The sequence below is a fragment of the Lemur catta genome, chromosome 6 (assembly GCF_020740605.2).
Source record: "Lemur catta isolate mLemCat1 chromosome 6, mLemCat1.pri, whole genome shotgun sequence".
Classification (NCBI taxonomy): domain Eukaryota; kingdom Metazoa; phylum Chordata; class Mammalia; order Primates; family Lemuridae; genus Lemur; species Lemur catta.
The window spans coordinates 43,972,514-44,090,493 of record NC_059133.1 but is presented as its reverse complement, the minus strand read 5'-3'; the positions used below and the strand labels follow the sequence as shown (position 1 = coordinate 44,090,493).

The window sequence follows — 117,980 nt, the reverse complement described above, 5'->3', positions numbered from 1 at the left end:
CAAAAAATCAGTATCTGTAATTTAGCCATTTCCTACTCAGCCATGTCTCATTTAAACTATTATCTGTGTAGTTTGTTTCAGAGGGCAGATGTAAACTTGAGCCCAACCTCTGTCCTATGACTAGGTTGATATTAGCAGGGGATTGCATTTGAGGGGTTAGGACTGTTAGTTTTCCAGTTCTGACTGGAGGCAAATTCTTTGTTCACAACTATGCTCTGTGTTTCAAAAGCACTTAGAAATCAATAAAGTTTTATTATTCAGAACAAAAGACTTCTCTATCAGTATTTCCCAAAATGTGTTTGCAGATTCAGGAATGTTAGTTCAAAGAGCTGGTACAAGGCTAAATTATTTAAGAAAGTGGTTCTATAGCTACTTATGTTTGGGAAATCCATTTATTTTCTGCATGGTTTTTCAGACCCTTTACTACAACAATGTAATTGTGAATTTTCCAAAATTTTTTTGTGACCAGAAAGCACACTTTTCATCCATCATCTTGTCCATGGCACAGACTGCTCTATGATACAAATTAATTTGGAATATATTACATATAATATAAATAACATATAGCATATATAAAATGTTATAAAGGCACTATCTGGACTTTGAAGAGTTGTTGCAATATTGCCTCATAAAAGGTCATTAAATTTGATCTTCTCTAGGCTTTATTTGGTGGCAATCAGTTCTCTCTAGTGGACTTTGTTACACTTGTGTAAGTATTATTTTCAAGGTAATATAATAGAAAGAAACAGCATTCATTATTTTATGAATAATTAGTTCTTTATTAAGAATCAGAAATATTCTAAATTTACTAAACTAAGAGGTAGTTGTGGCCCCTCCCCAATAAACTTTACAGTCTTTGCCAACTTGTGCATTTTAATAAATTCTTAATTATAGTACAAAAGAAAGTCACCGAGAAAACTTGTAAAATCAGCTATGAAACATCTATAAAAGGCTGTGGAGTAGTTCATATGCTAAAGTAGTTCATATGATAAAATGGTCTGTGAGCAATACAAGTATAATATCTGCTTATTAGTTGGCATAACATAAAGTCTGTAACAAACCCAAACTTCTATTTTAGGTACAGTATTGTCAACATTTGGTGCTCCTTAGCCAACCTGGTCATCATTATTTTCTCCCCTTTTCCCATCTAAAGTCATGAGGAAAATATAAAGTATCTGTCATAAAATAAACATCAACTGTATTATTATCATATAGAGTAAAACAACCAAACTTCTCAATAAGCAACTTATCCTGTTGTAATAAGACAATGTGCTATGCTTATTTTTTCTGGATTTCCTAGGAAAATATATTTCCAACCCAGTACCAGACATTTTTACTTTCTAAACATAGCGCTAACCCATACCATTTTTAGAAACAGATCACAAAGACAAATTTGCTTTTCGAACAAAACACAACATTGATTTCTTAGAAGGACTTTCAAAAATGTTGAGAAGAGGCTTTTATCATTTCTGATACATCCAATAGTTCAAGTCCGAATGTGATAAGCACCAAAATCAACACTGACACTTGCCTGCAGGGACTTAACATTTTTCTAAAATATTCCCCACTATTTATATTCATTCATGTTAACATTTACCAAAATTTGAACAGGTACATGAGAAAAAGCTATAATACTTTATGAAAATTTCCTTAAATATTAGATGATCGTTCTAGCTAACCATTGTTTCAGTTTTCAGGTCAATTCTGTTTATATCTGAGGCAACCGATTTGGTCTTTAATAAGGTGTATTATACTACCTTCCAAACATTTATCAACCTGAGTGTTAACTATCGTCCCTCCACTGGGACAAGCACCAAAAATGGTACCAAAAATGTGACAGATCCTACCACTGTTTCTAACAGTTACAGAATCACTGATGAGCAGGGATCTTCATTTTACAGACAAGGAAACTGAATGTGTGGTGGATCAGAACCTAGGGCTCCTGCCTTCTAATTATCATTTGAAAACTTTTATTATGTTGGTGTCTTTCTAAAAGGAACTATGCCCAAACTTGGAGCCCCAGGAGCATATGACCACCAGTCTCAGAGGGTGGGCAGCAGTAGGAAAGGTGGTAGGCAGGGAGGTTTGGGGACCCGGTCTGACCACAGTCAGAATGCTATGGTTGTGTTTTGTTTAGTCTTTAAATGATTTTAAGTTTGATTCTGATACAAATGCCTGATTTTAAAAACATTATTTCAATAAGAAATTTACATTCAGGCTCATGAACCAATTCAGATTTTAGTTCCTGTCCCTTCAAAAACTGCTATCCTAAAGGAAAAGTTAGCATGCCCAGTTGAAAAAATTGTTTGGGGGATGATGGCAAATCAAGTTTAGTTTTATATGCTTTCATTTGTAACATACCAAAATCATTTTCTGCAATATTATATTAATATTAATACATACTTTCAAATCTACACTAAAGTACTGCTTATTTAAATAAAAATGATCAAGATATTCAGGTTATTACCAGATTTTATAAGTGGTTTAAAAAAAGACTACAAATTCTGTTTATATTAACATGTATGATTTTTTACATGTAGAATAAGCTTGGCACAGAAAGGCCTCCTAAATGCCTATATTTTTACTCATTCCTTTATGGTTCTCAAGCACTCACCACGTACAAGCCCAGTATGGTTTTATTTCTGGATCCTTTGAACTTTCCATTTAAAGTAAGAACCAAGGCAATTCACTTTCCGTGAGTGATACACAGCACTTAGAAATCTGCCAGCTGGAGTTGCTATTGTTTTTTTCTGTTTAATGACTACCCCACCCTGACCTTATTTCTTACATGTAATGTTTTAAGATAGGGTAACTCTCATAGCGGAGAACTTGAAAACTCTTAGTACTTCAAATTGAGTACTAATGGCAAAACTTTTGTTTTCTGATTAAAAAAAAAAAGGTAGTTTGTAGTGCTGTTAATAGGTAACATAATACCTTTACCACCAACCTTAGGATAAATTCAAGGTCGAGTAAAAGCAATGTATGTGGAACTTTTTCTTGATTACGTACATGAAAACACTCTTCTGTCAGTGTTACTAACGAGCTGAAGATTGCCAAAGCATAAGGCCTAGTTTCATAAAATGACTCAAAGCCCTAGACAGTTTCTGGTAGGGACTAGGAGTAACAGGTTTCGGGAACCCTTTGTTCATTCATTCATTCAGTACCTACTATGTTCTAGGTTCTGAGGATATAAAAATGAAATTTTTCAAACAAATTAACAGCTCTTGGCCTTAAAGGGCTCATGCTCTACTAGAGAAGGCACACATGGAAGTAGAAGATCACAGCACAGGGTTGTAAATCCAATAATAGCGATAACCAGTTTACTGTGGGGAGCAAAGAGAAAGGGCCCCTAACTCCACAATGCCGGGGAGGAGTGGAATGGAATTGAATGGGACAATGGTCGGCCACGGCCTCCTAGTGGAGTTGATTCCAGCACTGAGTGTTAAAAGGCATGAAAAAGGAAATGTAGTGAGTCAGGATGGCATTCCAGATACAGGGGACACAAACAGCATGTTATTTGTTGATGAACTATTAATACAAGCAGTTGCTGATTTTTGCTGCACCCCTTCCCCAGGGCTGGGTGGAGGATGGACTTGAAGAGGTGAAGGCTTAGGAGCAAGAGGCCGAGAAACCTGTTGCAGCGGCGCAGGGGAGACATGAGGGCACCCGTGGGCGTGTAACATGAGTTACACCTGTGGCGGTCGTCAGCGTAACAGAGGACTGTGGCAGCCAGGTGCAGACAGGCAGGGTCGGGGCTCTGGAGGGAGAGAGACTGACTTGATTGACCTGTTGCTTTGGGACTCTGCAGACACATCCCATCAGGCGCTTATTTTCTTGGGCCACCGAGACAGGGTTTCCTATTTTCTATCAGAACATTTACACAACTATTCCCAGTCCTATGATCATTTCTCCCCTTGCGGAGAACTAATCATATATGGCACTTACTTACTATCTCTCCACATGCAGCATGCATGGCAAGGTCCTGTACATAGTAGGTGATCAATAAATGTTCATCTTTATTGCTTATATTCATCTGGCTCTCTGTATACAAAATTAGCTCATTTTTTCCTTGCAGGAACTTCGTTTTTGATTCTCAGGTTTAACTTCTTAAAAATTCGAAGGTACTTCAAGATTAAGTGTAAATAAGCAGTACTTGCTAGGTAGGTATCTTCCGTTCATCATCAAGACTGAATCATTCCTTTCATTATCACCACGTGTCATGTATTGCAGGATTTGGAAACATCCATTTCTCTTCTTCGGGGAGACCACGGAGTTTATCCAGCGGAGGTCCCACTAGAGGGAGTTAGGGCTGCAGTAACCTGGCGTGAGTAATCCCTGATTCCAGGAGGTGACGGGGTTGAGTTTCACATTTTACTTTATTTGAAAAATATGTGCAAAAGAGTCACTAAAAATAAGAACAAACTAGGCTTTGTTGCCACTGAGTGGCTTGGCAAATTTCTGTATAGAGGAATCATTGGGCATGAAAGATTTGATACTTGGATAGAATCCAATTGCCCTTGGAATGGAAGTTGAATATCCTTTTTAAGAGCACTGAAGTTCTGGGATTTCTCTGGAATAACCACCTTTGTGAGGTGTGGATCATGTCCAGGAACTGTAACCTGAGAAGAAACAAGAAACAATTGCATGAGTGATTTCAGCTGTTTCGTGGTGCCGGCTCTGAAGACACTGATATCCACCACTAAAACGCAGCCTTTGTGCAAAGCTTGTCACAATCTGCCAGGCCTCCTGGGCTAGTACCGGATTTGGTCCTGATCACTGGGTTACCCAATGCCTGTCGATAGAGACCATTGTTGTTAATGTTGTTGCCAAGAATTACAACATGAAGTAAAGATGGAGACAGGTATCTTGTCTGGGGATGGAAGTCAGGAGGAGGAGGCAGCAGAATGATCCTGCCACCAGCATTTTTCATGGAGTGCAAAGGTAAAGCGTTAGCTGTTTCCCTTTGTCCCATGTCTGTGCTTAATATCCTCCCTGCATATTCAAAGATTATTTATAAGTAGAATTATTTCCTCAATTTACTCCATTTTCTTTGCTGATTTAAGTGTACAAGTCTATTGTTTCCTTTAAAAGCTTTGATTTTACCTAGTTTTGTTCATATGAGTTGGAATCTTCAGCTACATTTGGTTTTTTGGTGGTAGAAATGATCAGGAAAAATAAGACAAATGCTAAACTAACTATAGGTGATGTCCATTGAGAAATGCTTTCCTTGTACATGGTGGGGAGGGAGAAGGATGCGGGAGTAACATTGACATTACCATTCACTGGTGTGTGTTTTAGCCGTTCATTTCAGCTTCTTACCTTCAAATCCCATCCCTGGCCTAACACCTATGGTCAACACCACTGTGGTCGTCTAACTAATGGTAAATGAACAATTCATAATTTTATTCCATAAAGGTTGGCTTATTTATGGGACTGCATAAAAATAATTTAAATTCAGTACATGGAAAACTCTTTTTTTCCCCATAGAATGGAAACATCACAGTAAATAGAAGAAAAAGAAAGGGCCTTGTAGGCAAAGATTCACAGTGAGTTGAGATTTTTCAAGCCATCTTCTCAGTAGGAGTGGAAGTTCCCAATAAGAGGATTAGCAATTGACAAGCCCTCCTGCCAGGCACTAAGGGGAAAAGTCATGGAGCTTGACACTGTTTTCATTTAGGATCTTACAGAATCTACCTAATGGTAATATGGCAGTACAGTTTGGTGATTGAGTGAACAACTCAGAAATGACAGCAATGGATCTTAGATTGTCATCTGTGTTCTCTCACTTTGATAATACATGCTATTAATAAAATATTCAACAACAAACAAATTTCAGCTGTAAATCAGATTAGTAGCTTGCCTGTATTTTAAGTTACATCAAAAATAAGTTTACTTTCCCTTCTCTAACATTTTGTTAACTGAAAACAGTAATAAATATTGGGCATATGTTTCTTAAATATATACAATAACTAGTGTTACATACTTACATTTATTATATAGGACCCAGGCAAGAGAAGGAGATAATACTCTCCAAATTTGTTGGTTCTATAGGGGCAGATATGTTTTCTGTCTTGGACTTCTACAATTACATTGGGCAAAGGATTTCCATTCTGATCAAAAACTTGACCCTTTACACCTGTAAGATGAAAAGAAAATTAAATATAAATACCTCATTTTATGGCATATGAAAAAGATTCTTGTATATATTTAAGACTAGCTTGTGCAACATAGCAAGACCCTGTCTTTACAAAAAATTTAAAAATTAGCCGGGCATGGTGGTGCATGAATGTAGTCCTAGCTACTTGGGGGGCTGAGGTGGGGGATTGCTTGAGCCCAGGAGTTGGAGGCTGTAGTGAACTGTGATCACACCACTGTACTCTAGGCTGGGCAACAGAGTGAGACCCTATCTCCAAAAAAATAATAATTTCCTTAAACCACCGCAATACCAATAAAGGGGTGCTTGATCCCATCATCCACAAACAAAATACTCTTTGGCTCCTATGGGGCACTAATAGGAAAAGAACCTTTCTATTAAGTAATAATAACCTCACTGTATCTGTATTTTGAAATATGGTTTCATTATTAAACCGTATCATGCCTTTGTCTTAGACCACAAGGGGGCAGGGTTGATGTGCTAATATACGTGTGTGTGTGTGTGTGTGTGTGTGTGCACGCGCACATGTTAATATATATATTTTTAAGTGAGTCATTTACATCTGATTGCAGAGACAAGAAGATAGATTAATATTCTTTATGAAACCTAGTGTAAGTGGACTTGTAAGCCCTCCAAATTAATAATAATAATAATTATGCTGCAATTTATCTGTTATTTATCAGTTCACAAAGCTCCTTCACTGGCACCTCTTCTATCAACACGATACTTCAAAGCCCACCTTAATTCAGGGCTTGCAAATTAACCTTTACAGCTAGAATGAATTTCTGAAAATAGCAGTGCAGCTACATAAAGCATATTTTACATCCAGTTGCACTCCCAAGTGATACCGATGAAGGATGAATTTCAAAATGAACAGGCAGAGTAACCCACTAAGGACCAACACGAGTAGAAACAGAATAGAAAGGTTACACCAATACGTCATACCTCACGAGGAAAATCTAATGGAGAATGAAATACCAGATACTAAGCAAGAGAGGAGACAAAACAAAGTCTGATGCCATAATGAGAAACGAGAAAGACCCAAAAATAAGTTTATAAACTTTATCAAGATGCTGGTGAAAAAGAAAGTTGACATTTAAAAATATCCCCTATCAACCTACTCCATGAATGATGCAGCCCTGTGAGTTTACCAATCATCTCGTGTACTTCTGCTCAGGCCGGGGGACGCAGATGGGGGATACAGGCACAAAAGGGGGCAGAGGCCTCCGAGTAGCCCAGGGAGGGTCCCAGTTATCTCCATACTCAGCCTCTGGCCCTGTGCTTCCCTCTCTCATCCTTCTCCATCTCCTTTTTAGCAGGTGGAAAGCTTTAGTTTGAATCATGCAGAAATTCCAGAAATGATGCCATTATGCAGTAGGCCCATGCAGCAAACACACACGCGTGCACGCGCGCGCACACACACACACAGTTAATAAACGTGACCTGCGGGGGATTCCTTCGTCATCACAGGTGGTGTGTTTCTCTAGTGCAATGGTTTCCAGGCGTAGTGCCTGGGCCAGCAGCATCGGCAGCACCTGGGAAGATGCTAACAACTCAAGACCCACTAAATCAGAAATTCTGGGCTGGGGCAATCTGTTTTATTTATTTTATTTTATTTTATTTATTTTATTTTATTTTTTGTTTTTTGCTGGGGCAGTCTTTTAACAAGCCCTCCAGTGACTGTGCTGCATGTGTTTGAGAGCTACCACTCTTTTGCCACATTCAGTTTACCCCTCTGTGGTAAGAAAGGCAGCCTTCAGAAAACAGGCTGAGAAGATTCCTAGCGCCAGGACATTTGGTAGAGTTCAAAGGTGTGAGAGGCTGAAGCCAATGGTGTTAGGTTACCACCCTATTCTGGAAAAAATGCAAAATGGTATGTCCAGTGTTCCCAGGCTCTTGGACACATGGCGAGGGACAAGTAAACACGGCAGTTTTCTAAATGGGAAATGATGTAACACAGTATAGCATCCTGTTTTCCTAATCTTTTGTCAGATTTCCAGATCATTCAACTTGTAAAATTAGGGATATTCTGGATTTGTACATCCCCATGTTAAAGTAACACGCATTGCACTTTCCCTTCTGCGAACAGATGGGCACTGCCTTTCTCACACACTGCAGATATTCACGCAGAGACAGTTCTTAACCATCAGTTCCGGCACCGAAAATGAGGCTGTGCCTAGAAAACATAAACAGCAGCTTGCATTTGCTCAACCCAGAGTTCTGGCCAAGTGCTGTATTTTGTGTTATTAACAAGGAATTAATAAGAAAACCTTACAAACCTAGGTGCACCTGTTTCATATATTCAATGAGTGAGGCTTTGTTACTATTCCAAAAAGATGGAAGCTTCTCCTCACGAGGGTATTTGCAGCATGACAGCTCCAATGTGATTTCAAAACACTGGGCCCAGACGTAGTTGTAATCTTGCATTCCACCTAAACACAAGCATATTTAATTTTTGTTAAGGTCTAAAATTGGAGCGGAGCCAAGTATCACATACCTTGGGGACAAGTGAATCAGACAGTTGCAGGGAAAGTACACGTAAACAGGAAAAGATGAATCTGACATACTAGCGTGTAAAATCGGGGCTCAACATTTTACTACCCAGGCATGACCGGGCAATGCTAAATAGTCCCATATGCATAACTGGGTCAGAGCTGACTGAAGTTTAACTGTGCATCAAAGTTAAGTGAGGGGTGAGGGAAGGCACCTTTTTTATTTGTATTTTTTGAAATCCTACATTACAGAAAGTATGCTTTAAATTACATTTCTTCTTTAAATTGCATTTTAAATGGCTATAAGCTAGAATAAGATTCCTTTAAAACATTTCTACAAACCATTTATAAATATACTTATTATGTAAAGCTAATTTTTCACTAATTTGGAGGACTAATAATGGCCAGCATTTACTGAGTGTTCACTATTGCTAAGGTACTATTCCAAGTGATTTGTCTCAACTCATTGAATCCTGACAGCAAGTATTATTCCTGCTTTACAGATGAGGAAATGTGATCACAGATGTTTTGTGGGGTTTTTTTGGTTTTTGTTTGTTTGTTTGTTTGTTTGTTTTTTGAGACAGAGTCTCACTCTGTTGCCCCGGCTAGAGTGCCGTGGCATCAGCCCAGCTCACAGCAACCTCAAACTCCTGGGCTCAAGCGATCTTCCTGCCTCAGCCTCCCAAGCAGCTGAGACTACAGGTGCACAGCACCATGCCTGGCTAATTTTTTCTATTTTTTTAGTAGAGACGGGGTCTCACTCTTGCTGAGGCTGGTCTCGAACTCCTGACCTCAAGCAATCCTCCCACCTCAGCCTTCCAGAGTGCTAGGATTACAGGCGTGAGCCACCATGCCCCGCCTGTGATCACAGATGTTAAGAAACGTGCCCAGGGATTCCAGCTAGTGCGTGGTGGAGACTGGCACAAGCCCCTGTGCTCTCACCTATCACACCAAAGGGCTCCTGGGCCCAAAAGAAGGGTGGCTGCTGACTCTCGGGGGTAGAGGCCCAGCCCCTCGTGGCTTCTGGGGTTGCCACGGCTCAGGCTTGCTTTCCAGTTCTTATCTCTGGACCTCCACTTTCAATAATCATTGCATATTTTCTAAAATGCAAAACTTTTCATATTTTAATATCTCTGAATTGGGATGTGTCTTAAAGTTTATGGCTGGAAAATATCATGTTTTTAGTTTAACTGAAAACTCTTTTTTTGGCGATATGTGGTGTGTTGCAATCAATAGCTTCCTGGATTTGATGAAATACATTAACTTCTAAGGAAGTAGTTTCTGACAGATTTTAATTTGTTACACTTGATATCTGCCCAAGAAAATATGTATTCTCAATTCCATGAGGGTATTTAGGAAGTACTGAAGAATAAAACAATATTAATGCTAAGAAAATGGTCAAATTATCATATCAAAATATTATTTAAATATTAAGTAATCACTATGTAGGCCCGGATTCCAACCAGGAAGAATTTCTCTGTCCCTTTTCCTTTACTTACCATATAGGTTTTGTATTTCTCTCTGACCTCATCTTCACCAAAAAAATGGAAGGAAAAGGAAGAGAGAAAAGAAAACAAAGCCTGTGGCTGGATAAATATGTCTCAGGTGGAAAGAATGAAAGTGGCAGGCTGGGCGCGGTGGCTCCTGCCTGTAATCCCAGCACTCTGGGAGGCCGAGGCAGGAGGATTGCTTGAAGTCAGGAGTTCGAGACCAGCCTGAGCAAGAGTGAGACCCCGTCTCTACTAAAAAAGAAAAAATTAGCTAGGCGTGGTGGCATGCTCCTGCAGTCCCAGCTACTCGGGAGGCTGAGGCAGGAGGATCCCTTGAGCCCAGGAGTTTGAGGCTGCAATGACCTATGATGATGCCACTGTACTCTAGGCAGGGTGACAGAGTGAGACTCTGCCTCAAAAAGAAAAAAAAAAAAGAACTTAAGTGGCAAAACAGGTGTGCATTATGGATCCCTGGCAAAGTCACCAGGATTGAGGATGCCAAGCGTGGAGAGTGTACGCAGTTCTGGAAGGCCAGTCGGGCCTAGAAACAAAACATCCTGGCTGGGCCAAACACTGTGCTCTAGGCTCCTCAAGGCAGCTGGCTATGCCTGCTTTTTGTCTGAGAAGAATACACAGCTCACACACAGGCACACTTGGGAACAATTCCCAGCAGCAACTCTTTCTAGCTAATTTCCTACACATCTGGATTTGTCTTGAAAGTTACAGACAGTGAGCATAAGGACAGTTCTGCCACTGGGCAGAAGGGGCCCTTTCCTAGCTTAGAAGAGTGGAGAGCAGGGACTATGCTGGAGCCCTAAGTGCGGGTCTGGGGCTGTGTCTTGGCCAAACAGAGGGAGGTTTGGGAAGCTGCGGTGTCCGGCTATATCTGCTGCCTCTCAATGGTGGTCTATGTTGATTTACATTACCTGCAAAACTGGCAGAGAGCTGCCCAGGCACAAAAGTACTATATCAACTTGTGCAAGATTACTTGACAGCTTGCGCATCCAAAGTGATGACGGGGGACGGTGCCTTTGGAAGTGGCCTGCATGCAGAAATGCAGCCTGCAGCCTGCTCTTGGCAGGGTCAGGCTCACCAGGCTGGAAGGGAATGCTTTCCACTGGGCGACGGAAATGCAGTTCCAGCCCACTGTCTCCCCTCTTGCCCTTCTGTCCTAGGTGCCTCTGCCCCTGAGCATCTGTTTATAGTATTCCTTCTGATAATCTCTCTCCTTCCATGCTCCCCATTGTTAAAGCAACACATGACTGTAGTTATTTACATGTCTTTCTCCTCTATTAAACTTGAGGGTAAGGTCTCAAGTTTAATAGAGGTTTCTGTGTCTCATTCATCTTTCTTGGCATGGTTCCTGGCTCATAGTAGGCAGATGCTGAATAAGCATTCGAATGAATGAAGGAGGCCCTTGGCAGCGAGGAACATGTCTGAGCATTTCTCAAACTATCAGTCACCTCCTCTGCTCTTGTGATACTGGCTGATGGAGACACAAATGAAGAGACTGCATTGTGCCTAAAGATCTTTTGACAGCCACTGGGTCAATTGGCACCTCTGGGCGAAGGCAATAAGGAGAATGGAAGAAATGAAGAGAAACTCACCTTGGAGTGGATACCAAAAGTATCCATTTATAACACCATTAGGAAAGTTCATTTTATTTTTACACTGATCTCCTTTTTTCATGTTGATGTTTCTTGAGGCGTAGGTATATGCGAGGTATTGAAAAACATCATCATCAGGAGTTAAGCTTCGGGAGAATAATGCCCCAGTGGCTGCATTTGAAAAACAAGCCAAGACCTTTCAACTGACGTTGGAGTGAGAGGAAACATAAATACCATATTAGCAAATACATAATCACATTGCACCAAATGCTCTCATGTCCCTGGAGAGAAATCCTCTACCTATTTCCATGAATGCTTTCTCTTCTTTCTACTTTTTAATGATAATACAAGGTGGTAGTTCACAAAATAAGTCAGATACGTGTTGAATATGCTTTATCCAAAATGCTTGGGACCAGAAGTGTTTCAGATTTAGGATTTTTTTTTTCAGATTTTGGAATATTTGCATTATACTTACCGGTTGAGCATCCCTAATCCAAAAATCCAAAATCCGAAATGGTCCAATGAGCATTTCCTTTGAGTGTCATGTCAGTGCTCAAAAAGTTTTGGATTTTCAAGCCTTTCAGACTTTGGATTTTCAGATTAGGAATGCTCAACCTGTACATACCCAAACTGCTCCTAAATCAGCTTAAAAATTAAATATCCTCCTAGTCACTCTTGCTAATTTCTGGAGGTTGGTGAACTTTCCTTAGGTATTGCAGGGATTAAATGGAGCCACTGTAATATTTTAAGTCCTTGGTACAGACCTCATCCCACAGAGTTCTAAGAGGAGCCGGCAATTATTGTTCATACAATTAGCAAAGACAGGTGAGTTGTTCTAGCTTTATTTTCTTTTGGCCATGTTGCCTCCTGTGACATAATCTAAATCCGATTTCACTGTTTCACTGGGACAAGTCAAGCTGTGTGCCGTCAGTTTGGCCACACTGCCCATCTACTGTTTAAGAATCACAGGTAGGACAGCTCAGGGTTGGGAACATGAGGCTCTTTCCGCCCCTGCCTGGGCTGCGCTCGCTCACCTTCAACACCGTTATCAAACGGGTAACTGGCCACGAGGGCACCGCCGTGCAGGTTTGCAGAGAGGACAAATGTCTCCGTTTTCAGCCACTTCATGACGGCCACAGTTTCAGGCTGCCTTGAGACATTATTAAATTCAAAAGCATCGGGGAAATTTCTATTCAGGTCATAGTTGTTATAATTTTCCCTTTAAAAGAAAGAATTTTTTAGGGTTATTGTTGGTGTGTGAGGGAGTGAATTCGCACACCATACAGACCTTTGGTTTGGGCTCCAGGTGTTTTCCCAAATGTGAGTACAGGTGTGGAGCATGGTTGCCTTGGTGGCCTCCTGTGAACCACCCCTAGCGTTCACACCCTATGTCGTCCCCTCCCATGTGACTTGCTCTCCCTGATGAGACATTAGTTATTATGACGCAAGCAGAGGTTTGATAAGTGTTTGCATTCGGGGACTTTGCTCTTAGAATACTCTCTTTTAGAACCCCAAGCCCCCAGTGGTAGCCACAGGGAGAGGCCACATGGAGAAATGACGAACCCAGGTGGCAGCCAGAGCTGAGACTCCAGACACAAGGCCCAGGCTAGTCGTCTCAGACAGACCCGAGCTGAGGCCCCCGGAAGTGTGGCATAGAGTTTAGCCATCCCTGCTCTGCCCGGCCCAAATTCTTGACTTACAGAATCGACAGTCAATAAAAAGCCTGTTGTTTTAAGTCACCAAATTTTGGGGTGGTTTGTTACATAGCAACTGGTAACAGAAACAACAGTAAACACACTACTTCATACAAACATATTTCTGAAAAGTGGAATGGCCTTGTTTAAATATGCTAGAAAAACTTAACATTGGGGAGAACCAAGGGGTTAGATTTCATTTATTTATTTTTGGCAAAGAAAACAAATTTATAAATTGTACACATTATAAATGTATAGTAGACATTTGAGAAATTCTAAACTTCCCAAGGCAGCTTGAAACAAAATAAACTGTTTAAAATCATAACTACTTCAAGACTCGTTCTTTTTTGTGGTTAGTTCTTGGACTACTGGCTTAATCATCAACTAGAGGTTATCGAGGGCCCAGGTACCATGGTAGCACTGGGGACTTAACACCGATGGACGATGGGACGCAAGGGACAGAGTTACTGCCCACAGGTAGCTTGCAGTTTAGTGGGGAGAGAGACATTAAATAAGAAATTAGGTATTAAAAATCGTGCTAGGAAGGTAAAGTGCCAGGGAATGTGAGAGTACACTGGGGACCTAGTATATGATGGGGGGGGGAAGGGGTCCTTGAGGAAACACTACCTAGGCAGTGGGAGGGAGTGGGAAGCGGCCCGTGCACCTGGAGTTCCAGGAGGTGAAGGCAGCCGGAGGGGCTGCAGCAGGGGCAGGGCTCGTGAGTGGCAAGCGAAGACTGAGAGGTGAGGCGGGTACAGGAGCCAAGCAGCCTTATTCAGGATTTTCCATTCCAGCCCCCAAGCCACGGGCAGCCCCGAGGATCAACTCATCAGCAACATGACACAGGCTCTGAGGTCTTGCACTATTACGTAACTCCTCTTGCTGGGGCCAAGAGGAGCCTTTGTGCTGTTTTGTTTTTATTTTATTTACTTACTATTTTAGAGACAGGGTCTCACTCTTGTTACTCAGGCTGCAGTGCAGTGGTGTGATCATAGCTCGCTGCAGCCTTGAACTCCTGGGCTTAACAATGATCCTCCCGCTACAGCCTCCTGAGGAGCTGGGCCTACCGCTGCGTGCCACCACACCTGGCTGAGCTTTTTATTTTTGGTAGTGACAGGTCTCGCTCTATCGCCCAGGCTAGAGTTGTTTTGTTTTTGAATAAAGATAGATCAGCCCATCTTTACCTTCCATTACTGTAATAACAGTCAGGCTTTTTGACAGCTTCGAATCCATCTGGGTTCATGGAAGGCATGATGTGGATCCGGGTACTGTCGATCAGATTTGTGATTTCAGGGTCTTTTCCGTCACTGGTCACGAGATAGTCGATCAGATGCAGCAGCAGTTCCCGCCCGACAGTCTGCATGTGTTCAAGAGAAAAGGGGAGTTATCAGGGCAGAGGCGATATGGAAATTCCCCAACAGGGGCCTCTGCACATGACATTTTAGACCCCAACTAGTTTTTTCTTTTTTGAGACAGAGTCTCGCTCTGTTGCCTGGGCTAGAGTGCCGTGGCGTCAGCCTAGCTCACAGCAACCTCAAACTCCTGGGCTCAAGCAATCCTACTGCCTCAGCCTCCCGAGTAGCTGGGACTACAGGCATGCGCCACCATACCTGGCTAATTTTTATTTTATATATATTTTTTTAGCTGTCCAAATCATTTCTTTCTATTTTTAGTAGAGACGGGGGTCTCACTCTTGCTCAGGCTGGTCTCGAACTCCTGACCTCAAGCGATCCTCCCGCCTCGGCCTCCTGGAGTGCTAGGATTACAGGCGTGAGCCACCGCGCCCCGCCCCCAACTAGTTTTTAAGGCCACTGCTTCTCAAGTACACAGATACCCTGGCAAGTGGCAATCATGGGGTGTGCTGAAAATTATCCCTCAGTAAAAGTTAAAGTACCAAACTTGAATTTGAAATTTGAAATGAAATTAAAATTTGAAATGTGTCACAGAAACAGTTAAAGTGTCCATTTGTAAATACTCTTTGAAGAATGGATTAGTGCGAAGTAAAGGTTCTTCTTATTACAATGTTTTTCACTTGTTTGCCTTCCAAAATATTAATGCTTTCTAGAGAAAGAGGTGGAGCTACAGAGAGGGCATGAGAACTGGTATCTCCATGAGAACGCATGGTGGGTATGAAAGCCATTATGTATGTCTTGGTGGGTAACGGATGGAGAACCATTGCACTGGAGATTTTAATAATGAAGAAAAATACAAGTTTGTAGTAAGCATAATTTAAATAGATTTCTGACTTCCATATTCCGCTCTTTCCAAATTCTCCTATTTCCAAGTTCTTCTATTGTACATTTGTGGAAATTTTTGTCATATTTGTGTATTTCTGAGTGCCACATTCTCCTGTTTTTGAAATTTTAGTCATTTGCCCATGATCCTCACAATTTTTTTCCATATCTGCATATTATCCATAGGATGTTTTTTACTTTATATTTTCTTTAAATGAGTTCACTTTTTACCTACATTAAAAATGAATCTTTGTATCATTACCACTTTGCTAGATACATATTTCTAATACACAATAAGTAAAAGCAGGGCTATTAAAATTTTAAAAACTATCATACCCATCTAAAATTATCTTATGTATAAGATACATTCCCAATCCAGGGACTGGGAAACTGAGGGACTGGGAAACTGAAGGCCTGAGAGAGATCTTGTTTTATAATCCCCAAGAGAGAGATTTACTATTTTTCTTATTTTATAAAAAGGTAAGTCACATTTCAGCCTTAAAGGATGATTTGGTTAGACTATATCCAGTTCTTCTGCAATGCTGGGTTGGAGGAATCTGCTTCAGTTTCCCAGTCCCTCAGTTTCCCAGTCCCTGGATTGGGAATGTATCTTATACATAAGATAATTTTAGATGGGTATGATAGTTTTTAAAATTTTAATAGTCCTGCTTTTACTTATTGTGTATTAGAAATATGTATCTAGCAAAGTGGTAATGATACAAAGATTCATTTTTAATGTAGGTAAAAAGTGAACTCATTTAAAGAAAATATAAAGTAAAAAACATCCTATGGATAATATGCAGATATGGAAAAAAATTGTGAGGATCATGGGCAAATGACTAAAATGGTGAACCAGATGTTGTTCAGGGCTTAGTAAATGGGAAATTGCTGCAGCAGGTGATTTGAATAAGGAGAGTGCTGCAAAGAAATTAACGTAGACGCTGCAAAGGTAAAGATTTAGCAGACCTCAAAGGAGCTTTCAGTCACAACTCCATTGGAGGAATTCATTCATTGTGTGACAAAGGGTGTGTAATCCTTGAATGGTAATCCCTCCCTTTATCCCCCTCGCTGGCAGGTAAAGAGGACAAAGTTTATAAATTTGTTATCCAAATGAACATAGAATAATTGAAATTGGGATTAAGAAAATTTGGGGATATGTAAATTATATGTTCATAGGTAGCCATAAAATTTAAAGTCAAATTGTAGTCAATTCTGACTTCAATTTTTTTCTACTCATTTTTCTCCTCTTCTTCTACTACATGGATTTTTGTTTTTACAGTCAGAATTATCACTGGAAAAAGTCCTTACAAGCTAATATCCAAAAAAGTCACACATACTCCACACCTGGTTCCAATTCTAAGACCAGCTACTTACTGGCTTCCCTAATGCCAGTAGGGGAGGGGCTGGGGATTTAACAATGTGAAAGGTGACTTTAAATGTGAAAGGAGTAATTGGTTTAAGGAGCTTTCTCAGAAGGAGGTTGAGAAGGAGAAATAGGTAGAGAAAAGGGAGGAGAAACTGACTAGGAGTCCCTTGTAGTTCCTTAAATGTCTAAATGCTGGTAAAACACCATAGGATGGTTTAATCAGGAAAAATCCTAGGCCAGTCTGAGTCCCGAGTCAAGTATAGAAGAGGAGACATACCAGAATCCCCACATGGTTCTAAATGTCAATTTCTCTCTTAACTACCCGAACCATACATTCTTGAACACGCGAGAACTCAAGACATGAGTTGGCAATGAAATTCACCCAACAGAAAGCAAATGAAAACCAAGAGTAAAGAAGCCAGGATTAAGAGGCTAGGGTTGAGTTGGGATCCAGTTAGATACAGAACTGGATTAAGCAACCACAGTAGTTGTGTACAGAACTGAATATGAGAGTTAAGGTTTACCATTAACAAAGGGGGTGAGGTCTGGGGAAGAGGGAAGAAGAGGGAGGAATTTTCAAAGTGCCAATTTCTTTACTTTTCATAGGAAGGAGTCATAAGAAACTATCAAAAGTTAAAATATATATACTTAAAATGACTACAATCTCAATGTTTCTCATAATCTTTTTTCTTCACTGTAGAAAAATCTTCCGATAATTTCTTATTTTGAAAAAATATCAAATTCACCGATCTGCTTTCATTTCAGTTTTATTCTTGTTAATAAATTCAAATAAAATTAAATTTTATACCTCTTATCTAAAGATAATATATGACACATACATGTTATTTTATATTCTTTTAATGCCTGTCATTTTCTTACTAATATATGTCTAGAATGAATGATGTCTGGCAAACATTAGTGATGGCTATTTCTGGGTGAGAGTATTCTGAATAATTTTTATTTCCTCTTATTTATCTAGTATAACTTTTTAAATTAAAGAAAACCTGTGTTGTTTTCACAAAAATAGTAATTTCAGGGAAACAAGTGTGTAACCAAAGTATTTGCTGTTTGTCTCAATATTCCACAGTAGATCTCAAGTCCTTAACTGCAGGGGTAAATAAAATCTTGGAAATATGATCAAGAACTAACTAAGAGTCAGATAATTTAAAAAATGCTGAGGTAAACAGATGAAATTTCAAAGAGAGTTAAATAAAATCCTCTTTTCTTGTTGGGACATATTTTGCTGCCTCTGTAATAGCAGATTTATGCTGAATATTATTCAAATTAATTCTTCCCAACCTTAATATAAATATCTCAAACACTCAATCATGTTTTATGTATAAACTTCCCTTCACTTAAAATTAGTTCTTTGAATAGGAAACCTTGGATTGCCAAAGGCTTAAAACATTTTTAAAAAGAATGTGGTCCAAACAGTCTCCATTGGCTTAACTGGCCTTTCATTTAGCAAACTCACTTCCTTTTGTGTGGACTTAATGAAAGAATCCCTAATTAGAAGACTGAAAGGCCTGACCAATACACTAGCTTCTAGAGCCTTTCACTGATAATTCATCCAGTAATTAAAATGGCAATAACCCAGAAAGCAGAAAATACATTCTCCCTCCATTTTAGCTCAATTCGGTCAAGTTGGAATTGGCCAGATAGGTAAAAATGAGTGTTCTAGCTCTTCAAAGAATGTTTATAAACAATAGATAAAAATTTGAAGAACAATCCACAACAGTGTGTGTGTGTCTTCAGCTATCCTAACGATAGTTGGGATATGAAATGATAGATTGTAATGCAGCTTCTGGGGGAAAAATAAGTCTGTCAGTTCTGGGGCTCCACAATGATATGTTAACAGATTAATTAATTTGTCTGACTGCCCAGCTAATCCTTCTTCTTCAAATATCAGCCTAAATATTACATTATCTAGCATACTTTCCCTGCCTCCCCAGTCTGGAGTCAGTGACCTGCCTGTGTGTTTCCGTAACACGCCTCACCTGTGCTAACGACCTGTGCATACACATTGCAATCACCTGACTGACCTTGACGGGCCACTCCTCCTCCATTCCACCATCTGAGACTTGCAGGCAGGGATCCTAATAGCTTTCCTCTGTCTCCCTGGTATATAATTTTTTTTTTTTTTTTAGACATAGAGTCTCACTTTGTTGCCCGGGCTAGAGTGAGTGCCGTGGCATCAGCCTAGCTCACAGCAACCTCAAACTCCTGGGCTTAAGCGATCCTCCTGCCTCAGCCTCCCGAGTAGCTGGGACTACAGGCATGCACCACCATGCCCAGCTAATTTTTTCCATATAGATTTTTAGCTGTCCAAATCATTTCTTTCTATTTTTGGTAGAGATGGGGTCTCAGTCTTGCTCAGGCTGGTCTCGAACTCCTGACCTCGAGCGATCCACCCGCCTTGGCCTCCCAGAGTGCTAGGATTACAGGCGTGAGCCACCGCGCCCGGCCGTTCCTGGTATATCTTGCTCAGCTCCTGGTATATCATATATTCAATAAATAATTGTTAATAAATTACTACTGGACAAATCCATTAAAAGGTCAAGATTATTCTGAGGAAAAGCTTTCTGAAAACATGAGGACTTAAGGTGCTTTGTAAGGGGAAATGTACAAATAAATGATTATTTTATTTGAAGGGTTTTCAATAGTGAAAATTGTGCTAACAATTGTGCTAATGTCAGGGACTCAGATATCTGGTCACCCTGGCCCAGCTTCATCAAAAAGGGAGATGAAGAAAAAGGTAATTATTTGAGAAATTTAATACATGCTTAAAAATGAATTAGACACTTCACCTGGAAAACAATTAGCTCAGTCTAAATCCAGAAAGGCAGAATTTAATTATCCAAAGCCATCCTGCATAAATGAGGACATTTTGCTGTCATCTGGGATACTGGTGGAAAAGGGAGCTTGGGAAGTGGCATTTGGAGGGACAACCTTTAATTTTTTGATTTGTTCTAATGATAAATTTGGAGCCTTTATTGCATGTTGACTACACATCCTAGCTTTTCCAGGACAGGCACAATTTCAGGTATTATGTCTTGTTATCTGTGTAAACCATTAGATACCCTCTAAATACAAACATTTAGACATACAAACTACATCTCATAAATTGCCTCTTATACCTAGAAGGTGTGTGAAAATCATTTATCCTTTATCTTTTAGGTTGAAACATATGGTATACTTTATGTATCCTTTAAGGAATAAACTATATACTGATGCTACCGAATGTAAAATTCTAAATATGATGTGGATTTTTAAAGTCTAAACCCAAATAAACTATCATAGTAGACTTCATTGATGTTTAAGAAATGAAAGCTTTAAAAAAATTCCTAGCAAGAAAAAATCAGAATTGCAATTCAGTTAAATATATTAAATGCCTACTTCCATGTACAGTATTTAAGACTATGGGCCCTGACGTCAAGGGAACCTCAGTTCGAACTCGGGCTCTGACCTGTACTTTGCCTGTTACTGGCTTAGCTTAAAACTCTAGGCACCCAGTTCTTTAAGCACATAGCAATACCTCGCTTCAATATTTCCATTAGAGAGGAAGTAGAGCTGTCTTACCAACCTAGTGTTTACCCAGGCAAAAGAATTTTTTCTACAAAATTTAAAAACTATCTGATACAAGACAGGCACAAAATAAAGAGTGGGGAGAGCTCAAGGAAGGAGCAAGGGGTGGAGATTTTCCCAGGCTTCTCTCCTGCACCCACAATTAGGTTGAGGATATTAGACGTTCTTGGTTTCAGGGCATGGTCCCCGTTGTAAAACTCTGATTTTCAGATTATCAGTTGCAGTTTACTACAAAGCAAGCCAGTAGCAGAATGGGGTGATGAGGGAAGGTGAGGGGGACAAACATCCTGCCCTCAAACAATTGGAGTAGTAAGGCAATATGTGCATCAACCCCTCCAATTAAAAAAAACTGATTAAATTTCAGGTGTGTCAAGTGCTGCCAATTGAGGACTTGCATAAATTAAGCCTAGAATTGGGGCTTCTACGATTCAACATGCCAATGCGGGTGCCTGGATGAACTAGAAAAACACCTACTGGCCTTATTAAAATGAAAAAGGGAGAACCTCAGCAATGTTGCTCCCATGCTGTTCTGAAAACAGAACAGGTGACAAAGGCTCATCCTGAGTGCTTGGTCTGTTAGCTCCCCAGGGTGATCCCACAACAGTCAAGGAGAGAAGGTGGGGAGGAGGAAGAAAAAAGGGACAGGGGACTTGGAGATATTTATTCCAGCGTTGCTCTAAGAGCTTTTCACTTGTTTACATGATCAGTGAGCACAAATCTCACCAAATGGTGCTGGAACAACTGGGTATCCATCCAAACAAAACTAATTTGAGACAGATCATAGATCTATACATAATAACTAAAACAATACAACAGAAATTCCAAAGACAAGGAGACAGAGGAAGGGGCAGGTCCACAGCTGGGTGAGGCTCAGAGCCCAGGCTCCGGGTTTAGACACCTGAGGGTCAAACACAGACCTGGACTCCCTTCTCGGTACACGGGACTAATAAATATGCCTTCTGCAGAGGTGATCAAAAGAAACAGTGCCCACAAAGCACTTAGTGTAGTCCTGGCTCCATAAATGTTAGCTATTGTGATTATTTTCTCATAGAGCTCTGTATAGAAGGTAACAGCTGGATTCACATGCATGGTGAGTCAGTGTCATGAAAGGATGTGAGCCAGTGGCAAGGTCGCTGAAAACAACAAGGAGAATATCTACGTTGTGGGCCTTGCTCCAGTAGAACAATCTGACCTTTGTAAAAATAAGAGAATATGTGAAATTCATACAAAATAAGGAGTGGGTTTAACTTCACTTCTTTTGCAACAACACATGCCTGCAAATCGGCCGTTTTAAGTTGATTTTGCTACCCATTTGCTTTTTGCATTCCTGAATGTAGTCACACTAATTAGCCTAGACCTTCAGCATCAAAATAACTTATCTTCACAACTCCTAAGATGTGTATTAACCAAAAATGTTTCACCCAAATCCAGCAAACCTTTTAGACCTAACTTCCAGTCTGAAGGAAACAGAGTGACTCAGAGGCACAAGCTCCATGATACTTAGAAAGGAAGAGAACAAAAAATCCAGAACATGGGACATTCTGCAGGACAGACGAAGGATTGGGTCTCTTTACTAAGTTGAGTATCATGAAAAGGTACTTTAAAAGCTAGATTAAAAGAGATCCAAAGGATACAATGTATCAACCAAATGCATGGTTGTAGACTGAATCCTAATTTGGACAATTTTAGGCACCTTTTGGGGACAATTTGAGGACAATTGAGGAAACTAGAGAGAGGAAGATAAGATACAGACAGGATAAACATTCATTGACCCAAAAAGGTAGCTGGTATTAACTTTATAAGTGTTACAAATATCAAAATAGCACAGTCTCATTTGGTAAAAGTACACACACACAGACATCTGGAAGGAGAAATAAGGAATTAACAGGACTAATTTTGGGAAGGTCAGTATATAATGTTCTCTTTTTTTGTTTATATTTTTTTCTGTTTATATTTTTTTCTGTTTTTACAAAATAAACATATGTTGTAAAAATTTCAAGACATGTAATTTTTAATTTAAAAAAAGGCCCAATTCTAAAAAAAAAAAAAAAAGCATGAAGAGGTGAAATAAAAATATAAGGGGGCAGATGGCAGGTACGAAAACCAGCACTGGGCCTCCTGATGCTGGTGCTCACTGTCTTGTGGCCACGGCACTCAGTGCAGGAAACACACACCAGCGGGGTGGGTCACCGGGAGAGAGGAAACGCTTCAAGAAAAGTGTGGTCAGGCCCTCCCGGAGTGGTGGCTCACACCTGCAGTCCCAGCTACTCAGGAGGCTGAGGCAGGAGTGCTGCTCGAGCCCAGGAGTCTGAGATCAGCCTGAGTAACACAGTGATACCTGTCTCTAAAAAACAGAAACAAAACTATATATATATATATTGCAGTCAATTCTGTCTGCCATGAGGTCCATAAACTCCTAGAAGATCCAGAGACTCTGAGGTCCGAGGTCAAGTTTATACCAGAATAGCGAGGAGTACATTCAAAGAAGCTTAAGAACCACTGCCCTAAAATTTTATCTGTGTCACTTTTTAAAAGGGGTTCTTGAAAATGCTTTCAATTTCAAAACATGTAAGGGAAGATTAAGGTGGTGGCTAGACCCTGTACTCAGAATGACTTCTCTGCTCCTAGGTTAGGCTATCACTTTTTCCAGCTCCTAATGGCACTGGGAGTACAGAATATTCAAGATCTCAAATTCAGAATAATAATACATTTCTTAACAGGCTCATAAAGCCCCCAGACAAGTGCCACCATCTGGGACACATAGAGGGTAACAGCGCTTCAGATCCTACCCCAAAATATACTGGGACTTTTCACCCTGCTAGTCTCAGCCCTCAGCATTCCTTAAGAATCAGAGTGAAGTAGACAGCCTGATTTGGTGGGATACTCTGACCTCCCAGAGAGCAAGGCACCAGAAATTTGGGAAAGTGCATGGAAAGAATAAGCAAATTCGTGGGTAGGTGAGGGAAAGGACTCTGGGCTTATCTTTGGAAGTTTCAATTCTGAGGACTAATTTCTGAGTAGCAGGCTTCAACCTCCGAAATGCCAGGAATTCAATAAATACACTACTGAAGACAATGAATGCCATATGTTTCTTATTAAAAATAGATTCTAAGGGACCTTGATCAATAGACTAGATAGCAAAAGGGAAAGGAAGTCTGGGCTGCTGTAACAGTTGTTTTATTAAAAGCAACTTTGGTCAGATTCCCAGCAATGTAGTCTTTTAAAGAAACAGCCCATTAAGCTCAAAAAGTCACAGATTGAATTTCCACCCACCCAATAATCGCATTCAAAGACCTGTTTCTTTCTTAGAGGCAGGTGCTTGCATCTTAGCTCCAGCTGCAAGAAGTACCCTTTCTGCAGGACAGGTTGGGCAGCATGCCCAGCAAGGGCAGGCTGTGTGTCATGAAGGGTGGATCCAGTTCCTACAGGGCCCGAGTCTGGGGAGGGCTAAGGCAGAACAGGAAGCTCGGCCTTGATCAGAGCATGCCACCCACAATAATGCAAATCCGAAAGTGTCTTAACAAGTCAGCAGGTTATACTTATTGGAATATGCATTTACTTTGGGATTTCTTAAAGTTAAGTGTGTTTCATAGGGTTATTCCTCATATTCCTATGCAAACTTTCCTTTCTGTATGGCTGGGAGCTATTTGGTTGTCCAGTTGTATGGAGTCCTGATAAACCAAAAATGCTGCAGTTGTCATGTCCTTAAAATATTCGGAGGGAGGAAGGTGAGAAATAGAGGCGAGCATCTTCACCTGCCTGGCAAGAACAGTTGGGTAGGGAAGACTGGAAAAAGGTTATTTCACAGAATATAAAATAAAAATAGAGTTTATCTCTGCTAAGGTGGAAAAGAGGCAAGATATTAGCAATGAACTTGAGAGTGTCTGTTGAATAGTGGGTATGAGAGAACCCTAAGTGTGATTGTCTAAACTGGAGCATTGAAAACATTGAATGTGAAATTAAAAGAGAGGGTGACAAAAGCATTCAAAAAAGCCAGAGAGGAGGAGTTTAGATAGCTATTTGGGATCTCCTGATTGTTTTGAGATCAAATATAATATAGCTCCTTTGCTGGGTCAGCTTCATGCTGACCAGGAGGTAGGAAAAACCAACCCAGGAAGGAGTGCAGAGATTAGCTGGCAGGTGTTCAGAGCTGAGCTGCTGTTGTTCTTCCAGCCCCAAATACAGAAAAAGCTCAAGTTACTCTCACAGGGCCCTGGGCACACAACCAAATGGCCATGATGGTCGTTGGACCTTGACTTCTTAAATTCTCTCAGAAGGCCCGCCAGGAAGACCTTTCAGGGCCTTGCTTCTTTGCTGCCATGTATGCTGAAGGCTTCTCTGTGCTTCCTCTTTAGCATTTACACAGAACTCAAGAGACCTGAGGGGGAGCTTCTCCGGTGACACTCCAGAAAGTCAAGCCACATACATACCTCATCTCCATGCATATTTGCCACGTATTTGAACTCCGGAATCCCAACTCTGTGTGCCTTTGGAAATCGCCCCACAACAAGAACCCACAGGTTTCTACCTTTACAGGAAAGAAAAAGATAGAAAAATAAGGTTTTTTTTTTTTTTCATTCCTTACAGACATCTCGCAGTAAGTTATCTTTTAAAATGACAAATGAACTCTGGGAGAATGAGAATAGGAAACAAACGCTGTTTTAACATTTCATGGTGACTTAAATTCATGTGATTAACACTCCCGTGATTAAAATGTTCCTCATTCACTGTTAGAATTTAAGGAAACCCTTTCAACTTGGCACAAATATTTAACTTCTTATTTTAGAATATGACTTTTTTAAATTGAAGACTTACTAGGTGATGTAGATCTTATTCTCGTAAAATGTGTATATACTTTGCTCTGAGATCCTAGAGTCTCATAGAAATGATGTTGCTAATTCACACAATTATACAAAGTTAAGTTATAGTTGATGGCTGACTGGGAGGGTTTCCTAACTTGCCATGCAAGGAAAGTGCAAAAAGCAATAGCAATAAAACATGTAACTCAGAAGGGAAATTGTTTTTAAACTAAGAAATCCTGAATCTTGTATTTAAATGCTGATATGACATAGCCCCTTTGCAGCGTCCTTCCTATGCCTGAGTCCTGTCAAGTAAACTGGGGACCACAACCCATCCTAATAATGCAAGGAAAACTGCTAAGTCCTAGCTCTGCCATAGACAATGTGATTTAGGCAAGAAAGGGCAGAGTCTAAAGATCACTGAGGATTTGCTATGTGCAGATATTGCAGGTGCTAGTCTGGTTCACGTAATCTCAAGTAATCCCTTTTCATGATCCACTGAAATGGATTATTAACCAAGCATTACAAATGAGAAAACTGATCTTCAAAAATGTTACATAAACTGTTTATGATCACACAACCAGTATGAGGCTGTGATTTGAGTCCTAGAGCCAAGAATTGAACCCTGATCTATGTAACTTCAATTTTGGCGCTCCTCCCACAAAAAAACTGCCTGTCTCTCAGAAGGCTTGATTTCCTAACCAGTAAAAATGAAGTCCCTTTCAATTCTAATTGTCTGGCACTTTTGGGGGGTAATTTTGTTTTTGTTTTTTTTCTTTTTTTTAATGTTGCCCAGGCTGGATTTCAACTCCTGGGCTCAAGTGATCCTCTCGCCTGAGCCTGGCACTTTTAATACAGTTTAAAGTTAGAGATTGGGTTATGTTTGATATCTATCAGGTACATACAAAGTTCAAATATCTGTGATAACTAAGCCTTCTGTGGAATTTAAGAGCCCAGGAAAGGAATTTAACAGCAACTAATGGGCTAATGTTGAGCAGATTCTGCAGAAATTCAGACCTAGCTCCTTAAATCAGGCTGGGGTGCACTCAGTTGCCACGAGGGACCCAGGGAGAAGCAAATGTGAGACTTATCTTTTCCCACATTTATTCAAAATTTACTGTAACAATATTTTAGGGAAATTTGTTATGATAGGGTGATGTATTAAATTCAGTAACTGCAGGAATTCTCAGAAAATATCCACAAAATGCAGCTTATGTGATTGATGCCCCTGGGCAGTGCAGAATTCTCACTCAGCCACTCATACATCTATTTATTGACTACAATGATGGACAGGCATTGAACTGGATCAGACGGTACAAACAAGTCACATATTCTATGCTCAGTGAATTCCTAATCTAGTGGAGAATAGTAACACGCAAACACGTAATTACATTGGAGTGTGTCATATCACACATGAGTGTGTAGAGTACTGTTGTGGGTGCAGAATAAAAGAGGAAATGGTTTATTTTTCCCAAGGAGGAGGATCATGAAAAGCTTCACATATGTAGGGTTTAATATAATAGATGACGCTTGTGAAAAGGGTTCTGAAGCATGATTCTGAGTTTGCCATGTGGACAAGTACACTCTACCTGCTGATACCCTACAGGCGCATTTGATTAACCAGAACCCTCCATCCCCCAGTGTTATCAATTCTTTGTCATCTGGAGCTTCACTTCCACACAGTTAACGTTTTCACGTGAAACAAGGAACTTTTCACACGTCAGCTACTAAACCAAACTTTTTAGGTTTGCTTCTGGGGAATTCTTTTCTGTAACTAGAAATGCATTTAAAGCTAGAATAATCACAGATTCATACAGAATATGGTCTATTCCCCTCACAGGCAAGGGGAAAGTTCAATATCTTCTCAATATTTACCAATTGTTATTTATAACTCTGCATCTGCAACAGCTGGCCTGTTACATAAAGGATCGTGTAAGACAACAGAAACCTGACTTGATGTGGATATCCAGTTATTATTTAGTTGAAGGAAGCAGGGAAATCAAACTGATAAAATCTAAGGGAAGAAGTACTTTGATGGGTAACTCAATCTCAATTTTAGCACGAATGGCCCCTAAGTGAACTGCAAGATGAGAAATTTACCTTGCACGACCTCAAAGGCACAGTCTGAGAATGAAAACCAGCCAATAGGTCTGAAGAACACACACAATCCTTTTGGAATGACAAACCTCTTTAAGGTTTTAACCACCCTCTCCAGCTAACACTGGTTATCTCTGGCCTAGACCAGAGTAAATGCACAAAGGACAAACTATTTACTTTTCACAACCTGATTGCCAAGGTTAGAGTAATTTAAACAAGCTTTTTTTTCTTATCAAGGTGGGAAAGACTACCTTTATTTCCAAAAGTTCTTGTTAATAACAGGTGTGCTAAAGAGTTCTGAAGTGCTCAGCTTCTCTCTTTCACACAAAGTAAACAATATTTGGTTTCTAGATATCTCAGTATCTGTAGCCAGCAACGCACTTAGGGTTTGACACAAATCTGGGCTGTGACATGGGTACCCAGCTGGGTTTATTTGAAGGATCATGAAAAATTGTACAATTTTTAGAGGGATTCACTAAGATCTATAAGACAAGAAAGCAGACAAGTGCTACAAAGTACTATAGGAGTTCAGGAGAAAGTAGGAGGAGAAGCTTGGAAAATTAAGTATAATTTCAATAGGCAAAAATGGGAGAAGTGTCTTTTCCACAAAAGAATCACCTGGGATCCTTGTAAAAATGCCAATTCCTGAGGCCCAGCCTCCATCTCCTAAATCTAACTCTCGGGAGTAAGCTTGAAACCAGCATTTAACAAGCTCCTTTGGTGATTGTGAGGCTCATAAAGGTTTGAAAGTCACTGAGACTGAGGTAGTGAATGTTCAGACAGATTTGGGAGATAGTCGGTCTTCATATGTAAAACCATCTTATTTTACATATAATTCTGAACATGTTTCTATGTTAAGACATATACTTCTACTATACTGTTTTAAATGGCTGATTAATATTTTATTACATGAATATGCTACCACTTATTCAACCAATTCTGTATTGTTAGGTGTCTAATAATAAGCAAATTTGTGTAAATTCCAGCATATCCACAAAAATTATGTACAGAATTTATAACATTAAAAGTATTTTATGCAAGCCAGGCGTGGTGATGAACACCTGTAGCCCCGGCTACTCGGGGGTTGAGGCAGGGTTGCTTGAACGCAGGAGTTCGAGGCTGCAGTGTGCCATGATCGCACCTGCAAATAGTCACTGCGCTCCCGTCTGGACAACATAATGAGACCCTACCTCTAAAATAAAAAATTATACTATGTGCCAGGCACTATGCTGAGCACTTTATGTTATTCGATTTTCACAATACCTCTGTGTGAAGGATGACATCCATAATTTATAGTCGAGGAAACCGAGTTAAGTGGCAGAACCAGGGTTCAAACCCAGGTCTGTCTGATTCTAAAATCTGTGCTCTTCTAGTGACCTCAGGCTGCTTCAATCTCCCTAAAAGTACTGCATAGGCCAAAGCCAACCTCACTCTGGGGAAAAAGTTCCAGGCAGTTCTTTCAGCACCACGTTGCTATGGTTTTGCACCTGGAGCAAGATCCAGTCTGCTACCTGGCTGTGACTGATTGATCCAGGGCAAGACAACGGAATCGAAGGCTACCCTCTAGGGACATTCCATTCCGGGTGTTGATATAACAACTTGGTGTAATGAAATATTAATCAGCCATTTAAAACGGTATGGTAGAAGTCTATTTCTCAACATAGGAACATGTTCAGGATTATATGTAAAACGAGATGGTTTTACATACGAAGACTGACTATCTCCCAAATCTGTCTGGACAGTCACTACCTCAGTCTCGGTGACTTTCAGACTTTATGAGCCTCACAACTCTCACGTTGAGAGTTTCACTGGGAAGTGCCCAGAGAGAAGCAGAGACTCTGGATGGCCCGGTCACTGGAGCAGAGCTGCAGAGATGATGAAGCATGTTCCAGTTCCTCAGGAAGCTTGTTGTATGTAGGGTCTGATGCATAAAGTTCTGGTATCCAGAGTAATGGATCAGCTGCTGGTTTCCCGGACTGGCACATTTCTCTGTGTATCCTTACAAGGATGCTTTGACCTAAGTCAAAGCTGGAGAGAGCTTGCACAAGGCCCTGGGTTTCAGTGTCCTCACCCATGAGTGGGAGTAACAGCCCGACTGGCATGGCTGTTTCACAAGGCTGCCCTGCAGTGGTTCATACAGTGTCAGTTCCTTTTCCTTTCCCTAAGAATGATCCGCAGATACGACAGCAATTTCACCTAAGCTACACAGAAGCTTATCATACGTAGCACACAAACCCCCTACATTAAATAATGGATGAGTCCACAGAAGAGTTGAAAATCACACATTGTTTAGGTCAGTTTAAACAGTCTCCAAAGTTCACACGCCCTCTGGATTTGAAGGAGAGGAAAATAGGTCCCTGGCTAAGTGGTTCATGACAAAAATGAAACAAAACAAACAGACAATAACAAACAAAATTGGGACAAAAAGCATGGACGAAGTTTCCAGATTGGCTATGCTTACATTGTATCATTCACAGCTCGAAGCACTTTAAGTGTATTTGTTCATTTAATCCTAATAACCGTAAGTAGTAGGTCTAACATTATCCTTTCATGAAAAAGGAAACCGTCTTAAGTAACCTAACGAGGCAGTGGTTCTCAAAGTATGGGCCCAGGACCAACAGCATCAGCATCACCTGGGAATGTGCTAGAAATGCACAGTCTCGGGCCCACCCCCCAGGTGCACTGAATCAGACATGGGGGCAGGGGACGAGCAAGCTGTGTTCTAATAAGTTTTCCAGGTGATTCTTTTGCAGTGGAAGTTTAAGACGCACTATCACAAGGGACAGGGCCGGGCAGTCTACCCGGAGAGTCTGTGCTCTGTTCTTAGCCACTACGCTGCACTGCTTGTCACCGAAGAGTTCGAAAATTCCAAACGAAAAAACTCAAAGAAATGTGAACCTGTGAACCAAGCTTGATGTGTACCCACTTCGGCTGCTGAGATTATTTTCTTTCTCTGAGAAGAACTGGAAGTGGAAGGAGGAAGTCGGGCACAATGAGGGTGGTTTGAGAAGCTGTAGGTATTGATTGCTCTCTCGGTTTTGTTTGATCAGCTGCTATGCTCCCATATCTGCTCTCCACATAAGGAATACAGGCGAGCCTGAGGGACTTGCCCCAAAGCTGTGGGATCTGGATGGCTGTACTTCTGGGATCTGGCTGCTGGGTGTTCTCCCTGCAGTAAGTTTGAATACTAGTCAACAAACAGCGGGCTAAGAAAGCAGGGTGGCTGCAGTAGCAAGGGAAGGAAACGTGGACAAAATCCACCTGCTCTGCCCATACCCTGTCTCTGGGACGCGGTTCATGCACACGCCCTCGTTCGTGGCAAGCCACCTGACATGCACTCGGGGTTCTGTACCGAGTTGCAGGCTTTAGGCCAGGCCACAGGAACACCCAGGCCATCTGTTTCTGCACTTGTGAAGCAGAGAGCTCGTGCAGATGTGATGACCCTGCGGCCAGCCACAAGATTCCAGTGACGTTTAACTGCCATCCCCTCTGCAGTGGGCTGAGAATTGCTGACTTTGTTTATGGACAGAGGAACTTGTCAAGGTAGGAGCTCTGGGATTTCGAAAGCAGTCAGGTGTCCAGGTCAGGTCAATGCTATGTGATGAGAGCAAGTGCTCTGGCCTGAAGCAACAGGGCTGAGCTGTTTTTTCTGCCTCGAGCAATTCTAACTTCTACTTAGAGCCGAGTTTTGTAGCTCAGTGTAACACGGGGCTGAGGGGAACCCAGGAGCCATCCCAGAACTTCACGCGGTAGGCAGGTGTTGACTCCAGCGTCCACAGCACTGGGAGTTCCCGCGGCACGGAGATCCCGGAGTGGGGCCTAAAATGGGGCCACTGCTGTGCGAGCATGACCCTGGGCCCTGCAGAGGCTGTGGGGCTCAGCAGTCCCCAGTGCCCTGCACTTTTCTACCTGGCCCGCAGACAAGCAGCAGATCCCAGTGGCCACCTTTTCTGGGCCCAGCAGTCCCGGGCCATCTAACGGATGGCCTGGACGAGGAAGCTTTCCTCAGCTGAGGGCTGCACCTGGGACTACCTCAGTTCACCATCTGTCTCGTCATCCAGCGCCCCCTGGCTGTACCACCACCACTGCTACCATATACTAATCTCTAATCCAGTGCAATCATTCTTCACACATTTCCCACTCTTTGAGAGTGTATATTTGTTTACTTATATCATGTCTGTCCCAACTAGAGTGTAACCCACAAAGGCACTGCCTGTGGTGGTCACGGTTTTGTTTAGGTTTCCTGTTGTGTCCATTCCCAGTCTAATAGTACCTGGCACATAGTAGGTATTCAATGACTATCTACCGTAGCATTTCCAAAATTGGTGCATCTGCAGGATTGCTTTTTCTTGGTAAATATTGGCACAGCACATCCAAATCCCTCTGCCTGGGATTTCAGGGGCCTCCATCACCCGGCCTCTGCTTGCATCGCCCGCTATCCGCTGGCACAAATGCTCCCACGGGCGGATGTCCAGCTCCTCCCCGTGCCCTGGGCACCCTAGGTGCAGCCACATCTTTATTGTGTTGTTCTCGGCCTCAAATGGCCTCATTAGGCTTTCTGCCTTTTCATATCCTAGGAATTCCACAAAACCAAACTCTAAGAAGTTTCCCCAGACTACTCCAACTCACCCGGATCTCTCTCCCTTCAGAACCTTTCTATAAAATGGCATCACTAGATTTGTCACAGCAAAACATTCTGTCTTTCAGTTAGTCTTCTAGGGTTTCATGTGGCCAAGCCTTGCTTTCTTAATGATGTTGAGCATTGCCTGGGCTTTCATACTTTTCTTTTGCTCCCTTATTGTGTCCACCATGATTAATCACGGCCATCCCCCAGGGCGCAGGTCACCTTCTTAGTAAAGACCTCTGTGTGGGTCGTCCTGCTGGTGGCCCAACATTCGGTGCCCTGCTGAACTCAGGCACATCATGTGACTTGCTCTGGACAGTAAAATGTGGGGAGAAATGGCACATATCAATTCTGGGCAGACTTTAGGAGCCAAGGCATGGTTTGCTATCTCTTTCCTTCTGACACAAGACAGACAACGCTTTGATAGAGGGTGCTCTGTCGGCTTGGGTGCTGGATGGGAGATGACAGGGAGCAGAGTTACAGCCAACTGATAACAGATATGTAATATAAGTGAGATTTAAATTTTTACTTTGCTGTTATAAACCATTAGGATGTGTGGGGGAGGCTTTCTTTTATTTCTGCAGTATAGTCTAGCCTGTCCTATCTGACATACCTCCTACAACCAACCCAAACCAAAATGATCTTTCCCTCCACTGAATGTTCATTATACTTTTGGTGGTATCAGTGCTTTTTCAGACAGGGGTCCCCAGAGCCATAAGATTTTGTGGAGCTGACCCAGAAGTAAAGCAAGTTCAGAAACTTTGTTTTAAAACTACTTACCTGGCACAAATTGTACACAAGCCTCTGTTAGTGTAATATGTATGTCTTACCTCTCAGTCTGAATTATCAACTTCTAAACATGTTGTAGTTTTGTTTTTATAGCACCAGAAGGTGCTGTGCATATTAACAGTTTCTGTTGATTGATAGTGGACAGCCAATAAACCAATATTATTTCAAGGGACTGAAAACACTGTATTAAAAAAGAATTCCATAGGAAGACATCACTGGCAAAGCCTATCTCTTGGAATTATTTCCTGGGTAATCTTATTATATCTGCCTGCACCACCAAATGGTATTTGCATGTGGATAGACATGATTCCAGAGCTGAAGTCATGCTTTGAGTTCTAGTAGTATAAAGTTGGGCAGGGATAGAGAAAACAGGACAACAAAAAGACCTAAATGATTGCCATGTGGTAAGTAAAGGGGCAATCTCAAGCAAGGTGAGCAGAGGAGGCCCATGTAGGATGCATTGAAACACAGCTGTAGACAAAATGGTAGTCGGTAACTTGCTGGAACTCAAGCCTGCCTGATGTTAGGAAGCAGGAGCTGGACAGCAAAGATTGTGGCTAAACCCCAGGTATGATACCACGCTGAAAGCAGCAGTCAGCACTGTGGCCTGTGACTGCAGCCCAGATGGGTTCAATGCAGCTGCCCAATGTGACTAGATGCACTTGTAAATCTTGGTATAAATTTAGAAGAAAATCAGATACAACTTCATTGTGTAAGCGACTTTCCTGTACAAAGGCTTAATCTTTCATTTTCTCATTTATTCATTCAACAAATATTTGTAGAATGCCTGTCCTGAGCCTGGCATTTAGTCAACTGAAACAAATGTCAGTCACTAACTGATTCTACTGTCCTGAAAAACACTAATTTTCTATTCTGACATCACTTTCATCACTTGAAAAAACGAAGTCCAAATGAAGCATATTGTTTGGTAAACTTCCCATTTTAGGGGGGATTAATCAAGTGTGAATTGGATCCCATGGCTCCACTGTTTTTCCTGCAGTGGGTCCCCCACAGCATCGAGACAGAACCCAAGGCCTTCGGCATGGTGTGCCAGACCTCTTGGGATCTGTCCCTTTCCTGCCGTGGGTCTCCCATTCCAATCCCATACACCAGGCTCTAGCTATTCTTCATTACACATAGTTCCCAAAGGAGCTAACTATCTGCCTTGACACTTTTTGCTCTTCCTTCTGCATGGATAGTCCTTAGCCTACCTGGTCAATGTGGCCAACTTCCACTTGCCTTTTTAAGGCTCAACTAAAAGCCTCCTCCCATCCAACACTGTTCTCACCTCCAGATCAGCCCCATCCCTCACCAGCCAGAGTAGAACATTCCTTTTGAACTCTCATAGTACCTCCTACTACTTACTGAAACCACCGGTTTTCCTGCAGGTAAGGGATTGTGTGTCCATTAGCTCGCAGAATCTAGTGTAGTACCTGGCACATACACAGAAGATGATGGATAAATGTTTGCTGAATGAATTGATGATTGGATAAATTAACAAACAAACCTGAGGAAGTCCAATTGGAGCCTACGTCACCCCTGGTCCAGAGATTAGATAGAATTGTTTCCCAGTATTGATGGAAAAGTCTACGGCTAGTCTGTGAAGTGCCATCTTGGGTGGGCTCTGGAAAGGACCCAATTTTCTAGATCAAATCCAGAGTAGATAGACCTTCTTGGAGTATTTCCACATAAGAAAGAACAGAGATCCATACCAAATATCTGGCTTTGAGATCTAGACTCTTCCAATGTCTTCAGGAGATGGGGTTTCATTTGCTTGTATATTTGTCCCCATGACACTAATGTTTTGATATTATACCCAAGAAATGTAGATGTTAGGTTCCATTCCATTTCTTCCTGAACAGATAAATGAGGAGGTTCAGGATTTTCAATTTCTCTAAATTAGGGACAGCTCTTAATTTAAAAAAGGAGAGGAAAAATACAAAGATGCATTGGGTTTAAATAAATTTTCTTTTTTGATTTCAAGACAGTTAAGACTCCCAGAGAAACAAGGCAGCTCTCCTCATTAATCACCAACCATCAACAAAAACAGGAAGATGGTAGGCAATGCCTCTGCCTTCCTCCTCCTGCAGCCCCACCTTCCCTGTTCCTCCCACTCCATTCCCAGGTCAGAGGCTGATGAATCTGTTCCCCTTCCTCTAAACAGTTTAACTTTTACACTATAAATTATAAGAAGTTTTTAAAAGTGGAGTTTTAAAAACTAGACATAATTCTCATGTCCTAACCATCATACTTTTTCTCTGTTCTTTTCTAGTCTTTTTTTCATAGACAGACAGGAAACTTGTTTTCAAATCCCCAAAGTGAAAACCTCTAGAGGCCTCATACTATAAAAAGCTGAGAACTTCCCTTTTTGGTCCCCTGGGATAGAGGTCAGCAATGATCAGATCATCTTTTTAAAGGGCAGTTCAGTAATCATGACAGTGAGATGAAGCATAATTATATCAAAGTACAAACAAGTAGTTAGAAAGATTTCTTAAATGTTATTGCAAAAGATGAAGTCATTACAGTTAGTATTTTACATTTATTGTCTATTTGAGGTTTCTTTATTCCAGTGTGTCAGGAGCATCCTGGTTCAGTGGTGAGGTTTTGGCTCTTCCTACCCCACTGGTGTTCTCATTTCTTATGAGTGCCTGCAGGTGTCACACGACCACAATTCATGATGAGGTATTTCAGATCTATTTGACCCAAAAAGAGACAGTTTGTTGGAGATCTGGTTATCCTTATTGTCTATTTATTGCTACCATAAAAACTCATCTTTTAATGGTAAAGAGTAATGGCAATTAATTTACTAGTTTTCCCATGAGCTACTTTGGAGAAGAGACACTTTTATTTCAGGAATCCTATGCCCTGAGTTTGAACTCTAAAAGGCTTTCATTCTAAAGTGAAGCAAGCTAGAGTCCAGGGTGAGCTCCCAACAGCAGGAGGAGTCCTGAAGTTGCCAGATTTAGGCTTCTTCAAGGACTTACCTTGACCTAAAACTGGGACATTTGATGGATTAACAAAGGCAGACTTCTCACTAGTATCACCATTCTCACATTTCAATCTCAAAAATGAATCTGTAGTGAGGACATCAGAATCAGTAATTTCTGTGGCACATCATCTGCCTTAAAGCAGCATTTGAGGTTTCTTAGACAATAGCAGTATCCCTTTAGCAGCACCTTGCATAATGATAAAGTGTGCAGGTTCTAGAATCAAATTGCCAGGGTTTAAAACCCAATCCTGTCACTTACTAGCCATGTGATATTGGGCAAGTTGATTAATCTCTCTGAGTAAATAAATTTTCTCATCCATGTTATGGGATTAATGGTACCTACACCCCAAGGGGTTGTTGTGTTATCTCATTTAATCATCACAAGCTTTAAAACCAGTGCCAGAAATATAGTAAGCACATGTTTGTTTGGAGGCCTCAAGTACATACATTGGCTGGTGACAGACTATAGTCTCTAGCAGATGATGCAGCATCAGAGCAATTAAAGAAAAATGTCAAACATAAACAGTGTCCATTACATAGGAAGAGAGACCTCAGGCCAACAGTCAGCAGAAACGTATGCTCCAGAAGATCTGCAGACCAGTTCCGATGGACCAATACTCATTGAAGTTACAAAAAAAAAAAATTGGAGTGTGAAATTGGAATGTGGATTCAGACAGCAGAAGGGGCTATTTTGAGAGAACATGTCCTTCAGAATGTATTAGCACACACACTGCCATGAACATTCACATCACCAGGCAACAGGTGAATTTACTTTTTAAGTCCAAGGACTGAATCTCCTTCAGAATTCCCAGCACATAATGCCAGGGAACAGTGCCGAACCCGGAAGCAGCATGCACGTGTTGCCATGAGGGCAGGGCAGGAAGCCAAGTCACCCCTGCTAACCTAGTTGAACCACTAACCATAAACACATCTTTCACAGCATTTTCTTACATGGCCTGTGCCCAGAGTGACTTAGGCCATTATACAGATTCCAACTATCTCAGTGCTAATGAGACTGGAAACCATGTTAAGAATTTCCAGTCTGGCTCTGTCGTGGAGAGACTCCAACTCATCATTATAAGAGGGTAACCCAAGAGCGTGAAGACAATCAGTGACATAAAATTGGTTCAATGTGAATGTCATATCACTGCCAACAAAAGACAAGGGAACTGTCCCAGATTATAAGACTAAAGGGACATATACTGCGTGCACTATGTGAGCCTTGATTTGATTCTGGGAGAAAAAAGTTTTAAGAAGCATTCTTGGAACTACTGGAGAACTTTAAAAATGCAGTATGTTGTTTGATACTATTGATAGATTATTATTTTTCTGAGTTTAATAATGGTGTGTTGTGATTGGGTAGGAAGAAGTCATACTAGGAGATGTGTTTGGGGTGGTGTGGCATGCTATTTGCCACTTCCAATGGTTCAGTAAAATCAACAGACAGAGCCCATGGGAGAGAGAAAGCAAACATGGCACAACCTATATGAAGAATGTGTGGGTATTTATTTTACCATTTTGCATTTTTTTCTATAGGGTTGGAAAATTTCAAAGTAAAAAGCTGGAAGGATCAAGAGGATGGAAAGACAAGCCACAGACGGGGAGAAAATATTTGCAAAAGACACATCTGATAAAGGACTATTATCCAAAATACAGAAAGAATGCTCAAAACTCAACAATAAGAAAATAAACAAGGGGATTAAAAGGTGGACAAGAGGTGGGAACAGGCACCTCACCAAAGAAGAGATACAGATGGCAAATAAGCATATGAAAAGAATCTCTGAATCACATGCCATCAAGGAAATGTACATTAAAACAATGAGATACCACTACCCACCTATTAGAATGGCCAAAATCCACAACACTGACAACCCCAAAAGCTGGTGAGGATGTGGAACAACAGGAACTCTCATTCCTTGCTGGTGGGAATGCAAAACGGGACAGCCACTTTGGAAGTTTCTTACAAAACTAAACCTAAGACCTCCTCTTACCATATAATCCAGCTATTATGCTCCTTGTTTCAAATGAAATGAAAACTAATGTCTACAAAAAAATCCTGCACACAGATGTTTACAGCAGCTTTATTCATAATTGCCCAACTTGGATGCAACCAAGATGTCCTTCAGTAGGTGAATGGATAAAGTGTAGTACATCCAGACAACGGAATATTATTTAGCGTTAAAAAGAAATGAGCTATCAAGCCATGAAAGACATGGAGAAACCATAAATACCTATTACTAAGCGAAAGAAGCCAGTCTCAAAAGGCTACACACTATTATGATTCCAAGCACATGACATTCTGGAAAAGGCAAAATTATAGAGACAGTAAAAAGATCAGTGGTAGCTGGGGGATTAGGGAGCTGGGAGGAATGAAAAGCTTGCACGGAGATGATTTTTAGGGCAGTGAAACAACTCTGTATAATGCTATAATGTTGGATACAAGTCATTTTACATTTGTCCAAACTCCAGGAATGGGTAACACCAAGAGTGAATCACAGTCCCAGTGTAAAGTATGGATTTTGAGTGATAATGATGTGTCAACGTAGGTTCACCAATTGTATCAAATGCACCACTCTGGGGGCAGCATGTGAATAATGGGGGAGGCTGTGCGTGTGTGGCAGCAGGTGGTATATTTGCACCTCCCTCTAAATTTTGCTCTGAACCTAAAATTGCTCTAAAAAAATAAAGTCTTGAAAAAGAAAGCTGGTAGGGAGAAAACGGTTCTAAAAAATGTAAAGATAAGAAATCATGCCCTGATCCACTGGCTTCTGCAGCTTATAAGGGCAGGATGCAGGATCAAAAGAGGTCGGAGTTGTTCACCTGAAAGGTGAAGCCATGAGGAGGGAGAATGGAGGCCCCAAGGTGAGGAAGGCACAGGCTGCCTCTTTCTGGGGAGAACACAGAACTATATCAACTATGCTAGAAAAAGGGTTAAGAAATTACCACGTATACTACCTGGAATCTGGTCAAGCACATCAGGTTTATTAAATCTCCATATATATTCAGAAAGAAAAATCATCTGAATGTTAACTAAGGAACAGACGTGGAAAAATGCTTATTACAACCAGAAAAAGCTACAAAAATATGCTTAAATCATATGATTTATGTGATCATTGAGACTTCTCATCACCCTGTCATTAATCTAGCAAAGGCCAATGATTAACATAATAAGGAATCAGTAAAGTTTGGATATTGGACAATTTTAATCATGACCTGCATGTCTTCCTCAAGATTGGGTTTTGGATTGGGGGAGGAAAGGCAGGTAAATGGTTGGAATTATTCTTTCTGCTTCGATTTGGTCACCACTCTCCTTTAGTCTTTGAATAGAATAGAGTAGCAGGATATTATAGGAGAGGAAGGGGAGAGAGGGGAGGGAAGGGAAGGGGTGAGTGGGCAGGGCCAGGGGCTGCTGGGAAGGCGAGTATGAGAAAGAAGTGCTGAATGTCACCCAGCCTGTGAACATGGACTGCGGGGCTCTACTTTAATGGGCACCAATGCAGGACCATACATTTGTCACTTTCGAGGATCCTTTCAATTTATCCTTTAACAAAATCGTAACATATATTTGTTGTCAACAAGCTTAAGAACCTACATAGCAATCACTCAGCCTTTTTCCAAAGAGTGGTAAATATGAGATTTATATTTGTTTCTATTTATTTTTTAAGATAGCCAAGAAAAATATGCATATACTTTTATACTATAATTCTAGATCAAAACATGCACTGGTGCTAATTAATTTCTGTAACAAAGTAGCATGTTAAATTTGCTGTACCTACTGTTGCAAAGTCAATACAAAGATAAATATTTGGTTTAAGAAACCCAAGAATCAGTGCCCAAGCCCTCACACCATTGCAACACCCTGCCTTCAGAAATTATCAACAGATTTCTCAAGCTTATCAAAGCAACTGACGCTCATTGAGAGCATCAGTTAACAATGATAATTGTTAATGTCCCATGAGCAATTATCATTCACTGAGGGGTATTATATGGTAATCTGCTTTAGTAGGAATTTCTATTGCTTTTGGATTTTTCCAGTGTTTCCCTGAGATTTTGGCTATTAGGATTATACAGGGGGTAGCATATTTGAATGATGTTATAATCATAGAATCAGAGGAAGAACTCAAAGATTTCAGGAAATCATACCTGCTTATAAGACTGATATGTTACATAATTTCCAAAGTATCTTCATACACTTTATCTTATCATTTAATCCTTAAGAGAAACACTGTAAGTAAGGCAGGTATTATTATCCTCATTTTACAAATGAGGAAATAGTTTCTTAGAACCTGGGCTTCAAATTGGGTTGTTTATTTGTTTTACTCTAAGGTTACCACCTTAGAAGCAATTGATATTCATCCTTCTTAGGACAAAGATCTTGAGGCATCTAACTCCCAAAACAAAGCAAGCGCTTCACCTCCGGTATTCCTCTCCCCACCCTACAAAAGCAATAATAAATCACTATTAACGAGTCACTTCTCCAATAGCGGCATTAGTTAGACTCAAGAATGAAAAGATGCTTTCTGGAATGTCATGTGTTTATTTTCTTCTGTATAAGAGCTTTGAGACACTAACTGCTTACAATGTAAAGTCAATGTTATCTGTAAAGCAGGCCTGTGCACACATAAGACAAAGAAATCTGAATTTATTTTTGAAGTCAGTAAGTTTACCAACTGTTTCTCAGGCTGTGCATTTACAGTTGGCTGATCATAAGTCTTTCCTAAGCTAGAGACTGTAGTTTTAATAATGCCATCTTGTACCCATAACTGCAATTTTTGCTCAATATGTCTAAAGGAGCAACACTGAATGTTAAGGCTCTGATCTGTCTGCCAGAGCAGACCCAAGACTACATGGGCCACCTCCACTGAACATTTTTTTTTTGAGACAGAGTCTCACTCTGTCTCCCTGGGTAGAGTGCAGTGGCACCATTGTAGCTCACTGCAACCTCAAACTCCTGGGCTCAAGCAATCCTCCTGCCTCAGCCTCTTCAGTAGCTGGGACTACAGGACTGTGCCACAGACACCTGGCTATTTTTTTCTATTTTTAGAAGAGACAGGGCCTCGCTCTTGCTCAGGCTGGTCTTAAACTCCCGAGCTCAAGCGATCCTCCCATGTTGGCCTCCCAGAGTGCTAGGATTACAGGCGTGAGCCACCGCGCCCGGCCACCACTGAACATTTTAAGGTCAGAAAATCTCCAGGCCCAACTCTGGCTTCATCAAACTGTATAATTAGCTTGCATGTCAAATCAGCTCCTACCTTAAAATGTGGGTGGAGAAATGCCCATTTCAGAGGGAGCATGAGGAAATACAGTTGTTAATAAGCCATCTGTGTTTACCTGCCCATTAAAACATATCTTATCTTGATCTTAGTTTGTATATTTTTAATTAACAATTTGTGCCCTGCCAATTTCACAAACAACAGGAGGCAGCTTGGTCACAGAGCACATTGCCCACTGGCCAACTAGTCTCAAGAAAGCAGTGGGCCAGATGCCACGTCCAAAGGCCTAGAATTGATCTCTTGCACACACACATATGATACAAGTCAGGCCTCTTGAAAGGTACCTACTCTTCCTTAGGCTGTGACACAGAAACCTTGGTGGAAAGTCCAAATACTTACAAGGAGCCATTCCAGAGACACTTTTTGACTATATTAGATACCTTCTCACAATGAATCAATGTAGCCCTGGTTCAGCTCAAGTACGCTGGGACAATCACAGCTCTGCACCCATCATTTGCAGTACATGGTGGCCTGTGTCTTTATCCTTTCTGACGATGTGCTTCTATTTTCCTCAACTGAGATTAAGAAATTTATAGACAGGGACCTTATTCAAGCAGTCACCCACTTCATTTCACCACTTCATCGAATGGCTGGGCTGAGGCAGATTCTTAGAGGAGGGTGGCAACAAGATTTGCCAAGGTTTTCTCGTTGCTCAACAAGGCAGCAAGGCTCAGCGACAGAATTACAATACCTTGAGACATGCCCAGCCATCACCCAGAATTAGATGAGCTCTTAAAGACTAACTATGAGGTATCGTTCAAACCACCTTCTCCATTTAACACACACAGGTAGGTGGTCATGACATGGTATGACAAAGGCCCCGTGAGCAAGCTGGAAGCACTGTGAACCACAGCTCTTGCATCTGGGTGGAGGGGGAAGAAGAAGGAGTGGAGGATGTACACAGCGATACAGTCATATATAGATGACTTCTTTTTTTTTTTTTTTTTGAGACAAGGTCTCATTCTGTCACCCCAGCTACAGTGCAGTGGTGTCATCATAGCTCACTGCAACCTCAAACTCCTGGGCTCAAGTGATCTTCCTGCCTCAGCCTCCCGGGTAGCTGGGACTACAGGTGCACACCACCATGCCTAGCTAATTTTTCTAGTTTTTGTAGAGACGGGGTATAGCTCTTTCTCAGGCTGGTCTTGAACTCCTGACCTCAAACGATCCTCCCACCTTGGCCTCCCAGAGTGCTAGGATTACAGGCATGAGCCACTGCGCCTGGCCTAGATGACTTCTATCTAACAGAGATAAACTTTAGTAGAATAGAGCCTAGCATTTATTCTCTTTGCATTAAAACACAGAAAGTTTTTTTAAATTTTTTATTGATACATAATAATTGTACATATTCAAATAGAAGGAAAAAGTTCTAGTGTTCAATAGTGCAATACGGCAACTATTGTTAACAATAATTTATTATATTTCAAAATACAGAACGTTTTAAAACATCTCTCATTATAGGTATGAAAGGGATTCAGAGAGAGTTTGTTGCAGGCATTTTATATAGTGTTTCTGTATTTTTGTGCATTTAAAATAATCATGAATGATACATGTAAGGCATATCCTTATTCCACGGTGAGTAGGTATATACAAACCTAACTCCAAAAGCCAAGGGAGCTGAAAGGCTAAAGAGGCTGACAAATCCAGTTTCTCAGAAAGAAACATTTAATAGGGACTTATGAACAGAAGTCATGTCTCAGGCAGCTGCAAAAGGGTGGATCCCGGCACCTGCCCTCCAGAAAGTATCCTTTATATAGCAAGCTTTTTTAGGGTAAAGACTCGTGTAGCTGGTCATACCTTAGATCACCTTGTCTGGTGACCACTGGGAAAGTTAGATAAGCATCTTTACGAGGGGTTATCAATGCTACAGGCATTGTTTCTTGACTTTGCTGCGGGAACCTTGGTATCCAGGAGTCAAACATTGGTCATTAAGGTGGTTTTCAAGATGGCATTACTCTTGCCATACAACAGGCTGTTTTCCTACAATCTGATAGTGCGAATTTAGTCATTCTCAAATTATTCTTTTGCTCTGCTTATGTAGTCCTGTTGATGCCCAGAGTTAAGCATATCATCAACAGACTAGGTCAGTAGCTTTGCTGTGTTTCTTCCAAGTATATCTTTGGATGACCTGCAGCAAAATTACCTGAAGTATCTGTTAAAGTTGCAAACTCCTGGACCTTACCCAGAACCGGAATCTCAAAGCATGAGTTTGCATTTTCCACAAATACCTCATGTGACTCTAATTCACACCATTAAAAAACTCTTTAATGAAAAACAATATACTGTACATTGAATCCAGCACAATGAATATACAGAATACAATAGACATAGAAAACTGTACATTAAACAGCTCACTGTGGATTTTCATAAACTGAACACACACTTGTGTAGACAACACCCTAAAAGCATCCTTGTGCCTACTTCCAGGCACTGGACCCTATTGTGGATCCACACACGCTGCTGTATAAATGCAAATCATTCATTCTCAGGGCTGTATAGTATTCCACTGCGGAATGCAAACCAAATTGAGAACCGCTGCTTTCCAGAGTGAAGCATAACCAGAGCTTATCTCTGCATGAACATATCACATCTTACACCTGAAGGCACTCTTCTCCTTTTTTTTTTTTTTTAAATCACATGGCTAACGTTTGCCAGAACTGTAGAATTCACACTGTAACTGAAGTCAGAGAGTGCAGGTGGTCTGATAACCATTGAGGTAGAAGTGTCTTTTCCTGACACAAGTTTTCAGCTCTGCCTCACGAGGGCTCATCAGAGTATAGTTCTTTCCTGACCATTGCATCTGCTGCAAGAGCCAATTTGGAGGCAACATTAGCATAGTGGTTATGCTAATATGAAGCCACACAACTTGGGCCCAAATCACAATTCTGCTACTGCTTGCGTGACCCTACGCACCTTATTTATAACTCGTTGGAGCCTCAGTTGCCTCATGTGTAAAATAAGCCTTCTAACATTATTTCATGGGATTGTTATAAGGAGTAAAGGTGCACTTTGAAGAACATACATAATAAGCAAATGTGTTTGATAAATGAACTGGTATTTCTAAACTCATTGTTGTAACATGAACACTAACGGATCGTGTAGGTCTAATGCCAAAGGAAGAAAGGTACTGTGGTGATTTGGGGTGGGTTAGCCCAGAGTAGCTCCCACTCCACCCACCTTTTACAGAATTATCTACTGAAGGCTTGCTCATTTGTTATCCATATTTCCGTCACATAGCATTCTCTTTCTTGAATCTAAAAAGTGTTAATTAATATGCCTACACACTTTAGTAGCCCACTTTTACTAACATTTGCTAGCCAGAATGAATGGGAATGAAGTCAGTCATTAATCCAGGGCTGGATCATTTTTAAATAGGGTATTATCTCAAACTCATTTTTGTTCCAGATGCTGGATTAATAGTTCTATCACAGGTAGAAATGCCAAAGCATCTAACTAACCTCTGATTCATTCTGGCTTGTCTTCTGGTTCTTACAGAGCTGTGACATTTCATGTATTTCATGTATTCCCTGAGGTGCTGTAGCTCCCAGGACACAAGGCCAGCCAGGGGCTCCTCTTTCTGCCTCGGTCCCTACCTAGAGCCATTATGACCCAAGTCTACTCCACAGCCTACAGCCTTCTTTCCTCATTATTTTCCCTTTTTTCCTGAAGTATTTGCTAAAATTGCAAACTCCTGGGCCCCACCCAGAACAGACATCTACTTCCTGAATATCTTTTCAAAATCTTCATGGCTTACAAAAGTCAAACATACTTTTAAAAAAATTGAACACTTAAAAATATATACTGTGTAAGATGTGAAATCTACCTATATACCACTCCACTCCCCCAAATAGATTCCAGATGGATTTAGGTGCTAACTGTAAAAAATGAAGCTATAAAAATAGTTTAAAAAAAGTATAGAATATATTTATGATGTTTGGGTAAAAAGGCCTTTTTAAATGAGACACACAACATAAAAGCAAAAAGAAAAGGACTGATGAGTATGACCTCATAAAAATCAAAAACTTCTGTGAGGCCAAAGATATTGAAAATAAAGTTTAAAAGACAAGCCTCAGAGTAGGTGAAAATAATTGCCACATATATAACAAAGAATATGCAAGAAAATATCTAAGAAAGCCTATGAATAAGTAGAAAAATAGGCAAATGGCATGAGGAAATAACTGGCCAATAAACTTTGAATGTAAGTTTCACAGGGGCAGGGCTCTGTGTGTGTTCACTGCTGTCTCCTGCATCTGGAGCGTACCTCAATGTTTATTTAACGTTAAATAGATGTGAAAACACACTCCTTATGGTTTTCAATCATGAAAATGCAATGTAAAATGGAGATTTTTTTTTTTACCTATTATATTGGAAAAACTTTAAAAGTGTTGGTTGGGATGTGGGGAAACGTACCTACTCATGGAGTATTGGGAGTATAAAGAATTCATCTTATGAAGGGTAATTTGTCAGTATCTACCAAGTACAAAAATGCATGCACCTTTTGATTTAGCAATGCCTACCTTGGGAAATTATTGAGCTATATGTTGTATGGCCCAGGTCCCAAAGCGTGCTGGCAGGAACAAGGCCAACCTAAATCTGCAGCTGTGGCTGGAGCCAAGTTCTGTGGACTTGGAGTTCCATCCTGAATCTGCCAGGTACTTGCTTTGTGGCCCTGGGCGAGTTACTTAACCACTTACAAGGCAGTCTCTAAAGCTGCAAATTGGTATTTACCTCATAGGGTGTTGTGCAGATTCAATGAGATAAAGCAGAACACTAACACTGCCTAGCTCTGTGCCTGACACCAAAGATGCCCTCAATAAGTAGCAGCTTTGAGGGTTTTAAACACAAACATGTCAGTGCCATGCTTCAAAGCTACCAAATATTCCAATTAACAGCCATAATAATAACACATACTCCTATAGCATTCACTATGCGCCACATTCTGAGCACTTTATATTTATTAACTTATCTAGCCCTCTCAACACCCTATGAAGTAAATACTATTATTTCTATTTTACAAAAGAGGAATAGGCACAGAGAATGTAAAACACTTTGCTCAAGATCACAGTTACTGAAATAGCAGAACCAGGATTTGAACAGGCAATCTGTGTTCTTCAGGGTCTGTGTTCTTAACCACTAGTTTTTTTCAAGATGCAGGGTCTCACTCTGTTACCCGGGCTGGAATGCACTGCTACAGTCATAGCTCACTGTAACCTTGAATTCCTGGGCTCAAGTGATCCTCCCACCTCAGCCTTCTGGGTGGCTAGGACTATGGGCACGTGCCACCACACCTGGCTAATTTTTTTTTTAATTTTTTATTTTTTTATAGAGATGGGGTCTTGCTATCTTGCCCAGGCTGGTCTCTAACTCCTGGCCTCAAGAGATCCTCCCACCTTAGCCTCCCAAAGTGCTGAGATTACAAGTGTGAGCCACTGTGCCCAGCCAGAAACCTATTTTTAAAATGACTGCCAGCTGATAATTTGTTATAAAGGCTACATAAAAAGAGGGAGTATAAGAAAAGTCATTATTAAACTTCTCACTGGCCACTTATGACCTCTAAGATCACACTGTGACCCAAGAACCTAATGTGTTTTACAACTCAAATGCTAGGAGAGTTCCCTTCTCATACTGGGTGGTGTTCCATCCCATTAACTTACTCTATTTCCCTAGACTGTCCACCTCCAAACTGAATGGTTTCTCACTAGATCGCATGCACTGTTATGCCGGCTCATAATCTGTCCCTTAGGGGAAATACAGTTTGGATCGCTGACTGAGCAAGCCTCAGTGTTTTGGCAGCCTGGGATTCTGTTAATTTACCCAACGTAAAAGGTTATTTTCTTTCCCTCCCTTAATTTCCACCTGTACCTCCAACTCCAGCACACAGGGGAAAGCCTTCCCCCGTAGCTGTGGGGACCCCAGTGGTGAGGAATGCCGCAGTCACTGGCGTGCCCTAACCCCCTAAGCCCGGGATGCACAGGAGCAGTTGAGGCTGGTCTGGGCAGGCTCAGTGTCCCTGTGCTACACCGTCGCCTTCTCCTCCCGGATGTTAAGGTCCTGCAGTCCTAGCATTGAAGCTATCTCTGTGCTCACTGGAAGACCCAAAGCTCCTGAAGACAGACTCTGTCTCCACCCTCCTACCCTCTCCTTGTCCCTCAGTGGAGTCTGCGTAAGTATGAATCTCGCGTGTGAGAAGGGGGCAGGCTCTCCAGTCACGGCAAATCAGTAGAGGTGGTTGCGTGCTGCTGAGCATTTTGAGATAGTTAGAGTGGCAGCCTGCCCAGAGCATAGTAAGGACGTGGCAGTGGTGACCGTCAAGAGTGGGATCTTCTTCCTAACCCAACACACAGGTGGTCATCCAAGATACCCTGTTATTTACACATGCCCCTAGTATTTGGCTTGATATATAGAATATATTCGGTATTTTCTAACAGATATAATCTTACTGTGATCGGTTTCAGAGGGCTCTGAACCTTTGCAAAGCATCATGCGTACATGTCTCAACCAGAACCCAAGGGACAGGGACTCATACCCTCTGGCACCCTCCAGAGAGCCTAGTGCATTAACCTGCTCAGGGCACATCCTCTGTCTACTCTTACAGAGGTGCCATGGTCAATGTAGTAGATTCCATGCTACGCACCGTTGGTAATAGAACCATCTTTATTCCAACAAAATTGAATATGGAAACCCAAGGTAAAAAGTGAAAGCTCAGCTCTGGTTTAAAGAATGGGGCCCCATGTGGTCTTCTGTCTTCCCACTTATTGAAGTAGCCCAGGTCACCTCCACAGAAGCCTCCAGGCTCTAGAGACCCTTTTGAAATCTGGAAGAACTGGGGCTTTGCATCCTGACAGACCTGGGTTTGAATTCCTGGCTGCTCTTACTTGCTAAGCTATTTCTGGCTAGTCACTCTTTCCCTGAGCCTCAGTCTCCCATCTCTAAAATGGGGATAACACTATCTAATATATAGGATTGGTGTCAGGATTTAAAATAATACAGAAAAGTAGCTAGTACATAGTAAGCATTTAATAAAGTATACAACTTTTATTACTAATCCTCAAATACCACTTTTTATTGTTTTTTTTAAGCATAGTTTCCCAAGGACAGTGAACAGAATGTCCTAAGGAAACATAGTTCCCATGGGGCTACGAATATTGCCAATTTTAGTGAGAAGTTACGTGAGTCAAAATATTTTCCCTGTTTATCACTGTTCTTTGAACAATCTGGTTTTTTTTTTAAACCCACAATGATAAGGGCCTTCTAAAACTTTATATTTTCCCGTGAGCCCAAATTAAGAGACCTAGAGGCTAAGATACCATTAGAAAAAGCCACCAAATTCTTATCCTTGACTGTTTGTTGGAAGGAAGTCCCATCTCCTTGGGAGGCAAGGCTCCAGCTGCTCTGGCCACACAGACCCACCATGCTCCACGTCACGTGTCTCCCATTCATTTACCTGGGATTCCTCTCCCTCATCTGTCTGCCGGGCAACATCCAAACCCTTGTTCAAGCATCAGCTTCCCTGATTAAGCCTTTCTCAACTTTACCTGGAGGCCATGCCTTGGAAGAAAGCCCTATTACAATGCTTTTTCTCATTATGGTGATGGGGGCCAAGGTACCTTAGTTCCCAAAGGGGAGGGTCCAGATCTTATTCTTTTCAGACCCCCACAAAAGTTCTGGTAGACAGTAGGAGCTCTATAAATATTTATTGAATGAATATATAAATGAATTACTAAAAGATGAATTTGGGTTAATGACCCAAAACTCTCGGCTACCAAGCTATAATTCTGGGTCATCAATTTCTTCATCAGTAAAATCTATTTGCTCTCATCTATAAAATGGGAATGTAAATAACTTATCACAGAGTTTTTATATAGCTTAAATGAGGAAAATCTGTAAAGGGCCTAGCACCATACCTGGCACATAAAAGGTATTCAATAATCAGCAGTTGTATTTCTTTCATTTTTCCATCCTCTCTGCTCTTCTTGAATATCTTACCTAGAAAATGAGACCCAGGTGAAGTTCCGCCTCGTGTTCCCTCTCATACACACAGCACCTGTTACATACTGGCTTGAAATATAAATGGTTGTAACTCATAATCATTATAGTATTCCAAAATTATTTTTAAAGCTCAGTATCTGTTCCTAGACACCCTGGTGTTTCTCTTTAATTTCTGGATAATTGATATTTACCAATTTCTGTGTAAGTTTGGTATTCACAGAATTTGTCTCTAAAATTGCTGTTAAAAAAAATCATTCCTTTCTGTATGATCTGTGCTCTGTTGAGGAAAGAGAAAAGAGACTGTGTAATATACCACTGAAATGTTTCTAGTAAGTTCTATGTGTAAAAATACAGTAGCTCTAAGGTTTAAGTGAACAATTCCACCTACTTACGGTATTCAAATAAGATTTTTTCACACCATTAGTTCTTTGGAACTGTTATTATTTTTATACATTTAAAATTACACTTTGTTGGTTCTCTGGTTTACTCATCCTGGTGTGATTGTATTTTCTCACTAATTTTTCTTCCAGAAATGGTTGCTTTGCCATATTTCTTAAAGGAAATCTCTATTGTAATGCAAAGTTAATTGTAAAATTACCCAAAATTTTCCAATGAAGAAAATAAATCTGCCATTTTTCTATCAGGCATAAGGCCTTAGGATGATTATATCTCCCCTTGGATGAAGCAAAGTCTTTCAGAGGGTATATAAGGTCCTCCATGATCTGTCCACACCTCCTCTCTCCTGTCTAGCCACACTGAACTTCTTTTGTTCCTCAAGGTCAATATGTTCCTTCATCTCCAGGCCTTCACACATGCTCTTCGTTGCCTTGCCTTTCCATTTTCTTTTTCTTTTTTAAATTTTTTAATTTCTTTTTTACTTTTAAATTTTTATTATTTTACTTTATTTTGTTTTTGGTAGAGATGGGGTCTTGCTCTTGCTCAAGCTGGTCTTGAACTCCTGAGCTCAAGCAAGCCTCCCACCTCGGCCTCCCAGAGTGCTAGGATTACAGGCGTGAGCCACCACTCCTGGCTGCCCTTCCCATTTTCATCTGGCTGATTTCTCTTTATCCTTCAGGTCTTGGCCATAAGTCCCTCTGTCCTATACTGCCACAGAACTAATCACAGCTGTAATTATTGGATGTCCCTTTCCTCCCACCTCTCCCCACCAAGATTGCCACCTCCATCAGGGTGGGGCCATGTCTAACATTTTTACCTCTGTATTCCTATGCTAGCACATGCCATGAACCATAGTAGGTATTCAATAAATGTTTGCTAAATAAATTGAAAGTATCTGTCTAGAGAGAAACAGAATTTAACTAACTATACTTTGGGACATATCACTTAACTTGATGGTGTTCAGTTTTGATTTCCATCAGCATTGAACATTAACCATGACCTCAGGAGGAAAGAGTTAACACTGCCAGCATGCTTTACTCAGCTCTTGCTTATCTCTGGGAGCACCTGTAGTCATAGCAATGACCCCGAACCAAACTCTGAGCACTAAACTGAAATGTTCACTAACTAGTTATTTTGTACCTCCAAGGTCAAGATCTACCAAGCCAAAATTCTTGTTTAAAGTAAATATGAAGATTCCTGATATGCCCTGGTACCTAGTTTGGGGTCTGCACCCTGGTTGGTCACAGAGCTACACGACTAGCTCCCCTGAAGAACTCTGAACTTCTAAGACTTGACTGGGCTGTAACTGGTCACATGAATAAAACAGGATGAACCCCCATACATGTTTACCCTGTATCTTTCTCATGCTTTGGATTCCCAGGCCAGTAGGGCTTGATGACTAGAATGCTGTAACTTTTAACTAAGTACTTGACCTTTTGAGTTGTTTCACAGAAATGGCAGAATTTCTGCAAGATAAAGGGGTTGAGATTCTGAAGGCTCCTGCCACAGACTTCCTGAAGCCAAAACTAAACATCCCTCACTAACTTGTAACTTCTGAATCAAACTGCCACCTGCATGAATTTCAACACAACCTGCTCCTAGGCATGTAGCCCCTCGTTAATTTCCACATTTTTAACCCCTTATAAAAGCCCCTACTCTGTTAGTTGGGGAGACAGACTTGAGGCTGCTTCCCCTGTGTCCCAGCTGATGTTGTTCGTATTAAAAATTCCTTTCTTCCTTGGCAACCCTTATTGTCTCAGGAATTGGCTTTCTGTGCAACGAGCAATTGCACCTAGGCCGGAACCCTCTTGCAGTTTCGGTAACAGGGCTTCCCAGGGTGGAGACATTTTCCATGTGTCTCTGCAGTTCACAGCTGGAGAGAAACATGCATCCCAAGAAACTTGTGGGATCCCTGCAGAGGGTGGACAAGAAAGCCTACCCTGACCTCTCTAGTTTATGTCATTATATATCTTTATACTGCTCTTCCTGCACTGTATCCTTTGCTGTCATAAATTGTAGCCTTGAATGTGACTTTATGTTGAGTCATGAGTGAGTCCTTCCAGCAAATCAGTCGTGGGTGATCGTGGGAACCTCCAAAACATTCTCTTTCTTGAACCACTTCCCTTCCTTGACATCTGAGACATCACTCTTAGTTTTCCTTTTACCTCACTGCCAATATTCTCTCCATCTCCACTGTTGGCTCTCGTGTTCTACCAGACCCTAAATGTCCCAGTGTCCTATAACTCTATTCTGGCAGTCTTTTCTTTATCTCCATTCTCTTGCTAGATTATTTTATTAGTCCCATGGGTTTCAATACCATCTATATGTCGATGTCTCCCAGGTTTGTTTCTACAACCAAGTTTCTCCCCTGAGCTCCACTTATATACTCAACTGCCTACTGGTCATCCCCACTGAATGTCTCATGTCTCCTAAGGATTTCAAAATTTCTAAAAAACTATCTAAATCAGAGTTCTTCATTTCACAACATGTTTGTCCTCTTCCAGTTTTCCCGCTCTAGGTAAATAATACCTCATACACTCAGTTGCCAAGCACAAAACCTAAGGATCATCCTTGATTTTTCTTTTTCCTTCACACTGCCTCCTCCCCCAATCCGATCCATTAGCAAACACTGTTGTTTCTATTTCTGAAACAAAATTCTAATCCCTCTGCTTCTCTTCATTTCTAATACAGCATCTTAATCCAAATCACCATCATTAACATTTGCCTGGATTATTATAATTGGATTATTCTCCCTGCTTCTGTACTTGCCCCTTTCTAATGAATTCTCTACTCAGCAGCTAGTTATCTTTTTCAAGATACCAGGCTGCATCACCCTCTGCATAAAACTCTTCAATGGTTTCCCATTGTTCTCAGAACAGAATTCAAACTCTCCATGGTAGAATTAGCTTATAAGGACTCTGTATCTGTCCCCTGCACACCCTTCCAACTTCCTCAAAGACCACTCTCCACTTGCTCACTGTGCTCCAGCGACCCTGCTCTCATTTCTGTGCTTAGAATACAGCAAACTCTTTCCTCCTCGAGGCCTTTGCATGTGCACTTCTCTGTGCACTTTGAATCAGGCCATAAGGGCTAGCTGATCTCCCCGTCAGATCTCAGCTCCAATCTACCATCCCCCTCCCGCCACCCCCCCCCCCCCCCGCCTCCTGTTGTTGGTTATTTTTAAAATATCTTCTTTCCAAGTGTCTCAGTTCTAGAGAAAATCTACCATCTTTTCAGGCAGGCCTTCCATCATTCTTTCCATACAACATTCTCACAAACAATAGCTGCTATGTTCTAGGCACTAAAAATACAGTGATAAACAAGATAGATTCCATACCTTCATGGAACTTACGTTCCAGGGTAATTGTTACTTTCCGTTACATTAAACTGTTTATTTGCTTCATGGCAATTATCAAAATCTGAACTTGCCTTGTTTTTTGTTTGCCTCCCCCACCAGCACATGTAGGAAACATTAGAACAGAGACGTGGTTTGCTCACTGCTGTATCCCTTGCCTAATACAGTGCCCAGTACAGAGGGACTGGTGTTTTCTTCTGAGCAAGAATCATTTGACCAAAGAGCTCTAAGTTTAACACAAGTGTGAAAGTCTCTGCAATTGGCTGGCCTGGTGTTGTGCCAGGATGGTATGCCATGGAGTCTGAAAACATACCTCGCACATTTAGGAGTACATGTTCTTAAAACTCAAAAGATGACCGAGTCCAGCTAAAAGGTTTGTTAAGGCTAGAATGTAGCATTTTCCGATTTGTCTTTCTGTTTCCTCATAAATAGAAAGGAATTTACTTCCAGTAACAAATGATAAACTAGCTAGGCTTATGTCTATCACAGTAAGATTGTTCATCTGAGTCCCTAACAATGGTAGAAAAAAATAAAATGTCTTCCCCAATTGAACAACCTTTATCTGAAATTTAACTCTGTGTACATTTGGCATTGTTATTAAGGTGTAAATAAATCTTTCTAATTAAAAATAATGCAAAAACTCTTGTGGAATTGCCACATGTTAAAATGATCCTGTGCCTCCCACATCTCCAGGGGTTTACCTTTTCACAAGAGCTAATACCTACCATAAAAAGGATTTTAATGAGTGGGCTTGAATGAGTTACCAATGATGGACAAGGGAATCAATTATTTAACAAGGACTAAAAACTAAAGTTAAATTAACTTCAACAGTTTCTCTGTGTATTTCTCAAACCTGTGCCTTTATAAACAACCCACAGCAGGAATAATTAAATAGTCATCTGCCTTCAACTTAAATCTGTACATTTCTGAGTATGAAGGGAAAAAGAGACATTTAAAATTGAAAGGTTTCATATCTCTGCTTAACTTGTGAGAGAAAAAGCCTTCTTCACATGATTCCTTCCTCTCTTCTCTTTTTCAAAATTCCTTATATAGATCCTTGAATTGTTCCTGCACTGCTTAGATAAAACCAGAGATATTTATTTAAACTCTTCTTGATGAAGGCAGGGATGACGGTTGGGGTAGTGAATCTCCTATACTTACTCTCTCCTCTTAATAAATGGCTGGTCAGGGTTTGGGGGACTGAGGGCAAGGGAGGGGGTGGACCCACTTTAGGCTTGTCAGGGAATAATTCAATTATGTCCTTTGCTGCTGGAAAATCACTAACTTTTCAAAGGCCTCTCTTACCTGCCAGTGACTTATCTTGAGCTGGAGCATAATTGTGATCCTCCAATTCTACCTCTCTAAGTCATCATATTATTTACCATACAATTAGTTTTAGCAAAAAAGTTTGTATTGCAAGAAAACAATTTCATTTTCTTGAGGGACTGAAGTATAGTATATGTAACTATATAAAGGTGTACACATAGGAAGATAAGATCAAGATGGCCGACTGGACACAGGTGGTTTGTGAATCCTCCATGGAGAGGAACAGAATAGTAAGCAGAGTCTCAGCTTGAACAGATCATCTCGGAGAGAATGCTAGGCTTCACTGGGAAAGCAATGGGAAGCACCACAGGCTAAGGAGAGGGTTCAGGGCAACTTGCCTAGCTGGGGACTGGCTAAGGGCCAGGAGAGGCTCCTGGACACAGGGAAACAGTAAGAAAGAAGCCCCCAGGGCTCCACTCTCTGAAACGAGCTTTTATGATCTTGGCTGCAAGAATCCCCCAGCCTACGAAGGTCTCAGGGTTAACTGAGGGAACTACTTGGAGCTTGCACAGAGACATTGATCTGGAAAGGGGATGTATGCAGAATCCCACAGGTGTCCAAGTCTAGAGCAACTTGAGCTGGGCGCCATTCTGAGAGCCTAGATACCAGGGAACCACAGGTGTGTCTGCAGCCACTATGTGGCTCTGAGGAGGGATAGAGGAGCCCAGGTGCTCCCACATACCCCTGGGAAGGTCCCCACCACCCTGCTGCAGGCTGCCACTGAGAATGAGATGTGAGTTGACAGCATTTTCCATAGTTTCTAGCCCACGCTTTTTGCCTGGGTAGGGCCCCAGCCTTTCTGGTTGTAGGCCCAAGGTGCCATTTTGAGAGTGTAACATGGGGCTGTGCCCTGCTCTTGGGCTGAGTTTGGGCTGACATGGCTCCAGCTGCTGCCCAGCGAGGGAGGAGAAGGGAAACCAGATTTTCTAGCACACATCTAGGACAATACCCACCATTCTACAATGGGCCACTGTGAGACTGAGTCCTGAGCAAACTGCACTCCCCACAGTTTCCTGCCAAAACAGCCTGCCTGAGAAAGGCCCCACCCTCTCTGGTCACAGGCCCAAGGTGCCATTTTGGGACTTTAAAGCTGGGTTGTACCCTGCCCTTGGGCTGAGTTTGGACTGATGCAGCTGCAGCCCCACCCAGCTGAGGAGGGACAGAGGAGCCCAAGCTCTCCTACACATGCCTAGGACAATTCCCACTGCCCTGCTACAGGCTGCTGTCAGACTGAGACGTGAGCAGACAGCACTGCCCCCAGCATTTTGTTGTTTACCTGGAGGAGGCCCTGCCCTCTTTGATTGCAGGCCCACATAGTTAATTGCTCGGCCATGCCCCACCCTCAGACCAAGTTCAAGGTGATGTGGCTGCAGCTGCCACTCAGCCAGGAAGGGACAGAGGAGTCCAAGCTCTCCTAAGCACACTTAGGACAATATCCACCTCCCTGTTACAGGCAGCTGTGGGATAAAGACTAGCCTGCCCAATCCATTGCAGCTATCAGTAACAGCAATACGGACCACTTGGGTCCTGGTGGGTGGCTCCACCACAGCTACTGCCACCTCCCACATCTCACCAGCTGCTCAGGGACCTAAGAACCCACCCCCATACCTGGGCATTTGCCCAACTACTAGCTTCTGAGCAAATCACTTGAAGGCCCAAGAACCGGCCCCCTGCAGGACACACTAAGACCACTGCCAGTGGAAGCTGCTCTGGGACCTAAAATCAGGCATACTCAGCCCACTGCTGCCACCACTGGGGCTTGAAGACTAGCTTGGATGATGGTCAAGTCCCCAGCAAAACTTTACCACAGCCTCAACAATAACTGTTCTGTAAGCCACCAAGGAAATCACGATACCACTGACTATGTGTACTGCCTAAGAAATCACACAGAGATCACACTACTGCAAGCACCCAAAATCAAAGCCAAAGTGTCCTACTCAACCAACAGCATACGTACATCTTCAGGAAATAAATTCTCCCCTTAGAAAGCAATTTCAAAAAATCAGAACAAGTGACTGCTACATCAGATGCACATACATCAAAGCAAGGACACAGGAAACATGAAAAAGCAAGGAAATATGACACCAGCAAAGGACCACAAGAATTGTTCAGCAACAAATCCCAATCAAAAAAGAATTCCTCATAGTGCCAGAAAAAGAATTCCAAATATTGGTTCTAAAGAAGCTCAATGAGATGCAAAAGAAATCTGAAAACCAATACAAAGAAGTGAGAAAATCAATTCAGGATATGAATGAGAAATTTATCAAAGAAAGAGATATCTTAAAAAAAAAAAAAACAAATTAAAAAAACCAAAAAAACCAAACGGAAATTCCACAGCTGACAAATTCATAGAAGGAAATACAAAATACTTTCAAAAGCTTCAAGAACAGACTCAGAAGAAAGAATCTCGGAGCTTGAAAACAGATCTTTTGAAATGATCTAGTCAGACAAGAATAGAAAAAAAAATTTTTAAAAAATGAGCAAAGCTTTGGAGACATCTGGGACCATATTAAGTGACTGCACTTAAGAATTATCAGTATTTCTGAGGGAGAAGAGAGATCAGAAAGTATAGAAAACCAATTTAAGGAAATAATTGATGAAAATGAAAACTTCCCAGGACTACCAAGAGAGTTAGACATTCAGGTACAGGAGGCCCAATGATCCCAGGCAAAGACACTGCAAAAAGGGCTTCACCATAGCATACTATAATGACTAAATATTGAAGAGAAAGAGAGAAAAGCATCCAGTCACCTATAAAGGAAACTCCATCAGACTAACAGCAGACCTCTCAGCAGAAACCTTATAGGCCAGAAGAGAATGGGATAGGATTTTCAAGGTGCTGAAAGAAAAAATTTGTAAGCCAAGAATTTTATATCTTGCCAGAATAAGCTTCATAAATGAAGGAGAAATAAAGTCTTTCCCAGACAAGCAGACACTGAGAGAATTCATCACCACTAGACCAGCTCTACAGGAAATGCCTAAATGTACCTTAAACATGGAAATGAAAGGTCAGTATTCATCATTATGTAAACACATGCAAAAAAATAAAACTCAAGGGTCTAATAAAACAATCAGACAAAGGAGGAAGAGAAAGGAATTAAATGGCAACGTGACAGAAGTTCAGCAAACCACAAAGACAGAAAGAGAAAAAGAAACAAAGAATTTATAAGACAGCTAAAAATCAATTAACAATAGGACAAGAGCAAAGCCTCACATATCAACATTAACCTTGATTGTAAATGGATTAAATGCTCCACTTAAAACATACAGTGTTGGCAGAATGGATTAGATATCATGATCCAACTATATGCTATTTAGAAGAAACTTGCCTTGCCCATGAAGATACATATAGACTGAAAGTAAAGGGGTAGAAAAAGATAGTTCATGCAAATGGAAACCAAAAGTGAGCAGGAGTAGCTATACTTATATCAGATAAAACAGACTTTAAATCAAAAACAGTAAAAAAAAAAAAAGACAAGGACAGTCACTATACAATGATAAAGAGATCAATTCAGCAAGAAGATATAATGATCCTAAATATATATGCACCCAACATCAGAGCACCCAGATTTACAAAACAAATATTACTAGACCTAAAGAAAGAGACAAACAGCAATACAATAATAGTGTTAACAGCACTAGACACATCATCAAGACAGAAAATCAACAAGGAAACATTGGACTTAAATTGGACTTTGGACCAAATGAACTTAATAGACATTTACAGAACATTCCACTCAACAACTACAGAATATACATTCTTTTCATCAGCACATGGAACATTCTCCAAGATAGACCACACTTCAGGCCACAGGACAAGTCTTAACAAATTTTTAAAATCCAAACTCATGTCAAGTATCTTCTCAGACCACAGTGGAATAAAGCTAGAAATCAATATGAAGAGGAACTTCAGAAACTATACAAATACATGAAAATTAAGCAACGTGCTCCTGCACAATCACTGGATCAATAAAGAAATAAAGACAGAAATTTAAAAAATTTTTGAAATGAATGAAAATGAAAACACAACATACCAAAACCTGTGGGATATAGTAAAAGCAGTGCTAAGAGGGAAGCTTATAGCATTAAATGCCTTCATCAAAACAGGAGAAAGATCACGAATTCATAACCTAACATTGAAGCCTCAAGGAACTAGAAAAACAAGAAAAACCAAACCCAGAGTTAGCAGAAGAAAAGAAATAACAAAGAGGATAGCAGAACTAAATGAAATAGAGATAAAAAAAATACAAAGGATCAACAAAAGAAAAAGTTGGCTCTTTGAAAAGATAAACAAAATTAATAGGTAGACTAACCAAGAAGAGGGAAGATCCCAATAAACACTATCCGAAATGAAAAAGGAGACATTACAATGGATACCACAGAAATACAAAAGATGATCAGAGGCTATACACTTATAAACTAGAAAACTTGGAGGAAATGGATGAATTCCTGAAAACACAGAACCTCCTGAGATTGAATCAGGAAGATATAGATTCCTGAACAGCCCAAAATGAGTAGTGAGACTGAATTAACAACAAAAAAATCTCCCAACAAAAAAAGCTCAGGATCAGATAGATTCACAGCCAAATTCTACCAGACATACCAGCCAATCCTACTGAAACTGTTCTAAAATATTGAGAAGGAGGGAATCCTCTCTAATTCATTCCACGAAACCAGTATCACCCTGATACCAAATCCAGGAAAGGATGCAACAAAAAAAAGAAAACTACAGACCTATATCTCTCATGAATATAGATCCAAAAATTCTCAACAAAATACTTGCAAACCGAATCCAACAACACATCAAAAGGATAATTCACCATGATTAAGTGAGTTTCATCTCAGGGATGCAAAGATGGTTTGTCATATGCAAGACAATAAATGTAATTTACCACATAAAAAGAATTAAAAACAAAAACCATATGATTATCTCAATAGATGTGGAAAAAGCATTCGATAAAATTCAGCATACCTCCAATATAAAAACCCTCAAAAAACTTGGCATAGAAGGAACATATCTCAAAATAATCATATATGACAAAAGCCATGTATGACAAACCCACAGCCAACATCATATGGAATGGGGAAAAGTTGGAAGAACTGGAACAAGACAAGGATGCCCACTTTCACCACTTCTATTCACTATACTGGAAGTCCTAGCCAGAGCAATCAGGCAAGAGAAAGAAATAAAAAGCACCCAAATTGGAAAAGAAGAAGTGGAGTTATCTCTGTTTGGTGATGACATGATCTTATACCTAGAAAACCCTAAGGACTTTTCCAAAAGACTCCTAGATTCAATAAATGAGTTCAGCAAGTTCTCAGGTTATAAAACCAATGTGTAAAAATTAATAGCATTTCTATACACCAACAATGACCAAGCTGAGAATTAAATCAATAACTCAATTCCATTTATAATAGCTGCAAAGAATAAACATAAAATACCTAAGAATAAATTTAATCAAGGAGGTGAAATATCTCTATAAGGAGAACTACAAATCACTGATCAAAGAAATTATAGATGACACAAATGGAAAAACATCCCATGCTCATGGATCAGAAGAATCAATATTGTTACAATGACCATACTGCCCAAAGCAATCTACAGATTCAATGCAATTCCTATCAAAATACCAATGTCATTTTTCACGGAATTAGAAAAAATAATTTTAAAATTCATATGGAACAAAAAAAAGTGTGAATAGCCAAAGAAATCCTAATCAAAAAGAACAAAACTGGAGGTAGCATATTATTTGACTTCAAATTATACTACAAGGCTATAGTAACTAAAATAGCATGCATGGTACTGATGTAAAAGTAGAACACATAGATCAATGGAACAGAATGGAAAACCCAAATATAAAACTATATACCTACAACCAACTGATCTTTGACAATGCAGACAAAACCATACACTGGGGAAAGGACACACTCTTCAATAAACGGTGCTGGGAAAATTGGATGGCCACATGCAGACAAATGAAATAGGATCCCTATCTCTCAACATATACAAAAATTAACTCAAGATGGATTAAAGCTTTCAATGTAAGACTTGAAACCAAAAAAATTCTATAAGAAAAACTAGGAAAAACTCTTCTGGACATTGGTCTAGGCAAAGAATTTAAGATTAAGATCCCTAAAGCAAATGTAACAAAAACAAAAATAGACAAATAAGACTTAGTTAAACTAAAAAGCTTCTGCACAGCAAAAGAAATAATCAAAAGAGTAAATAGACAACCTACTGAATGGGAAAAGATATTTGCAAACTATGTGCCTGACAATGGACTAATATCCAGAATCTATAAGGAGCTCAAACAACTCAGGAAGAAAAAACAAACAACCCCATTAAAAAGTGGGCAAATGACATAAACAGGCATTTTTCAAAAGAAGACATACAAATGGCTAAACATACCAAAAAATGGTCAACATCTCTCATTATCAGGGAAACGCAAATTAAAACTACAATGTGATGCCATTTTACTCCAATTAGAATGGCCATAATTAAAAAGTCAAAAAACAATATACATTTGCATAGATGCAGTGAAAAAAGATTTATACACTTGGGCATGTAAATTAGTATAACCTCTATAGAGATCATTATAGAGATTTCTCAAAGAACTAAAAGTATATCTACCATTTGATCCTGCAGTCCCACTACTGGGTATTTACCCAAAGGACAAGAAATCATTATATCAAAAGATACCTGCACTCATATGTTTATTGCAGCACAATTCACAATTGCAAAGATATGTAATCAGCCTAAGTGCCCATCAACAGATGAGTGGATAAAGAAAATGTGGTATATATATTTATATACTATGGAGTACTAGTCAGTGATAATAAAGAATGAAATAATGTTTTTTTGCAGCAACTTGGATGGAACTGGAGGTTATTATCCCTAAGTAAAGTAACTCAGGAACAGAAAAATAGATGCTGCATGTTCTCACTTATAAGTGGGAGCTAAACTATGGCTACACAAAGACACACAGAGTGGCATAATGAACACTGGAGAATCAAAAGTGGGGGAAGTGGAAGGGGGTGACAGATGAAAAATTACCTGTGGGGTACAATGTATTTGGGTGATGGGTACACTAAAAGCTCACACTTCATCACTATATAATATGTACGTGTAACAGAATTCAACTTGTACCCTCAAATCTATTAAAATGAAAATAAAAAGTGTATACATAAGGTTATATACTATAAATGTAACTATATAAGTTATACATTAAAGTATATACCTTATATACTTTATAATAATATACTATATAACAATATATTTACATTCATATGTTTCATATAATAAGCATGGAATCACTCTTCAGCTTTGTCCCTTAGAGTGTCTGTCACATTTAATGAGCACACATTAGGGCTGAGGATACAAAGCTGATCAAAGCCTGGTCACTGGCCTCTAAGTGCAACATAGACAGAGCTACTGGAAGACGCTTAGGAAGAGGAGTGCAAGATTCCAACTCTGCCCAGGAGAATGGAAAAAGGCTTCTTGGGGGAAGTAACATTTTGAACTAAGTTTCAATCAACTAAATAAATGATCAAATGGTCTCTAACATCCATTCCTGCTCTAAAAACATGATGTTATGCTAAATTTCACTTGAGTATAGGCATGTATCTACCTGTGCATTCTGTAGGAAAGGAGGCTGAGTTTTGTATTGGGGGGACTGTCAGTTCATGTGACTTTAGTTGTTATCATTAAATGTGATTCTAGTTTCCACAGAGAGATTTACATCAGAGAAACGTAAAAACTGGATAAGCAACTAATTGAAAGCTCTTTAAACAAACAGGATTACTTAATTGGCTTCTTCTACAGAGCTCTGTGACTGGGTAAAGACTTTGCATAGGTAAGCACTATCATTAATGTCTTTGTATCCCTATCATGAAGGCAGTTATCTTGAACTCTGGGTAAGTTCATGATAACTCTGTGAAGCCAGTTTGAAGGCAACTTGTTTGAAGTTGGTGGCCTTTTTTTTTTTTTTTTTTTTTTTTTAGTGCAGTGGAGATTAAACCCTCCAGTTGAGTTTGGCAAAGGTATGTGAAAGGTCACAATCAGAATATTTGTACTTTATTTATTTATTTCTTTATAGAGACAGGGTCTTGCTTTGTCACCCAGGCTGGAGTGCAGTGGTGCAGTCACAGCTCACTGCTGCCTCATACCACTGGGCTCAAGTAATCCTCCTGTCTTGTAGCTAGGACTATAGATAGCTACATGCCACAGTGCCAGCTAATTTTTTTTTTTTTATAGAAATGGCCTCACTATGAGGCTGGTCTCAAACTCTTAGCCTCAAGCAATCCTCCCACCTCAGCCTCCCAAAATGCTGGGATTACAGGCATGAGCCACCGCTCCTGGATGGAAAATTTGTACATTTAAATACCTGACATACAGCAAGCAGTCCTCATAAAATAGAGATGAGAAAATATTTTTAAAGTGTAATTTATGTCTGTTTTGTTTTAACACAAATTAGGACTTATTAACCTCTTAGCAAACTACTTACTGTACTGTATTATATTTAATTGCTAGGGAGCTAGGAAGAATGTCAATTGTTTTAAATCACTAGACAGGATTTTTTTTTAAAGATAGGGTCTCACTATGTTGCTCAGGCTAGCCTCAAACTCCTGGCTGAAGGGATCCTCCTGCCTCAGCCTTCTTAGTAGCTGGGACTGCAGATGTATGCCACCAAGCCTAGCTGTACACAGGAAGATTTGATTAGATTTGATTTAATCTCCTTCCCCTAACCCAAATGCATATTAGTTTTTGCTATAACTTTTTTTTTTGTAATTTCACTTTAAGATTTTTTTTTTATCTTACTTTCTTACTTTGTATTCAAGGAGAAAGGGACATTCTAAATATACAAACTGAAAGGAGGAAGCAGAGCTAATGGCAGTTATATCTCAACTCTAGATACTGCTGTTACCACAGTGTTATCAAAAGACACACATAATCATGGATTAAGAACAAAAATTAAGCACTTTTTGGATGCTGGCTACATGAACTTGAAGCGGGTCCTTATCAGCTCTTTATGTCTGTGATTTTAGACCAATAGTTCTTAACTCCATGAGATAATGCCTCTTTTTTTCATGTTCAATATTCTGCAACTCCTACTTTACTATAAGAAACAACACATTTACATATACAATTTCAAAAAGCTCAATATAATGTTCAAACTATATGAAGGAGAAATAAAAAAGTAATTTACATAAAATATGGTATCAGTATGTAACAACTTGGGCAGGACTCCACTAAAAGACAAATGAGGAAGTCACATGCTTATACATCTATACTCAAGGGTCTCCTTGAATACATACATTACACATGCACATTGATTCAGCTCTGTGGTCACTGGTGTCAGGATTTTCTGAATGTGACATATCTCTCAATCAAGTTGAGAGCATAATTTCCCCTCAGTTTATATACAGTTACATTCCTGGAATGTATTTATTAATATACACTAAAACTGTAGGAAAAAAGTATTTTGTATTTGCACATAGAACAGTTTGGTTTCAGGTTCAGATCATTGTAATCTGGTCTTTCACTTATGGAGGACATTAGAAAATCGTGGGGGACAATTTTTTACTATGTATGACTATTCTGTGCATTGCTGACAGCGGGTATCAGGAGAGAAACTCTCCCCCTTCCCAAAAACTTACAAGTTATGGTCTAAACCTCCCCCTCGCTTTTTCAAAATTCTCCCTAGGGGCAGTACTGTCCTTAATGAGAACCCTGTTTCCAGCTCAACCTCTCAAACTCAAGATGGCCATTTGGTGGGTGAGTGTCCCATAAGTGTGCAAATCACACACTCAGCCTTCTCCTTTTGCTTCATAATCAAAGAGCTTTGGCATATAGGAAAATAAAAATCTAACTCTACACCAAAAGATGGAATTCAAACTGCTTTGGATGACACTGTGAATACCAAAAGGGGATCAAGGAATTCCACAGGAGATCAATTAACGCATAAAGAACATTAGACACAGGCCTTTTCTCGGATGATAGAGGATTCCTGTCAACTCTTTCAGAGTCACAGGGGCCAGAGACAAGGGGGAATGGGTGGTGGGGAGGACAAGAACAGAGAAAAAGCTATCTAGAGAAACTTTTCTCTACAGCAAAGAGGTTAAGGATTCAGTCTTTGACACAAGACAGACTGCTTCCAGTCAAACCTGTGTCACCTACTAACAATCAACAACTCATTTAATCTCAATTCTTTGCATGCAAAGTGGGAGATAATGGTATTTCATATCATTGTTAGGATGATTAAGTGTGGCATATATGTAAAGAGCCCCAGGCAAACAGTAAAATTCACTTAATGTTGGCTGTCATTATTTTTTAAAAGTTTCAAGGCCAAACGAGGTAGCTCACACCTGTAATCCCAGCATTTTGAGAGGTAGAGGTAGGAGGATCACCTGAACCTAAGAGTTGCAGTGAGCTGTGGTTGCATGACTGCTCTCCAGTCTGGGTGACAGAGTAGGACCTTGTCTCAATTAAAAAAAAAAAAGTTTCAAATGCTACTTGCACCTAGAGTATTGCTGTTTAGATACAGTTGAGATTTGGAATAAAAAAGGTTACTAGATATAAGAAGCAAATTAAAAGTCTGTGTTACTTTTTGGATATTCTGTCTCAATTTCATCTTAAAATATCATATTACAAATATAGGGGAAATGGAAATCATTTCCTTATAAGAAAAAAGGCTGGACGCAGTGGCTCAACGTCTATAATCCCAGTACTCTGTGAGGCTGAGGCAGGAGGACTGCTTGAGGCCAGGAGTTCAAGACCGGCCTGGGCAACATAACAAGACCTTATCTCTAAAAAAAAAAAAAAAAAAAAATTAGCCAGGTGTGGTAGTACACGCCTGCAGTCTCGGCTACTCGGGAGGCTGAGGCAGGAGAATCACTTGAGCCCAGGAGTTCAAGGCTGCAGTGAGCTGTGATCCTGCCACTGCACTCCAGCCTAGGCAACAGAGCAAGATCCTGTCCCCAAAGAAAAAATGGGTCAGGGGAGGGGGGAGGCTTGCTAAAGCCATATAACTTTAAATCATAAACATGTATATTATATTACAGGTGAAATTCCTAGGTTTTAGTTTTTTTTTGACATTTAGTCCTCCATATGTCAATATGTGCATCATAATGAACATTTTATACAACATCTCAAGCAAACTGGTTTTATGAGCATATTTGGGAAATGAGCAGAATGTGGTGGAAAACCAAGTGTTGTGCCAACATTTTACATGCAATGCTCTTTTCTGAGATTAAATCACCAGCTAAAATCTACTCAGTCAAGGGCAAATGATCATGAGAGACCTGTGTACATAAATACAGAATGTGCCTCTTAGGGGCAAGAATCTTGGCCTCAAGGCCACGTGTGGCCCTCCAGATCCTCACGTGTGGCCCCTCGACAGAATACAAACTTCACAGAACAAATACTTCTGTGAAGTTTGGATTCAGTCAAAAGACCACACTGAAGGATCCAGAAGGCCACTTGTGGCCCCAAGGCCTCAGGTTCCTCGCCCCTCTAAGCCAATGCCAGGGAGATTTCTGAACATCTGAAATGGTATGAAGACGACTTCTGGCAGAGGAAGCCAATAAATATTTGTTGAATGAATATGTGGAAGTCAGAGTTTTGGAGAAAGAAGCAAGAGAAATAAATTCTTCCTTATACTTGAAACATAACAATGAGAAATAGATATTACAGTAATTGTTTAAACCACTAATGACAGTATTGATTTATGACTGGCACAAGTTTTAGAAGAGGTTTTTTTTCTTAATATACATTTCTCAAGAGATTATAAATCAATACAATCTTTTTGGAAGTCAATTTGGTTATATGTACCAATTGCTTAAAACTGCTTTAGACTCAGTAATTTCCTTTTTGGGTATATATCCATAATAATAATAGTAATGGCAGCTCTTACGCAGGACTTACTGTGTGCCAGGCATTGCTCTAAATACTCAGGGTCACAAAGCTACAAAACTGAGAATCTGGAATTTGAACTTGGGCACCATGGTTCCAAAGCCTGTGCTCAGACAACTTTTGTTGTGTCAGCTAAGAGGATGTTCACTACAGCATATTGCTCATAACAGGAAAAGTTTAGAAACAAAATAAATATCCATCAGTGGGGTGTAAGTTAAATAAACGATGGTATGCCCATTGATAGGACACAAAGCAGGGATTAAAAATCAAGTTTTAGAAATAACATGCTTGCATGGACAAACTAAATAGGATATTTGGCTCAGAGGAAGTAAAAAGGCACCAAAACAATGCAGAGTATGATTCCAATCTACTAAATTTTTCTTTTGGATGATGAGATTTTTTTTTTTTTTTGAGGCAGAGTCTCACTCTGTTGCCTGGGCTAGAGTGCCATGGCATCAGTCTGGCTCACAGCAACCTCAAACTCCTGGGCTCAAGCAATCCTACTGCCTCAGTAGCTGGACTATAGGTGCACGCCACCATGCCCGGCTAATTTATATATATATATATATTTTTAGTTGTCCAGCTAATTTCTTTCTATTTTTTTTTTTTTTTTTTTTTTTAGTAGAGACGGCGTCTCACTCTTGCTCAGGCTGGTCTCAAACTCCTGACCTCGGGCGATCCACCCGCCTCGGCCTCCCAGAGTGCTAGGATTACAGGTATGAGCCACTGCGCCCGGCCTTGTAGACTTTTTCAATTCATGGAAATATGTAATGAAATGATGTGAAACGGAAAATAAAAGCAGAATATAACCCATTATTTCAACAATGAAAATATATGTGATATGCATTTATAAAAACTAAAAATATATCTGGCTGGGTAGGAACATTACTTTCCCTCTGGGTAAGGTTGCCCATGTTAATACATATAATATACATAAATAACTAACACATAAATCCTGTTTGCTAAGCAAACTTATCCTACACCAGAGGGCAGAATGGCTAGGGAAAATTGCCCGTGTAGTGCTTCAATGAAGGAGCACCATCTCTCAATTATCACGCTAATATGCAGGGACACTTTGGCAAGTGACTCCCAGTTACTGGTATACAGTTTAACCTACCACTTGGAACCTAATGGCAGATTTGGGATTTTCCTTAATCCGAGTAATTATTCAGAGCAACACACTCAACACAAACGTTTGACTGCTAGTGTCAGATTTTATTTTCACATGATAACCCCTCAATCCTTTAACCACAAGAGTGCACACAAGGTAAAAAAAAAAAAAAAAAAAATTAAGCCTAGTGGTTTTCACTGTTATTGTGGTTTGATTTCATGCAGGATAGATCAGAATAGCTGATTCACATTAGGAAAGAAAGTCCCCATTTGTCTTTCACAAGCATCTTGTTTTTGAAAACATAAAAACTTACCAAATCATTTAGTACTTAAAAGTAACAACATCCTCATCATCTAGTGGTTTAAATGATGACTGAACAATAACTCAAGCTAGCTGTGTTCTATATTTCCTTTATTAATAGAATTAGTATTCTTAGATCTTTTTAAATTGCTCTACTCTAGCCCTACAGGGGAACGATTTCAAAAGGCTGAATACATACACTGATTCAAGATATGATTTCTCACACATCCACCCTCTATAATTTTGGATTACAGAGCAATAGAGTAATTCGGGCACCAACTCTTTGGCAATGTTGTTTAAAAACAAAGGTACTATTACACACAGCCTAGGATTTTTATTTTGCATTGCACATCAGTATATTTATGTAATAGTTTTTCTTTAATACAAAAACTGTGACCTTAATTTTTTTGAAAAATGATTCCTTAAGAATATGGTAATTGACTCAAAAGCTCCTAATTGACTCAAAAGCTCAGAGCTAAAATCCAGGTAGAGTTTGAACACACCCTACAAAGAGTTGAGATCCAAATTGCATAAACTTTATGAAACTTTCAATTTAAGTCTTAAGTTTACTGGTAACCTCTTTGAAGGTATTAATATAACAAAAGAGGATTAAGAAATAATTTGATAAAATCATTTGCCTTGTCCAAATGACCTGGGTGCCAATCCCGGCTATAAAGTTCACATCTGAGTGATCTTGAACAAAATATACATAGTTTCTAAATTAAAACAATAATTATAAATGATAAACATGAAAATGCTAGGAAGAGTATCAATCATCGCTAACATATTATCTAGGAACTGTCTTCTTCAAATGGATACATTTTATATACAACCTTCAATCATAGAGACACTTTTCCACATAACTTTAAGCCATTGGGCTAATTATACATGGCACAAATCTTACTAGGAGAACTGTACTATTTAAGATTAAAAGAAACTTGTAGAAATGACAGTTTTTCATAACTTTAAGCCATAGGACTAATTATACATGACATAGAAATCTTACCTACAAAACTGCACTATTTTAGTTTAAAAGAGACTTGAAGAAATGATAGTCCAAGTCATATTTAAAGAAGCCAACAAAAAGGTAAACTGAGATGGATAAACAGCCTTCTTTGGGAATTTATCTTTAGAAGGAACTAAAATACACATTCCAGGTAACCACTATGTGAAAGATCCAAAAAGACAGAACTCCAATAATGCAAAAGATAAGTGACACTGAATTACAATGGAGAAGTTCAACAAAATTCAGTTCTTCCTACCATTCCTCCCACAAAACAAGTAAAACAAAACAAACAAAAGCAGAAAACAATCAACACGCCAGGTACTATTTGGTTTACCTGTTTGGTGACCCTCAGAGTAGCTTCATGGACGGGGACGTGAAGCTGCAGCATATTTAATGAATGAAAGGGAAGACTGAGGGCTTGGGAATGTGTGCAGGAGACGGACCCTACCTTCCACAGATCTCCCAATACTGTGTAAGTGAGTGATAGAACTGTAGCTTTGGGCAACGGTCTTCAAAAACTCTTCCATCCCTTCCTGGTGGTGGTAGTTGAAATCCAGCGCAGCTACCAAAGGCAGCAGCAGCCCTAGCCAGAGGCACGGGAAGTCCATGTTCTAGAGATGAATAAAAATAATAATACAGCTGAGAACAGATGAAGGAAGGCGAGGGCATTACTAGCTCCGGCTCAGCACGCTAGTCCCGGGGTGTCCTGACACTAACGCTCCCTGCTTCCAAGGGAGGCAAGAGTTGGAAGCGACACCTTCGGGAGTTAGCAGGGCACGGGCAACTCGGTGCCCTCGAACCAGCCGGCCGCCCCCTCCCGCTCCTCCGCCTCCTCCCTGCGCCGCCGCCGCCAGCCGCCGCCTGGCAGCTGCAGCAGCTGCGCCCGGCCCGCGCGCCCACAGCCTCACCAGGGCCAGGCGCGCACCCCGCCCGCCCGCGGCCGCCCTGCGGGGCCGGGTTATAGCCCGGCCAGGGGGCGGGCGCGCCCGGGCCCCGCCCCCGCAGTCCCGCCGGCCACTCCGGCGCCGCGGGCCCTCGTGGGCGGGGCCCTAGTGGGCGGGGCCTCAGCCGCCTTCGCACCTGGGCCGGCCGGCGCCCGTGGCGCGCGGACTTCGGGGTGCGGCTGCCGGTGCGGGAGGGCGGCGGGGAGCCGCGGGAGTACCCGTCGCCGCACGACAGCCTCTGCCGGCGCCCCAGCTTGGACGTGTGTCCTCTCCCTGGCCACATCTGCGCCAAGGCAGGTCCCAGGGCGCTCCGAGGAGCACTGGCTGTCGCCGGCTGCAGCCACTTTGGAGGCGTTCAGGGCCCGGCGGGTTTCCCGCGGTTGGAGGTGTGGGGCTCACCTGGAGCCGGGGACGCACCCGAGCCCCGCGCGGGCTCCTGCGAGCTGCGCTCCCAGCTGTGCCTGGCTCCCCAGCCCTCCCACTCTGCAATCGCGAAGAACGTGTGTGTGTGTGTGTGTGAAGTTTTAAATGCCATCACGTGTGGAGTCCAGGAAATTTTCCGATAAATTTATGTGGTGGGTGGGATTTGACTAAATCTGAGTTGAATTTAAAACTGGCAGTTATACGAAAGAAAGCAGATGCACTGTTGTGAATCCGATGCCTCTTCCACCTGCGTTCCCTGGGCCAACTTCAGTTCTTCTTCCTAAAAAGCTTCTCTCTGGGAGGATGAGATGGTCTGTGTTTGCACAAGCGAGAACAAAGGCTTCACTTAAACTTGAGAGGTGGTTTGTGGCGCGTCCACCCCTCTCTCAGAGACCACACACACACACACACACACACACACACACACACACACACACTCTATCCGATGGGTTTTAGGAGCCCTGTTAGAGTAATGAGGGCCCGTGCAAGGGCCTGGCCAATACAAAAAGTTTGAAAACCACTGATTTGTGGTAACATTCCTCTTTAACAGATTAAAAATACTGATGCAAGGGCCTCATTCCAGACCAATCGAACAGAATTTCTCTTGTTGAAGCCCAGGAAAAGGTATTTTTTAAAGGGCCTTGAGTAACTCTCATGTACCTTCAAGAGTTGAGACTATAGCTTCTCATATGGCATGGGGGCCAATCCCTGCTCTGACACTGGGGGCTGTCAACTCCCTGTGCCTTAGTTTCCTGGTCTGTAAAATGGAAGTCTTAATTGTACCTACCTAAATAAGGTTGGCAGGCACATTGTAAGAATAAATCTGTAAGGAGAATTTTCTAAGAGTTGGAAAATCTAAATATGACATTGGGTTTTTGAGATTTTTTTAAAATTGTGCAACAGTTACCATGCTAAATGTGATTTCCACTAGATGGCTTGAAGAGGTTCCCTTTTCATTGTTTCTATCACTAAGAGGTCTGAGAGGGGGGAACTGGGACTTGAGATTAGTTAAATTGAGGCAAAGTTACTATAAGGAATAGAAAAGGGAACTGACTAGGAACAAATGAAGGATTGCTGATCTACTTTAAAAATCACACATTTGAGGCCTGGTGGCACACACATGTAATCCTAGCACTTTGGGAGACCCAGGTGGGAGGACTGTTTGAGGCCAGGAGTTCCAGACCAGCCTGAGCAACATAGGGAGACCTTGTCTGAACAAAAAAATAGAAAAAGAAAAATTAGCGAGGCATCATGGTGCATGCCTGTAGTCCCAGCTAGTTGGGAGGCTGAGGCAGAAGGATGGCTTGAGCCCAGGATTTTGAGTTTGCAGTGAGCTATTATGATGCCACTGCGCTCTAGCTGGGGCAACAGAGCAAGGCCTTGTCTCCAACAACAACAACAAAAAATCACATATTTATAATAGAAGTAAGTGGAGGTTGTGTGATTTCCTGTAGTGGTGCTGTGGCTGGAGACTGGAAAAAATGATGGCTTCATCAATACTGGGATGGAGATTGCTAGGATTGTTGTTCCAGGAAAATAAAAGGGTGAGATATAGTTGAAATTGCTGCCCTTGGGGTTCACACTAGGTAGGAAAAGAAGCAAATTCAGGAGAGAGTTAATCAGAGAATGGAGGTAGGGAGTACAGAGGATTGAGGTCTGAAGGACCTAGCAACTCAAAGTGTGGTCCAGGGACAGCACTGACATCACCTGGGAGCTTATAGGACATGCAGAATCTCTTGTCCCACTCCAAGCCTGCTGATTCAGTACATGGATTTTAATAAGATTTCCAGATGACGTATACGTACATTCAAATTTGAGATGCACTGCTCTAGAGGGCAAAACAGTGTAGTGTTAGAGTATGAAAGACACAGAAAAATAAAATATTAGCCTAACAGAGTCAAATACTAAAGTTTAAGATTTCAGAGGTGATCTTTCTAAGCATGACACCATTAAAGGTAAAACCATAATAAAAAGGCTGCTAATTTGAAAACATAAGAATTTATGTCTCTGTACAGGAAAAGCCAGCATAAAGATTACAAGAAAAATAACCTTGGAAGAAAGAATTCATACCTCTTACAAAATCAAGAATGGGCAAAGGACATCAATAGACAGTTCATAAAAGCAGTAACACAAATGTCCAATAAATGTAGTGAAGGTTACTAACCTGGTAAGCAAAGAATTATAAGTTAAAAGGGTAAAGTAATATTTTGCTTTGCTTATCATTAAGAAAGATAAAAAGATTGACAATACCTGGAAGTGGACAGAATCTGAGGAAATGACATTTATGCTGTTTCAATGGTACTATAAATTGATACAACCTTTCTGGAGGGCAATCTGGGAATAGACATCAAAATTTTGAATGTGCTATTCCTTGCTAGGAATTTATGCTGTAGAAGTTATTTGACGATATGCTGAGTTTTTATATGTTAGGAGCTTCATAAGTGCCGCTGCTTTACATTGTGACAAAGCAGATAAAACCTAAATGTCAAACAGTAGCAGACTGGTTAGATCAGTGGTTCTCAAGTGGGGACATTATTGCCCAAACAAGACACTTGGCAATATCTGGAGACATTTTTGATTGTCATGACTAGGGGGGAGGGTGCCACTGGCATCTAGTGGTGATTCAGAGGACAGGGAGGCTATTAAACATTCTACAATGCACAACACAGCCTCCCACAACAAAGAATTATCCAGCCCAAAATGTCAATAATGCTGAGGTTGAGACAGCCTGGGTTGGGTAAAGAATGTTATAGCCATATAATTAATTATTTTTCAGCCATAATACTAATGATGAAGGTCTGTATTTATTGATTTGCAAAGATAAATTGTTCAGTGGCAAAAGCAGAAAATAGAAGTAAAATGGGGCCAGGCGCGGTGGCTCACGCCTGTAATCCTAGCACTCTGTGAAGCCAACGTGGGAGGATCGCTTGAGCTCAGGAGTTCGAGACCAGCCTGAGCAAGAGAAGAGCGAGACCTCGTCTCTACTAAAAACAGAAAGAAATTAGCTGGAAAACTAAAAATATATATAGAAAAAATTAGCCGGGCATGGTGGCACATGCCTGTAGTCCCAGCTACTCGGGAGGCTGAGGCAGGAGGATTGCTTGAGCTCAGGAGTTTGAGGTTGCTGTGAGCACCAGGGGGATGCCATGGCACTCTAGCTGGGGCAACAGAGTGAGACTCTGTCTTAAAAAAAAAAAAAAAAAAAGTAAAATGAATAGTAGGATACTGTTTAGGTAAAGCAAACAAACAATAAAACCATTCCTAGCAAAATATTTCAAAGGTTACAAACCTGCTGAGCAGTAATCCGTGGGTTGCAATGTTTTAATTTTTTTTTTAATCTTTTTGTATTTTCTGAAATTTTTTTTCGATAAACATGGACTACTTTTAATCAGAAAAACAATGAAGGCATTTTGATCTAAAAGCAAAGCAGAACAAAAAGCACACAAGCATTAGAGTTGAACAATTCTGAATGAAGACAGGATCTAAAATATCTTTTGAGTAAATTACGAAAGTGAAGAGGAGGAGGTAAAAATCACTGGAAATGGGAGATTAAGGAATTGAAAGCCAGGGTGTTGGATTGGTCTTGCTTAAGGACTCTGAAGTTCCTGAGATAGCAGGAATTGGAACAAAGGGAAAAACTACAGTCAGGGCTAAATACCTTAACAGATGTCAACAAGAATGGAAGAACAGGATAGCTAGACTTTGTGACTTTCAAACTTTCTTTTTTCTTTTTTTCAAAAGTGTCAAAAGGAAATATGAATAAGATTAAAGAAAATTTAAAAATCTACAAATTTTATGTACCCAGAAACAACCATTCTTTTTTTTTTTTTCTTTTTCTTTTCTTTTTTTTTTTGAGACAGAGTCTCGCTGTGTTGCCCGGGCTAGAGTGAGTGCCATGGCGTCAGCCTAGCTCACAGCAACCTCAAATTCCTGGGCTTAAGTGATCCTACTGCCTCAGCCTCCTGAGTAGCTGGGACTACAGGCATGTGCCACCATGCCCGGCTAATTTTTTCTATACATATATTTTAGTTGGGCAGATAATTTCTTTCTATTTTTAGTAGAGATGGGGTCTTGCTCTTGCTGAGGCTGGTCTCGAACTCCTGACCTCGAGCGATCCACCCCGGCCTCCCAGAGTGCTAGGATTACAGGCGTGAGCCACCGCGCCCGGCCAGAAACAACCATTCTTAAAACATACAGAGGTATTAAGCAATCCCCTAATGGTGCACACTTGTTTGTGATATTTTACTACATAGCACATCCATAAACATTCTTAGAGCTAAATCTTTGAGCATATCCTTATCTCCTTAGGATCAATTCTTAGGCATGCAATTGCTAGGTAAGAAAAGCATATACATTTTTAAGACTTAAGATATTTGGCCAAATTATACGCCTATAAAAATGTCAAACATATAATTTTCAAAATGTTAAAACATAGTCTCATACAAATACAGAGTAAGCACAGGTCAAATTTTTATTTTAGCTCATTAATGAGGAAATCATCAGGGTAATAAATATGGTTCAGCGAAAATATAAGAAATTATGTACATATATATCAGTGTAGGAAAAAAGAATACTGCAATCATCCTAAATTATTGCTATTAGACATAAACCTGATTAATGTCCTACAGATCAATAAACCATAACTTTTGGTGCTATCTTCTTACAGAGCAGAAATAACTTTTATCAGTGAAGGACAAAAATTATATCTCTATTGGACAAAAGTATTAGCATCTTACCAATTTTCTAGAAGTTAAAATCTAAATTTACAGTTGTAAATAACTAATAAATCAAGGTTCAATTCACCTTGGGTCAACTGACCCTTAGGTGGGCTTGTTAGGCAATTCCCCAGCATAAAAACAAAAGCTACACAATCATAATTTTTGCCTTCCAAGTTTTGGATAATTTTTTTCTTACCAAAGGTCATCCCAATTTACAGTCCTTACTAGTGATACATGCAAGTGCCCATTTGGCCCCTCCCCATTACTATTATCTCTTTTTTTTAATATTTGCCAATTTCATAGATTAAAAAATTGAATTATAATTTTAAGTTTTATTGAAGTGACTGAGCACTTCTCTCATATGCTCATTGACCATTTATTGTTTCTCTTTGAAAAAATAGTCTATTCATATCTTCCGCTCATTTTTCTAGTGATGTATTAGTCTTCTCCTTCTTGATTCATAGATTTTTGATATATTACCATAAAGTTTGTTATTCTTAAATTATAGTTATTAATCTACATTTTATTCTAGTTCTTTGATTTTTTATATTTACTTTTTCTTCTTTTTTTAGTATCATTTAAAAAATTAATTTATCTTTTAGAGCAGCTTTAAGTTTGCAGAAAAACTGAGCACAAAGTATAGAGAGTTCCCATATACCCCTTTCCTACTCCCATCCATGTATACAGTTTCCCCTATTATTAACATCTTGTATTAGTGTGTACATTTGTTATAATTGATGTGCCAATATCGATACATTATTATTAACTTAATCCATAGTTTAGGGTTCACTTTTTGCGTTATACATGCTATGGGTTTTGACTAACGTATAATGACATGTATCCATCATTATAGTATCGTACAGGGTAACTTCCTTGCCCTAAAAATCCCCTGTGCTTCACCCATTCATCCCTCTCTCCTTCCCCAAGATTTATATTTTTAATCCATTTGGAATGTATTTTCATGTAGTGTGTGAAGTATGTGTTAGTTGTGTGAAGATGTTGCTGTGTCGGGTATTCCAGTATTCCAAATCCTTGACCCCCACCCGACAAGGGTTTTCCTGAAGTGTGTGTATCTAGAGAACCAGGCCAGGCAACGCATCCTCCTTATTACCAGCCAGGGCTTTGGTCTCAAACGCTTCAGTAGAACCATTGTCCCAGTTTCCCAGCAGGACTGGGAAACTTGGCACTCTGAGGTTCCTTTTGCCAAGGCGAGAGATTTCAAGACACTGAGACTTTTAGCAGTTTTTACTGAAGCAAAAAGAGAACACTTTAATATGTTGGAATTGGGTTGCAAATTGTCCTTTATTAGAAAAGACTGCCCTTTATTCTGAGATCATGTCCTTCCTACATCTTGCTTAAAATTATTTTGGTATAAAACATGAAATTTACTATCTTTACCATTTGCAAGTACAGTGCATTAGTGTTAACTCTATGCACATTGTTGTGCAATAGAGCACTAGAACTTTTTCAAATTTTGCAAAACTGAAACTCTGTACCCATTGAACAACTTAGCTTTTCCCTGTCTCCCCTGCTGCTGGCCCCCATCATTCTTTCTGTTTCTAACAATTTGACTACTGTTATATTCTACTAACATAAGTGGAATCATGCAGTATTTGTCTTTTTGTGACTGGCTTATTTCACTTAGTATTATGTCCTCAAGTTCATTGACGTTGTAGCGTGTGACAGGATTTTCTTCTTCTTTTTTAAGGTTACTAGTCCATTGTATGCACATACCACATATTCTTTATACATTCATCCATCAATGGATATTTAGTTTAGTTCCACCTCTTGGCTATTATGAATAATGTTGCAATGGACATGGATGTGTAAATATCTCTTCAAGATCCGGTTTTTAATTCATTGGGATATATACCAGAAGTGGGATTGTTGGGAAGTGGGATTGCAGCCTTTGTTGCACAGAAGTTCTTAAGTTTAATGCAGCCCATTTGTCTATTTTTGCTTTTGTTACCTGTGCTTTTGGTGTCATAGTAAAGAAATCCTTGCCAAGTCCAATGCCATGAAGCTTTTCCCATGTTCTCTTGTAGTTTTACAGTTTCATATCTTATGTATAGGTCTTCAATCCATTCTGAGTTAATTTTTGTATATGGTATAATGTAAGGGTCTAGCTTCATTCTTTCTGACGTAGGTACCCAGTTAACCCAGCACCATTTGTTGAAGAGACTATTCTTTTCCCACTGTGCAGCCTTGATACCTTTGTCAAAGGTCATTTGGCCGTATACACAGGATTTATTTCTAAGCTCTCTATTCTGTTCCGTTGGTCCATTTCTCTGTATTTATGCTAGTACCATCCTGTTTTGGTTACTGCAGCTTTATAATACATTTTTTTTTTTGAGACAGAGTCTCACTCTGTTGCCCAGGCTAGAGGCTGTGGCATCAGCCTAGCTCACAGCAACCTCAAACTCCTGGGCTCAAGCAATCCTCCTGCCTCAGCCTCCCAAGTAGCTGGGACTATAGGCATGTGCCACCATGCCCGGCTAATTTTTTCTATATATTTTTAGTTGTCCAGCTAATTTCTTTCTGTTTTTAGTAGAGACGGGGTCTCGCTCTTGCTCAGGCTGGTTTCGGACTCCTGAGCTCAAATGATCCTCCCACCTCCGCCTCCCAGAGTGCTAGTATTACAGGCATGAGCCACCATGCCGGGCCTGTAATACGTTTTTGAAGTCAGGAAGTCTGAGGTCTCCAACTTTGTTTTTCTATCTCAAGATTATTTTAGATATTCAGAGTCCTTTGAGATTCCATTTGAATTTTGGAATTGTTTTTCTATCCACGAAAAGTATCATTGTGATTTTGATAGAGATTGCATTGACTATATAGATTGCTTTGGCTAGTATGAAAACTGTAACAGTTTTCACTCTTTTAATCTATGAACATGGAAGGTCTTTCCATTTATTTGTTCATTCCTGCATCTTTTTGTTGTTGTTTTGTTGTTAATATGTGTTTGTGTGAGTGTGTGTTTGTATGTATGAGAGAGTTTTAATAGTTGTTAATGTAGTTTAATGACTATTATAGCAGTTTGTAGTCCTTTTTTTTAAAGTTAACATTTAAAAAAATGTTGGCAAACCTATGTTTGCCATTTTGGGGACTGAATGGGTGAGGTGATAATTTTACTTGACTATTACATTTCAGTGTCAAGGACACATTGCCTAGACTTTAGAAGTAAGTGAAGCCTATTGAAAGCAGCCAGGTGGCCCTCTGACTCTTCTTAGCCACGTATAATCCTTAATAGATATTACCTCTCTAATGTCAGGAAAATCTGAGCCTCAAGGTACACAAAGAAAAATAAAGATTACTATTTATAGCTAGAGATATGGAAAGGGCATTTGCTTAAAAAGAAAAGGTTATTTATCTTCCTGCTAAAGATACTCCTTGAGAGAGTCAATATAATGAGTATTTAATATCTGGATACAGATAAACAAAGTTCAAATCCCAATTCCAACACAGTCTAAACATGGGCAAATTATTTAACCCCCCTGAACCTTAGTTTTCTTGTCTGTAAAATCTCTCTATAAAATCAGGAAAATCATAGTACCTACCTCATAGCATTATTAAATGAAATAATACATGCAACAATACCTCACATAGTAAAATCTCAATAAGTATCACCTATTATAATATTATATTATCATTATTTCACCCCACACCAACTCATCAATTCATCAAACATCTAAATAGCACCTATTCCTTCTGCTAATTCTACTGTTACAACTGTCAGTAACAACAGGTTACATTTATTACTTACTTTTTCTGTCAGGTATAGCTAACGTCTTTCAAAGCCCATTTCCACAATTTTGGAATAGATTATCTCATTTAATTCTCACAATATCTCTATGAGTTAGATGCTGTTATTATCTCTATTTTGCAGACGAAGAGTGTTGGGAGAGGCAGTCCACCATGAACCCTGAATGTCCCCTGTATGTTCTTGCTGGATATGCCAAGAACGTGAGACCCTGAGAGCCATTTCTAAGGGTTATATTTACCATGAGCAACCTTGAGGTGAGATAACATCTTCCCCTAAGAGGAAGAGTAGGCTGGTCTCTGCTCACTATAAAAGCAGTGGATTCCCAGGCTCAGTGTTTTTCAGCTATCATGCAAACCCACTGCCTCTGCAGCATCCACCTGGCCCCTTTGCATTGCCCCTGCAGGACTTGGGGGGCAAGAGGAACCAGAGTGAATGTGACACTCATGCTGCTTGCTGTGCAATGAATAATGAAGTTCTGTGTCTCTGACCCAGTAGTCTCATGTCTTCCACCAGCATCTTTGAAGCGGTAACTGGCTAACTTATTTGTTTGCAATAGGGTAAAATCTCAGATTCTGACAAAGAAGTAGCCTGTTTATTTGATAGTGTTCCTACTAGATTCCAGGCTCTGCAACGTAAGGAACTTGTCTGTCTTCTTCATTCTTGTATACTGAGGACAGAGCAGAATACCTGATGTACAACAGCATTTAGGAATTACTTCTTGAATGAATATGTCAGATGATGTAAGTGATTTACATATGTATCTCATGTCATCCTTATAACAACCCTAGAAGTAAGGATTATTATTTCCCTTTTTACAGATGAGAAAAGTGAAGCTCAGAGAGCTTAAATAACTTGCCCTTGGTCACACTGCTAGCAAATGATGCAGTGAGGATTGAAACCCAGTCTTGCCAAATTTTAAAGCCTCTTGCTCAAGAATAACTCTCTCAATAAGGCAAGAAATTTTTTAGAGTGATTTTTGATGTTTTTAAAAGACATTTTCTTGAAATTTCACATGTAGAATACAATGTCTTTTACTCATCTCGCTCAATGATTCTATTGCCTGCTACTTCCCATATATCTGAGAGGGTCTGAGTATTTATTAATAACTTAAGTCTGACTCCTCCACCTCCCCCAGTGCTGTAACTACCTCCTCACACCAGCTCCCCCAAGTCAGCTCTATACCTCCACCAGTTCTTGATAAAAATAAAAGAGGAAAGTGACTTCACAATGGCATAAAAGGGAAAGATTGCTATTTATACCAGAGATATGGAAATGGTTAGAAAAAGCTAGATGGTTTTCATTAAGGTCCAAAACTCTATCCTTTCCCCTAAACATGTGAAATTACCATGGAGTGATATCTAAACAGTGGGACCCAGAGATTTAAAGAACACAGTTCAACTCAGGCGCTCTCTGTTTAAAACAAGAGCTCTGTAGTCTGCGCTGTTTGTCGTTTAAAAATTGTTCCTTTATTTTTTTATTAATAGACTTTGTCTTTTAGAACTGTATATCTTTTTTATAAGCATTTCTCTAGGATTTGTGACTGTGTTTTCTGTTTATTATACAAGTTGTCTGTCAAAATCCAAATAGAATAGTTCTTTTATTTTGGATGTGCAACTACAAATACATTGGCAGTGTTTTGGGGAATTTATAAAGGATTTGTGGACACATTTGTGTTCATGATAAATTTCTGAATCCTAGAATTTTTGATGGCACAAAGACAGAAATAAAAGGACTAAGAAATGCTATCTCAGTCATCAAAAAGTACACCATAGTTCCTGTAGGAATATAACACTATATAGCAGTGACCATGAAATCATCCTCCATTGTCACTCTTTCTATTGTCTGTCTTCAGCACTGTGCCACTGTGGGAGTAAACCTATTTATTTTCATTCATTCATTCGTTTCCTTGTCAGTTGTTTACTGCTTACTCTGTGCTCGGCACTGTGCTAGATCCTAGGGAATACAACTGCGAACAAGACAAGCCAAATCCCTGCCCTCATGTAGCTTATATTCTACAGGAGCAAAACTTCTCCACTAGAGAATCTCATATATTTTAAGAAAAGTATAATCTTTCCTGGGGGCTGGCATAATTTTACTTTGTGCCTCCATGTTTTATCCCCAGTGGTTTGTTCCACATTCTGTACTGCATAGTGTGACCTTCTTAGCTCAACATTCTGTCTACTGACAGTGAAGCCGAATTAAAGGTTAATCGGATCCAAATATGATCTCCAGTATGCCCTAATGCATCAGCTGAGAACCAATGTCAGGAAAAATCTAAACAAATGTGAAATTTAATTTAGTTCAGGAAGATGCCACAAATTGAGTGATGCATCACATATTATATTTTTTTGTTTCCCCCATGGCATCTAGGTCAATGTGTATATGTGCTTGCTGATTTACAAGTGTTACTCTAGGAAGAATATAGCACTAATACACTATACATAATAACCACAATAGTAAATTGTGAACAGCATTTAATCAGGTCAATAGATTATGTGGATGTCAAACCATCTGACTTAAGAGCAGATGAAAAATGTACTCTTGTCTCTTCAGGAAACAGTGTAATCACTGAATTTCATTTCTTTTCTAGCTTTGTTTTAAATGTCGAGAAGTAACTATTTTTGGCTTACTTTTAAAAAACCTATATCTTTGAGAAAGAGTCCACTACCTTTGTTAACACCCCATATCTGCAGCCAAAGGAAAATAGGTAGTAGGGATGGGCAGAAAGAAAGACAAAAATGTATACATAGCAGAATGACAAAGAAGAGACTACTTGAATATAGTTCATATTTGCAAGCTCATCTAATCATTTACTTTTCAGTGACCCTTTTGAAAACAGCCTACATCATGTCTATTCAACAATGACCTCCAGAAAATTGAATTATAAATATACTCAGACAACATCCATAACAGATTCTTATCTCCTCATGACTGATTAATTGAATCATTCATTCATCTGTTAATACTTATTTAATGAATATCTAATAGTATGCTAAGCACTGTGAATATCATGATGGAAAAGAGAAAGATGGTCCACACTTTGACAGAGTTCATATGCTTTTAGGGAAGATACAGAGATAAGTAGCCACTCAGTTACCATTTTGATGCCGATTACAAAAATGAAATTACAGGATTTTATGAGACATACTAGAAGAAGGTGCTTATTGAGTTGGAGCGGGCTTAAGTGGAGGTCAGGGAAGGCTTCCTGAAGATGTGTCTGTTTAAGTGGAAACTTGAACAATGGAGGATTCAGGCAGAGAGAATAGTATTTTATTTTATATCCATGTCATTTTTATTATATTTCTTTACACACATTGGAAACAATTTGTAGGTAATTATTAATTTCATTCTTTAAGTACCTTATACTACTGTCATAATATAAACCCATTTCTAGCATCTCCACTCTCCAAAAGTTCTAATAGCTGTCCCCAAACCACCTCTCAGGGTACAAAAGAGAGTCTACCAAACAAACAGGACCCAAACCTTTAAGGACCTTGAGCTTTGCTGAGGTAGCCTTTTATTTAACTCCTATTTTTTTTTTTTTTTAAACTAACTCCTACTGGGAATGCTCTTCAGACTACAGACGAGTTATTTCAGCTTCACCTTTCCAGAATCCACTGCAACATTGAGACTTAAGTTTTATAATAATCCCCTTGATCTCTGCCCCCAAACACCCTGGATTTTATTATCTGACTATAAACCTGGAATACGGGAATCAGGTAAATACTGCTGACAATTTGTTTTCTGGAGTTTACACTGCAAGGGTGAAACTATCTGTTTTATGACCTTAAATTATCATTCACTGGGGAAGGGGGAAAGGGGCTAATGAGGGCCTGATGGGGTAATTTAGTAGGCCTTAGGGAAATGAGAATTTTTGAAGAGAAAGGCTGACATAGAAAGGGAACCCCAAAATAATCAGTCTATAAAATCAATGAATTACCGATCATCCCATTAGGTTACACACTATTTAGTTTCTAATGGCTGTCTTTTAAGGTATATAGGGGGTTGGTAAGGCTTTGGGGTTTTTTGGGGGGTAGAGCAGGAGGTCCCTCTATTTCATGCAGAACTGCAGAACTGGGTTTTGAAAGCCGAAGAAGTGTAATCCCCAACCTGAATTGAGAAGCTTGGCTTCCTGGCATGCAGCAGCAGAGTTAGGAGGAAATAGTCTCAGTGGTTCAACTCTCATCATCTCAATAGTAAGAGGAATTGAACGAAGGGCAACTCAGTAAGAACTGAGAAGCCTGCAGTTGCTACAGAAGTAAAAAGGTCTTGCTAAAATCCTGCATCTTTTGGTTCAGGGGCCATTTATTGCTGGCCCACAACTCAGCGAGTGTGCCAATGTACATTATGGCTAAAAGTGATGCTCTAGCCTTGGAACCATCGCTCAGTAGCCAGAGGCAGATTGGAAACAGAGGCAAAAGTGCTCCTTACTTGGCGCCCACAGTTGTTTGTAGACATACGTATTTCCTCCACTAAATGGGAAGCTCCCTGAAGGCAGGAAACATACTTTATTAATTTCTTTATCCTCCTTCAGGCCTAACATAGTATTTTGCACACAGTAGGAGCTGATTGTTACAAGCACAGGTTCTGGGGTTTAGAGAGATGAAGGTTCAAATCCTGAGAGCCAGACATGACTGTGGGTTTGGTGTGTAGAGCTGGAATTGGGTATTCATCACTTACCGCCTGTATGACCTGCGTCCTCTACCTGGCCTTAACTTTTCAAAGCTTCAGTTTCTTCCTTTAGAAAGGTAAATAATTGATAGTAACTACTTCATAAGGATGTTGTGAGGGTTAAGTAAGATTGTCCACATAAAGCACTCAGCAACGTGTATGGCATTCAGTAGATGTCGCTAATATCAATAGAAGTTGTGCAGCGGCTGCTCAAGAAAGTATGTTAAGTTGTTGAATTATTGAACATGCTGCTGGTGCCCAGGCAAGAGAACACAGTTGAGGCACAGCAACTGAAAATTCCAGGGAAGGCTGGCTCTGGGACGACATGCCCAGGGACTCAGATGGTGGCACCAGGACCTGGTTTCTTCCATTTCATGTCCTGGCTTTGCTTTCACTGTGTTAGCTCCATTTTCAGACAGGCTGTCCTCTCCGGGCTCAAGACCTGAAAGAAAGAGTTTGCTTCCGTCGAAGTTCAATCAGAGTTTCAGAGCTGAGTCTTGCTGGCTCGGGCTGGGCTGCCGGTCACACACTGTGCCTGAGCCCATCGCTGTGGCCAGGGAGTAACACTGGCTCGGGCCTTCTTCAGGCGCTCACTCCTGGAGCCAGGAGGACACAAACCAGAGTGACTAAGAGTGGAGCCAGAGCTGGTTCCTCAGAGAGAAATTGAGGTGCATGTTCTAGAAGACACTGAATAACTACTGTGTGGAAAAAGATAGGTGCCTGTTCCAACCCTCTAGGTTGTCACAATTCCAAATTCCTGATTGCAGCGCTCTGAGGGCTTGTTCCTCTTTGATTAAATCCAAGTTCTAAAGAACATACAGAACTGCTCTGAGAGAGTCAATTCAACTAGGACAGCCACTTCAAGTACTGTAGTTATTTTGGTGGTGGTGGTGGTGGGTGTCCCAGGAAAACCAGACATGAGATCAGACAGCTGACCTAGCTATGCCCCTGCCCCTTCAGACTTATGGGAAGCAGTTGGCAATGGAAAAATTATTGAGAGCATTAGTATACTAATGTTATATATTAATGTTACAAATATTGGATTTCTGAAAATGGAAATCTCATGTTGTAACTTGTGACAATAAAGCAACCAGGAGAGAGAGGGAAGTAAATCTACATCCTGTCAATTTAGCTAAGCTGGAACCGGGGTTCCCAGAATTCCTTTCCCTGCAGAGTTGGGGGTCGATTGGGCCACAAGAGGCGCTTCACCCAGGATTTGGAAGGTGGCAGTTAAGTGCCTATTCATTTTACACTCAGAAGGGCACCAGGGACATTGCAGCTCACCACTGTGCTAATAGCTTCTCTGCTGGCTTGCCTGGTGGGCGTGGGACAGTGGCTGGGTCCACCAGCTCCTGCAGATCCTGCCAGGTCTCCTCCTTCAGTTTCCGTGACCCCCAGGACAGGCGTGTGTTTACCCCCAGCTGAGGTGCCGCGGCTCCTGGAAGTCATCCTCGCGTGGAAGTTGGAGGTTTGGAGGTGGGGAGATGCCATCGTGGGTTCCATTCTGTCCTGGAGGGTTCTGGCTCCTCCCCACAGGTTCCAGTTTGTCCTCACTTTCTCCTGCTTCATAAGCCTCTTTCCTTGTCACCCTCCTGCCCTGACACTGCAGGCCCCAGCACCGGTGCAGAAGCATCAGCCTTACATAGACTGTTTAACAAGCTCCCACAATTGCATAAGGTCCTATCCTTCAAACAAGTCCCTTACTCTACCTCCCTCCTAGTGGTTCTGCTTCTCTGATCAAACTCTGCCTGGCACAGGGAGTTAAACATGTAGACTTTTAAGTCCAACAACCTGCCCGTACCACTTCCAACTGAGTGACCTTGGGCAACCTAACCTCTCTGAGCCTTACTTTCCTCATCTGTTAAATGAGAACACTAATCTTTTCCTTCTAGGACTGTTGTGATATAATAAATGAAAATCACTTAACAATGCCCAACCTTCAATAGCATTCAACAAAGTTTTGGGCTGTCAGGTTTTGAGAATAGAATGGAGAACGAGGCAAGCCAGTCCCTGTCCTGACTGTGCTTAGGGCTTAGCGGAGGATACAGGCACGTTAACAAGAGTGTGGGTAGTATTTCTACAAGGAAAGAGTAGCTTCATCTTGGTGAGTGGGTGAGAGGGGCATGTCAAAGAAGGATTCCCAGAGGAGGTGGTTTCTAAACTGAGCCCCAAGGACAGGAGGGAGTCTTCTCTCATTCCAGGAAGAGAGTACTGTGTATGCAAACCTGAGAGGCAGCAGAGAGCCTGGTGGTTCTCACCGTTGTGAGAGTTCATATTGCACGTGCCAAGTGCTGGCCTTGCCAGCCCCCACCCCCCCACCAGTGGGCCCTGTGCCCAGAGCAGGGAGGAGGCGTGGAGGCTGGGGGGTGGGCAGAGCCCGGGACAACAGAGTGCAGCCAGGAGCCACCTAGCCTGGCTGTGACAGTGCCCCTACACTGGAGGTGGAAATATAAGGCTATTCTGTGTTCTAGCAAGTAAATGTGACTTTGTAACATGAGGAAAAGGAAGAAGGGCAGGAAAAAAGGAACCAGATGCTACGAGTTATACAATGTGCCAGTGAAGACCGTGGGGCTGCCCTGTGAGGAGAGGAGGAAGTTGTAATCCCGTGGGTGGGGATTTGCTGAATTGGCGTTTCCTCTCTCTTCTCTGGGACGCGTAGGCACCCCCACTGCTACAGCATTCGAGGCTATTGGGAGGCCAGAAGAACTTTGTATCCAAGTGGTAACAAGGGTAAGACTTGTGGAGGCATCAATAAATTACTCAAAGATAGATTTTAGGGGGAAAAGCCTATCTTATTTTTAAAATGTATCTACATATTTCCTGGAACGGAATGCAAATATCATTTTTTTAAGGATAAAATATGAGCCTTCCAAGAACTGTCTCAGTTGGGGACAGCTGCTTCCTGCTTGTCCCTCAGAGCCAGGTTAGGCAGTACAAGGTCCCTTTGTTCTGACATCGGGAGGGAGGAGAAGGCCAAGAGGCTTCAAGAAGTTTAAGAGAAGTTAAAGGTCCAGGTGAGAGTCAGGCCTGAGCTTGCTTTTCCCTGAAGGCTAGATCTTGCCAGCCCTCCCCTGCAGGACTGGCTATATAATGTGTGGGACCCAGAGCAAAGTGAAACTATCAAGAATGTCAAGACAGTGACAGCAGAGCAGTAAACCAAGCACGGGCCCTTCTGAGCACAGGGCCCTGAGTGACTGGGCAGGTCCCACACCTGTGAAGCTGGCCCGGCCCACTCCTTACCCCTCTTCCCAGCACGTATCCGGGGCATCTCCGAGGCAGAGCAGCCGCTGAAGAGAGGAGAGGGAGAGACTTTCGCTTAGTTTGTCCTATTTGTAATCTTTTCAGGTCTCCCAAATAGCCTCTGCCTTTTCTGAATTATTAGGAAGAGAGTAGACAGGGCAAGATTCCACCTTGTCAGTTAGTCCTGCAGGAGTTCTTGATGGCTGCCTCAGTTACCCCCTGAAAGTAGGGAGGGAAACTGTGGCTATCACGGGTACTTCCTCTGCGCTTACGGGTGGGTCTGAAGAATGCAAAGCTCGAGCTCCACTGCCTGGATCATATCCTGGTCTGTCTGCATGATTCCGGCTGAGGCTGGATGGCAGATTATCTTCATCCAAAATGTACAGGTGACCTACCCAAACCACTGTTTCTCAGGAAGGTAATGTCAGGCAGGAGGGATAGGTACTGGCTCACAGAAAACAGCTTTCTCTGTAGTTAACACCGTGGGACCCAGCCCAGGACATTCACACACTTTGCTCCAACAGAACATCTGACTCAATATTAGATGACGAACTCAAGGCATCACGCTTCACGAGACTGGATAATAAAGAGCCTTCTTCAGCATACATGTTTTTTTCTCTTTCTTTTTAAGCAGGAATGGAAGAAGAACCTGAGGATCTCCTTCTGTGATTAAAAATCTTACAGAAACAGTTCTTTCTTATTTCCATGCCTGGAAAATTTTTCCTTCTGACTCTACCTGTTAGAAATCTCTCTAGCCGTCGAGACCTATTTTAGAAGCCACAATCTTTTCAATAATATTTTCTGACAGTCAGAGCCCAATATCCTTTGTTTATCTTTTTCCTACGTATTTTGTAACATATTCTAAGATGTTTGGTCTACGTAAGCATTTAATACATATACTTATCTTTCTCTATTTTGAATTCATTTATTCACAAATACTGAGTTAAGTGCCTTCTCCAGCCAAGACACAGTCAGTCCCTGCCCTTGTGGTGCAGCTGGTGGCAGACAGTTCTTGTTAGCCTTTTGAAGACAGGGACTGCTTGTGACTCATCCCTGTGTCTCCTTCAGTAGCAAGGACAGCCTCTTCCCCTTACTATCTGCTCAATAAAAGTACTTGTTGAATTAAATGGAATGTGATACGATTATCAGTAGCACTTTGTGACAAATGAAAGAAAAAGCTGTCACAATTCTAGACAAATGTTTTGGGATTTGTTGTGGGATTTGTTATAACATGAATGACTTAACCACGGGAGTCATGGCCGTGTGTTTATGGTGGCTTTGTTGGCATTACAACATCGAAATTCATCAGGCATGAGGTGTCCCCAGCCACAGGTTTTCTGTTTTTGTTAGGCTTTTTACAATTGTTTTATTGGTTATTCCTTCATTATGTCCTGCAGAGCCACTCCATAAAGTTATTCATGCTGGTTTTTTAGGAGCTCTTTCATGGCATTTCAAGATTTATGAGCTGTGTAGGTGGTGATGAAAACGTCACAGCATTTTTTTGTGGTTGTGTATTTTCTGTGTGCCACATTGTTTAGAAAAACTTAAAAACCTTTAAGACCATTGTATGCCCCTAGTCCAGTCCAACTTTGGGTGTTGTCCAACTTGGGAGCCTATGGCGTGTGTTCCTTCAACCCCTCTCTGCGTTCCCATCTCTCTGAAACTGCCCTGTCCGGGCTGCCAAAGAGCTCCAACGATCACGTGTCTGTCTGCCTCTGCCGCAGCCTCCATCGGCGCCAGGCACCGTTTACACTCCCTCTGCTTGAAATGTCACCCAGCCCCATGGCTTTCTTTAACTTCCCTCTGTCTGCCAGTGACTCCAGATTTAAATTTTTATCCCCGACCTCTCCTCTGTGTCCCAGACTTCCATATCTAAGCACTCACTTGATATCCCTACTTGGATGTCTAATAGGCATCTCAAACTTGACATTTTTAAAAAGCATAACTCTTGATTTTCCCCTCAAAATCATTCCACCCCATCCCCCCAACCCCCAGCTTGTCCATCTCAGGAAATGGCACCACCTCACATTGCTGCTCACACCAAACCCCAGGAGTCACCTTTGGCTATTCTCCCCCGAGGCCCCGTGTGCAATCCACCAGGAAGTTCTGTGGACTCTGCCCCCAAGGTGTCTCCTGACCCTGTCTGTGCTGACACCCCCACTGTGCCATCCTGGCTCCAGCCACCATCGTCTCTGTCCTAATCCCTCCCTGCTTCCTCTCTGGCACCTATAGTCTAGTCACAACTCAAATGGCCAACGGTTGTTTTAAAACACAAGCAGAACATGTCCTTTCCATTCCAATGACGTCTAATCACACGCAGAATCAGACCCAAAGCCTCTTCCTGGCCTCGGAGACCCCACCTGAACTGGCCCTGCCTGCCAGCCTCATGCCCTTAGTAACACTGCATGTAGCCACAGTATGCCCTGGGCACGTGGAGCCTCCTCTCACAAGGGCCACTGCTCCTGCTCTGCTTTGTGCCAGACACATTCTTCTTCTAGACCATCCATGTCTGGCTCCTTCTTATCATTGAGGTCTCTACCTCAATGCCACCCCCACAGAGAGGCCGTCTTTGACCACTCAGCTATAGCTCCCAGCCTGTGCCCCAGCAGTCACTTCCTCACATGTCATCATGTCTTATCTGCATCACAGCACTTAATATTACTAAATATTTTCTTTTTACTTATTTATATACCCCAACCTTCATCCCTAGAGTATAATAATCTCCATGAGAATAGGGACCTGGTTATCTTGTTCGAGGTCATATTCCCAGAACCTACAGCAGTCCCTGGCACAAGGTAGGTCCTCAGGACATGTTTGATGATTGAAAAAAATGAATGAATTAATATCTTTTAGAAAGAGCCAGTCTTGTACATAGGCTGCCACCTAAATTATGAGACTCAGAGGTGTTTCAAATCTCCAACAGCCTAGTGAGAAATTTTAGACTCTTTCCAGTGGCCACTGTCTTCAGGTATCAGTTATTGTAAAAAATATTACCTAAAGGAGAATAGAGATCTTGGGTTACCCTGTTAATACTCTAATTCATTAAAACATGAGACTGAGTTAGTTTTCAGATTATTTTTGTCTTGGAAATCAGAGGGCCCAGGACCAAAGAAAAATAAATTATAATGGAAGTATGAAAGGGAGAACATGAAAAGTTGGCTACATGGGGACAGTACCCAATCAAGACAGCTATGGAAGGACAAGGCAAGGTGGCTCACACCTGTAATTCTAGCACTCAGGAGGCCAAGGCGGGAGGATCACTTGAGGCCAGGAGTTGGAGACCAGCCTAAGCAAGAGTGAGACCCTATCTCTACAAAACATAGAAAACATTAGCCGGGCATGGTGGCTTACGCCTGTAGTCCCAGCTACTCAGGAGGCTGAGGCAGGAGGGTTGCTTGAGCCCAGGAGTTTGAGGTTGCTGTGAGCTATGATGACACCTCTGCACACTAGCCCAGGCAACAGAGCTAGACACTGTCTCAGAAAAAAAACAAAACAGATACAGGTAAAACATTATGAGGAAGGAAGAGATTTTTCCCTGAGGGGCCAAAATTGGAGAAAGGGTGAAGAAAGGTTTGCTTAGTACTTGCTAGTGTTGTGTTAGGTGCTTTTGGGATAAGGAGGAAGTGAAACACAAACTTTGGACCTCACAACCTTCTGAGAAACCTGACTTTATAGTGATTTCTGGTGAGGATGAGCGTGTTTAATAAACAAGGCACAAACATTTAGCTCAGCTATAGCTCTGGTCTTCTCTCCCAATAGCAGTTTATTTCTTTCCTTTACAAGCAAAAGTCAGTTAGCTTCCGGGTTTATAAAATTCACTAAAACATACAAATGTAAAAGCAAATTTTACCCTGCTGATTTGGAAGGGATTCTGGTAAGAATTCTCAGATAAAGATACAAATACGTTCTTTGTTCATTTCCATGAACGGCCTTTTTATGGCTTTTGAAACCTAGTCTAAATCAGTAAAAGTAAGAATTCGTGTTTCTGATAGGTGTTGGCCTTGTAAAACTGGAAAAAAAGAATCACATTTTCTATAACATATGAATGCACAAGTGATCCATTCTTTGGCTCAGGATGGAAACATTTATTTTTGGCACTCTTGCTTCTTCTTTCTGCATTTGCTACACAGATTTTTCTCAATGAGATATAGACATTGGATGAGTTTCATTCACAAGGAAACACCAAGATAAATGGGGTGACTAACGTCCAACTATTTGAAACTTGTAAATATTTATGAGAAAATTATAACCATCTTTGGGGGAATTTCTCTCTGAAACTTGGATGTAACTTGTGTGCTCTAGGCTTCTCTTTAAATGGCGGATTAGTATTGCAATGCTACATGGCAAAATCAGTATGAAAATGTTGTATAAAATAGCTACATTGAATCTTGAATAAAAGGGACAATGCTTCTTCTCTTCTTGTAGGACCCTTCCCCCTGCTGAGCCTAGAACATCGTATTATGGAATCAGTGACCTAAGTCCCAGACCAGCTAGATAATGTGCAGGGCCCAGTGCAAAATGAAAATATAGATTCCCTTGTTAAAATTCTTAAGGATTTCAAGACGACAACTACAGAACATTAAACCAAGCAGAAGGCTCTTCTAAGAGTGTGGGGACCTATGCAACTGCACAGGTCTCAAGCCCAGGAAGCTGGCCTGGCCTGAGTCCTTCTTTTAGACCCTTTTAGTGTGACTTGTTCAGGTGAATCAACCATTCTGAACCTACCTTGCCCTGTCTGCAGAACAGGTGAAAAGAATGGTGTCTTTTTAACTAATCATGCTGATTACCTATAAACAACTCAGGGAGGAAATCAAATTATTTATATATTATAATCTTCAAGTAAAAGAAAATAAAACCTTAAAACAATTTCTCCTGACAAGGATTTCTAATTTAAACTTGGAGCTCTTTTGGTAGGAGCTTCAGAATTGCTTCCGCATATTAGTGCCAAATATTTCCAAATATTTACTCGCCCATGCAAATATTTTAACGATTCCCCTCTAGTCTGGTGCTTTCCATGTCTGGCAGATCATCATAAATAACTGAGGGAACATTTAAAAATACATATTCCTGGGCCCATTGCAAACATATGTAATCAGAACCTCCTGGGCCTGGGTTTCCAGTGGGAAACAGAAAACATATAAAACATCCTTTTTGGCTTACTCATCTTGACTTTTTAGTATACCCAACCAGGGAGGTGAAAAAGGCTATGCAACTCAGTATTGGGTACCATCATCCTCGGTAAAAATTAGGCAAGTTTGTTACTGTCGATGTACTGGGATGATACTGTAAATTGCTATCACTCCCAGATGGGGTGCTCAGGGACAGTGGCCTGGAGGATTGGAGTAGAAACATCAGAAGGATGAGAAGAATTATGAGAAAAAGAATGAAAATACCTGTACTCTTTTAATTCTTTTTTTAAATTTTATTTTAGATGGAGTCTCGCTATGTTGCCCAGGCTAACATTGAACCCCTGAGCCCAAGTGATGCTCCCTCCTCAACCTCCTGAGTAGCTGGGACTGCAGGTGCATAATGCCGTTTCTGGCTTATGTATATTTTATTTTTAAAACAACTGAATAAGCTGGAAAGCCACCATAAGTATACTTAAATCAGCAATTTTTTTTTTTTTTGGAGACAGAGTCTTGCTTTGTCGCTGCAGCTAAAGTTCAGTAGCGTCATCATAGCTTGCTGCAATCTTAAACTCCTGGGCTCAAGCAATGCTCCTGCCTCAGTCTCCCGAGTAGCTGGGACTACAGACAGGCACCACCAAACCTGACTAATTTTTTTTTTTTAAATCTTTTGTAGAGACAAGGTCTTGCTCTTGCTCAAGCTGGTCTTGAACTCCTGACCTCAAGAGATCTTCCGTCCTTGGCCTCCCAAAATGCTAGGATTACAGGTGTGACCCACCATGCCTGGCCTAAATCAGTAATTTTTTAAAAAAAGTTTACATTAAGTGTTTAAAGTGTTTCATAGTCTTTTTAAAGTAGTTTTTTAAAAAAATTGTGGTAACATAGGCCGGGCTCAGTAGCTCACGCCTGTAATTCTAGTACTCTGGGAGGCTGAGGGGGGCGAGGATTGCTTGACCTCAGGAGTTCAAGACCAGCTTGAGCAAGAGCAAGATGTCATCTCTACTAAAAATAGAAAAATTAGCTGGGCATGGTGGCGCGGCTGTAGTTCCAGCTACTTGGGAGGCTGAAGCAGGAGGATCACTTGGGCCCAGGAGTTTGAGGTTGCAGTGAGCTATGATGAGGCCACTGCCCTCTACCCAGGGCGACAAAGCAAGATTCTGTCACAAAAAAAAAAAAAAAAATTGTGGTAACATAACGTAAAATTTACCAACCATTTTTTAAGTCTACAGTTCACTGGTGTTAAATACATTCACATTCTTGTGTAACCAATCTCCAAAACTTTTCCATCTTGCAAAACTGAAACTATGCCTATTAAACAATTCCTCATTTCCTCCCCACCCCCAGCCCCTGGCAATCACCATTCTACTTTCTGTCTCTATGAATTTGACTACTCCAGATACCTCATACAAGTGGAATTATACAGTATTTGTCTTTTTGTGGCTGGCTTATTTCACTTAGCATAATGTCCACAAGCTTCATTCACATTGTGGCATGTGTCAAAAATTTCCTTCCTTTTTAAGGATGAATAATAATGGTCCATTGTATGCCACTGTAGAGGAGGAAAAAATTTTTTTCCTCTACCTTCTTAGGTTCAGTATCTGGGGCCCTGCAAATTAGACTGACAAAAGACAGATTAACAGGAAGAAAATTTCATTATCATGTATGTACGCAGAGGCCTTCATAGAAAAGGAAGGTGCAGAGAAGGTAGGCCTAAGAGGTTGTACAGCATTTTGACAGTGGTAAATTGTAGACACGTGACAAGACAAAGGACCAGGGTAGGGGTGGGGCTGTTCCTCGGGGTGGTAACTTGTGGGAAGGGAAATATATGTGGAAACTAATGGAACAGAAGGGTGGTTTAGTTGGGTTTGTCGTGTGTATTACTCTCAGTGAGGTCTTTGGGCTCATGAGAATCTAGAGTCCTCTCTAGTGGTTAAGAGTTATTCTCTTTTTCCTGGTAAGGGACAGGGTGACACCTTTACAAATCGGAATTCATGTCCTGCTTTTAGCCAGATAGGGGAGGGCAGAGAGCTTTTTTCTGTGTCTGCTGTATCTTACTTGCCTTTAGTGCAACATAATCCTTATGGCAAAGCAGCATGTTTTGGGGTGGTGTATTCTGGCCCCTGTCACCACATTTTGTTTATCCATTCATTCACTGATGGACACTTGGGTTGCTAGTCTTTTTTGTTTTTATACTTCCAACAGGCCTGTTAACAGAAAAACTTCAGACTAATTACATTTAGCAGAGTTTAATTGAGCAAAGAACAATTTGAGAATCAAGCATCCCCTTCTTCCCCCAACCAGAATAGGTTGCGAGCAGCTCCAGGGCTGCTGCGTGGTTGCAGAGAGTCTGTGCACAGAAAAGGGACAGTGACTATAGAAAAGAGAGGTGCAGGAAAGCTGGATTGGTTATAGCTTGGCTTTGCCTTATTTGAACACAGTTTGAACAGCCGGCAGCCTGTGAGTGATTGAGTACGTTTCTGTGATTGGCTGAGCCTTGGCTACTCATGACAAGATTAGGTTCCAGTCTGTTTACACATCCGCTTAGATTAGGGTTCACTATGCATGGAGAACCCCTTAGGCCAAATTTAAAATATGTAAGGAGGCAGCTTTAGGCTAAACTTTTAACAGGCCTTATGAAGACATGCCTTTGAAACAAGTGTAGTGCCCTCCCCAAACAGAATTCTGCTGAATAAAATTTTTCCATTGTTACCAACAGCAGATTGTGTTTTGGCTGCCAGGTTAAAAAAAGCAAGTCAAACAATCATTACATAAATAATCCAAAACAATAATCTGAAAACTTGTTTGAGAAAGGTCATCACCTCTCTGAGAGTTGCAGGGTCCCCATCTGTAGAGGCTGGCTGAATAGTGGTCTTGACTTATCTTTGCGACTCATTTGCAGCATGGTAGCTTGGAACCAGGAATCAATGAATGGAAGGCCCAGCAAAGAAGAAATTGATTTTGAAGACCATTTTTCTTGCCAATATGACTTCATGGAGAAATGACATTCATGAAACTCAAATGGAATCTTTACATACATGTGCTAGAGTTAAGGAAATCCATGAACTTTCCATAGACATCCTGAATATGCTGTGTATTGCAGCTCCAGCCTTCCAGCCAGTTCCTTTGCTTCCTTTTCCCTCCACCTCGTCCTCTTTGATCAGAAATGCACATGACTTCAGCATTGTCTGAGGCTTTTGCTTGCCTGTGTAAGGGAAATAAACAAGACCTGTCCTAAGGAAAGGTGTGGCTCATTTGGGGTAGAAGGATAAGGAAAAAAGAGAGGGGATGGCTTAGGTCAGAAATCTGTATGGAACATATTACAGACTTAGGTAAGTGAATAGATATATCTTAACATCTGAATTGATATGTGGGACCTCACAGAAGTCAGCCAGACTGTTGAAGGGAACTGGCAGAAGTTGGACACATAGAGCTTGCTTCTATGTCTTGAGCTGAGCTAACTTGGGCATGAATTTGCTCCTGTGAGTCTACAAAGCATGTAGAAAAGTCAAATAATAAATACACTGGATGCCAATGCCAATGAGCTCTGAGCTCTGCTGCTTCCCTGGTGGTACCATGAGGTGGGCATCGTGCAGGCTGTCACCGTACTGGGAAACACCGCAGCATTAAGATCTACTGGCTTTTACGAGCTTTTTCCAAACAACATTGGATCCTTTTCTTCAGCTGAAGTCATGAATACTTTGACCTCATAACAAGTGTCCTTAGCCAAGATCCTGAACTTTGAGTAGTGAGACACTCTGTCTAAATAATCTAGTAGACTTTTAGTTCAAATAGAATCTCTTCAAAAGAGATCCTAGGACCAGGGCTGAGAAAAGGTTGCCACTGTGCAGAAACATCCCCAGGCAAATTGTCAAGTAGATGGGTTTCTTTTTTAATTCCTCTATCTCCCCAGAGAAGATTTGGAAACTTGGGTTATCAGGAATGATGAGCCTCCCACCTCAAATTCACAAATATTTCCCTAAACACAGATAATACAAAATTTTCATAATGCCATCAGACATGATTACTGTAATTATCAAAGTGCTGTCAAATGGTGCACAAATGTAAGATGTCAAACATTTAAACCAAAACCCTTCTCCCATTGTGAATTTAGATTGAGGCTTTAGCTAAATACTTAGCTGAGCATTTGATGTCTTACCATGGACCTTGTATTTAATACACCCTTAAAAAAGCACACCAAAAAGAGGACAAATGTTTATGAAGGCAGCTGGAGCTCTTCTTTCTTAATGGATCTTAAGGCAATGGGCTTCCCTGGGTTTCACAGGCATTAGCTAATGTGGCTAATTAGCTAAGGGTGTACATTAATAATTTATTTTATTTTATTTTTTGAGACAGGGTTTTTCTTTGTCTCCCAGGCTAGAGTGCAATGGTGTCATCATAGCTCACTGTAACCGCAAACTCCTGGGCTCAAGAGATCCTCCTGCCTCAGCCTCCCAAAGTGCTAGGATTACAGGTGTGAGCCACCACACCTGGCCTATATTAATAATTTAAAATAGAAATACACTTGGAACTGGTTTCCTGTTGGGTCATATTTGTCAATGAAAGAAGGAAAAGGTGATTTTTTTTCCTGTACCCTCCCAGAAATGCAGGCAGGCTTTTGTGTTCTGGAGTTCTGGGCTCTCTTACCTCCATGTGTTTCATACCATTCCTTGCCCCAGTCCAGACCCTGGGTGGCTGAAGCTACAGGGCCTTGAAGACTGAAGGTTTATTTTCTGGAGAGAGTAAAACAGAGAATGTCTGCTCTGGGAGATGCCAGGCACAGTTGAAGGAATGGTATCCTCTGCAGGAAGCACAGGTGTGGTGGCTGCTTGCATACTAATGCCCGTGGTGCAGAAACTCCCAGACCTCTCTCCATGCTGAGCTCCCAGAATCTAACGGTTTGCCAGACCTTGCCCTCTAGGCAGGAGATTGGAAGACTCTTCTCTGGGACATTTCTAACCAGCCCAAGTGGAAATACTTTAAAATACTAACGTGGGGCTTAGGGATGGGAAGGAGGACAGCTGACAAATAGTTCACGCAAAGCATCCCAGACCTAGAGGGAAGATCAAAATTAATAAGCCTCAGCTTTGAACTGCCACTCAGCTTTTAGTCTCTCACCCTTAATCGGGAGCTTTAGTAAGGAAAATAGGCAACATTATTGTCCTCCATGAGCTTACATTCTAATGGTGGCGGGGGTGGGGGAGAAGAAAATAAATAAAATATGTAGTATGTTAGAGAGTGATAAATGCTTTGGATAAAAAATCAGGTGGTGGGTATTTTGAAGTGTCACTTTAGGAGAGTATCGCATTAGTGGCTTAAGTTTGGGCTGGGGAGGGAGATGACACAGGTGAGTCCATTCAATCCACCCTCTTCACCCGGAAGCTTCCCACCTGAGCTTTCAGTTCCTGAAACTAACCTGCTGGTTCCGGCCTTGAGGCCGTGGCTGTATTCAGTGCCCTTGATCTGGAACACTAGACTCCTCTGTTCCACCTTGCGTGCTAACTGCTGTAGAAGAAAGACATTTGAGGTCGTGCCTAAAATTAATTGATTTAGCCTCGCCTATTTATTTTCATTTGCATAAACTATGCAAGAAGGAAAAAGCTTCAGATATTTTCCTTACACCAAAAAAATCCACAGGCTTTTATGTGGGTTGAGTTGATTATAACAGCTTCAGTGAGGTTTTACTGGTTAATTATCACAGGGCTGGTGAGCAAGTTTAACCTCACATGACAGTTTACAACCTCAAGCGAACAAACACGATTCTCTACAACAACATTCTACAGTGTAGAATGTAGTTCTACAGTACAAACATTCACAGTCTCCAACAGCCCTTCAAATCACAAAAACATACCTCTGATTACTGCAGGGACACTCTTTGCCCATCTTAGTAGATAGAGAGAAACTTCAGTTCATGATTACAAGGTACAGAATAATCCTAGATTTAACTTACATGCAATGGTAAAATGTGTGTAAACATTCCCTAACCTGCTTCTGTATTTTTTCAATCAGAGGGTAATGATTAATCCAGTGAAGTTAAAAGCACCTCTGTCACAACTCAAAGTTTCTTATTAAGCACCATTGAAACACCTATGGTCTTAACTGGAATTCAAAACGAGAATTTTGGAATTCAAATTCCAAATATCTGGCATTCAAAATGATTTAATTTCACCCTATATTCTCAGTTTAGTAATCATTCCTCCAGGAAGCCTTTCCTCATCTCCCAAGAAAGGAATTGCAACCTCTACTCCCTCATTACCTCCTGCCGGAAGATTAGGACATTGGAATCGCCTATTTCCTTTCTTTGTACACCCATGTCCTCGACACTTCTGAGAGCAGGAATAAAGTTTGTCTTTTTCTCGATTTAATTTCCAGGGCTCAGTATAGGGGCCAGCCTTTGGGCGGCACAAAATAAATATTTGTTGATTAAAGACTAAATATATAAATGAACAAAAAATTAAGTGTCATGATAGGGAATTTTTAAATATCAGTTGTTAACTATTATTTATTTAAATGTTCAGTTAAATTTAAAATAACATTTAGGATGCAAGAGTAAAAAATTGAGTGTTGGGAGGCTGGTCACAGTGGCTCATACCTGTAATCCCAGCACTCTGCGAGGCCAAGGTGGGAGGATCGCTTGAGGTCAGGAGTTTGAGACCAGCCTGTGCAAGAACGAGACCCCATCTCTACAAAAGATAGAAAAATCAGCCAGGTGCGGTGGCTCACGCCTGTAATACTAGCACTCTGGGAGGCTGAGGTGGGAGGATCTCTTGAGCCCAGGAGTTTGAGGTTGCAATGAGCTGTGATGACACCACTGCACTCTACCTGGGGCGACAGAGCAGAGACTGTCTCAAAACAAAACAAAACAAAACAAACATAAATGTTGCCTCTGTTCAAATGTCACTTTCTCAGTGATGCCTCCTTTGACCATCCTATATAAAAGTGTACCTGAATCACTTGCCCTCCCTTTACTCTTCTTCTTTTCCTGGTGCTTACAGAACCACTGCATTATATATTTCATCTGTTTTCCCTATATATGGAAGCTCTATGAGAGCCGGGATCTCACTTTATTATCACTGGATCCTCAATGCTTAGAACGGTGCTTAGCACACGGTAGCAGCAAATTTAACTTTTAATTTACATTAGGAAAGGCTAATGTTAATGGTGAGTAATTGCTGGGGTGAGAATAGAATTAATTTAGGATTTTTTTTCACAAGAAATGCACCAGCTGTTATTGAAAGTCCAGTGCTTTTGAAACCTATTTGGCCACAGCCCATAGTAGAGCTTTTACACAGCAACCTTGGACATCTACTTGAAGTAATACTTATCTTTATTACGTGCAATGCTCTTTTCTTCTTTTTTTCCTTCTTCCTTTTCCCTTCCATTCTATTTCATTAAAAAGAAAAGCCAGTACAATCCACTAAACTGATTTCATGACTCACTAATAAGTCATGACTCACAGTTGAAAACACTGATTTAAAATGCTTTCATGTAATAAAATACTCATCTCATGAAAACAAAATAATGACTACCTTCACTACGGCACTACAAGCATGTCCTGAAAGTTTCATGATAGCTCTCATGATGGCTGAAAATAGACCGAGAACTACTTCCACCTCAGTCAGCTTATTTTATTTTATTTTTTAGGTCTGTCGGACCACAACGCAATCCAATTTTTTTCCAGAACAATTTTGTTTATTCAGCGTTGCTCATAAAGAAATTTTATGCTGTATAAATGAAATTTCTTAAAGTAATAGCCCAATATATTATTAATAGTTGAAATTACTTTTATGTCATTTAGAAAAAAAGGAAATTTAAAAATTCTTATATTTGAAGTATCAGCATGAATGAAAAATATCTTTGGCAGCAAATGATAAATTTGTAGGGCATTGCATTTTTGTACATATCTTAAAACTTTTCTTCATTTTATGATAAGATAGCACTTTAGATGGGAGAAGATTTTAGACCCTGAGTTTTGATATGAGATTATATAATAATATATTCTCTAGGAGTGAAAAAAATTATATCAGAGTAATCATCATGGTAGTTAGCGTTCATTATTACTGAAAAGGAAATGTTCCTTTTCAGGCAAAAAAGCATATGCAATAGTACATAAAAGAGGAAATACAAATGGCCAAACAAAATATAGAAAAGTGTTTAATTTCACTGCAAATGAAAATAAATACAAATTAAAACAACAGTAAACAAAATTTTAATCTCTCAAAATAGCAAATAATTTTTAAAAATATGTCTACTCATTTATTTAAATGAGATGCTTAATATGAATGAGGGTACAAGGAAGTGGCCATTTGTACATTGGTGGGGCTGAATATTGCTATTTTACAACTCTTTTAGAAAATAATTTTGTAACCTTGACTTAAAAATGTTTATTATGGTAATTCCACTGCTAGGAATCTATCCTAAGGGCATCGTCTGAACTTTTGAAAAATTTTTTTCATAAAATTAGTAATCATAATACTATAGTTCTTAAAATATCAAAAAATGAGAAATAAGGTTTATATAATAATTGCATAATCACATCTTCAAATATTATGCTGCCATTAAGATGAGGTTTACAAGAGTTTTTAATACTATTAGGCAATGCATACTGTTATAATGTTACATGATGAAACAGGACACAAAATATTTGTAGGGAATCTTCCTATATGCCAGACAATGTTCTAGAGCAGTGATCCCCAACACTTTTGGCACTGGGGACCGGTTTCATGGAAGACAATTTTTCCATAGACTGCGGAGAGGGGGGGTGGTTTCGGGATGATTCAAGCATATTACATTTATCGTGCAGTCAAACCTCTCTGCTAATGATAATCTGTATTTGCAGCTACTCCCCAGTGCTAGCATCACTGCTTCAGCTCCACTTGAGATCATCAGGCATTAGATTCTAATAAGGAGCACATAACTTAGATCCCTCGCATGTGCAGTTTACAGTAGGGTTCGAGCTCCTCTGAGAATCTAATGCCACTACTGATCTGACGGGGGCAGAGTTTATGTAGTGATGGGAGCAATGGGGAGTGGCTGTAAATACAGATGAAGCTTTGCCCACTCACGCCAGCTGTTCACCTCCTGCTGTGTGGCCCAGTTCCTAACAGGCCACAGACCGGTACCAGGCTGCGGCCCCAGGGTTGGGGACTGCAATCGTAGAGAGTGTTTTAACTCAGTGCTTCCATTTAAACTTGTCTCATCTAGTTTTTTTTTTAACTTGTAGATGTATAAAATTGGTTTTCCAGCTGAATTCTGAAAATAGTGAAACTGTAACATTTCTTGATGTAAAGGTCTAGAACAAGAGACAGAAACTATGAAACATTCACTTTTTACCCTTGGACATGTTGCTATTTTAAGAGAGCATGAAATTGGCCTCATATTCACCAATCAACTCTTTTCTAGAATATGTTGAGTTAAGACAAATACTTTGGGGAATGGTTGGTAGGCTGTTTTGTTATTCTGGACACTAAATTATGGAAAGTTGACAAATGGGTGAAATTCAGGGCAGCATCTAGAGAGGAAAAAATTGATGACTTATGTAACTTAACCAGCTGTAGCTAAAGATGAACATGTATTAATACATTGGAAATCTGTAAGCATCATCTTCCCTCACCTGTGTCTCTTCTCCCAAGATCCATGCACAACTCCAGACTTTATGTCCCAGTGTGTGGCTTCTCTCCTTAAAGGTTGCCTGAGTATAATTGTACTGGTGTAAAAATGTCCTTGTGAGTAACTGCCTTATTCATCAGCCCTGACATAAATAAATCTTGAGTTCTACCAGCTGTGGTCAGAGCCGGTTCTGAGCCTGGACCACTCAAGCTCAGCAGGTTGGTAGCGTGACAAGAGACACAGAGTTGCGTAATAGCAACTTGAGCAACTAGACTCCAGTAGACAGACAAAGCAGCAGTTTAATGATGATATTTTTTTCCTTTAAAGGCAGGGAAATCTAAGCAGCTGTTTTATTCTTAGAGAAATTCTGTGGCAGGAATTGGAAGAAGTGTTTCTTATTTTGCACCTAAAAATATGATTATTTTGGCTGAGGATTGCCTACTGTTGCAAATTTAATGTTAAAGAAAATCAGAAATGTTTGATTTTGTTATATTTTTTGTTGAAGGTATATCTTTTTTTTACTATTTTTTTTTAGCTACCTCTACCTACATTTCAATGAAGGTATATCTTTAATAGAAGATGATGTGATGAATATTAATGTATTAAGGGCCCAAACTGCATTTTTTTCTGAAAATTAGACTGAAAATAATAAATACAATTTATGTATTATGTAATAGTCTAAAATGTTAAAATTTGTATTTTAACTAGGAATATATTCATTATAGATAAGTAAAAAGATTTTACTCATCCATAGCCTAGCAACTACAGATAAATGGGTATAACCACCATTAGTGTATTAGAACTTATCTGTCCATATGCTTTTTCTCTGCATATGTAAGTATATATGGTATTTTGTTGTTTCAAAATGGAGTGATTCTAGTACATTTTTTAGTTACCAACATATTGTCAACATCTTTTCATGCAAATAAATATAGTTCTACCACATTACTTTTAATAGTTACATATATTCTGCATTATGACTATACTGTAATATGTTATATTTAACCAAATTGCCCATTTTGGGATATTTATAAACAAGTGTTTTTAAAACTGCAGTTCATCACTCTCAGTAGGCTATGAAATAAATTTAGAAGGTTATGAAACGCAGTCTTATTTGTTATACTTTAAGTATTATGGCTTTATAATATGATTTATGAAATAATTGATAGGATAAGTTCTTCCTTAACCATATTTTTCTGATTTTTCTAAATGATATGGGTTATTCTTATAAGTTTAGTCTTTCAGATGATGCTTAAAATTATTTTGAATGAGTCCAAGAAAAATGCTGTAGAAATTTTCACACTAAATTTATAAATTGACTTGGAAATTGATGCCTTTATATTAATGAATCTTTTCATCCAGAAATAAAGTGTGTCACTTCAGTACTTGTTTTCTTTTGTGTCTCTATGTGAAGTTGCAGAGAATTCTTTATATAGGCTTTCGTATTTCTTGTTAAGCTTATTCATTTTGTATATTAAACTTGTAAACTTTAATATTTAGTTTAGCTATTAGAAAACTATTCCCAGGCCGGGAGCGGTGGCTCACGCCTGTAATCCTAGCACTCTGGGAGGCTGAGGCGGGCAGATTATTTGAGCTCAGGAGTTTGAGATCAGCCTAAGCAAGAGCAAGATCCCATCTCTACTAAAAAAATAGAAAGAAATTATATGGACAGCTAAAAATATATATAGAAAAAATTAGCCGGGCATGGTGGCACATGCCTGTAGTCCCAGCTACTCGGGAGGCTGAGGCAGGAGGATTGCTTGAGCTCAGGAGTTTGAGGTTGCTGTGAGCTAGGCTGACACCATGGCACTCTAGCCTGGGCAACAGAGTGAAACTCTGTCTCAAAAAAAAAAAAAAGAAAACTATTCCCATTAATTTTTTGCAACTGAACACAGCCATATATAGGAAAGATACCAATATTTATACACTTATTATGTAACTGAGCATACTGAATTCTAAAAATATTTTCCCACCTGAATTGTGTAGGTCAAATGAGAATGAGGGCTGTGAGATATAAATGGAAAGTCTTGTTCCTATCCCTCTTCCTTCCTCAATCACATATTATTTGAGTTATTTTAATTTCATTAAATATAAATAATTGTTCTATGAATACAAAAATAAAAGAATAACCTGAGGTCATCTGTATGACCAACTCTCCTTCTTGAAAGAGCAGAGTGAATTTCCAAGTAAACATGCTTCAACAGCTCATAACAGGACCCACCTGCAGTGGCTTCATCCTTCACCTTTTGCCGGCAGCTGCATATCCTGAAATCATGTTCTCCCTAAACAGGAAGAATATAAAAGACCCCTTGGCTAGGTAAACCCTGTTTCTGCATTCTGACACTGGTTGCTACCTGAGTAGATGTCATGTTGAGTGCTATAATTATCCTTGTTTTACCGATGAGAAAAAAGGCCTGCAGAGGTTACAGACTTCATCCACTCATTCACTGATCATTCAGGGTTCAATGAAAAAGTATTGAGCACCTACCATGCACTAGGCCCTCTTCTTTGGCTGTGAATGAAAGTTCCCGCCCTCATGAAATTTACATTTTAATGAGGCACACATGCATAAACAAAAAAGGTACCGTATCCAAAGTCATAGAGCTGGAATTGTATAATATTTGAGGACTTGACCTCAGTCTGGCTGGGGAGCCCATGCGTTTGACCATGACTTCATGCCACATTGAGAGACAAGAGAACGTGGGTTCTTGAGAAGGTTGTCTGGTATCTCCTGAAAAGCTTCAAGGATGGCATGACTTGGGTGAGTTGACCACAGTTCAGGGTGGTCACGCTGGATCAGTTCATTCTCCAAGTTCCACCCAGAGAGAGGATATCTGTCCCCCGGGGACAGTTGCCTTTACCATTCTTAAGATAATCAATCATTTTATGTGTTCACCTCTCCTGATCTCTATAGCACCTACCTATCCTGTGTTCTTCCCTTCACATCCTTGCTAGTGCAAATGTCAATTCAACCTAAGGTATTAATGGTTGATAAAAGGTAACTTAGCAGAGCCCAGTAATGAGGCTGATGCCAGGATTTGCACATACATAACTGACCAGCAGGCAGAAATAGTTAAGTGGAGGGAGACAGAAACTTTCTATACCATTCAAAATACCCTTAGAAATAGGGCAGTTGGATAGAGGGCTATCACCTGAAGCTACATGGATTAACCTTTACTTAATAAAATTCCACTTACCAGCCCCCATTACTCCTACACTGATGGAACCAAGGCTCTTGCTTTATAAACATAGGTATTTGATAGATATAGATCTTTTCCAAATATCCAGAGTTAATCTTCATTTACTAGTCTCAGGATTCATCTAGATTTTAATTTTTTAAGAAAATATTTATATTGTTTAACTCCTTTGAAATATTTGTAGTTAAGTAGGCTTTTATCTTAGTCCAGTGTTTATTTTTGAGAACCCTAGAAACTATATAAAGGGTTTAAGCTGCTCTTGCTGAACACTATTGGCAGTTTAAATACAGGGGAAAAAAATACCTTTTCTACTATTAATTTAGCTGAGTGTCAAAGGTTATTATTAGTCCCTTTGAAATCAGCTTCAAATTTTCAGCTTTAATTAAAAAATAATTTTTTTTTAATCTGTGAAAACTAGAGAGGAAAGAGGAAACCCAGAGGAAAAAACACCCAGACACCCTGTAGCCTTTCTATTAGCACTGCAGAGAAGTGTGGGTTATCCCTCTGAAAACTCTGTAATTAAGTGGTTCAGGCAGATTTGGTAAGCACACTTGCTATGGAAAACTTTACACGCCTTTTTCATTTTTTTTAGCACATCATGTAAAATCCGTGCAAATACAAGGACCTTTTATTTATTGACAAAGGGAACAGTGATTCTAGACAAACAGCTCTCTTGTCTTTCGCAAAAATAAGAAAGAGAATCTGTTGCATATTTTGCGGCAGAGCAACCAGAATGAAAACTGCATATTGTACATGATTTCTCCTTGATTCTGCGAATGCTTTCTATCAAGCAGTAGAAATTATTTGTGTAAACTCACTCATGCTTTCTGCAAATGACCTAAAAAGCACAAATATTCTTAAGTGATTCAGGGTCAAGCATTACATTACTGACAAAATTGAACAAAGTATTAACTTACCTGTTTTTGGGAATTTGAGACGAAGTAAAGAAACTGATAGAATGATTTTCTTTCTTTCAGACATTCCTGGATGGGCATCTGTGTATTCATCTGGCAACACGGTTGAGTGCCGTCTGTGTGCTGGTCTGTGTGCGAGGCACTGGGGATGCAGACATGAATAAGGCAGGGCCCCTGCCTGGCATTCGCACCTTTGCAAAGCATTCAGGCAGATAAATAATTTCAGTGCTGGGACACTCATGCTCTAATCAAGAACAACTGGCAGGCACAAGGGACTCCCTCCTCCAGAGACCTAGAGCCAGCAAAGGAGGAGAGGATGCAAATCACAGCCAAACAATGCAACTGATTTCAAATCTTTATTGATTCCAACCAACGCTTGGCAGACAGACCATTACCACTCATTGTGTGTGTGCATGGGTGGCCAAAGACCACAGTGAAGTCATTTTGGGATGGTCTCTGACGCAGGCAACTTCTATTCTAAAAGAGGCCTTCCTGGGGAAGTGCTATATTCCTGTCCTTTTGTAAGTAGCTCTGAGTCTCAGAGATGGAGCCAGTGATCTTTGCCTTCAAAGAACTGCAGTAGATTCACCAGGAGTCCCCAACTGATAACAATTTATTGAGTGTCATATAAGTACTTTCAGCTTATATGTCATCCCTCAGAGTCCCTCACTAACAGAGGTGGATTCATGGTGAAGCTAATGCAGCTTACATTTCAGAGATCCTCACTTGCAGGGGTCCTTTCTAAGCCTCGGGAGGGATCCTAGTGACCTAGTCACATGCAGGTGTGTGTTTTTGTAAATGTTGCAAAAGTAAAATATTTCAACCACAATCAGTTAAAACTTAAGGCTGCTCTCTGTTTTTACTGTCATCTTCCCTCCTGCATGCTCCCTCTCTTCAGGTGGCATTGGAGTGGCTATAAGCATTTGGGGACCTGGCAAAGGGGAAATAGATTTAGAGGTTCATTTAGTTTGAGTTGAGGGGAAATATTTAAGTGGTTTGCAGTCACCTCCTTGCATGATTATGGTATTGCTAGGTGCCCTGGGGCAGCAATGATTTCCTGGAATACTCTTGTCACTCAGTGCTGATGACCTGTTGTCATCACACGAAGGCATCTCAATATGAACATGTCCCATGATACCTGGCACCAAGGGGAGCCCGGAGAAACCTTAAAAATTGAGTTCCAGACCATGATGGGATGGAGGTTGGACACACCTTATTATAGTCCCTCCCTTTCATGGTTTAGAAACAATAACTGACCAGCATTAACATTAAAATAGAGATCATAAGACTGATAGAATGGACTATTTGTGGCAATAAGACTCCAAATTATAAACAAGACCTAGTCATGCTAGGCAAGCGTTAAGTCATGCACCCCTACACTTAAAGAATAAACTGTTCTCTAACACAAGGTTTTTCTTTTTCTCTAGCTGCTAAACAAGCACTGGCTTCGAGATAAGCAATGTTAAAACAATTACAGCTCATCCACTGCCAGACGCTAAGTGACTCCTCCCCTGTTCCGCAAGCCATAACTACAGCTTTGATTGGACAAGAGACTGATTTCAGTAACTTTCTCCGGGTAAGAAGACCACCAACTGTGGACTGGGTATGGCCGATTTACAGAGGCTGCGTGCTTGAGTGGCCTCGTGTTCCTGCCTGCACCCTATGGTGTGTAGGGCCTAATTGTAATAGATGTAAATGTTAAGTCTCCACCCCAAAGTGAACATGGGTCATAGGTAATATGCACGTTTAGTCAGTACACATGTGTTAGGATCCCCTTCATGAATATTCATACCCCCCTTAGCCTATTGAATATGCATACTTAAGCAACCCCTCCAGCAGAAATCCCTGTTCTACCCCCACCCCCAAATCCCTGCCTTTTGGTCTCTGCAGGAGGCCACGCTTCCCAGCCTGTTAGGATGGCCACCTTGCAGGCTGTAACCCTTTGTAAGAAGTATAGTCTCCTCTCCAAATTTATGGATGCTGTGATTTTTAAGTTGACATATTAGCAGAAAGTGAGTGTGAGATGTGTGGAGTCAGAAGCTAGTCTGAGGGGCATCTTTTCAAAGGTTGTAGCTCCCATATGAAAGAAAGTTAATAGAGGCTTTCCCAAACTTGACAATAATCCTAAAAAGTCACATGATTTTTACCAAATGACATGCTGTAAAGCTGAAAGAAACTTTAAAAAAAGCATCAATACCCGCCCTCCCCAAAAGCCTTCCTTTTTAGGTCTACGGTTTTAGGGAGAAGATCGAAATATCTTTCTAGTCTCTTAATAAAAAGTGAGTTACTAAGCCGCTATCATATGAGGAGGTAATCAAAATATATATGGACAAAAAATGTAGGAAAATGTATTGTAGAGCTGTGTCAGAAAGTTAATTAACATAAATATTTTGGTTTTTTTTCTGGATTTTGTGATGTTTATTAGTTTTTATTATTTATAATTTTGTGACTTCATTATGAATGAATTTTCATGTTTGTACTAGTTTGGTATTCATGATTTCGTATTCTTTTACTTTAAAAGGCCCCCCAGATGGTAAGCTTTGGGTTCCACAAAATCTGAATCTACCCCTGTTTCACAGCCACTAAAGTAGTGGTTCGGTCTCCCTCATGTCACTGAATTGTCATTCTCTCCCAGCAGGTCTCACTGTCTGACTTTTTCCATGTGAATACGTGCAGCGGATGACACTGTGCACATAGCTCCTCTGCCAGCCCGTGGATGCTGCGGCTCACACCTTGCACCTGTGACCTTCTCCACAGAGTCACCCTTGACTAAAGAGCCACTTCACCTGAGAGGCGATGACACAGCCACCCTGGGGTGGCCCAGGGCCAACAGAGACAGGGATACAAAAACTTCACCCTCCTTAAGATCTGAGAGCCACAGTGTAAAAATAAAACAAAAACAAAAAACAAAAGCTCCACCCTCCTGCCTTCAAGGACAATTCGAAAGGCGCAGCTTGCACTTCAGAGCCCCCGGGACCAGGCCAGGCTGGATTTTACTGGAGCACGTCCTGCTGGGCTTCTTCCTCTTCCCAGTCCCAGTCCCTCAGCCTTTGCAGGCTTTTGCTGCAGAGAACATGCTCAGGAAAGCACGTTTCAGGCTCTGACCTTGCGCTTATCTGCTCATTGACTGCCCCCTCCTCAACATGCTGTAAACTCTAACAGAGCAGAGACTTAATCTGGCTCCCTCACAGCCACATCACTATTGCCCGGTGCTTGGCACGTAGTAATTATAGTAAGATGGGATGAGACGAATAAACATTGAACAAATACATCCATTCCAGTCACTTTGCACATATTATCTCTCATGCTCACGATGACCCTAAGAGGTAGGCGTCGTTTCTTCCCACATTGGAGGTAAGTGCCCTGGTGTCCTCTGCAGGCACATTTCCCTGCAGCACTCAGCCCCAAGCATGGGTGTGGACCCCTCCTGACCCAGGGTAGGACAGGCTGTACGGATGACAAAAGGACACGTGGCACAGAGAGTGAGTCAGACACCGCAGAGTCAGGACCCAACCTGAGGCCCTTTTCTGGGCACATTCCCAGACTAGGGAATATCTTCCAAGTCATCTCCCTGTGACAAGGCAAGCCACCACCCATCAACAGAAGTGCCCCAGGCAATTCCATGACACTGAGACTTTCAAGTGTTGGCCAGATCTAAGAGCACGGAAAATATCCCTCCTACCCCTACCGTGTAATCTCCTTCCAGAATCTCTCTTCCCTACTCTCAAACTGACCTCCTCCCAGGGTAGCTGACAAGGGGTCATTCCCTCCAGGGACACCCCCACCCCTGTGGGACCAACAAGATAATCTCATAATATCTGGCAGTATATTTACAAAATCTGTTAGCCACCAAAGTCTCTCTACCCCAACAACAAGTCTATAAGTGCCCACCCCAAGCTCTGTGCTGTGTTTTTCAAGTTCTTCTCAGAAATGTTTTATAAAATTTAGCTGTGTGTTCTCATCTGTTACCATCTTCTTACAGAAGAGTAAAGCAAAATGCAGGCATTGAGTGTATTACAGCATGGGTGTGGGACTAAGATTAACCCATGTGAGACAATTATCGAGTAGTATGAAATTAAACTGTAAAAAGCACAGGGAGTTAGATTTTACAAAAGAAGGCTATAGTCCTGGCATCAGAGCCTCCCAAAGGAGAGGGTGAGATGGGCTCTCACTAGCTGGAGCTGTTGGGAAACCACAGGCATGATGCATTTCCTCTTGGCGCTAGTCCACTTGGCGGGGACACGTCACTTAAAATGATAAGGATGCGCTCAGGGTGCTGGCTCTCCTCTCTCTTCTTGTCTTCCCCTTTCCTATCCTTCTCTCTCTTTCTCCTCCCCTTTCTATTCATCTGATTCTTCTTTTGTCCCCTTTTTCTTTAGAAGTTAAGGTTTGGTCAGTTTGAGATGTGTGGTCTCCTTTTGGGGCACAGAAACTTATTAATAGAAGAGAAAGGGCTCCTGAGTCACGGCGACCTGGGTTTGAACTCAGACTGGTGCCGTATGGACAAGTTCTGTAACCTCTCATAGCTCTGTGTTCTCATCTATGGACGCCAGGACACCAATCTTTCTCATTAAATTATTTGAAGGAGTAAACAAGACGATATATGTAAAGTGTCCGGGACATAGATGGCTCTCAGTGGATGTTTATTTATTCCTTACGTCCTTTTTCCTTATTCAATAGTCATAAACTCTTCATTAGATAGATGTCTATTGAATGAGTATTTGGAATTCCATTTGTAGGCCCTCAAATACTTGGAATGATTGAGATTGGGAGGGATTTGATGTTATAATCATGATTATAACAATTTTGTGCCAGCCACTGGGATCAGGGAACTCCTTGTCATACAAGATCTGATGTGACCTTCCCCAAACACACAAGGTAGGCATTATTTTTATTATCCAATATGCAGTCTTCATTACTCAGACTCCACACTTCATTTTATAGATTAAGAAGTTGAGGCTTGGAGAGGCTGAGTAATTTACATGAGGTCACAGAACAGAATCTGGAATCTTGACACCAGAGCCAAAGCCCTAAGCTGCTGGGTTAGGCTGCAGGGCTGCTTGTCATTTATCGTCCCCTCCAGCCCCTTATGAGGGTGAGCCCAGCAACTGGAGGATCACTGGTTTCCTGAGTACAAAGTGAAACTGTCCTTCTAAAAGATGGTGTAAGCAATTGCAGTTCTATAATACTGAAGGATTTGAAATGGAGCCATACTGTCCTCATAGGAAAGGACAAAGATTAAGGGGAGGGGAGGGTACAGAAAAGTTAGAGGTAGGGAAGGAAAATGGCTTGAGAGAGACGTCCTGGGGCAGCCCAGAGCTGGTGCATCACAGGAAGGTCTAATGGGGACTTTTATTAGGTTGTTTGCAGTTTAAGATGCAATATAAACCTTTTTGTCTTCCACAAAATTTCTAATAAGACTGAAATTGTTTTCTGAAGCTTTGCGAACAGCCTTTGCTTGGAGCAGATGTGGTGTAGACTGAGCCCTCTTTTCAAAGCTGGAGGAGACTGCTCGCAAGGCCCCATGATACCCGGGCTACAGCTGAAGGTAGTCCAGACTGTCTCCCCCTCACCCCCATCATTCTCCTTCTCTTCTACATCTACAGCCTTGTGTTCCAGGCTTGTACCCTTATTAAGTCCACTCCTGATACAAAACAATAGTTCCCATTTGCACTGTTTTCTAACACACAGGTCACAAGTGAAACTTTGGAAAATAACACATCCTAACAATGTGTTCTCTCATCTTATGTAGCAACTGCTAATGGATCAGAATGTATTTTGCTGTCAACAAAGTGAAATAGTGGTCAGAGCAATGGTTTTGGATGATGTTTAGAATGCCAGTAATTCCTGCAAAATAGAGATCAATTGATAGAGGCTGGACATCCCAAGCTGTTTGGTGAGGGCCAAGGTATATTGTTCTGGAAAACTTATACAGGCTTTTAAACCTTTAAGGTACATGTAAATAACTTAAAATTATTAAAATACATATTCTGATTCAACAGGTCTGGGGTGCAGCCCATGATTTTGCATTTTTAACAAGCTCTCAGGCGATGCTGCTGCTGGTTCACACTTTTGAGGAGCACAGGTTTAGTGCTTGGCAACTGTTTGCTCTATTGCATTTTCTGCAATTACTGAAGAAGGGTGAGAGCAGAGCCTGAAGGCACGAGCTCCTGAATTGACATTTCCTATCTTTAGAGAGAGTCCAGGAAAATTGCACTGCATTCACTTTCTAAATGTTTGCTTTTCTGATCTCAAGATTGCTTTCCATGTACCTGTATAGTACACGCTTTTATCAATCCTAGGGCTCACACAATGATATTAAAGTTGTTTGTTTGCTTGTTTGGGGTGAACCATGATTTTAATATAGCATACTAAAGGGAGCCAAAAGACATTAGGGTTGACTCATCGGTCATGATGGTGTTGTCGTATTGTTTATCAGTGTGATAAGCCACACGTCTGTTCCAGGGAGCTGTCAGTTCACCACGTCCAAGTTTGAGAAAGATAGTTTTCATTTGAGATCTGAAGAAGGTGGAAATAGGGTGCTGGCAAAGACTGTGTCAGAAGATGGACTGGAATAATTTCTTTCAAGAATTTAGATGGCGATAATATCTTATAGTTGTTTAATGATTTACAATTCCAGAGCACCTTCATCCAAGTTATGTCATTTTATCTTCATGAAAATCCTAGGAGGCAGACTTTTTTTTTACTTTAAACAGATAAAGAAACAAGGGCCAAGAGGTAAAGTGATTTGTTCAAAATTACCTGCTAAGGCTGGGCACGGTGGCTCACTCCTGTAATGCTAGCACTTTGAGAGGCTGAGGTGGGAGATTGCTTGAGGCCAGGAGTTCAAAACCAGTCTGGGCAACAGTGAGATCTTGTCTCTACAAAAAATACAAAAAGATTAGCTGGGCATGGTGGTATGGGCCTGTAGTCCCAGCTACTCAGGAGGCTGAGGCGACAGGCTCACTTGAGTTCAGGAGTTTGAAGTTGCAGTAAGTTATGATTGTCCCACTGCACTCTAGCCCAGGTGACAGAGCAAAACCCTGTCTCTGCCCTGCCAAAAAAATTACCTGCTAGAGTGGAGCTGGAGTTAGAACAGAGGTTTTCTAGTCTAGTCCTCTTCTTATAACAATATGTATCATATGTTTGTTTCCATTATGCCTTCCTGAGCAGGCATCAATAATTGATCCCAGAATTATTTTTCACTGAGCCCTTGGTTTCACAATCTTCTTAACTCTGTGCCCCAGAAAGCTGGAAAGCCACTGCCAAGAAATTGGACCTCGTGTGGAATAAGAAACTTATTTTCCTCCTGGCAATGCTAACGTTTATTATCCATGAGGCCTGATTACAAAGAGAGTCACTTTTCCCGGAGATCTGTATGAGGATGAGCATTCGTTTTTTAGATCTGGTTAAGATGATTCCTGCAGCGGCAGAGAATGACTCTGAAGGTCCTTTCCAACCCTGGAATTCCATGAAGTTAACCTCGTAGTTGTTATTTTTCCCATGCCCTTGCCCTGAAGTTACAGCATACATGCTGAGGTAGGCAGAATTCTAAGGTGGGCCCCCAGACCCCTGCCCCTTCATGGTCACACCCCATGCAACATCCTCCCTCCTCTGGGTGCGACCTGTGAACTGCTTGTTGTCCATAGAATATGGAAAAGGTGAAGGGATTTTTTAGATATAGCTAAGGCCCCAAGTTAGTTGATTTTGAGTTAATCAAAGGGTGAGCATCCTGGGTGGATCTGATTTAATCAGGTACTGGGTTCTCCCTTAGATCAGAGACTCTCCATCGTTGGCTTTGAAGAAGTACAGTGCTATGTGCGAGGGAATGGAGAAGACCATCCGGAAAGGAACTTCAGGTGGCCTTTAGAGTTGAGAGCAGCTCCTGGCCACAGCCAGCAAGAAACAGGCACGTCAGTCCTACAACCACAAGGCAATGAGTTATGCCAGCAACCTGAGGGAGCTTGGAAGCAGATCTTTCCGCAACTGAGCACTCCAGATGAAAACGCAACCAGATTGCTACTTTGATTGCAGCCTTGTGACACCCTAAGCAGAGGGCCCAGTTAAGCCAGGTCCAGACTCCTGACCCATGGAAACCGTTGGATAATAAAAGTTGTTTAAGCTGTCAAGTGTGTGATAATTTGTTATGCAGTGATAGAAACCTAACTTGCATGCCTTATATTGCATCTTGCATTAAGTCTTATCTTGGTTCTTTTTCTTGACTGTAGCTTTATTTGCCTATTCAAAATGCAAGTTAAAGCTCATCTAGACTTAATTTTGTCGGAACTTGAGGACAAGATGGAGCATGAGAGGATCATTAAGGTAGCAGACTTCCTCCCTGGAATGAAGGGAAGACTTCTTCATTTCATCACATTCCTGCACACCCTCACGTATCCAAGTGACAGTGTAGTCTAGCTGATAGATGGCTGTGAAATCAGTACAAACTATAGAACAATCCTTACACCTTGTCATGATTTTCCTACTTTTACCGAGAACCACCACAGCCAAAAGCTACTTAAGAATATGCATTCTGGGAAGTCCTGCTTGAAAGTCCTTTTAGAGTATGGAATTAAACTTGACTTAGTATTTTGGTAATTAAGATGAAATGATAAGTTTTCTTGAGTGATACTTTCCAATACAATGTAGGCTTAGAGAATCCATCTATTCACTGAATCATGCAGCGTTGGCTATGGGGCCAGGCACAGCCCTGGACAGTAAGAACACAGGGTGACTGAGACAGGGTGACTGCATCTTGCATTAAGGTATTTGCCTTCAAGCTGCTAGAAGAGAAGACAGGCAGATAAACTGATAATACAATGGAATACAATTGAAAAGGGCCATGGGTACGTGAGAATCAGGAGTCTGGAAGAAAAACTATACCCAAAGATCACGCTCACGACTGAAGTTTTTTACCTTTTTCTCCTAAACAGCTGTGAAGGCAGCTACCTCCTCTTGCTATTACAATTCTTTATATTCTTTATATTTAGCAGAGCTACACATAAGGGATACTCAATACTGTGTTTCCTTGAAACTAAGACACCATTAATTAAGGTGATACTATTTTATGTCTCACCTAAAAGAGAAAAGTGCTGGTAATTAAACTACGACATGCCAGAGATCATGAACAGATTCTGGTTTCAAATATGTTAAAACATGGGGGAAAATGCTCATCTTAGAATTGATTTATAGTAAGTAATAACTTAGTTGTTTTATCGAATTTCTAGAGGGATTATAGAGGGGACAGAACAGAGATTCCAGGGCGGATACCAAAGATAACATGTATGCTCTCAGGAGTATGCTATCTAGCACGGGACACTGCCAACTCACACCAGGTTGTCAGAGGAGTGACCTCCTCAGTTCTCACTGCAAGACAGACAAAGCTATGTGAGATATTGTCAAATAGCTCTAAACGTTGTAAGGCTCTAAAGCTATGAAAGAATGCAAGATCTCATAAAGTTTAAAAATTTTAATTGTTAAATGGGACATATATTTACTTATCTTCTTAGGATCTTACCTAGTTCAAAAGTCTTTGAACAAACAAACAAATGTGTTAAATTGTGCTCTTTAAAAATTCACAAGTTGAGGTCCTAACCCCCTGAACCTCAGAATGTGACCTTGGAAGTGGGGTCATTGCAAATGTAATTGGTTAAGACGAGGTCATACTGGAACAGGGTGGGCCCTTACTCCAATATGCCTGTTGTCCATAAAAAGGGCAAATTTAGATATACATGCACTCCCAGGAAGAACACCACGTGAATGTGAAGGCAGAGATCAGGGTGATGCCAAGGAACACCAAAGATGGCCAGCAAACCGCCAGAAGCTAGGAGAGAGAGGCATGCAACAATTTCTCTGGCCAACACCTTGACCGTGGACTTTTAGTCTCCTGAGCTGTGAGACAATTAAGTTTCTGTTGTTTAAGCCAGTCAGACTACAGTACTTGGTTATGGAAGCCCTAGCAAACAAATATATTCACATATCTGCAGAGCTAAAGAAAGGCCATATCCAATCACATGACCAGTGGGTGTTGCAGACTTCTGTAAATAAGTGGAATCAAGTAGCCTGAGTCAGGAGAACAAACTCTTTCAACATTTTGGAATCCATGACATAATGCCTATAAAAAGACAGTCTGACAGTGAGAAGAACTGCTCTGGATGTCTGCAACTCCATGTCTGACCAAAGTTTTTGATCCTTAGAAACCTTTAATGATTAGGGTGGTAATTGCCATCCTCCTTAGTAGCTGGGCAACCTCAGTTGACCAGGATGGCAGCACTTTTCCCAGTCTTTCAATCCCAGGAAGACTAAGAATTAGGTATAGAAGGATCTAAGAGAATCAAAACCAAGAAGTTAGTATGTTTTGTATTAAGAAAGGATTAGTATATATTTGCTGTGTGCCAGATGTCCTTCATCCTGTCATAAATCTTACTGCCGTCTGAACTAGAGAGGCACAGGGCTCACATTCACCCCTGAGAGCAGAATGTTACATTTTGGAAAATTTTGCGAGCTATTATCAAAAATGTTCCAATCGTTACAATGATACAAAAACGATAGCTAACACTGTTGAAAATAGTAGTGCTGAAAGTGAAAAGAGGTTTTCAATGCAGTGACTAGAATTTGTACAAGGGTGAGAAATAGTTTAACTGTGGAAGACATCAGATTGAACGACAATGCTTTTGTGGAGAAAACAGTAGATTGGGATGCAACTCCATTTGTCAAATTGTGGTTGAACTGCAACCACAGTCCTAGATACAGACCCAAGAGTTTGGTGAAAATCAACAGAGGCATTCTGTGAGATACAATTGACTATATGGAATTTACAATAAAGGGTCTTGTGGGTTTAATTATTATTTGGAAGTTGTGTGCTCCTTATAGTTACTATCATTCATCGTCCCCCAGAGCCAGGTGTTAAACATTTACCATCACTGATCAGAAGACCATTAACAAACACACAAATTCAATAATAATAATAATAAGACAAATTCAAGGGGTGATGAGAGTCATGAAGGAATTTGGGCAGTGACTCGTGGTTGGGAGAGCTCATGGGTGGGGTGGGTGGTGCATGAGGGGAAGTAGTCAGCCACATGAGGATCAGGGAAATGTTGTGGGTAGAAGGTAGAGCAAGTTCAAAGGCCATGAGAGAGGCAAGAACTTGCATATTGCTATTGTTAGCAGAATCTGCATCTGAGATCCCAAATCCAAGGATTCCATGATTCCTTTCTGCCTCAATCTGTATCTGGGCAACGGCTCAGGGTCACTGTCCATTTGGCCCTGAATGAAACACCTGTGGCTCCTGGCTTCCTCCACAAACTCTCAAAATCTATCAGAGCTCTGTTTGGTTTAGATAATAATTAATTGTTCTATACATTCCTTTCTTGTTTCTTTTCTTTGGTGGAATTTGAAGCCATGGAAACTATATTTTTCCATTTCCCTTCTTCCTAAACTAACTTTCTTGCTCAGGTCTAAACTAGCCTCCCACTGATGCGTCAGGTCCACCTCCGCATCTTCTCTCGTGTTTGAGCTGTGATCCCTCCCAGTGCCGCACCGCGAGGCTTGCTTAATGATGTGGTCAAGGGTGAGCAATTCTTCTATTTTAAAATGTTTATTCTTCAGTTTGGCTTTGAAAATTGATGGCTCCTCGAGTAAATGGAGACAGTTTTGTGCAGATGTTTTGATTTCCATGCCTTCAGTAATTGCACTTCGTCAGTCATTCCTGGTTCCTGAAATCTGGAGCCTGCCTGAGCTTTGGGGAAATGCTCAAAGGTTGCTTCTTTACCATGTAACAGCACCACATCCAACTCTTAAACATGTCATGGCTCTAATTCATTTCTTAATGATGTTGGCAGATGAGTTAAATCTTTCACATTGTAGACTTTTAACTTCCCAAACATCATTAAAAAAAAAAAAAAGTTACAGTGATATGTTGACTCCAACAGATGAGTGCTTTGGCTGCAGCATGAAATAGCCAATTCGTAATTTAAAATATGATGCATTTCCTTTTTTCCCTTTTAGATAGTTTATAAAAGGGAAACTTGCTCCTCTGTGTGCTGAGGGGCTGGTTCTTTTCACTGGCTGTTTGTCTCCGGGAGCGCTTCCCTCCTTGCCAGTGCTTATGAGCAAGCCGGCAGCGTGTTTAACTTAGCTTGTGAAATGATCAACATTCAGCGCCAATTGCTGACATTAGAGCCAGCTGCTTGAAGTGTCAGCACAGCTGCTTGGTGAGATGAGAACAAAATCTCACTGCTGCTCCTTGTTCCATGGCGCTGCAATAAGAAAATGCCCGTTATGAATCAAGGGGCTCACAACACATTTATTTTTTGCTCCTTTTACTGCCAGCTCGGATTTCTACAGAATGAAATTTAAGTTCAGGAATCTGGAAGCAAATGCAAAAACATATCCCTGATTCTGAAACTGGGCTCTATTAGTCACAGATTTCAGGATCTGCTTTTTCTTTTTCAATTGTATGACTCACCTAGATTTTAAGGAACCACCCATGAGGGGCCCATTCACTTGGCTAATTAAAGTTCCTCCTGGGTGAAGAACAACAGTCCCTCCTCCCCAGTGACTGAAGATTTAATAGCTCTGCACACCCCAAGCAACCCTGTCCTGCCGTGAGGCTTTGCTTCACCTTGTTCCGGTCCTGCTGGACCCAGAGATTGGGATGCAGACGTGCTGAAGGTGGAACAAAGGGGAGAATTGAGCAGGCTGGGACAATGCCACCTCACCAAAGCCGGGCAGAGTGAGGCAGAGGGAAGGCAGTCAGTGGGAGCCCAAAGATCTTTTCATCCTTTTTAGCCTGA

The 117,980-nt window shown here is 40.8% G+C and overlaps 1 protein-coding gene and 1 long non-coding RNA gene across 6 annotated transcripts; both read right to left on the bottom strand.

Annotated features, from left to right (window-relative positions):
• Window positions 1-755: 755 nt before the first annotated feature.
• Window positions 756-69,540, bottom strand: CPM (carboxypeptidase M). 4 transcript variants are annotated; one of them, XM_045553398.1, is made up of 9 exons: window positions 69,496-69,540; window positions 69,036-69,198; window positions 25,053-25,150; window positions 14,622-14,794; window positions 12,778-12,962; window positions 11,744-11,914; window positions 8,434-8,586; window positions 5,988-6,136; window positions 756-4,619 (listed from the first exon to the last, which is right to left on the bottom strand). In XM_045553398.1, the coding sequence occupies exons 2-9, from the start codon at window positions 69,193-69,195 to the stop codon at window positions 4,377-4,379; spliced, it is 1,332 nt and encodes a 443-aa protein (XP_045409354.1). In that variant the 5' UTR covers window positions 69,196-69,198; window positions 69,496-69,540; the 3' UTR covers window positions 756-4,376. The 4 variants fall into 4 exon arrangements, with proteins under 4 accessions (XP_045409354.1, XP_045409352.1, XP_045409355.1 ...); XM_045553396.1 differs by lacking the exon at window positions 69,496-69,540 and having other exon boundaries at window positions 25,053-25,146; window positions 69,036-69,304; XM_045553399.1 differs by lacking the exon at window positions 69,496-69,540 and having other exon boundaries at window positions 68,922-69,117.
• Window positions 69,541-93,699: 24,159 nt separating this feature from the next.
• LOC123640658 lies at window positions 93,700-97,411 on the bottom strand. 2 transcript variants are annotated; one of them, XR_006736014.1, is made up of 3 exons: window positions 97,318-97,411; window positions 96,883-96,971; window positions 96,139-96,199 (listed from the first exon to the last, which is right to left on the bottom strand). It is a non-coding gene; the product is annotated as an uncharacterized LOC123640658 (long non-coding RNA). The 2 variants fall into 2 exon arrangements; XR_006736013.1 differs by lacking the exons at window positions 96,139-96,199; window positions 96,883-96,971 and adding an exon at window positions 93,700-94,671.
• Between the last annotated feature and the right edge of the window lie 20,569 nt (window positions 97,412-117,980).

Coding starts and splice junctions, on each gene's coding strand:
- CPM (XM_045553396.1), bottom strand. CDS start 69,256: ATGCCCTCGCCTTCCTTCATCTGTTCTCAGCTGTATTATTATTTTTAT. Junction 25,147..69,035: donor TATTGGGAGATCTGTGGAAG/GTAGGGTCCGTC, acceptor CTGTAAAGGTAG/AAACCTGTGGGTTCTTGTTG. Junction 14,795..25,052: donor CAAATATGCATGGAGATGAG/GTATGTATGTGG, acceptor GAACACATGCAG/ACTGTCGGGCGGGAACTGCT.